The sequence below is a fragment of the Calliphora vicina genome, chromosome 3, assembly GCF_958450345.1.
Source record: "Calliphora vicina chromosome 3, idCalVici1.1, whole genome shotgun sequence".
NCBI classification, from domain to species: domain Eukaryota; kingdom Metazoa; phylum Arthropoda; class Insecta; order Diptera; family Calliphoridae; genus Calliphora; species Calliphora vicina.
In genome coordinates, this window is record NC_088782.1 from 89,690,672 (window position 1) to 89,834,850 (window position 144,179).

The window sequence follows — 144,179 nt, forward strand, 5'->3', positions numbered from 1 at the left end:
CCTGTTTTCAGTGATAACCAGGCATCAAGGTTATCACTGAAAACAGTTATAAAAGTGTTTTTAGGGAACCACAGAGCCGAAAACAGCTAGTTAACGACAGGTTAAAAGCTTACGAAAAGTTGGGTTATAGAATTTTATTGAAAATACCCTTTCTTCATTCTTTCTATATAGTCTTGGTGCGGTCAGTGATGAGCAGGGTGGGAGGTGCCACCAGGATGTAAAGAAGCTTGAAAAACGATTTCAAAGACATTGGGACACAACTGTGCTAGGTGAAAAAGTTAAAGTATCACGATATTTTGTGTTACAATTTTATAAGATGATTTTTTTTATTAGCTAAATGATAAAATTAAACTTGATTAATGTAAAAATTCTAGTTGATTTTATTAGATTTCTTTAAAATATGTTTTGGCCTTTTAATTTTTAATATAATTTGGCACATTCTTACGGAAGAAAAATGAGACGTGTTGAAAAGAAAATTTGTATGTATGTTTAACAAGCGATAGCCATAAATAAGAAAACATAACATTTCAAAGCAGGTACTCAATATTGTGTAGTTAGCTTAACATGTCTTAATACTTACTATATACTTGAATTTGTTGTTAATTAAAGGAAGTAAGTTTATCATAATTTTTATTTATTTAATAAAAACAACTATTTGTTACTAATTTATTTATAATATATTTTGCATGTAATAATTTAAAATAGTTTTTATTTTGTTTTACCTAAATCATAAATTCCTTAACCAATTTAAATATTTGACGAAATATGCAAGACTACAATAACACTACATATTTAATTAAAATTTTTAGAACCCCTTTTTTTAAATAAACTTTGGAATGCTTCATTTTTTGAGCCACCGGGTTCTTTAAAAACCCTTATTAATATTACAGACAAACATATAACCCATGTCACAGAACTCGATTCCGATCGAAAGTGAAATCGATTCCGTGCGAAATGTGTAACAGGTTTTGTTATATTTTTTGTTGAAATACATATTTTTTGTTCCAATTAAAAAAATTACTTTTAATTTCTTATATAACCACCTATTATTGCCTGTATAATTTCATAATATTTAAAAAAATGTTGTACGATTTTGAGTGACACTCACTGTATGTATATTAGAGTGACAATCAGTTGTATGGGAAAAAAATTTTGTTTGAATTTTGAAGAGTGCTGGGTGGAATATTGTGACACTAGGCCTAAGAGTTAAGTTCTGAAAATTTGAGCCAAATCGGACAAAGATTTCGGAACGCGCATCGAAGTCAAAGTTCAGATATATGCAAAATTTTACTATTTATATGAAATAAATAGGTTAAACTCGTAAACTTTCTGTATTGTTTTCCTGAAATACATATGTTGATTTATTTATATTAATGAAAATTACATTAAAAAAATCTTTTGGAGATTAACCCTGTATTTCCTTTGCGTTAAAATGGCTCCAAAACTGTATTATCGCTAAAATTCGGAAAAAAATGCTATTCTTAACAGTAAGAAAATTGCAATCATTAAATAGCAAACTTCAAATCGCAGGTACGGAAAGACTGTAAAAGATATTGACATAATTTTTTCATATTTTTATTGTAAATTTTTACAAAAACTGAAAAAATTGCATTTTATTCCCTTGTAAAGTTCAGAGGGCTTTCAGGATGTTTTTTTTTACCAATGTTCAACAAACTGGGTGAGACTGTCCAAAAGCCAACTTTTGTTTATTAAGGGCCACCCTAATGCATACATATGTATGTATATTAAAAAATATTTACATATGTATGTATAGTTTATAATTTAAAAATGGCATAAATGAATTGTTTTTTTTTATTATGAGCATTCCCAAAGTTTGAAAGGAAAAGATGGAGGATTGGTGTGTAGTGTAATTAGTACATGCTCTTTAATATTTGTCTGTATAATCAAAGAAACAATTGCCAAAAAATTGAAGATGCCTTAATTTATTTAATCAAATGTTTGCATTATTTATTATTTGCATTTGTCGCTCTAATTTAAATTCGGATAATCTTACATTTTCGATAAATATCTTACATAAATTGTTAAGTGGATTATGGATACGGACTGCTGCTGCTGCCAGAGAGAACATTCATTTTGCCGACATTTTTAGTATGGATGACAGTATGGGCCACTTAAGAAGTATGTACTAGAAATTAAATGAAGACCTATGTATGTGTTAAATGCCTATTATACTTATGGATTTAAATATATGTATGTATATACATGTTATGCATATTGCATAATACGTAGAGCATGTATTTGCTACTTATTGTACTATATAATAAAAAATAATTAATCTCAAAATTAATTTACTATTAATTTACATAGACTTACACAGACGTTCATTCGTACATACATACATACATACATACATACATATTACGTATGTATGTATACATTATGTTATGATTTTATTTATGTATATACCGCCTCACGAAAAATAAAAGTTAACGAGATTTCAAACGATATACTATTTCATTTAACTATTCACTGGGATGACTGCAAAGACTTTCTTGTGGACTGTGAGGCAGTCTAACTAACATACATACATAGTGTACATATAAATACTTATTATTACAAATACTCGTACAAATACGTTTTAAACGTTTGAATAAATTTAAATGCAATTGTTTTATCATTTCTTATCGCCGTCCATTTTGTTTTTGTCAAGAGACGATGATACCATACCACCACCATTTGATGGATACAACTTTTCCAGATAATTCACCGATTCATTTAGAAATGTCTGAAAAGTAAAATAAAATAAATTTAGTGTAAAATCAATCAAGAAAATGGATTTATTGATGGTTTAATGTAGAAAGTGCTTATATGTTTCATAATTATAAGCAGAAAAACGTTAAAATTTTTGTCCGCTCTTACTTAGTTTAAGAGTTGTAGGATTTTAAAGTCAATGACCCACAATCATAGTTAAAAATAAATAATCTTTAAGGGCCAATTTTTGACTTTGTATTTAAATATTAATTATATTTAAGTTCAAATGCGAAATTTAAATACGAAAATAAGTTCCTTTGGGCATTTCCATTTTTGAAAGATTGGCTGCAACTATTCGTATTTTATAAAACTGTAGTCGGATTTTATTGATTGAGATGCATTTAAAAGATAATTATGTCCATTTTTGGCTTGATAATTATAAAAAATATTTTATCGCAAAAAAAGAATTCGTTATGCAAATGCCTTAAATTTAAATTTGTTTTAATTATTCTTAAAAATTCTTTAATTGTGGCAAGTCTTACACGATAAAATGTAGGATTTTATTGATTTACTAAACCTTATAAAGTTAAGTATATTCTAGGGTGATCGGCACGGTTTTTAATAACCGGTTATAACCGGTTTTTTTGGTTAGGTCTGTATCGGTTTTTTTTTGAAAAGCTCACATTTCGAATATCGAAGAAACCGGGTTTTTTTCCTTGAATAGCCGATTTTTATGAGTTTTAGTATATTAAAAACTTTAACTTTAAAAAATCTATATACTCCGTTTACTGACGTTAACGATCATCGGGTCAAATTTTACCCAAACAGAAAATATATATTTTCGTTTGCAAATTTTTTTTAAAAGCCTAACGTTGATTTTAAATTTGAAATAAATGTCATAAAATATCAAAAATATTAACCACTCACTTTTTGAAAAAAATAATTTTTATTTCAAAATGGGTAAAATAGCTTTGGTATCTAACTGGAGAATCGCAGTTTTCATACAAGTATAATGTTCAGCAGGTATGATGAAAAGATACAGTTATATATTAGAGCCACTAAAGCTCTGAAAACATTTAACTTAATTGTTAGTAACAAAAATTCAAGATTTTTGCTCCAGGTATGACCCAAAGACCTTAAGTGCAAACAATTTTAAAGATATTTTTTTGCCAATATGTTTTTCTGAAAACCTAACGTATTTGTTGACATTTGAAATTAAATAAAATTCATAAAATATCAAAAATATCAACCACTCACTTTTAGAAAAAATTCAATTTTAATATCAAAATGGATCAAATTTGACCGAAGACCTTGTGAAGGTTAAACAAGTAATCAAAATTAAGGCTTATTTTTTGTTATTAGAATACATGTTTATTCTTATCATAACTATATGATCTCTTTTTTTTTATTATGTTTTTCCATGAACTGTTTTTGATTGAATAACTATTATTTTAATAAATAAAACTTTTTTCTTCTTATATCTATGCGTTTAAATATTTTGCCAAAAACCCGGTTACCCGGTTATTATTAAAAATCGAAACCGGTTTATATTAAATTGCAATTTTTCGATGAAACCGAAAACCGGTTTCGATCACCTTAGGAAAAACGTACACAAATTATAATTTTATAGTACTAGATTAACAAAGGAAACGTATTAATGATAAAAAAAAACATGATTGAAGTCTCGATTTTGTTCAAATGAGAACGAATTTTTCATCAACTACATTCAAAAAATCCATTGTATTTCATCATATCCTGTTGAATTTTGAATGGAATGCGTGCACAATTTCGAAATATGTATATTGAAAACGTCCTTTCTACATTAAGGCAACGATATATTTATATATTTACCTGGAAAGCGTGCAAGACAGCCATTATAGCTGGTGAGCCGAATCCATGCGTTATCAATGAAAAATGTGTTAGGTGTCGTTGCATTGAAGGTTCCAATAAATGTTGAGATCTTGTCCCATACTGTGTTGTGCGATCTTGGCTGAGGACTTGCATGAGTTCCTTTGTAATCTGTTAAATAAATTAAATTTCACAGAGAACCAGTTATATAAATTATTAAAAAGATAAAATAAAGTCAAATAACTGAATTATATACGTAAATGTATATATAAAATTATAAATGTTCAAAATATAAAGCTCTAATTTCTTTCATTAAAATTATTTTAATAACTCTGTTTCTTTTAAACAAGTTGTGCTAAATACATATTTTTAACAACAATTTGTAATGCTGATTGCTACAATATTTAAATTTCAGTTGCCATCTTTGATGTATGATATATGTATATACATATGTATGTATGTATGAATCTGGATTTTATTTACCTGTTGTGAATGCATCAAAAGCTCCTTTCTTCTATAAGATTCTTGTGGTTCGGTATTGTGTCGCACTATATATTCGGCCAGTTGTCGAGCTGGAAATTCTGTTTCACAAACGAAATGAAAATCTTTGGCCAAGTGTGCTGCCTCGCCCTCAACCAATGATGTTAATAATGTAACATTTGCCGCTTTACGCCTTCCTGCTGGTAAATTTAATCCAATTTTTTCAAGTTTTTCTCTTAAAAGTCTGCCGCCATTTTTACTTTTTGCTCTAAATAATAATAATTAACATATGTATGTAATTAATAGTTCTATTATACAATAATTTAATAATTTATTATACAATAATTTAATAATATATCGTTAAATTTAATTGTGTTTAATATGTATATCGTGAAATTTTAAATTAATAACACTGAGGTACACTCAAAAATACTTGTCGTAGGTCTAGCAGAGTGTGTTACAAAACCGGTTTTAAAAGTTCCAATACACCCTAAAATTTCCGAGATATAGGCAAAAGTATATTTTTTAAACCCGCAAATTTAAACATTCTTAACTCAGTCATTATTTAACCGGTTTTAAATTTTTAAACGACATTAAAAAGGTACGAACTAGGTCTTTCCACCTATATGTAATTTCACTATTCTCTTAACTTCACGTTGCCACGGTGGAAAAAAACTTGGAAAACGACCTAGCGTGGGTTATAGGTCTTGCTGAGTACATTACAAAATGGTGTCTAAAAACTTCAGAAACACCCTCAAATTCAGAAGTTATTCTAAAAAAACCCGTTTTCAGTGATATTCGTCGACTTATCGTCAGTATTTGTCCGACTTTAAATTTTTTAACTGGTTTGGAATGAAAACTAATTACGCTTTAAAATGGCGTGCAGTTTTTGATAAATTTGTAAGTATTATTTTTCTTAAGAATACCTAAAAGAAAAACAAAATTTATCAACTTTTTTTGATTTTAGTCGCTTTTCATTGCTTATTCTGATATGAAAGCTTTTAAAAATTATTACCAATGCACTATGTGCCCATTACAAATTTTTGCGGCAAAAATTGAAATGTTAAACTTTCGATTTTTGAAAAAAAAAATTACGGTTCAATTGCTAACATTTCGACGACATAAATGTCAAGAATTTATGCAAATTGGCCACTCAGTTTATATATAAAACAGCTATGGAAGTTTACATTTTTTAAATAGAGTTTTCAATCTGAAAAAAGTAAAACAAATTGCCTTAGAGAATTATACATAGAGACGAGACACTACGATTTGTCAAACAAAAATACAACAAAAAATATGTTTGATACAACAACAAAATACATTGACTAGCATGTATTTTGTTGTTGCGAGAGATAGGTTTTTGACAATTACGTCTCGTCTCTATGCTACCCTATGCAAATTGCATTATAGAAAAAGTGATTTTTTTTAATAAAATTGGTTATAACTAAGATTTTACCAAAATGGATTACAATACCGGAGGTGTGTACTTAAAATACAACTTAAAATATTTTACTAAATGTTTATATTATGTGTAAAATTTCGTGTTTTTATTAGTAAAGTTTTTTGTGAAGTTACGAAAAAGTTGTTTGTCTTCTGTAGTATAGAACTTACGTTGCCTGCATTTGCCCAAGGAATGATACATATGTGGTTATTTGTGGGAAGGTCAGGCTTCATTCCATACTCAAATTTTTTGCAACTACTTGCACCGAAGCCAATAATTTTATTTTTTCTAGAAACATATTCAAATTTTTTGTAACTACATTTACCGAAACATGAGAGCTTAATGTAGCAAGTTTTATAACGATAGCGAATGTTAAAGACATATAAGTTAACACTAATTTAATTAATTATGAATACTCCCTCTTTCTTTACTTTTTCAAATTGCTGCGTTTGCGTTATTGTTAAACTTATAAAAGTTCATTTAACTGTCTGCAATTTCTTGTTTATTTTAATTATGTTATTTTAATAAGAATTTAATATTTTTTGTAAATGCTGACGGTATGTCTGCATAATTTGATATTTTGTAAATGCTGACGATATGTCTGCATAATTAATTCTTTGTTTTATTTTATTGACATTTTTATTTTGTGATTATAAATAAAGATCATTTTGATCGCAACTTCAGTTGCAGTCAAGTACTCAAAGTTGTTTCATTTTAAATAACTGGCGCCCAACGAAAAAAGGACGGGAAATCCCTCAAGAAGTGAAAACCGCCCAACAAAACAAAAGTCCCTAAAGAAGTGACAACCGCCCAACATAACAAAAAAAAGTCCCTAAAGAAGTGACAACCGAAACGAAAAAAAATATAAAAAAAGAAATGTACTAAATGTGAAGTTTATAAAATTTTTTAAAAAAAAAACAAAAAATTTTAAATTAAATACTGATCGCTAAAATAAATATAACATTTAAACAACTAACGAAAAATTAATTAAAAAAATTTTTAAAAAGGAAAAGAAATACAACTAAATAAATAAAAAGCCTAAAAAATAAAAAACTTGTAAAAATCAAAGATATTAATTGACAAAAAATAACAAACATCAAAAACAAAACATTGAAAATCCAAAATACATAAATATAAAAATTTTCAAAACAAAGTCAAAGCTGAGAATTTGAAAAATCTAGAAGCTACCACCAGTAAAACAACTGTAAAACAACTGCAACAACAACATTAATTACAAGGATAAACCCATTTACAACAACAACATCAAACAACAAAACAACGAAAGAGAAGCAACGTACAAAAGATGGCAATTAGTATATTTTTATTCATTGCGTTATCATCTCTCGCTTATGGCGAAGTAAAGATTCTAGATTATACCAATTCGCAAATAGTAGCAATCGATACTGGTATTGCAAGACTTCAAACGGGCTCGATAAAACTAATACATGTCGTGGAACTCGATAATTACCAGAGGTTTATTAATGATATCAAGGAAACACTAAGAGCAAGAATTGACACATCCCATCCCTTACATCCCTTCCTTTTCCACGAAATTTCCCAATTACAAGATAAGCTAAATGCATTAAAACCTAGAAATAAGAGATCCCTAAATTTCATTGGTTCTGCATGGAAATGGATTGCAGGTAATCCTGACCATGACGATTTCGAAATTATACAAAATAAGATGAACAATGTTCTTAGAAATAATAATAAACAAGTTATTATAAATAAACTATCATTAGATAGAATGAATGAATTAACAGTAAAAATGAATCAAATAATCAAAGTCGTCCAAAATGACGAACGAACTCAAGGAAATTTAGAGATAACAAAATTAAAATATAAACTTGAAATTATAAAAGACGAAATAGTAAACCTACAATATGCTATTCATTGGGCCAAAGTAGGTGTTATTAATTCATTCATCCTGTCTCATGAAGAAATGGAATTTGTAAAGAAAATGTTTGAGAATGAAAATATCATTTATTTTAATTTAGAAGAAATCTTAGAATTTGGCGAAATAAAAATAGCTTCCAATGGAAGTTCCTTGATTTATATTGTAAATATTCCATCAACGTGTAATGAATCTTGTAAAAAAATTTTAATAAAGCCTGTAAAAATTGGTAAATTTGTTAGTAAGATTAAATTTAATGAAATTTTGGTATGTGACAGACAAATACTTGGTGTAAAGAATAAATGTAAGAACTTGAATAAATTAACAATATGCAAATATAGTGAAGTCGAAGACATCAGTGAATCTGAATGCCTTCCGAATTTAATACGCAGCAAACCGTCCAATTGCACGTTAATTAATAATTTCCATATGGCCACAGTACAGGAAATCCTTCCTGGGGCACTTTTATTGAATCAATTTAATGGCACAATTCTCATCGGTCGAGAGCCATTTGATCTAAACGGTACTTTCCTCATAAAATTTCACAATGAAACGATATCAGCAAACGGTAAGGTTTTCTCAGGTTCAGAAATCACCTATGCTTATCCACTGCCAGCCGTTGTACAACCAAAGGCAGGGAATTCACATGTGGAAGAAACTCTTACTCTAGAGTTAATCAAGGAAATGCATGTCAATAATACGGAAGCGATCGAGCTTTTGAATATCGAGAGCAAAATGGGTGATGTAATAGCCTATGTTTTAGTGATCCTCGGGATTACTGTCTTATTGTCCGTAAGTCTGAAAAAATCATGTCACTCAAGGAGTTCACAATACCCAGCAAGAACCTATGTTAATGCTTCATTACCCTTAGGAGAAATTACCCCGAGTGGAAACGAATCTAAGGAACAACACATAATGAAAATTACACAGATACCGTACTTTTGATTGAGGACAATCAAATTTTAGGGGGGAAGAGTTAACACTAATTTAATTGATTATGAATACTCCCTCTTTCTTTACTTTTTCAAATTGCTGCGTTTGCGTTATTGTTAAACTTATAAAAGTTCATTTAACTGTCTGCAATTTCTTGTTTATTTTAATTATGTTATTTTAATAAGAATTTAATATTTTTTGTAAATGCTGACGGTATGTCTGCATAATTTGATATTTTGTAAATGCTGACGATATGTCTGCATAATTAATTCTTTGTTTTATTTTATTGACATTTTTATTTTGTGATTATAAATAAAGATCATTTTGATCGCAACTTCAGTTGCAGTCAAGTACTCAAAGTTGTTTCATTTTAAATAACTTATACAATTGCTTACCCAAAACTTACTTACCAAGAAAACGCTAAACAAACGAAGAAATGCTATTTGTAGATATTATGAGAATATAAATTGAATTTTTTTTTTGAGAATTGTTGGTGTATTAGAAAGGGCGTTATAAAATAGAGAATATAGATTGAGATTTTTTTTTTGAAAATATTTGTGAGTTGGTGGGGGAGAGGTTTATCAGAAAAGAGGTGAGGGGGTATTGCCAATTTTTTTTACACAACTTTTTGGAATATATATTTTATGAAAGCTTAATTCTTTGCCTATCCATAGTTGTTTACAATTTTGAAATCTGTGTTAAAGTGTATGAGTTAGAGGTACTAAAGTACTACGACCTACCCTAAAATAGCTCAAAATTTTGAGGGTGTTTCAAAATTTTTCAAAACGGTTTTAGTATGTCCTCACCTAGGCCAACAACCTCCATTAGGTAGCTTTTCAAGTTCTGACAAAAACAGTTGTTGTGTAGCAGAGTGTTGTTTTTTAATTTTTCGAAACGTATTGTTCTATTCCTGAAAAAAATAACCCATTGCCAATCTAACCATTTAAAAAGTTGCCATATTTGTATTAATTTATTTTTTTATTAAATTAAATTTAATTAAAGTTATACATATTAATTTTTTCCGTTTAACAAGGACTTCAGATCCTGAAATAAATTATAAATATTATATAATTTTACGTAATAGAAATTGTTACTTTACCTTTAAAGTATTGCTAATAACTCCACTTTATATGGTACCGATCATCGATACCTAACTAAAAACATATATAAAATTGCAAGATGTTTGAGCATGGAGCTCTAATTGTGGCACTGGTTCTTTTAGGTATCCTTTTTTATATAAGGTACGATCATGAAGTTGATATTGGCAGCTTAAATAAAAGAAAATATAAAATTATTAAAATTTATTCATATTTTAAGCTTTTATTTTTACCTTTTAAAATATCCAAAATTCACACCATCTTTATGGATTTTTTAGTTTATCATAGCCATTACCAACCACTTGAGTTTCACAGTTTAACACGTCAACATTTCAGTTATATTAGAAATAAATTTTTCATAATTTTTTCTTCCGAGATCTTAGTGAAAAAACTAAAGCAAAACTACAAGGCGACAACAAAAGTTCTTAATTTATCAACGATTTGTTCTTGATTTAACAATTGAGTGTTCTTGATTGGACAACAGGTCGTTCTCAATTTGACATAGTCTGGAATTTTTATTTTTATTTGTTCCTGATTCAAGAACTGTACGTTTTTGATTTGACAACAGTCCGTTCTGAATTTGACAACCATACGTTTTTAGAATTTTTCGAGATTTGACAAAAAATATAAAATATAAATTAGAACCCCTTTTTCCGTCTGTGTAGGTGAATTGTTTTACTAACAATAACATTAGAAAATAATTTGATGGTCACTAATTTTTGCAAATACTCGTATTTTTTTAACTGTCAAAATTTTGCACCAAATAGGGAAGCAAAATAATACCATCACTAAATGTTTCAATAAGCTGGTGATAAAAAGTTAAAAAAAAACTTTTCATACATTATATTTAGTGATAGTGAAATGCATAGTACACACAAAATTTAGCACACTACCGCCAGCACTGATATACATACATGTATGAATATTAAATTAAATAATAACATTATGTATATACATATATACTATGTATGTATGTATGTATGTATGTATGTATGTATGTATGTATGTATGTATGTATGTATGTATGTATGTATGTATGTATGTATGTATGTATGTATGTATGTATGTATGTATGTATGTATGTATGTATGTATGTATGTATGTATGTACGTTAGAGTGGACATCATGTACGAAGGACTTTGTATTTTTCATACATTTATGAACCACTCCAAAGTACATACATACTTATTTACTGATGTGTATTCATTGTACAAACCTTCTTAGAACTCCGCCCAACAATGAAGCATTTAAGCATTCTGGAGGAGACAGTCTTCTCTGAACTTCTGCAATTGTAACCTTGTATTTAGAGGTGCTGGACAAAAGGCTTAAACGACCAGGAACTGCACAAAATACTTCGCTGGGAGATCCAGAGCTAATATTTCCGACATCTTTCCCACTTTTCATGCCTGCAAAATAAAGTGAGAACATAGAAAACATTACATAATAAGTAAGTAATACATATAAATTATACCACTATTAATATATTTATGTATAATTTGTCACCAAAGGAAAACAACATGATCTACATGATGTCGATACACTAACATCGTTTGCAAACACATTATTAGCAATGCCACCGGTAATTAGTAGGCTTATGTTACAAACACAATGTCATTCTTCGTTCATAACAATAACACAATACAACAATACCAACACAGTTTTGGGTTTTCCATAAAAAAATATGCTTGTCTGCATCCAGGTGTGTTTTTGTTAACACCCAAATATCAATTTACCTCATTTTTAGCATTGCAACCTTATTCGATCACAAAGAGGCGTACGATAACCTAGTGGTGGGCAACCATTTCTTACACCCTAAAATAGAAATTACTTACTTATGTATCTACTTATATAGAGTTATTCTACTAGTGATTTAGAATGAGTCTGATTATTAAATAAATTTCTTGAAATCTTTTTTTACTTTTAAGCGATAATTAAATTTAAAATCTTAAGCCTGTGGTCAAAACTACAATATAATTCATAAACACATGTATTTTGTTGTTTTATCAGTCATATTAAATGTAAGAAATAATTATTTCAAAGACCTCAGATATTTAAGTGAATACATTTCTCATTTAATGTCTTTTCATTATTGACTTACTTTTTATTAGAGGTAGATCCGACATGAAACCAACATTATCGTCTATTCCTGGATTTTGACCATCATCAACAGCATTTTGCAGGGCTTGATGTAAAGCTAAAGGATCATGATCATGTGTAAGACGTCCTCCGTGCGTAGTACCAGTTGATAAACCACTTCCATAGTCACTTCTTCGGTCAGAATATGGAAATCCATGTGATAATTGTGTCTGGAATAATCAAGGGAAAAATTAATATTTCAATCCAACATTTATATTTATATAAAGAACAAAACAAGGACGGAATAATTTTCAGAATTTTATATTTTTATTACCCCCAGTAACACGAAGTCTGTTTATGTGTTAACTAATAGTTATACTGACAGCAGTCCAACTCTATTGCAAAAGTACCTAACTAAACACACGTTAGTGAAATAGTCCTAACTCTATATATTTGCATTTTTAATTTTCATGTGTTTGATTTTCAATACCAAAAAAATAAAATTAAGTGTCAACACTACAAATAACTTAACTATCATGTATTTGGTAGCTACACGAATAAATCGGTTCATAATAATATTTAAAAAAAATTATTTTTGGAGACATTTTTTTTTTTAAATAGACAGACAGAGAGACAAATATATTTAAAAACAAGTAAGAAAGCTGTATTCGGCTGTGCCGAATCTTATATACCTTCACCAAATTATACTTCAAATTACAAAGTTTAAATATTTTTATGTAAAAAAAAATTAATTTTTTTCCAAAGTTGTTTTTTTCATTTTTTGGAAAAAAAAATTTTCGAATTGTTATTTTAAATTTTTTTTTTTTAAATTTTAAAAAAATTTTTGTTTTTTAATTTTTTTTTGGTGAAAAAAAAATTCGTATAATTACGTTCCAGAAATTAAATACGAACATATCAATACATTTTTTTTAATTAAACATTTTATTTATGCGAATCGTCTTAAATTTCAAATATTTCTTAACCAGTACGGAATAAACAATAAGGTTCGCAATAAATTAGTTCCAATTTCGCAAATTGAAAATTGAAACGAACAGACGGACATCATTGAATCGACTGAGAAAGTGATCCTGAGCAGATTGGCATACGTTAAAGTTGGACGTTACAAACATCAGCACAAACTCAGTACAGTCCCCACTATGATGCTGGAGGGTATAAAAATACACTACTTGGTGATAAACCCATTTTTTGGAGCGGGTATGATTTCCTCAAGTTTTCAAGATTTACGTATGTCAATACCAAAATTATATCAGCAATCTAAAATTTGTACAAACTGTGCCGTGATGAACTAGAAAATATTTGGAATTTCGATTCAGATTTACAATGCTTTTTAACTAAATATTTATACAAATTCATCATTATTAGATTTTACGGAATAATTGTCTTCCTCCTTTTAACATTTTGTTAAAGAAACTTGCCCAATGACATACATACTAGGGTATTCAATCGGTTAACCGTTAATCGGTAAACCGATTAATTTCAGTCGATTAATCGAAATTTCTTTTTTTTTTGTATTTATTTTATCAAAGTAAAATTACATATTTGTTAGAACATCCAAGAATCATGTTTAGTGAGTATAAAAACTGACATATTTAATTAAACACGTATTTGTCGGCTGAGAACATGATAATAGACGAAACTGGAGATGCTACGCAAATAAGTTTTTATCAGCAATTATCGAAATCATTACAAGTATTTAAAATCTAAAAAATCCTAAAAGGACTATAATGGAGATTTTATATTCTTAGAAAAAAAACTAAAAAAAATAACAGAGATATTGGATATTCTAATATCTACAAACAGCGAGAGAGTTTTTTTCCAAGTCGAGTTTTATTAAAACTAAAGAAAATTAATTACTGTTTTGGTTGAATTGCTATGTTTTGTCTATTTTGTATTTAAGTACAGAAAATTCGTGGATATATTTTCAGTTTAAAATTTAAATAGAAATTATTCTGTTAATCGATTAATTTAAAATTAACCGATTATTAACAGATTAAATCTTAACCCCGATTAATTATTTGCTCGATTAACCGATTAAACCAGAAACCCGATTAATTGAATACCCTAATATGTACATTACAATTTTAGGTTGGAGCTTTTCATACATATTTATTATTTCTTTACAGACTTGTGAATTTAAACCTTATTCGATTTAAAACAAACGGTTGATATTATTTAGTCTGTTTAATATTTTCTATTGTAAAAAGTGCTTAGTATTTTTTAGCTTTAAATCACTGACGTGGAGCAAGAAATAAATAAAATAATTATGAAAACAAAAAATAACAAAATAAACCAAATAGTTCAAATTTTACTCCATGCACTAGATTCTAGTGCATGGAGTAAAATCCAAGGGCTAAGACTGTGTGTATATTACATACATACATATGTATGTTTGTGTGAATGTTGTATGAATATGAGTTTACAACCCTTAAGTTCCTCAAAACTTTTAGAACAGAGTAAGATGTTTTTTTCAACTTGAAATATTTCTTCATATTCTAGTGACTAGAATATGAAGAAATATTTCAAGTTGAAAAAAACATCTTACTCTGTTCTAAAAGTTTTGAGGAACTTAAGGGTTGTAAACTCATATTCATACAACATTCACACAAACATACATATGTATGTATGTAATATACACACAGTCTTAGCCCTAGCCAATCGTATAATTCGTACGTGGTTATGAAAACATGATTACAGGGTAATTATAAGCAAGGAACTTAATGTAAATTCTCGTTCAAATATTGTTCTATAACCCTGTTAATAAGTAAGTTGTCTAAGTATGTAAAACACAGTTTATGTTGTTCTTCAAGAAAATTTTACAAATTCTTTATGTTAAGATTATCCCAACAAATTGTTTAGAATGTTGCAGGAATGTTTCCCAATATCGTTAAACATTAAACATAGAGAAGGCAAACAATATAAAGAAAACAAGTCAAAGTGCTGTATTCAGCTGTGCCGAATCTTATACACCCTTCACCATAGTGGAGAGAAAACGGTATTTGTTAAACAAATATTGTTAGGGAAACCGGCAAATCGGTGTTTTTTTTTTGTTGTAAAAAGTCGGCTAATATACACAGAATTTGAGATCATACATACATTATGCTTTAAATTAAAGGTTATGATTTGTCTGTACACTACATCTATTAACCCTCTTACCGGCCAATTTTATTTCGAGGTAAAATAATATACCAGGTTATTGTTTGAAAAAAATAGAAATACGTTGGAATAAAAACAAACAAAAGACAAGTGCACGTTCTTGTTTATCACAATAAGTAAATTGTTTGCCTCTTTACACATATTTACCGTTATAACGGGAAAAATAACCAAACAAAGCAGCATTACATACATTTAACATACCCGCCTAAAGGCAGCCTTGCCGGTTATAGGGTTAAGTTAATAGCTTTAATGTATATTTTCAAGATTTTGGGTCCAAAATTTAACCATTTTTATATGCTGTGTCGTCTATGGTTTATGTTCAGAGCTAAAAATATCGCCAATGAAACCTATTGCCTGGGCATCGTTAGATAGATTTAACTACATATAATGATGCAGAATATACTTAATATAATATGGAATATATTTGATATGCTAGCAAATGAATAATGTCGAAATTACATTCTTATGTATACACTTACCACTGATGATGGAAGGTATAGAAATAAAAACAGCAAAAAAAAATAGGACATTTTTGGCATGTTTGAATTTTATAATTTGGTTGACGTATAAAAAATGTTAAGTATACATTTTCTCAATTCACAACCTTTCGTACGAGTTGTATGTTTTATGAAATTAACCCTCTAACCGGCCAATATTATTTTGAGGTAAAAAAATAGACCAGGTTATTGTTTGAATAAAAAAAAAATACGTTGGAATAAAAAAAACAAAAGACAAGTGAACGTTCATATTTATCACAATAAGTAAATTGTTTGTCTCTTTACACATAATTACCGTTATAACGGGAGAAATAAGCAAATAAAGCAGCATTACATACATTAACATACCCCACCTAAAGGCAGCCTTGCCGGTTAGAGGGTTAATATAAATATAATAGTATCAAGCTGCTCGACTCGGTTTATCAACTGAATAAAATATTGAAGAAATCGGTTATTTTTCTAAGATATTTTTTGCGTAAGAAAAATAAGTTATTAACTTAAATCTTTAATAAAAAAAGCGTTAATGTTAATGTTAAATAAAAATGACTTTTTCATATTTAATATATTTAATGAAGTTTAAGTGATGGTGTTTTTTATGAAGTTGTCAAGCTAAATCTACAAAACTATCTAAAATGTGTATTTAACGTATATGTTTGTTTTGTTTTACTCGAAATCTCATTCGAACGTGATTTAAATGGGGGTATTATTCAAGAAATGTAGTTTTAACCGATTAATTTTGGTCGGTTAACCGTTCGAATAATTCAAAAATTACGATTTTCAAATAACAAATACACCGATTAATTTGTGTCGATTAACCAAAATTTCTTTTTTTTCACTTTTTTATTTTTCCGATAATCGAGGATTTTATATGCTTAGACAAAAATAAAAAAAGGAACTGAGATATTGGATATTCTTTGCCAGCGAGAGAGTTTTTTCCAAGTCAAGTTTTATTAAAACTAATTTATATATGGATTTATATATGGATTACTAAAGGTACGGTCACACACAGCTAATATTTGACGTTTATCGTCAAATATTTCATTGCCTGAATCTGACCACAAATAAAATTTAGAGCAAACAACAAAACAGATGATTTTAGTCAAACAAAATTATTTGTCGGCAAACAAAATATTTTCTTAATGTGAACAAAGTGTGACCACTAGCTACATAAATACCTAAAAAATATATAATTTGATCTTGCAAATATTTTTAAGGTTAAAGCACTTATTTCGAATTGTAAAGTAATCATTTTATTAGAGATTTATTGAATTTTGTTATCATATATTGAATTTAATTTTTCACTTTTTATTTGACCAAACTGCTGCGAAAAAGAATCAGTAAATATATTTGCCGTGTGGTCACACTATATAAAACACTTTCATAAAATAATTGTTTGATCAAATAGAAAAAAACAGAAAATTATTTGCTCAGCATGGCGGAAAAATAACAGGAGATATTTAAATATTTTTCGTACTAAATTAAAGACACAAATTCACAATTTTTTTTAAACATAAATACATATTCAATATTTCTTGAATATTTGTTATTTAAATTATTTTCACTAAATAATTGCATCAATAAATGAAGTCTTCTTCTTCACATAAAAGTCATTCAGCCTAGGATGACATACTGGGAGAAAAAATAATTGAAGACATGAAGTCTATGTAGCGATTTTTGCAATTTTATGCGATTTATATTTTTATACGTTTAACATAGTCTGATGTTTGATTATTTTTTATTTATACATGGAGTTTGTCTATTTTCAAAATTTAAAATTGCTCATATGTACATATGGAATATTAACTGAAATTTTATACAGATTGAATTTAAAATCAAAGAAAATTTTTTATACATACATAAATAGTATGAATTGATTGTAATTAAAAAATAATTGTTAAACAGTATGATCTGTTTAATTTTTTTTTACTGCAGAAGAAGAATATGTCTAATAGCATTTTTCACTTTTCCATAAAATTTAACAATATTTGTGAACATGTTCTTATTCTGAATGAAAAAAGTTTGGAAAAAGTCGTGTTCGATTAATAATATAAGTTGTATTACACTTTATTTCAATAGCATTCTCCAGTAAAAAGGAAACATAAATTCAAGCCATATGTTTTTTGTTTGAAAAATATTTAATATTTCAAATATTTTTCAAGTATAAAACATGATTACATTTCCATTCAATTTCAATTATGAATTGTGATAGTAATATAATTTAATAAATAAACATTTAATAATTATATTATTAAATTGTTCAAGCTTGTGTTCTTTTCGCGATTTGTTTTCATTATTTAGCGATTTTTAATTTAAGATATAGCAACACTACTTTTGCGATAACACATGATGCAACAGCTGTTATTTGACGCTGTTTGATCTTGCAAATGAATTGCAAGATCAAATAAAAAAATACCCAAAATGCAGGAAAATGTTTGCTGTGGTCACACATTGGTCACATTACAAGAATGTTTTCATATTGGCAAATAAATATGTTTGACCAAATTCAGCTGTTTTCTTGTTTGCAGTGCAAAAATATTTTGTGTTCAAACTAGAAACATAAAATATTTGACATTTAAATAAAAGTACTGAAATTTCACAATTCTTTTAATTGTCAAGCAAAATCTAGTAATATTTTAATTTCTAGATATGTTTTCTTTATTGATGAAAGAAATTAAAGTCTTTTTGCAGCTTTATTTAATAATTATTTAGAACAAATATTACCATAAATGTGACCACAAGTCAAATATATTTTCCCCTTTGTGTGTTTGATAGTATTTCGGTGTAGTTTGATTAAACAAATATGGCAAATAAATGTGTACAGTGTGAACACAAAATCAACCCATGAATTATTTGATGTAGTTTTGATCAAACACATGAAACATCTTGTGTCAAATAATTTGCGTAGTCTGACCCTACCTTAAAGAAAATTATATATTTTTTGGTTGAATTGTTATGTCTTGTTTTTTTATGTTTTTGTTTTTTTTTTATTAATAAAATATGTACTTAAATAAGTACAAAAAATTCGTGGTTTTGTTTTCACTTAAAAAATAAATTATTCGGTTAAACGGATAATTTTAAATTAACCGATTAAATCTAAACCCCGATTAATTATTTGCTCAGTTAACCGATTAAACCACAAACCAGATTAATTGAATACCCTAGTCTATAGCAATGATGGGCAAACATTCATACAAGTGTTTTTCTATTCTTAAAGCCCTTGCTTTAAGAATAAATTAAAATTGCATCATACCTTGGCCCAGTTTTTTCATTTATTTTTTCACAATACATAACCGATTATATTAAAAATGTTTGTGTTAGTTAAACAATAAATAAGAAAATCACATGAAAAGAGTTTCAAAACAATATTTCGAGTTAGAAATATCGGTTTTGAATCTGAAAATTGAGAAAATGTTAATTTTTAGATCTTTATTTTGCTGAAAAACTGCTATTACTCTTTGCTTCCTAAAAAAATTTTTTGAAATGTATAAAATACAAAACGTCTCAAATATTCTAATATGGGTTTCTCTAGGCCCCTCCGAATTTAACCTGTTTTTTATAGAAGTTTTTAATTTAGGTTAAGTGTTCTAAAATCCCAAAGCTGTGTTTTCAAAACGAGCAACAATTTTATATACAACAAGTAAGAGTGCTATATTCGGCTGTGCCGAATCTTATATACCCTTCACCAAATTATACTTCAAAATTTTAAATATTTTTAGGTAAACAAAATTTAATTTTTTTCCAGTTGTTTTTTGAATTTTTGGAAAAAAAATTTTTTCGATTGTTATTTAAATTTTTTTTTTTTTTAAATTTTAAAATTTTTTTTTTTTTTAATTTTAAAATTTTTTTTTTTTTAAATTTAAAAAAAATTTTTGACCCATTGTAGGTCCAACTTACTATGGTCTTATATACGTCGTTGCAAATGTCTTTGAAATATCTATCATTAGATATCCATATTGTCTATATTAATGTCTTAGTAATCCAGATATAGGTAAAAAAATAGGTCAAAAATAGAGGTTGTCTTGGTTTTTCCCTCATATCTCAGCCATTTGTGGACCGATTTTGCTGATTTTAAATAGCAAAATTCTCGAAAGCATGTCTGACAGAATTATTGAAGATTTGGATCCCGAAGATATCTGGGGTCTTCAGAAAACTGATTTCAACAGACAGACAGACAGACAGACGGACATGGCTTAATCGACTCCGCTATCTATAAGGATCCAGAATATATACTTTATAGGGTCGGAAATGAAAAATGTAGAAATTACAAACGGAATGACAAACTTATATATACCCTTCTCACGAAGGTGAAGGGTATAATAATGTATTCCAAATCATTCATATTATTATTTTTCCAGCGCCGGACCAAATATGGACTTTGTGACCGAAATTCCAAAAAAATCATAGTTGGGATATTTTGTTTGTTTTTTTTTGGAATTGCAGGATTTGCAAAATTGTATATTTGTTTCCAATTTCACATTTGGTATCAGAAGGTATAGCCACTCAAAAAATATTTTTTGGACTTGTAAAAAATATTGTTTAACTACAGGTAAAAAAATTTGTGAAATTGTGTCCAATATAATAAAAAAACTGGGCCAAGATATGATGAAACTTTTAAATTTGAATTTTAAAATGCGTACAACTCAATAAGTATAAGAAATAAATTGGACACAATTTTGTAAAAATGCGTATATTTATTTTGTATGTTTATTTCAATAAAACTGGCCACACACGGTTGATTTGTGAGTATGATTTGTTCGTGTTCGACGTCTTGTTATTTGTTAATGGGGGTGTGTGCGAACAAAATCACAAGTAATTGAAAATTTTCAATCACAAATCATTCCGTGCATACATATTATGTTTTATACGGAACTATAATTCATGGTTTGAGGATCTCTTGAAGGGTAAATATAAGCATTATGTACAAGTATGTATGTATATGATATTATTAGGACTAGAGGAACATTTGAAAGAAAAAATTTATCCAATCAATATTTATAATATCATTTACCATAAAAACTTAAAATTTCATGATTTAGTTATTTTTCGTGAAGAAAAATTTAAAATTCGAACGAATTGTAATCAAATTTGGAACTTATATAGATCGAAATATCTTTTAATCAATGGCTTAATAACTTTTCTCATTTTCTGCACATAAATACCGAAATTGCTAAAACGGGCGAAATATGTATGTTTCAAAAATTTAGTTTTTTTTCATATTTACCGTGATTAGAACAACATTTTTGGTTACTTTTTTAAAAAAAGGCCCGAGATGAGCAACTTTAGGAGCCGCCCACTAACCCCCTTTCGAAGTATGAGTCCATGTAAATACATATCAACTCAGAAGCATCTCAGCACCGTCTTTACGAGCTACCGATTTTGTGTGCATCGTGGTTTAGGCAATTAGGGCCTTAGATTACAAAATTTTTTCGAATAGTTTTCAGCAAAATTTCAAACTCAATTATCTTTTCACGACGTCAAACATTTAATCTACCGAGGACCATTTTAAATAGCGAAATTTTTAGTATTAACATAAACTTCCAAAAGTCTACTTTAGTAGATGTTGAAAATGTTTTAAAAGTAAGAATAAAGGTGAGTGACTTTTGCCGAGGTCTGGTAAAAAATCTATATGTTTTATTAATTTTATTATTTTGTTTAACGTGAATTCAACTTAAAAAGTAGTTAGCTTATTAGTTTCCTTGTATTATTCAAACCTTAATATGTTGAAATAAAATAAATTTATTAACTAATAGCCTTTTTCATAACCAAAGAAACTGACTCTCTACAACCAAGAAGGAAAAATGGTTCCCTTATTGTACATAGTTGGTTTTTGTACTGAATGTTAATTTAAAAATCAAACAAAAAAAAACAAGTAAGAGTGCTATATTCGGCTGTGCCGAATCTTATATACCCTTCACCAAATTATACTTTAAAATTTTAAATATTTTTAGGTAAACAAAATTTAATTTTTTTTCCAGCTGTTTTTTTTAATTTTTTGGAAAAAAAAAATTTTCGATTGGTTTTTTAAATTTTTTTTTTTAAATTTAAAATTTTTTTTTTTAATATTTAAAAAAAATTTTTTTTTTTTTGCAAAAAAAATTCGGGTTAAAATTTTTTTTACCGATTTTGACCCATTGTAGGTCCAACTTACTATGGTCTTATATACGTCGTTGCAAATGTCTTTGAAATATCTATCATTAGATATCCATATTGTCTATATTAATGTCTTAGTAATCCAGATATAGGTAAAAAATAGGTCAAAAATCGAGGTTGTCTTGGTTTTTTCCTCATATCTCAGCCATTTGTGGACCGATTTTGCTGATTTTAAATAGCACAATTCTCGAAAGCATGTCTGACAGAATTATTGAAGATTTGGATCCCGAAGATAAATGGGGTCTTCAGAAAACTGATTTCAACAGACAGACAGACAGACAGACAGACAGACGGACATGGCTTAATCGACTCCGCTATCTATAAGGATCCAGAAATTCCACAACCCCAGGAGGGGATAAATATATATATATATATATATATATATATATATATATATATATATATATATATATATATATATATATATATATATTAGTATATATATATATTCTATGAAATACTTTCATATACATACAAATGTTTAAATACTTACCACGTGACCTTGAAGTTCTGCTTCTCTATGAGATCGATGAATTCCTAATTGATCTTGAGTACTTCTCAATCCAGCTAATTGATTGTAATGATGCAGGGGTGTGTGATGCAAGGTTGGTAAAGGTTGTCCGTACGGATCCGTTCCTAGATACTCTAAAGCACCGTGGTTCTGTAAGTACGCAGGTATCTAATCAATATTAGTATAATTTTTAGTTTGAATTTTCAAATGTTGTTTTATATTGCAGGCTAAAATTCTACATGGTTACATTAATTACCTGTTGTTGAGGAGGACTTTGTGTAGAGTGATGAAAGGGAGGTGGAAAATAAGGAGGCTGGAAATCGGACTGTAATGACTGATGATGCATCGTTGCAGCAGAACTATGAGTTCCACCATGTCCACTATGGCCGGCCGTGGGTCCACCCCTACTAGCATGACTACCTGTATGTGTTGTGTACGCTGGACTATTGCTTGATAGTCCCAGACTTCCATGGCTTGTCAAACGTTCCTAAAGCAAAAATTAAGATTATGTTTATAAAAAATGTTTAATAGAAATTTAAGCAAAGCTACAATGAATAAACAATTTTTCGTCCGGCACTGGCTGAACCAATTAAATAATAGTTATTGCTTAGATATGAGATTTAAAATACTTATTGTTAGTTCATTAAGTAATGAAGATACAATAAATAAATTTAAAAAAAGAAGGGAGAAAACGGTTTAAAGTTTCTTGAAAATTTTGCCAACATTTGTCTCATGTACCCTAGATTCAATAAACATAAAATCGTAATATTATGATGGATTGCTCTTAAAGGTATCTTCCATTTTCAAATCGTTTTTGAAATTATAATCATAACATATACACAAATTTATTTGATGGCATCTCGAGATCATTTACACTTTTTTTGTAATATTTTGACAAAGGAGTTCATTATTGTCAATGGACTACAATAGGGCACTGTTAATGCGCCAATTCTTTTTAATTTATTCATTAGTGAAATGATAAATAAAATAGACAATATTATTGGTTTCGCTGACGATATTATAATATGTATATCACTCGGATGACAAAATTGAAGAAATTAATGATAAATTGCAAAAGTATTTTTATGTTATTGAGAAATATACAAAAGATTGGCAAATGAAAACCAACATAGGCAAATGTGAAACCATACTTTTTCGTACACCTGTTGGCAAATGCAACAACAACATAAAACGTAAATTGAAATTCTTTAATGTAAAATCTATTAATAATGTGATTATCCCTAACAAACCAGTAGTAAAGTATCTGGGCATTCACTTAGATAAATTCTTATATTTTAATGACCACATTAAAACTCAATAAAAAAAAGCCAGAAATGCTTTTTTCATGTATAAAAAACAATTTTTTTCTAAATTTCTTAACTCAAGAGTCAAGATAATTATGTATCAATCATTAATTGGACCCATGGCTGCCAAATTTGGTTCAACATATCTACATCTTATATGGAACAGTTGAGAGTATTTGAAAGAAAATGCCTTAGAAGTTGTACCTCCTTGTACAGATCTTCAAAAATCAATTATAAAAAATTTATTTCAAACAAAAGATTATATAACGAAGCAAAAATTAGTAGAATCGACAATTTTATAATTTATCTAATTAGAAAGCGCATTCATAAAACTAATAATTTGCTACGAAAACAATTTGATATTAGCCCCTTATTACGTTAATGAGGAATACATTGCTTAAATTTTACATAAAGGTTTTGTTCCTCTAGAAACTTTCCTTTTTCTAGATAAAAATGGATATATCCAAAACGAATCAGGCATACCTATAATTTATCATATCTATAGAAGAGCCAATAATAAGTGGATAATAAGCAATCAATTAACTAATTCAAACAGTAGATTCGATACTAGTAGAGTTGTCAAATATTCGACATATTCTAAAAACCGGTTTTCGAATAATTCGAAAAAGCTTAATTTTTAAAAACCGGTTTTCGGTTTTTTCTATCAAAAACCGGTTCGAATAACCGGTTTTTAGTCTTTTTTGTCAATTTAAGAATTGAGGTATATTAAATTATTATTTTTATCAAAACAAAAGAAAGGATGTATATTATTATAATATTAATAGAATATTAATAGATATTTTATATAATAATATTTTTTATTAAAGAAGAAACATGGACTAACTGTTAAAATTGCATTGTATAAAAGATTTAATTCGATATTTTTGAAAATTTTTCCAAGTAATTAAAATCTTGTTTTTATGTCGCTCGTTGTTGCAATATAAGATCTTTTATATAGATTTTGAACTTCTTTTAATGTTAAACTGAGCTTCTAAATTTTGCGAGTCAGTTTGATGAACTCTCATTTAGTTCTGACCAAAAAGTCAATTAAAAAGTGTTACTGCATATGGTACAACAAAGCGAATTTATTACAGGTGACATTAAAAAGCCATCTGAATATTTTTTGCTATTTTATGACATTTGACTTTAAGAAGTGGGTGGAGAGGTAGAAGTTGACAGTTAGGTTATTTATATGGTGGTTTATTTTTATTATTATTTGTAACATTTGGTTTTGGCCCTTCTTGACCCTAATAAAAGATTTTAGACTCATTCATTAAAACGTACTACCTATATGATCTTAAAAAACTATTTATTGTCATTCTGAAGACATACGGAAATCAGTTTTTTAGAAACAGCGTTAAAGTTAAGACGTGTGTTATTTACATAAATACTTACAAAATTCAAAATGTCTACGACTTCTAAAAAGGCTAAGGTTGAAAATGAAATTTATTCGTCTTTTTTTTTAATCCCTTTAACAAAATGAAGCACAGATCATCAGATATGCGAAATATTTCCGACGGCTTATTAAAAAAATTCCCTACGCTGTCAAAACGATTGAAAATTTGTGGATCATGCAGGAAAGAGCTCGGAAAGTTGAACGAATTACCGAATTTGAATAGTAATGAGCCTTGCGTTGAAGTTATTCCAGATGAAGACAAAAGTAATTCCGAGAATGAAGACAGAACTGTTGATGATGATGGTTATTCTAACTTTTCAAATTCAACGAATGAGTGTCGAAACCAATACCATAAGGATGCAGTAGAAGTTCTTGAACAAATAAAAGAGAAATACAAAACGTCACAGAGTGAAGCTGAAAGAATTCAACTTCTCACGCTTGCTCCAAGAACATGGAGTTCTGCAAAAACAATGACTGAGTTTGGAACGTCTCAACGAAAAGCAAGAATTGCTAAACAATTGGTTGCTGAGCATGGGATTCTCACACTCCCAAACAATAAGAAGGGAAAAACTTTGGAGTGCGATACTAAATCTCTAATAACTCAGTTTTATCAGCGAGATGATATGAGTCGCCTGATGCCAGGGATGAAAGACTGGATGTCTGTACGAATCGATGGCAAGAAAGTTCAAATGCAGAAGAGAATGGTTCTCTGTAACCTGAATGAATTATTCGCAACATTTCAATCTGAATACGAGGATGTCAAAATTGGATTCACAAAATTTACACAACTGAGGCCAAAACATTGCGTTTTGACAGGAAGCAGCGGAACTCACACAGTATGTGTTTGTATTTACCATGAAAATGTTAAATTGATGTTGAAGGAAATCAACTTAAATTACTTAAAAGATGATTCATCAGAAGATTTACACCATTAACGCGATTGCCTTAAATTGACTATGTGCCCTAATGCTACAACTTCTTGCCACTTAGGTGAATGCTCGAATTGCCCGGAAACCACATCCATCAAAGAAAATTTAATCAACTCTTTTGATCGAGAATGTATTGAAAGATGCACACTGAAAACCATAATTTTAAATGTGGATGATTTTGTGGAAGAACTGTGTAGAGGATTGCTAAATTTGAGAACCCATGACTTTTTATTGACAAAAAAAAAGCAGCTAATAAAGGTGACAAATAAGGAGGATAAAAGTATGGATATTTGAAAATTTAAAAACTTCATAAATTAAGTTTTAATATAATAATTATTTATGCTTAAGGTCTTTTTTATAAAAATATTTAATTTTTATTTCAATATTTCGCTACATCAATGTGTAGCATCTTCAGGAAAAAAATTTTGTTTTTGTTATTTCAAAATATTTGTCATTTAAAAAAGTATATGAAAATTTTAAACATACAAACAAAAAATATTAAAGTTAGTTTTTTAAATGAATATAACATAACAAACAAAAATATTGTATTTATAATTAGTTGTGTTATTTCTTATGTACTAGATGTCTGTAAATTTGAGCTACATTCTCGGTATCTGCTTTAAAGTTAATTCTTTGTGTTGTTGGTATATTAATTATTTGTAACATTTCTAACATATAACGACGTTTATAGTTATTTTCTGTATTTAATACTGATACATTCTATATTTATTAGTATCGAATATTTTTGATTTTTCTAATCTTTCTGAAATTTCTGGTACATAAGTAAATGATTTGTAAATTTTTGGCTCTAATATGTTACTTGTATTATTTATATTTTTATCTTTGTATTGTCCTATTAATTTATTAATAAGTTGAATTGGAAAATTATTGTCACTTAATATATTTTTAATCTTTTCTTTATTCTTTTTGTGAAATTCCTTATCACTTATCGTTAATATTCTATTTATTAAATTTTTAGCTGTATTTATAATGATTCGTTTATTGTGTTTTGAGTAGTAGTTAATGATTCTTCCAGAAGCCGTAGGTTTTTGATACCAATCCATTACTAAATTATTATTCTTCCTAATCAATAAGGTATCTAAATATGGAAGTTTTGAATCACATTCTTTCTCTATTGTACCAGAAATTTCAGAAAGATTAGAAAAATCAAAAATATTCGATACTAATAAATATAGAATGGCATATAGAACGTATAACACATTAAATAAATTATTCAGTAGGACAAAAGATAAAATGCAAAAGTGGGATAGGTCAAATATAGTATACAAAATACCTTGTAACGGAAATGATACAGAAAATTGTAATAAAGATTATGTAGGTACAACGAAAAATAAACTAAAAACAAGAATAGCTGGACATAAATCTTACCAAAAATACAGAGACAATAATTCACAAAAAACTGCTTTATCTTCTCATTGTGCAAAATTTAATCACTATCCAAACTTTGAAAATGTATCAGTATTAAATACAGAAAATAACTATAAACGTCGTTATATGTTAGAAATGTTACAAATAATTAATATACCAACAACACAAAGAATTAACTTTAAAGCAGATACCGAGAATGTAGCTCAAATTTACAGACATCTAGTACATAAGAAATAACACAACTAATTATAAATACAATATTTTTGTTTGTTATGTTATATTCATTTAAAAAACTAACTTTAATATTTTTTGTTTGTATGTTTAAAATTTTCATATATTTTTTTAAATGACAAATATTTTGAAATAACAAAAACAAAATTTTTTTCCTGAAGATGCTACACATTGATGTAGCGAAATATTGAAATAAAAATTAAATATTTTTATAAAAAAGACCTTAAGCATAAATAATTATTATATTAAAATAAATTTAAAAGGTCAAATAAAATTAAATAACTATTTTCATAAATTAAGTGTAAAAATAGTTATTATATAAATTGATCTATTGTGATTAAGATTAAATTTTACTAAATTATTCATCTTTTTATTATTATTATTATATATTAAATTAATTATTATTACAAATAAATAACAAAATTAAATTATTCAACATTTCCATAGAAAAAAAGTGATATTTATTCCTGAGGTTAACATATTATGGGTATTACAGTATCGAGGCTATGAAATTTTAGTTGGGTATGTTACATACCATCGGAAAGGCTAATGTGTCTAGTTTCTCTGCGTAAGTTTAATTTTTAAGGTTTACACGCAAATATGAAAAAAATTAAAATAGTGCAAATTTAAAAACCTTTGTCTTGAGTTACAAAACATTTATTTTGATAGATATCCCACTCGCATCCCACTAAGCGACCAAAAAGGTTTTAAAGGAAAAGACCTAAGCTTTCTTTTGAGAAAAAAAAATTAATAAAAAAAGAGTCCATTTTGGAAAAAAAAGTCAAAAAGGTTTTTGATTTTTCAAAAAAAAGTAAAAAATTGTATGTCTTGAGTTACAAAACATTTTTTTATAGATATCCCACTCGCATCCCACTAAGCGACAAAAAGGGTGTTAAAGGAAAACACATAAGCTTTCTTCTGAGCAAAAAAAAAAAATTAAAAAATGGGTCCATTTTTTTAAAAAAAGTCAACAAAGTTTTTGATTTTGCAAAAAAATTCAAAAATTTTAAATCTTGAGTTACAAAATATTTTTTTTATAGATATCCCACTCGCATCCCACTAAGCGACCATATAGGTCGCTTAGGAAAAGACCTAAGCTTTCTTAAAAAAAATAAAAAAAAAAATAAAAAGGGCCCATTTTGAAAAAAAAGTCAAAAATATTTTTGATTTAAAAAAAAAAATCAAAAATATTTTATTAAATTTTTTTAATTTTTTTTTTCGAAAGATTGCATAAATAGCTATCTAAACTATTTGGGACACATTTTGCTAAGAACAATAGGTAATAAGTTATATGGATAAAAAAAAACACCTGTTTGGCCAAAATGTTAAATTTTGACCTCCTATAACTCAGAGAGTTCTTGACCGATCTTGTTGAAAAATGGTGTCCGAATTACTATCAAATAGAACTAACATTGGTGCAAATTTCATCGCGATCGGAAGACATCGATTTCAAAAGTTGGTTCACTTGACGTGAAATGCCCCATATGTATAACATTTTTGTATTAAAATTTGTTTAAAATTAAAAAGGGGAATATATAATTATTAAAAGTAATCGCATAAAATCTAAAAATTAATTTTAATAAATATTCGATTTTGTCGAATAATTCGAGACAAAAAAACCGGTTTGTCGAATAACTCGAAAACCGTCCTGTTGTAAAAACCGGTTTAAAAAAACCGGAAAATTGGACTACTCTAGATACTAGTATTTATCTAGCTGATAAAAACATAAAAACAGATCTAAACAAGAAAAAATATTGGTGGCTCAACTAACAATTACCTTTAAATTTTAACCCTACGCGGGAAAAATTTCCCGGGAATTATTATTTTGACTTAAGCCACAGCAGAAAAATTTGGTTATTAAGAATGAATCTAATTCAAAGTTTATACTCTTAAAGGAATCATTAGATGCCTAACTTTTACGGATATTCAATGAATATTATTCATATTTAGAGAAAGTAATAACAATAATAGTGGTTCAAATTTGTTTATCTACAATCAGATATGAAAAATGTCTCTATCTATCTACGCATGTTTTATAGATTTAACATAGTAGAAATTCTTAAGTTGTTTAATTAGACAAAGAATTTATGGATTTTATACTGATTAAAAATACGACTACGACAATACCGATAAAATGCCACTAATAAAATAAGAAGCCCTAGGCTGGACCAACATTTATTTTATACTTTATTCGAAAAAAATTTCTGGTTTTTGGTTTAATTTAGTGTTAAAAAATTCCCGGGAATGAAACGATTTTTTAACTTCCTCCCGGGAAAGAAAAAAGTCCGGGAAATTAGGAACCCTACCCTTGACCCTTAATTCCAAAGTGAGATTTTTTCGACTTTTTTCTCGCATTAAAATTATAAATAAATATGTATATGTTAAACACACATATTACTCATAAGATTTTTTTGTTAAAAACAATAAATTAACTCATATTATATATTGTACCCATTGTACATTGAAAGGGACTGTGTATTATAAATTATATTTACTATTTGTTTATTTATAGTTTAATCTTTATATATTTTGAATAAATAAACGTATAAAAAAAATATGGAAATATTTTGAGTTAAAATAAAAAAAACTTTATTAATATTTTCAGGTATCTTCTCTTTATATATATAATTCTTCTGTACGTGTGTTAGTAACTAAACTTCTCCTTAACGGCTGGGCCGATTTCGATGAAATTTGTTGTGTGTATTTGAGTACCTGAATGGTTTAGATTCACAATTGACCAATATAGGAACAATGGGCATGGCACCTCTCATACAAAGTAAAAATTTATTATTGCATATGTGGAGTCTTCAAACTTTGTATGAGCTATGGCAGAACAACGTTTGTCGGGACAGCTAGTATCTTAATAATTAATTGTTAGATTTTCATAAACTTAATCTTATATCCTAGGAAATAAAATTGTATGTATGAATAAATCACAAAAATACTTTTCCCAAAGTAAAAAGGAAAATAGATACGAATCTAAAAATGCAAATATGATCAAAAATGATAACTGAAATGTTTCAGATCATTTAACATGACTACTAGGGTATTCAATTAATCGGGTTTCTGATTTAATCGGTTAATCGAGCAAATAATTAATCGAGGTTTAGATTTAATCGGTTAATAATCGGTTAAATTTAAATTATTCGATTAACCGAATAATTTCCATTTTAATTTTAAATTGAAAAGAAAAACAAAACAAAAATTTTTTGTATTTATTAAGCATTTTGTTAATAAAAAGAACAAAAACATAAAAAACGAACAAAACATAACATTTCAACAAAACAATAAATAAACATGTGATTTTTTTAGGATTTTAGGGAGATATTCTGAAATAATCTTTTAAAAAAAGAATGTAATTTAAATGATTTTTTTGTTTTAATAAAACTTGATCTGACTGATTGTAGATGTTGGAGAAATCGAAAGTAAGGCATGATAAAGAATATCCAATTTCTCAGTTATTTTTTTAGTTTTTTCTAATCATATAAAATAGATTTTTTTAGATTTTAAATACTTTAATACTTTCTTTAAGTTGTGATAAAAGACTCGTTTCAGTAATGTCTTCAGTTTCGTCTATTACCATATCGTCCTCCGACTCATTAGGACAAAAATCATCATAGAACATTCTAGAAATAAGGGTCATTTCCAAATTCCTTAGTCAGTTTTCGTACTATACTTAAAAAACTATTGCTAGAAGGGAATGTTTACGAGTTAAGAAATAAAATTTGTGTGTTTAAAACTATATTTCTATATAAAGTGCAAAAAAGAATACATTTCGGTTAATCGGTTAATCGACACAAATTAATCGGTTTATTCGTTATTTGAAAATCGTCAATTTTGAATTATTCGAACAGTTAACCGTCCAAAATTAATCGGTTAACCGATTAACGGTTAATCGATTGAACACCCTAATGACTACACACAATTTACAAATATGTATTCTATTTTTGAAGGAATTGCCGTAAGTAAATTAAATAAAACGTTAACAATAACATAGAAATATTCTAAAATCAAGTGTTGGTTTGTTTACTATTTTTATTTGTTTGTGATGCAATCGTTCCCAAACCGCTGATCCGAAGGCCATTTAGTTCAAATTCGGACCACCTAAATGGACCCATTAAAAATATAAAAAAAAGAAAATATGTTCCAACCATAGAATAAACGCATAGAACGGAAGGAGAGAGCAAGAAAATGGAAACAATTACTCTCTTTTCACACATACGGAACCATAGTTGTCACCTATGGTTCCAACATTCGAAGACATTTAAAATGGGAAATAGATTACTTTCTATGCGCATTTCTCTGGAAAACCTTTTCCCAAAAGGCTTTAGAAAAGCTATAGATATTATACAAATAAAACTATAGAGTGAATGAGAATTACAGACATTCAGGCTTTATTAATAAAAATATCAAAGCTTAAACAAAACACCAACAATAAATAGATATTTTATCTTTTCTTACATTCCCTACTACAATTGGTTGGTTTCTTCCCGACTCGAAATGTAGTTTGTAAGTTTGTAAAGAAAAACAAAAATAAAACAACTTGCTTTATTGATAAATTCACTGACATTTATTGTTGGGGGATAAGCTAGTTCCTATGCGCATTTCATTGGTTACTTAGGCCAGATCATCAGGAAACCTTTTCCCAAAAGGCTTTAGAAAAAACTAATAAAACTATAGAGTGAATGAGAATTATAGACACTCAATCTTTATTTGTAAAAATATCAAAGCCTAAACAAAACACCAATAAATGTCAGTGAATTTATCAATAATTGGGAATTTAGCACAATTCTTGCTAAAAAAAATTAATTTTATAAATACAATATTCCATTAAACAATGAAATTTTGCCAATATTTAGTGGATGATGTGCACTTATTGAATATATACAATCTATTTATATTATTATACAAAAATGTTTCATTGAAAAATTTTCTTAGTTTTCTGATAAAAGAATTGGACATTTTTTTAAAATGACAAATAAATTATGTTGTTATTGATACAAACAAACATACATACATATTGTAAACATTTTCTGAAACCTTTGCAACGGGTGTAATCTTATTTCCAAATGAAACAACAATGGAAACAAACCAATCAAAAGAAAATTTATTAAGTTGAAACGAACAAATTATTGTCCAATTGGACTAAAGCGTCTCTGTCTCGATTTTTGATTGAGAAATGTTTGTCATTGCCTTTCAATAATAAGACATTAGCCCCAATAGAGCCAGCGCCATATTTTGGGAAGCACTCCACAAGCTAGTAAATATGCATTGTAAATATAAATTATATACATTGTAGGGTAATCAATTATTCGGTGTTATAACATAATCTGATTAATTCAGGTTGTTCGGTTAATGTTTTTCACATTAATATCGCCAATTGGTCAAATTATGATTACAAGCTTTTAGGGATTGTTTACACTTCAAGGTTCAGATTGTAACTAAAAATGTAACACTTTAATTTTCGCATCCGGTAAATCTCCAACGTCTATTTTTAATATACATTTCATATATCGTGTGTTCCTAACTCAAGACGCCAATTGATGTATATGAAAATTAATAATAAGCGATAGTTATTGTTTTATCTAATTTGAAAAACCTAAAAAAACGGATTATACTTATTATACAAAGTTCAAACAAGTTTTCAATTACTTGGTATCAATATGAATTTCATATTCGTCAACGATATTTCCATACGTTTGGTTCAAAAGTAGTGGTAGAAGATTTTGGACTTCACGTCCAATGTCCAATACTTAACCAAAATGAACAAGATTTACACAAAAACGTTTATCATATATTTTTCACAATTTTTGTTGCTACTTTATCATATGTTATTCGTATGATTAAACCACAAAATGTGTTGAAAAGATTCGGTACATGATTTCCCCTAGCTCCCATTCAAAATTCTTCCCGGAATATGGAAAATTACGTGAAGTATAGCTGAAATTCGACACAAATATATACAAATATATTTTCCGAAAATCCTTACAAACAATATAAACATAACTTAAAGTTAGCACTAACTATAGATCTTAATATTTTATTACCACTAACTTGTGGTTAAACTAAACCATAAAATCTATTTTGTTTAAATTTCGAATTATCGAAGTAAAATTCCGCAAATTAGTTTATATACTATTTAATACAATTATGATTTGTTTTGAAAATCTATATCTAAATGTTATCGATGCACAGTGTCTTCATTAGGGTATTCATTCGACTAATGATCGTTCGATTAATCGAATAATTTCTTACGAATAATTATTCGAACAATTTAAAAATGGCTATTTTCGAATAACGAATAATTCGAACAATTTTATGTCGAATAATCGAATAAAACGAATAAATGTTCATATATATTTAAATTTATTAAATTGCTTAAAATTTTTCATAATTTCAAATTTAAATAAGCAATAATGAATGACTCACAAAAATTGTATTGTTTCTGAAATTCGACAAATAACTAAAGACAAAGGGACTTTCGATCACTGTAGATGAGTGTTCCAATAGCTCCTTCTATAAATTTATAAATATTACTGCAAGAAGTTACAATTCTAAAAACAAATCTTTCAAAATTTTTAACTTAGGACTTGAACCAATGAAAATAAAAGGTACGGAATAAAATAGTTGTTATTTAGCTGGCGAAATATTTGAGGGGGTGTTAAAATTTCCCAACTCTGGCACATTCCTATTGTTAATCGGCATAAGAAATCATGTGATCCTTACATTTTAGGTACAAAATGTGTTCAGCAAATTTAAGTAAAATGTTACGGAGAACATTTTTGTAGAATATGTTAACCCTCTAAATCCTCAAGGCATGGGTCTTTTTTGTAGAATATGTTAACCCTCTAAATCCTCAAGGCATAGGTCTTTTTTGTCCTCCTTTTAAAAAAGAGCAAAAAACACCATTAAAAAAAGGATTTAAGGGGTTAAAATGTTCCACAAAAATATTATCCGTAAAATTTGCTACAAGTCACTGAATATACCAAAACGGAAAATTCAACCAGAAAGTCAGAAATAAGACACAACAAAAGCGAGCCTAGGGTTAATTTCGCATTTATTAAGAATTTTAAAGTACCCCAAAAATTTAGCATGAAAAAAAAAATAGTTCAAATTTAACTAAAAATCACTAATATACATATCTATTATTTTACCTTCGTTTGCTAATTTGGTTAGGAAATATTCATTAATTAATTTTTTTTTAGCTTAATACTTGGCCTGAAGGTTTTTATTCATAGACTTTAAATAAATAATAATATTGGTAACAAAAATATGGATATTCTGGTGTTTATTTAAGACTTTGTTTAATCTCAATTTTATTAAGGTGGATGGTATTAAAAACTCGGCACAGCCGAACATCAATAATCAAAAGTAGCATTTTTTCAATCAGCCCTTTTTTGGAAAAAAACGAGCTAAATTGGCGCGTTTCAATTTGAAATCCTATTAATTAAGTTTGTTTTTTGAAATCATATGATTTTACCACAACTGAACGCATTTAAGAGTATTTCTCATCAAGAATCCAGATAACAAATATGCAATTTGCCGATACTTCAATGAAAAAAGTTGAGAGAAATCAAATCGGTGGAAATTTAGTTTCAAATTTGAATTTATTTTATAAATATTTCTAATACTTGTCTCTACTTTTAAAATTTGTAAAAAAAAGTTAAAACAAAAATTCACCTTAATAGAAAAAATAGTATTTGTTTTATGTAAAATCCAGTTTGTCCGGGATTTTAATTTATAATTTATATATCAATTACAAAATAGCTTTAAAAATGTATTGAATGATTAAATGTTTGTTCAATTAAAATTTATTACAATTCATTTTGCAATTTACAAAAATGTTATCATTCAAAATTAATAAATTCTATTCAAATAAAAAGCCTTTGAATGAAGCTAAAGAATAGATTTTGGGAATTAATTTATGGAATGAATGGTTGAAATTTTTTTTTAATATCAAATTAAGATTTTAGTGAATTAAGCTCAAATTTAATTAATTAATCCGAAGCTCTGTGTTATAAATAACTATTATCAAGATATTTATTTGTACTACTTTTAAAATGATTCTTTAAAATGTAGGGTTAAACAATTTATTTATAAGTTGCATTATACCATGTACAGAACTTAGTATCTGAGATATAGGCAAAAACATTGTTCGGCATGTGTTCTTAATAAGAATATATTGTTGTGGTTCATACTATATAATTGTTATTTTAATTTAAATTCAACAATATTTTAGTTACTGCACGGCGCGTTTTTATCAATACCTAGCTGGTATCACTGATAATTACTGATGATTACTTTGTGTTATAGTATTATGATTGTTTTGGATCATAATATGATTACTTCAGAACATGTATAACAATGATATTACGACTATATTTCATAATAATATGATATTTTATGATACTAATATGTTTGCACTACAATCTCTACAATGTCTACCACAACCATATTTTATATCTGCGTGTATATTTAAAGCCACGTTCACTGAAAATAGGCATCGCCGATATATAAATAAATTTGTTCCCTTAACCGATTTTAACTAAATTGAAGACTAATTTTCGATAATTGAGTTTTCAAACTAATTCAAACTAAATCAAAATACAATAATTAATACATACTTAATTGTTTATTTTCATTTATTACCTGTGCATCAATAACTGTTGCCATATCCACAAACGCAAGTGTCATGATCAAATTGGGCGTATGTCTATTTTATGGCAATGTCCATTATTTGTTCACCGATTTTCAATTTTTAACAATAATATGATATATTAATTTTTTTTATATTTGTTATACTTATTAAATAGATTTTCTTTTATTTCCTTTTTTGTCACTTAACATAAATTTTGTTCGATTTGATTTTGATGTATAATAAAATACAAATGTGCAATGTATGTTTTAACAGCACAAAACACATAAAAAACTTCAAATTACTAGGATTGTTTTATTTTTTTGCGAACTTCGAATACGATTTTAAACTGACATTTCATATATTATACATACATAATTAGCAATGTGTGTTTAAGAATTGACAATTTCTAAGATAAAACATCGTTGATAGCTCAGCAAGAACTAAACATTGACTGAAAATGTTTGGCATCTAACACCAACGACAGAAAGAACAACATGAGCAGCACATTAATACAAACTTGTACAAACAACAACAATAGAAAAGGAACAAAATACGAAAGAACAACAAAACAAAATAAATAAAAAAAAAACACAAGCAAAAAACAACCCATCGTTGTTGGCCTAGCTGAAGGTAAATAATAATCAAATAGTACGTACAAAAGAGCGGCAAGCGACGACGAGATTCGATCTCACGGAGGTTTCGCAGCGCGTAAATTATAAAAGCAACTCTTCGAGGGTACGGTACTTAAACAACAAACAACATGTGCTCGCTCGCCTTATTTTTGCACGACCAACATTTCTACACATATTTTTCTATGTATTGTTGCTTAATTTTTTGGGTTTAGTTTATTAATATTTTTTTGAATCTGAGTTGTTTGTTATATGCATATAAATACATACATACATACTCGTACATGTTGTCGATTTTTTTTTTTAATTTAAAAATTATTTTATTTACAAATGTATATCCACACATACTGTATTTCGTTTCTTCGGTTGAAGCAATGACTGAAAATTGAGTTGCTGCCAACAGTTATAATTATAACGGCTCGTAGAAATAAAAAGCCTTCAGCTACTTCGGTAGCTATTCGATTGGTGGTTGTAAACACGATTGATTAGTTTTAAAAATGGAGACATTAATTGTTTCCTTAATGTACGACTTCTTTATGTATGTATGAATGTGTGTTTTACATATGTATATGTATGTATGTAGTTGTATTAGTATCGAGATTTATATGAAATTGACCCTACATAGTTTTCAAAGAATAAACTCCGAATTACAAAAGGACACTTAGTGGCAGTTAGAAAAATAACTACTTTCTAAAGTCCAGTTCAAAAACAAATACAGTTAATCCTGGATAATCCGGATAATTGATTGCAGACCCTAATCCGGAATATCAAATTATCCGGACTACCGAATAAATTTTTTAAATATTGTTCTTGTATTAAAAATGCTTTATGTATCATTTAAATAAATGATTACATTTAAAAGGAACATTTATAGTATGTACATATGTACTAGGGTATTCAATCGACTAATGATCGTTCGATTAATCGAATAATTTCTTACGAATAATTATTCGAACAATTTAAAAATGGCCTTTTTCGAATAACGAATAATTCGAACAATTTAATGTAGAATAATCGAATAAAACGAATAAATGTTCATATACAGTGGTGGCCACCAATTTAAGACAAATTCTTGAATTTTTTTCATCAACTGAATTTTATGTGCGATAGAGTCAAAATAAAAGGACCTCTAAGGGTATGAAATTTATTATTAATGTTTCTAGTTTCTGAAAAATGTTTGGAAAAATCGGTAAAACATATATGGACAAAGATATGTGGAAATACGTTGACCCACCTCAGCGAACATCCGCTGTTAATAACATGACATGACCGAAACTAATGGAACTAAAAATACGAAATTTGGTCCGAATATTTTATAATAATAAAAATATAATGATATAAATGTGAGAAAATGTGTTTATTTAAAAAATATTTTTTTTGGTCAAGCTGTAGAAAAATTTTATGTATTCGTGGTGAATATGTATGAATTGACACAGTCGAATAAAACACACTTGTGTGTTAAAACAGTCCTCATGCATACATATGTGTGGAAACATTTGAAAAAAATAATTGACAATCACGTGGAATTTAGCAAACAATTTTTGTCTTAAATTCGTGGCCACCACTGTATGTACATATATTAAAATTTATTAAATTGCTTAAATTGCGACAAATAACTAAAGACAAAGGGACTTTCGATCACTGTAGATGAGTGTTCCGATAGCTCCTTCTATAAATATATAAATATTACTGCAAGAAGTTACAATTCTAAAAACAAATCTTTCAAAAATTTTAACTTAGGACTTGAAAAGAAAATAAAAGGTACGGAATAAAATATTTGTTATTTAGCTGGCGAAATATTAGAAGAATCGCAATTAATAATCAAAATATTAACTTAAATTAAAGTGGAGTTGAATGTGATGGAAAATGTGTTTTTGAAACGGTCGTCGAAAGTGATATTGAGGATGACATTTATAATGATTACATTTAAATATATGAAGGCCATAATCTTAAAATACATGTATATAAGTGATGTTATTAACCGCGCACGTAAGTGTTGCAAAATATTTAATAAATCGAATGATAAACACAAATATTGCAAATTAATGTTTTGTTGCAAGAAAAGCATGGAGTTCGTCTTGTACATGATTTTGAACATCGTTCAAACATGGTAATAAACTTTTTGCGTATTTGTAAATGCGTCGATCATGCAGCCTGACTTCAAATTAGCGACGTTCTCTGACAATGATATCAAACTTTGAACAGATTCCCTTTATTATGTAATTCCTAGGGTATTCAATTAATCGGGTTTCTGGTTTAATCGGTTAATCGAGCAAATAATTAATCGGGGTTTAGATTTAATCGGTTAATAATCGGTTAATTTTAAATTATTCGATTAACCGAATAATTTCTATTTAAATGTTAAACTGAAACTAAATCACGAATTTTGTGTACTTATTGAAGTATTTTATTAATAAAAAGATCAAAAACATAAAAAATATACAAAATATAACAATTCAACCAAAAAGTAAATAATTTTCTTTAGTTTTAATAAAATTTGACTTGGAAAAAACTCTCTCGCTGATTGTAGATGTTGGAGAAATCGAAAGTAAGACGTGATAAAGAATATCCAATTGTCAGTTATTTTTTTAGTTTTTTCTAAGCATATGAAATCCTCCATTATTCCAATGGACTCCTTTTTAGACTTTTTAGATTTTAAATACTTTTAATAATTTCGATAAGTTCTGATAAAAACTCGTTTCAGAAGTATCTCCAGTTTCGTCTATTATCATGTTCTCATCCGAAAATTACATGTAAATTAAATATATCAGTTATTATACTCACTAAATATATTTCTTGAATGTTCGAAAAAATATGTACAGTGAGTGTCACTCAAAATCGTACAACATATTTTTTTTTTAAATATTATGAAATTATACAGGCAATAATAATAGGTGATTATATAAAAAATTAAAAGTCATTTGATTAATTGGAACAGAAAAATTTGTATTTCAACAAAAAAGTTAACAAAACCTCAATTCGTTAAAAAAATATTGATGAAAATTAAAGAACATCACAAAATTCATATTTCACTTAAATTCGTACAATTATATTAAATTATAATTAAAACTTTAAAAATTAAAAAAAATGTTAATATTAATTAATCCTAATACTTTATAGGGTATAATTTGCTATTTTTTAGTGCCTTTACGATTTTAAATGAAGCGTTGATATTCTGGACACTGACAGTCTTACCCAATTTTTTTATTTGTGGATAAGGGCAATTAAAATTATACCCAATTTTCTGATAGGTAATAGCACACACAATATAAAAATAGCATTTTAAAATATTTCCAAAACATCAACTTTCTAAAACTAATGAATAAAATTTGACTACGATGGTGTACGATTTTAAGTGACATTCACTGCAATTTTACTTTGACATTTGTATGTGAATTAAAATGGAAAATTAAGAACCAAAAAAATAGAAATAGGGGATAATTTATTTACTAAAGAATTAGTTACTCAATTTAAAACCCGAATTAACGAACGACATAAAAAATTTTTTAGTACGTTTATATTGTATTTGAATTCAGGATCATGTCCAACTAGCTCAATTTTTTTTAAAGCATAGCTCCAAAACGGAAGCTAAAGTATTTGCTAGTCAATTGTTTTGAAGATTGTTCGGGAGTTAATCTGATCAGAATATTTTTGTTGAAAATTTAATAATGGACTTTGTTTTCGAATGTTTTTTAACATTATCAATACTAGAATTGTTAACTTTAACGTTATTTTTTGTTTTTCCTTAACAATAAAATATTAAAATACCGACATCGAAAATTCATTCTATACTTTTTTAAAAAAAATTTAAATTATTCGAATAATTCGATTAATTTCAAACGTGTGATCGAATTATTCGAACAAGTTAAAATCTCTTATTCGAATTATTCGTTTTATTCGAACAAGAGAAAAATCGAATAATTCGAATACCCTAATAAGTACATTTTATAAAAAAGTACATATTAACATATTTCAATTCTACACGTCAAGAAAATAACAATAAAAATATTAAAGCTATTTATTTTGCTTGGTAAAATAGTCATTCAATGTTGTTTGTCGAGAATTGTTCAAACTTTTTTCCAAAGTTTGTATGAAATCCGGATTATAATGTTATAAAGATGCAATCAATCCGGATTATAGAGTACACAATATAATGAAAACTGACGTCCGGATTACCGAATAATCCGGATTAACCAATCCGGATTTCAAGATTTTACTGTATTAAACTTTAATATTATTGAGGAAAAAATTATGCTTTTACGATATTGAAAACCATAGCTGATAAATTTCGATTGCAATTAGAAATTCATTATATTACTTTTAAAAAAGAATCGTACATAATCATAATTCTGTAATTGATTACGATTACAAGTAATCAAAAAATAATTTGGATTACTGGCGATTAATGCAAAATAATCAAAATCAATCAAAAAGTAATCCAATTACAGTAAAACCTTGATAATCCGGACATCAGTTTTCTCTACATTGTATAATCCGGATTGTATACAAACTGTAGTGTTAATCTCTATTAATGCTTACTCCAAAAACATTTTATTTTTATACCCTCCACCACCATAAGTGGTGAATGAGGGTATATATAAGTTTGTCATTCCGTGTGTAACATTGAGAAATATTCATCTGAGACCCAGCAAAGTATCTATATTATTGATCCTTATGAAATTCTAAGTCGATTGAGATATGTCCGTCTGTCTGTCTGTGTAAAACACGCTCACGTCCAAAATAGACAAACAAAATTGGTAAACTTGCAAGAAAAATGTTTATTGTTCTCCTAAGCAGTTTGGTATTGAAAATCAGCAAAATCGGTTCAATGGAACCAGAGTTATGAACCAAAATGTGAGACAACCTAAAAAAAACATGATAATTTTAAAATAGTTTTTGTTATTTGTGCAAATATATTGCAGATAATACCATCAAATTTTACACACGTTATTTTTATGTTAAAATGACTAACCATGGTAAAAATTATAGGAATCGGTCTATGAATTCTCCTAGCCCCCATACAAATTTCTTCCCGAAATATGGTTCTATGGTCTGTAAATGCCTACAAAATTGCAGTATCCACACAAAATTCAGGAAAAATAAGTTTCGTGCTTAAAAAAATCACAACACCAAATTTTTTGTGAATATTTGTACATAATTGGCCACAGCTCTCATATAAATACATAAAAATCACGTTAAAATATTTTATGACAATCGACTCATAATAGGTCATAGCTCCCATATAAGTCCCACGACCCAGTATCTTGAAATTTGTCTAAATATATTTGTATACCCTTTTTTATACTCTGTTTCTTCACTTGGGGTTAAAAAGGAAAAATAATAATCCAAACTTAACTTATTCACTTATTATTAAGTATATAAATTGTTAAATTTTATACGTTCTAATAGGAATTTCAATTATAAATTGTTGAATTAGATACAATTTTTTGTACATTTGAAATAAAATATGCTCTGCGTAAACTAGTCTTACTAACAATTGTTATATTATTTCAGTTGTTATACCATCATATTTAGGTGGAGGGTATTTAAGATTCGACACGGCTCTTACTTGTTTTTTTATTTTTTTGCTGCAAAAAGAAACTATTTTCTATGCAATTCCATGTTTTTTTTTCTAAAACATAGAAAAGTACCGTACTAGATCTTTTTTATTATTTCTTTTCTTCTGAAGTTCAGTGTTTGTGCAAGATGCATTCAGTAAAAAGATACACAAAAATTTATCTCTGTTAGATTTGTTCTTTTTAAATGTAATCATTTATTTAAATGATACATAAATATTATATATCATTAGATATGTATTTTAAAATCATTTTTAATACAAGAACAATGTTATTAAATTTTTATTCGGTAGTCCGGATAATTTGACAATCCGGATTAAGGTCTGCAATCAATTATCAAGATTTTTGTATTTTCAATGATTATTTTTTATACTTTTGGATTGCTTTCATTCATACATTTTAATAAAAACATGAACAACGTCAATTAAAGCATGTACTTAAAAAAAACTGACCTGAAAATACAATACAAATAGTAAGATAAAATAAAAAAAGTGTAAATTTAATGAAACCACAAATCATAAAAAGTAAATCAAAAAAAAAACTACTTAAAAAAAGGAAACAACCTTAAACTCTTTGTAAATTTGTACACTAGAGTGGGCCAATGCACGTGTTTCTATTCTTTACAGTTCTGGAGTTATGGCTCTGTATGTCAGCTTTTTGGCAAAAAATTTGGATTTTTTCGAACTTTGAGCGACGAGCGGGTTAACGTCGTTTAATCGAGCTCAAATTTCGGCAATTTCAATATCTGGAAAGGGGAATCGTTTTGTGGGGTAAAGACGAACAAGAATCCGACATTTTTTCCATAGTATACATAGATATATAGAGCTTATTAATGTTAAATTTTATATATTGATGTAACATAAGTTCAACAATTTTGTAAAATATGTGCAATATTAACGGCGGATATCGGTACAAATTTGTGAACGTCAAAATTTGAAATTATATTACTAAATAACATTTTCTTAACAAATATGGTAAAAAACAAGTAAATATTAAATATTTGCGTTAAATTAGGTCCTCGAGACACTGCAGCCAGAACTAATTTTTTTATAAAAATAAAAAGGTTTGCATGGAAATGAGATTGAAAGGAAGAAATGGCTAGAGTTAGCAACTGAAGTGAATAACATTCCTGTTGCAGTTAAATTGCTAATCAATGACAAATTTTAAGTATTGACGCAATCATCTTGGATAATGTAATTTCTAGGTATACGGAGGGATATTACATCAAAAACTTCATAAAAATCTGCTTTAGGCGGCGGATTTAGACGATCATATTTTACGACACACTTTTTGGACAGTAACAAAAATCAAATCCAATCCGCCTGTTGAATAGTTTTATATTTAAATTCCAGTTTGGTGAACATTGGTAAAAAAATCATCCAGAAAAAAGTTTAGGTAAATCGATTGGGGTTGAGGCGTGTCGCAAGCCCGTCTATAAATTCATATTTACTTGTATATGAGTTTTGGCTTCGTAGGATACCGTAAACCTATTCGCAGGTATGACCAAAAATAAATAATTTATTTTAACGGCAGTTCCAAAACTCCATTTTCAAATTTTTAAAAATATTGTTAAACAAATTTCAGAATTTTTTGATCAGCTCATTTGGGATTTATTGAGAATATAATAGGGAATAAAAATATGAAAATATCTCCAATAGTAGTATTTTACATCTCACATCTTAACCCCAACGGATTTACCTAAAAAATTTTCGGAATAATTTTTATACCAATGTTCACCACACTGGGGGGTGAGACTGGCCAAAATCCAACTTTTGTTTATTAAGGGCCACCCTAATGTTTATATGTATTCAAAGGGTTGTTACTGAAAACACCTAAATGTATAAACATACAAAATAAATAAAAGAAATATATATATTCTTTTAAAGAAGCAACAACGTTTGTCGTTAATGTTATCGAAAAACCATTTTAGCATCCGGTAAATTTGTTTTGTTACGTTTCACTTCTACAAGGACAATGTATTCCCTTTCAATAGCCTCTTTCACACCAGAGCTGTTGATGAGCTTAGTTATCAGAGTTTAATGCTGCGATTATTACAACTATTATTACTTACATCAACTTGCAGATACAAGATATCTCTAAGTATGCTAATACATATTCAATAAATACACATTTCCATGTTTATTATGAAATGTCATCTATTCATTTTAAATCCGTATTGTATAAAAACATACACATATTTCGCCATTTGCGTCTAAATGTGTGTACGAGGTTGTATATAAGTATATGTATGTATGTACGTACTATCTTCATTATATCTTGTATCTATGAAATGTGAATAGGTATCCAGTTGATTATTAAAGGAAGCGTAAACTGCATTTATTTATTTAACAATATGAAAAAAAAACTAAACTAAAAAGATATCTGTAATGCAAGTTTGAGTATTCAAGTTGGTTTGTAAATATGTACTTACATATACATATATTTCTAAGAACATCTTTAAGGTTTTGCTTTACTGCCGAAAGGATTGACATTAATTTGACATAAACGCTTGCATTTAGTGGCGCAACATAATTTAAAGACAACAAGTTTATTATTATTATTATTGTTATTATTATTATTGCTTTATGCCCGTGTTCGCTATTGATGTGTATTGTAATCCGAATATGGTGCGTTTTTTAACAAGTGAAACCATTAAGGCATAAAAAAGTCGTTATACTCGTATAACCAAATAAATACAAGATACAAGTATGTATGCACAACACCACATGCAGATTCATAAATTCAACAGTCACAAAAAGTACAATAACAGAAACGTATTGACATCCATGGTGTACTATATTTATGTATGTAGAAACTACCTCAAACATTCAATAACACAGTTCAATTCAATAATCATAGTCCAGTCAAATAAGGGTTTTAGAACGGAATGAAAAACAATAAGCTAACAATTGGCATAACCTTATTCTTTATGTTCTAAAGAAGATGTTAAAATGCACATTAAATCATCTGTCCGTTACACTAGCTAATGGCTATCAAAGGTTACCACTCCTCCGGTTGAATGGGGGTGTTTATAAGTTAGTCATTTCTTGCGTAACAGTGTGTAAAAGTCATCTAAGTCCCAACATAGTCGATATTGCTATTCCCGTCTTTGTAAAACACCCTCATATACAAAATGCACAACCAAAAAAATTAGATTCATACAAAAACAAGTAAGAAAGTATGGTCGGTCAAGCCCGACCATAAGTAAAAGAACAAAAACATTTTTCTTTTAAAATTTCAATAATTTATATTTTTGAGTGATTTTCGGAAGTGGGCCTTATATGGAAGCTTAAAGTGATTTTCGGAAGCGGGTCTATTATGGGAGCTATGACTAATTATGAACCGATCGTAACAAAATTTGGTGACATGAATTTTGTATATATAAAACTTATTTGGGGCGGAATTTGTGGAGATACATATATAAATTAAACAATTATGACCGATAAAGTCCAATTTCGGAAGGACATTTGTATGGTGGCTAGGAGAAATAATGGACAGATTTCAGCCAGTTTCAATAGACTTGGCCTTGGGCCGAAAAATTAATATGTACAAAATTTTATCTTCAAAATTGCGACCTGTATGTACTCTGGGCACAAGGTTTACATGGAAAGCCAGCCAGACGGACGGCCGGACATCGTTTAATCGACTCAAAAAGTGATTCTAAGTCGATCGGTATACTTTAAGGTGGGTGTTAGACTAATATTTTTGGGCGTTACAAACATCTGCACAAACGCAGTATGCCCTCCCCACTGTGGTGGTGTAGGGTATAACTATGCAGTTTATTATTGAAATCTGCCAAAACAGGTTATGGAGCAAAATATGAATATCAAAGAAATTGTATTATTTTCACAAATCAATTAAATTCCTTATTTGTATTGAAAACAAAAACAATCAAAATATATATAAGAATGACCTATTGGATAGTAATTCAGATACAATTTTTCAGCAAGACCATGTAACTTATTACCAGGGCAACCAAAAATATGCAATATCATATTTTTTGCTGTGCGTCGTATAAACATATGAGTTAGCGTTTATCCGTTTCAGACAATTTTAAGAATTTTGGCATCGATTTGTTAGCGCATATTTTTGCATATTTTGCCCTATACTGCATATTTTGGCATATTTTGCGTTTTATAGCATATTGTTGCATATTTAACTCATAACTGCATATTTTTGTTGGATATTTTCTTTTATTTTTCATTATTTTATTTATATATTTTACTATTTTGTTAAGGTCCAATGATAATTGGCCTAAGTTACTTAAATAAAAAATAGAGTACCCATAATCGCTTATATTCACAGAGTTTTCGTTGATTTAAGGGAGCTTAGTTTTCATATATTTCAATTAAATTAAAAATATACACACAAATATTAAAATTTAACAAATAGTAAAAATACGTAAAAAATTAAAAGAAAATTCCAAAATTGTATGTTATTATGGGCAACTTCTTAAAAAATTGTTGGATACATTTAAAAGAAGGAATTTTAGTCAGCTTGAGATTGAGACAGTTTGGGCATTAATAGTTTACCACTAATGTAAAATTAAACAAGTATTCAACAAACGTTCAGAATATTAAGATCTATCGAAAATCTCGCGTTCAAAACCCGTTGATATATTAACACAACTTGTAAAAAAATTTATTAAGAAATCGTTAAAAAAGAATATACGTGGATATCGATAAACGATACAATGGATGAGAAAGGAAGAAACATAGGAAATGTCACGGTATTTTGAGTCCCAGTGATAAAACTTGAACAAAAAGTTTTTTTAATTGCCGCAGTCTTAAATAGAACTAATCATTCCACTATTGTAAGGTTCTTTTATAATTCTATTTAAATTTTAGAAGCCGAATTCAGATGTTAATCTAGATACATGATGAATGCTCCAAAATCCTTTGCAATTTTTTACCAAAAAATTACAGGCTATTCACAGAGTTTTTGAAACATTATTCAAATGATAAAAAAACTTTTAAAGCTTCATATAGAATAGAAACATTTGGAGAAACTGATTGGGTACATCCTCAGTAGGAATCCTATAAACATTGGGACACATGGATTGAGAATGTAAAATATTATGCCACTAATTACTAAAAAAAAGTTTGAAGTATTAAGCAGTTTAAAAGATGAGACAAATCAATTGATTATGATTGTCTAAGAAACTCGGAAATCTAAAACAAAGATTTAGTTAAAAAATTTTAGAACTTAAGTAAACACATAGTAATTTATTTCTAAATATAATAAAATGAATTGAATATAACTATTTTCATGTAGTGCCAAATTCCCTAAAATCGATATTTAATCCTATAATAACCAATTTTAATTTATGAGCTCAATATTTTATTTACTTCATATATATTTTTTTATGAAATTTTGAAATCAAACAACAACCAACTATTTTTAAGTGCATATTTTTTATATTTTAAGAGCATATTTTTCGTTTTTAAGTGCATATTTTATGCGCATAAAACACTTTTTTTAGAGCATATTTTTGGTTGCCCTGCTTATTACCTATTGTTCTTAGCAAAATGTGTCCCAAATAGTTTAGATAGCTCTTTCTTCAATCTTTCGAAAAAAAATATTTAAAAAAAATATAAAAAATTTTTAATATTTTTTTCCGAAATCAAAAACTTTTTTGATTTTTTTTTTAAATGGGCCCTTTTTTCTTAAAAGAAAGGGATGCGAGTTCGGTATCTATCAAAATAAATGTTTTGTAACTCAACACATACAATTTTTGACATTACGATTTTTCTACAACTTTTTTTTTTAAATAAACATGTTTTCTAACATTTATGTATATCATTATATTTTTATTATTATAAAATATTCGGACCAAATTTCGTATTTTTAGTTCCATTAGTTTCGGTCATATCATGTTATTAACAACGGATGTTCGCCGAGGTGGGTCAACGTATTTCCAAATATCTTTGTTCATATATGTTGTACCGATTTTTCCAAACATTTTTGAGAAACTAGAAATATTAATAATAAATTTCATACCCTCAGGTCCTTTTGTTTTGGCTCTATCGCACTTAAAATTCAGTTGATGAAAAAAATTCAAGTATTTGTGCTAAATAGCTGGCTGCCACTGTATGTATCCTAAACACAATAATAACACAGAAAAATATTAACTTTTTTATAAAAAATTAACACATTGAATTTCATTAATTATTTAAGATAATTTCATATGTATAATTCAGAATTATTCTTGTTAATATGTTGAATCAATTCATTATTGTATAACTCGCCTAAAGGTCAAAGAACATTTGAAATAAACACTTTCTTGAAATTATCCTTTTACAGAAGCCTGAAACTAAGCTCTAGTCAAGTACTATTAGATAATTATTGAAATAAATGTATTTTTAACATTTTTTTAAAAAAAACAAGTAAGAGTGCTATATTCGGCTATGCCGAATCTTATAAACCCTTCACCTTTGTTGTGGATGCATCATTATTTTTTATAATTAGTATATACATACATATGTATGTACATTGCCCACTTTCAGCGTACAGCATCCTAAATTTATCAAGAACACAAAAAACAACAACAACGCCAAATGAAACAGAATACCAAAAGAAAAAACAAAAAAAAAAATACGCAAGGCAATGAAACCAACACACATCCAAACATACGTTTAATTGTATAAAAAACAACAACAACGCCAAAAGAAAAACAAAATACGCAAAGCATGCACATTCAAACATACGATTTGTTGATTTTTTGTCAAAAAAACCAACACACAACCAAACAAAAGTTTAGTTGTATAAAAAACAACAACAACGCCAAAAGAAACAAAACACAAAAAAAACAAAATACGCAAAGCTTGCACATCCAACCATACGTTTTGTTGTTTTTTTGTCAAAACATGCAAGACATTGTGTTTTTTGATGAAATTTTCAGAGGTTGTCTCGGATTTTTGCTCATATCTCCGTTATTTATGGACGGATTTTGCTGATTTTAAATAGCAAAATTCTCGAAAGTATGTCTGACAGAATTGTTGAAGATTTGGATCCCGGAGATATCTGGGGCCTTCAGAAAATTGATTTCAACAGACAGACGGACAGACAGACAGACAGACAGACAGACAGACAGACAGACGGACATGGCTTAATCGACTCCGCTATCTATAAGGATCCAGAATATATATACTTTATAGGGTCGGAAATGAAAAATGTAGAAATTACAAACGGAATGACAAACTTATATATACCCTTCTCACGAAGCTGAAGGGTATAAAAATACAAAAAATGTATCACAACATTCATATTTGTTTTTATTGTAATTTCGATTTATAAGAGATTTCGTTACCGAACGATTTTATAACTTCACATGCAAGAGCGATAACTCTCTTCATAGCCATTTGTTACGATATGAAAATTAAGGTTGATTGCTACTTTAACCTTCGCTTTACCAATTTTTTTTTTGTGTACAGTACTCAACCGGGTGGTACTGCACTTCTATACATACATATATCCGACGAACAAAATGTTAAAAAATCGAAAAAACCTTATAAAAAGTTTCTAATGTTTTTATTAAATTATATAGAACTCTAAAATTTGTTCAGTGAGTCTCAATTTTATTTAAATCGAAACAAAATTAAAAAATATTAAACTAATAAAAACCGAGAGGTCACCCGGGGGGGTATTGGCAAAGCGATGGTTAAAGCACGATCAAAATTTTAGAAAGCCTAGTCGCTGATGGTGGCTCTAAAGATATAGCGTTAAATAAATATTAGAATTAATACATCCATCATTTTCTCAGAAGAACAATTATAATTTTTAAACTTTAATTTTTTCAGCCACGCTTTTTTGTGTATAGGTTAGTTTATTATAAAAAGTAAGAAAAAATTAATCAAAACATGAAAAAATCACCCCATTGCAAGGTTTTTTGTGGAGTAAAGTGAAGTGGTTAGTGGTTGGCATTAAAAATAACTATGATAAAAATTTTTCTTTCGTATAAATTTTATTGAAATCGAATATTTTTGGATAAATTTTCTGAGCAAACAACCGAAATATCAAATTAACACTGAATTCGATGAACAGTAAACACTCTGTGCTTTTTTATTAAATGCGTGAAAGCCTCTTAAAAAAACAGATTTTTACAATAAGGGTCCTCATGTAAACGCTTAAAAGCCTCGCAAACTGTGCAATCTGTGCATTTTTACACTCTCGCAAATGAAATGTCAAAAAATGTATGGAAATTCGTTTGCACAACTCCGATAAGTTTGCGCGACAATTTAGACTCGCAAACTTGAATTTATTGTGCATTTGATGAATCAGCTGCTTTTGTTTACTTTTATTTATAAGAAATAAAAATCAAATAAAATATAAAAATTTTGTGCATGTGAAAATTGTGTAACTTTGGAACAGAATGATTGTATTAAATGACATTGTGTATGAAAACATTAACCAACAGCTAGAACATAAACAAAGTCCTCCAAACTATGTATACCACCGTTTGTTCCAAAGATTTAAGTTTCATTCAACATTTTAAAATTAAAATTTATACAATTTGAAAAAAAATTATTAAAGCTTTTGTTGAATTTATGTATTTTTATTTGACAAATATAAATTTTCTGTATAAACTTGCACAAAATTGAAAAGGTGGGTTCATGAAACATGTCGCGCAAATTTGCCCATTTGCACAAATGGGAAACTTAAGCGTTTAAATGAGTACCCTTAATATTTTCAAATTAATAAGTATATTTATCTAACCACTTTCGTGGATGCCTTTTACACGCACAAATTTAACATAGTTGAGGATAGATGTTAAGTAATATTTTGTATTTAAAATAAATAATATCTGCTAGAAAAAACTATCTTCTAACTAATTTAATTTTTGAGGAATATATAGTGCATGAGTTGTTTTGGAAGAAAATACAAATATTTTCAAAATAATAAAAATAAATATTTTTTTAATGTTCCAGCTCACGAATGTGAGCATACCACAATGCTTACGTTGGGGGGATAGCAATAAAATTTTTTTCTGTGAGTCGGTCTAATTCAGATAAAACAAGAGTGCTATATTCGGCTATGCCGAATCATATATACCCTTCACCAAGTGTACTTTAAGATAAATATTAAAAATAATTTTTGGTGAATGTAAATAGTTTGGTGGTAAACAAATTAAGATGAACAATTGTTTTGGTGAAAAAGAACCGTAACACAACCTTCCTATATGAAATCTAGTGCGAAATTAATATTTAACTCAAAAAATTTGTAGATCAAAGATTTAAAAATTGTGTTTCATACGGTTTATGAGTTTTATGAGACATTTAAAAATATGAAACTTGTATCTTTGAAGAGTGGCATAACTCAAAATTTGGTTTTATTTAATTAAATACTACAAAACATTCCCTGTGCTAAAATCTTTCAGATAGTTTTATCTTTAAACTTTCTTTTGTTGTTTACGAGGCGCGTGAGATTTGTCCTAAGATACATCCAAACTAAAACTTATCTCTTTATGAATATTTTATTGATACAAATTTAGTTTAAAATCAGTTAAAAAATATATAAATCTCTAATATATACGTGGGGTTTTATCGTATTTAAAGAATAAAACTTCAAACATTCAAAGGCATTTTACTCGAAACCATGTGTTTGGAGTTATGGCTCTCTGGTAGCAAGCGTTACATACAGTAAGCCTCAAAAGTGAGTATACACCAAAAATTATATGATTTTTTTTAAGATAATGAAAATCCTAAAGTTTATCTATCGATTAAATTTTAAAAGTTTCGGTTTGTTGGAGAATGCGTTGAATAATAGATTCTGTTGTGAAAAAAAATATTCAAGTCGGACTATAATGATTTTTATGATCTTAAAAAATCAAAAAATTCGCTGGTGTTTACTCACTTTTGATGCTGTGTGTACATATGTATGTTTGTATGTATGTATGTATTAAAATGCTATAAGCAGATCAACAATAGGTTTATAATTGTTTTTCTATTAAAAAAGTTTGTCTATTGGAAGTCAGCAAGTTGGTCTGAATACAAAATTCTAAACGTGGCTTAATCAAGTGGTACGTACGCAAGCACTGGCACAACTTGATTGTGGCTTACAAATTCAAATAATTTTGATTGATTACTTTGGATTATCTTGTCATTTACCAACATCAAATAAAATATTTATCAAACCAGAAACTGGTTCCATGGGGTATTTATTGTTTTTGTTTTTAGTATCTTTAGATTTTACATGTTAGACGGACGCTTAGATGATTGTGTGTTGCTTATTTTATTTTATTTTATTAATTTAGTTTGGTTGGGTTAGAGTTTTGTTTAAGTTTTCTAAATTATGATGAAGAAACACAAATAAATAAATAAATAAATGAATAAACGTTAATACCATGTATTTATTTATAGGTTCGTAGGAACATATTCGTACATAATTACTCTACACGGTAGTATCGCATATCAGCCAAATCGGCAATTTGTTTTATTCGATTCTTTGCTGATCGATAGTGTGCGTTTCAATTTGAAATTCACATACGCATACAAATAAACCATAGAAAAATACTGAAGTATATTTTTACATACATATGTATGCTTATGTCTATTATGATTTTTTATTAACTTTATTTTTTGTCTGTAAAATAATTTTGTATTATTATTATTATTATTGTATATTGTGGAGATAAACAAAAATATTTATTAATAACAAATATTAGATTTTTTTGACCTTTCCACTCGAGAGGTTGTTTTTTTTTTTTTTTAAAAAAAGAAATATATGTAATTGAGTGCTTGTATGTACGAATATATGAATGTTTTGCGCCTTTTGGCCAGTTAAACACTGCGACTTCTGTTAACACTGCACGCTTAATACTTAGTATGTATGTTTAAATAATACATATTATTATATCTTTATTGAATTATCTTTTCATAACATTTTGCTTCAAAAAAGTTTAGAGTTTTATTTAAGTATCAGAAATGCATTAAATGTATCACAACATTCATATTTGTTTTTATTGTAATTTCGATTTATAAGAGATTTCGTTACCGAAAGATTTTATAACTTCACATTCAAGAGCGATAACTCTCTTCATAGCCATTTGTTACGATATGAAAATTAAGGTTGATTGCTACTTTAACATTCGTTTTACCAAATTTTTTTTTGTGTACAATACTCAACCGGGTGGTACTGCACTTCTATACATACATATATCCGACGAACAAAATGTTAAAAAATCGAAAAAACCTTATAAAAATTTGTTCAGTGAGTCTCAATTTTATTTAAATCGAAACAAAATTAAAAAAATATTAAACTAATAAAAACCGAGAGGTCAGCCACGCTTTTTTGTGTATAAGTTTCAAAACAATGGCATTTTTACTTTAATCAGGTTAGTTTATTATAAAAAGTAAGAAAAAATTAATCAAAACATGAAAAAATCACCCCATTGATAGGTTTTTTGTGGAGTAAAGTGAAGTGGTTAGTTTACTAACCACCGTGGGGGTTGGCATTAAAAATAACTATGATACAAATTTTTCTTTCGTATAAATTTTTTTGAAATCTAATATTTTTGAATAAATTTTCTGAGCAAACAACCGAAATACCAAATTAACACTGAATTCGATGAACAGTAAACACTATGTGCTTTTTTTATTAAATGCGTGAAAGACTCTTAAAAACACAGATTTTTACAATATTTTCAAATTAATATACTTATCTAACCAGAGGACCCTGACGGCAAAGTTTTGCAAAAAATCAAAAACGATGACTTCAAAAAATATAATTGTTTAGCAAAATGGCAATAGATGACAATAAACTCTGTTTTAAAGACTATAGAAAATGTTGTTTAGTAAACTAACCACTCAACCGCAAAGAGTTAACTAATTTTAATTCGAAATATAATTTAAAGAGTCCTAACAGCTGAGACTCTCTTGTATATTTTTTGAACATTAAGCGATCCACAGTTAATTATTTTATGTTTCTGCGCTAAAATATAAGTGTTTTTTTAAAGCATATTTTAGGCACATATTTTTCAATAATAAATGCATAATATTATAAATATAGCACATTTTCTACCCACATGCTGAATACGAGTGTCAGATGTAAATAAGTATTTGATTAAATTTGATTGTTGTCTACGTAAAAACTTATGATATGTTGAATTCTATTGTTAGGAATGAATATGCAGAAGTTTCAAATTTACACTCTGGTCAATACTCCCGTAATTCAATTTTAGTTCTTTAACAACGAATACAAATACCACAAAAAGCTGAAAAAATCAAGTCTATCCAAACTCCAAAAAAGCTGTCGAACTACTCGACATGATATATACCAATATACATACATACATGAGTAATCATTACCCGTAATGTTTATAGTATTACCCTTGTACATATGTAGATGTATCTCAGTGCAAGTACTCTATAATATTTATTTAGTTTTTTTTTGTTTTCATTTATTTATTTATGTATTTTACCAAAATTTATTTAGATAGATTCTTGATTTATACATATATGTATGTAGAAAAAATATTATATGCAAAAAAATAGAAATTTTATCCACTTACCAATAATGATCAATGGTCATTAAAAGTACTTTGACTTTAAATTATGTTCGTTTTTTGTATTGAATTGTAAACGTGAATAATTTAAGAAGCTGAAGTAAGTACATTTGTTTTCATTTCAAGGAGAATAATGAGAAACATTATTTTCTTTTCTGGGAAAAAGAATTGCACTTTTTCTGTTTCCTTTTTCAAAGCTACTCCATGGAGATATGCTCTAATATAAAACGCTTATTGGAATCCATAGAAAATTAATAAATATAACACAGAACGGGTTTCCAAAGAGCTTTGAGTTCCTTATTTAAAGTTTAAAGCAGTTAAACAAATATTTTAATTTTATTTTAATTTAAATTTTTGTTAAATTAAGAAGTAGCCGAACAAAGCAAGTTTATGATAAGGCCAATTCCATCACACTGCATTTAAGAAAATATAATTTTTCTAAAAACCTGAATACAAATTTAAAAAATGTCGGTTTTCTAATACATTACTTTAAACTGACGAAATCTTTACAGTTCCATGAATTGTTAGTTCATAAAGGTTCAGGTAAAGCATTATCAGTTTTTTTTTTTTTAAATTAAATTCTCTATTTCAATTTGATTTTTTTTTTCTTCTGACAATAGAAAAAAATATATTTTCGAATATTACTATTCGAGAAAACTAAAAATTTGATTTTAAAAAAATATAGTAATCGATCGAAAACAACAGACATGTATAAAAATCATACACCAAATCACTTTGTTAAATTTTTTGTAACTTCTCAATTAAATTAGAAAAGTGCACAAAACATGAAGAATAAATTGTTAAATTTCGTTCTCTGATAGTTTTTAAGTCGGAAACATTTGTTCATTGGGTAGATGATACTTAAAAGATATTTATTGTATATCGATACCAAATCAATCGTTATAAAATAGTTAAGTTTTTGGTAAATTGACATGTTGTTGGCGTCACAAGGTTTCTCGTTCTACACATCCTATATTAGCAAACCAGACAAATCATATGAAATTGTTTAAGAAATAAACAATAAAGTAGGATGTTAAATTAAGAATACTGCATTTAATAAAAAATGTATATATGTATGTATATATTAGGGTATAACTATTTTCAACTTCAAAAGCGTAACCACTTTTTTTAGCACAAATTAGTTTGACGTGTTTACTCTTACAAGTGCTTTGTAAGATCAAACAACATCAAATAAAATAAAATATTTTTTTTTTGTTTTGAATCATCCTAAGTAAAATAAGTTTTTAAAATAAATAAAAGAATTCAACTGTATTTTATTTAGTGGTTGCATCTTTTTCGTCAAATATTTGTCATGTGTGACCCTACCTTTAGTTTTGTCGATTTAACAGTGACCGACTGATAATCTGTCCGAGTGTTGATTGTAATATGTTTTCTCAAGCCCCAAGGCAACCTACGAATACACATATGGAATCAATGTATCATACATAAGCCTAACTGACTAAAATAGTTCAGTAATCCAAAACCAAATGGAAAACATTTTTTGAAAATCCCCAACGTTGCAAAATCAAATTGACAATAGTTGTGTTCGCGTACTTGATAATTTGTAATAATTTGTACAAATTATCACTGGAAGTTACGGGATTCCGTTCGTTTACTTTTAAAAAATTGTAACGAGAGAGCAAGAGAGTGTTAAAAGTGACAGTTCGTAGCTAGAGAACATATTTTTTACTGGACATTTTTTGTCCAGTAAAAAATATCAACATAAAAAATATGTTTAAAACATATTGTTGCAAATGTAAACAAACGATAAAGTTGAAAATTAACACAATAAGGGTCCTCATGTAAACGCTTAAATGCCTCGCAAACTGTGCAATCTGTGCATTTTTACACTCTCGCAAATGAACTGTCAAAAAATTTATGGAAATTCGTTTGCACAACCCCGATAAGTTTGCGCGACAATATAGACTCGCAAACTTGAATTTATTGTGCATTTGATGAATCAGCTGCTTTTGTTTACTTTTATTAATAAGGAATAAAAATCAAATAAAATATAAAAATGTTGTGCATGTGAAAATTCTGTAACTTTGGAACAGAATGATTGCATTAAATGGCATTGTGTATGAAAACATTAATCAACAGCTAGAATATAAACAAAATCTTGCAAACTCTGTATATCACCGTTTGTTCCAAAGATTTAACTTTCATTCAACATTTTTAAAATTAAAATTTATACAATTTGAAAAATTTGTTAAGGCTTTTGTTGAATTTATTTTTATTTGACATTTATATCAAATAGAGAGAAATTTAATGTATAAACTTGCACAAAATTGATAAGGTGGGTTCATGAAACACGTCGCGCAAATTTGCACAATTGAACAAATGGGAAACTTAAGCGTTTAAATGAGTACCCTTAATATACAAGTTTTGCAAATAAAAAAAGTAAAATAACACAAAACAAACGTTTTAAATTTATTTATAATCAAATACTACTTATTTTTACAAATTGTTGTTCGCGTACTTTTTTGGATATTTTTTAGATTGAGAGTAAATGTATTTTTACGCTCTAAATTAAAGTAACTAGATAATTTTTACTGGAAAGTACGCGAACACACTTAATAATTTGCGTATGACATCGTTAGCCCATGATTAAAACATATGCATAAAATACCGTGCGTATTTAAAATTTTTCCAATTTTTTTTTTATACGAAATTTAAAAAAATAAAAATCATTGTTTTCGATTCTAATAAAGGCCAAATGATGAAAGACTGATTTCGAAGAAATTTTGATAGATAGAGTATGTCAGTAGAGCATACTGGTCTTCACTTGGTATCGAAAAGTGTACAAAGATGATATGCCAGGCTACAACAACGCTTTGTGTTACAAGTGTTTTGGAGCATTCCACAAATTAAATCCCTAATTACATTTATAAAATGCTATAAATAAGCAAACAAAAGTGTACTTTCATCTAAATTTAATAATATTCTGATGTTTTATTCATTTTTTAATTTCGAATCACCCATCAAGAACACTGATTGGGATTATATGTCCCAGTATAGAAGGACGATTTCAGGATTTTTGAGTATGCAGAACATAATATTTTTTCCTGATCTTTTAGAATATGCAAACAATTTCTACCATATATATTTTGGTTCTCAAAATAAAACTCCGTCTCGAAAGTGTTAAACAAATCATGAAAGGTTTTAGAAATAGCTTTTATCAAAATGACTCCAGTTTTTAGTATCAGTACTATTGCCCCTAACAAATTGTCCTGTAAACATTTCTTCAAAAAAGATACGCCCCTAATATATACATATGTACGTAGTATGTCTGCACAAACATAGATATTTATGTATGTATGTAGGGATATGTTTTGAAAACTCGTTTATATTGTCACTAATTTTGGTTCAGGTAACTAGTTGCATACACCCTTTATTTACTTTATTGTTCTCTATAAATTAGTTCAATTATGTAGTTGTTAATGTATAAAAGATGCTATTACATTCATTTGTTGATGTTATGCAACATTATGTTAGTTAAATAGTGTTGAAAAGAATTGTCTGACGTGATAACATAATTAAATAGAACATTATGAATTCATCACTTAAACAGAGTATATGTTACAGCAGCTCGTGATGCAATTGTATACCCTAACTAACATATGATGAGTTAGTCATTCCGATTGTAATTTCCACAATTCAAATGGTTCTTTTTTTATTGATAGCATAAATGATGTCTTTATTCTGCATTTTATCATTCTTTCTGTTCTTTTCTGAAAAAATTTAGATTTGTAAGCGGATAGTGTATTATGGCTAGAAATGGAAATTCAAATAATAAAGCTAAATTTTGTTATTGCTTTTCAATATAGCTCAAAAGTCGTATATCGAATTTGTTTGTTTGTTTGTATGATAGTTTGCTTTTTTGTACTTTATAAGAGTCTAAACCGCTAATAGGGGGGTCAGACGGCATGTATTGCTTGTGTATTGGGACATGTATTCGATACGTATGGAATTCCATGTGTATATCAAAATTCACGTTATACATACGATTCACGGTTTCCACGTTCAAACGTACATATATAATTGCATGGACATAACCTCTATTAGTTTATATGTTTGTTGTTTTTAACAATATATTAATTTAAAACATTTTGAAATCACAATAAATATATTTAATACAATGAAACTTATTTTGTGATGATTTTTCTTTACTCTTTTTGTTTAGTTTTTTTTTCTATTTTGCACTCACACAGTGTTGAATTTCAAAATACAATACTGTTATACACACGAAAATAGAACATGCTTTAATTGCCAAATAATTCACGAGTAATACACATGTATTTTACATACACAAAGTTTCATATGGATCACACGGTATGTATTATATTTTCGTGTGTCATATAATGTACTAATATTTCACAATGTATTCAAAAGAATACATTATAAATAATACGTCGTTTTATTGCTTTTACATATCTATACATACTTTCAAACTAAACTAAGCTAGGTCTAAAATGTTTTTATGCGATAACTCGGAAACTGATATGCGAGATTGGTTTTTTAACAGTTTTTATCACATTTTGAATAATTTATCATATTTTAGATGGGTCTGTTGAGCTTTCTTGATCACCTAAGTGTGATCAACTAAGCGAAAAAAAGGAATAAAATAATTTATGCAACATACACGAACACATAGGGTAGAACTCAGTGTTGCCATTTTAGAAATGGAGAAAAGCGTCAAGTGTATAGTAAAAACGGTTAAAAAGGGTATACAAATTACGAAAAAAGTGGCCAAAGGAAAAAAGTAAGATTTTAACATAAAATTTGAAAACGTATTTTTTCGCTTTGCAAATAACGCATTCAAAACGGGTAAAAAGTGTAAAATTGAGTGCCAAATCAGTGATAAAAAATCAAAAAACTTTTAATATATAAAGCAGGTGAACATTTTAAATTAAAATATTTATTTTATTATTAACTAGTTGACGCGCCCGGCTTCGCCCGGTAGCATTTAGTAATGTTAGTTCTTCAAGTTTCTCCAACCCACATACACCTACCTGTTATTATTTATTTGCAAATAAAATATCTAAATTTGTACTGCATACTTTAGGGAGCTGACTGGACTAAAATTTTTGAATGACGTTCTCACGTGATGCCATTACATACATGGACCATTTCATTTTTATATATATAGATTAATTTAACTTGGGAGTAAAGAAAAACCTAAAATAAAAAAATAATACAAAAAAATTAAAATATGGATAACTTTTTATAGAAAACAATTCCATTTTTAAATACATCGGTGTTGGCAGATGTTCCCCTATGGCGAATGGTCCCCCATGATCGAAAATAAATTTCGAACGCTTATTAGCGTTCGAGTAAAAACTCGCAAGGCTTAGGTTTTTTGCCTCTCAGTAACGCTTCTATGTATATTTTATTCTATTTTTTAATTCCGTGTTTTGCTTTATTAAAGATAATACAACATAACTATAATCCTATTACTGGCTTTATCTATAACGTAAGAACGCTTTCATTCCGAAAACTATTTGTGCCCACCAGTTTTATCATTCCCATAAATTTATGTTGTTTTAGCTGTTTCTCTTTACTTAAAATTGTTCGACGAATCATTTTAAAGAAATTGTACGACAGATCAAACTTTTTAATAACGTTTAATGTATGCTGTTTTTCATCACAGCTACTGCCATGCCAAGGGCGTCATCAACAATCTTTATTGTCAAGGTCTATTGTAAATATCATCTATTTAACTTACTATTATTAGGAATTAGAACTTACAAGAATTCATAAATTATTTGTAAGTTAGACGAAATTTCAATTATTATATATAACTAGCTGATCCGGCAAACGTTGTTCTGCCATACAAATTATTTCTAGTGAATATTTTGGTTGTTAAATAAAAAATAACGAATGTATTCTAAGTGAATTTGGCATTATAGGTATTTTTGATGCCAAATGAAATTTTTTTGCGAAAAATATTTTAAAAATGGGTGGATAGGGACATCCTAATGTCCTAGCGGTATGAAATATAATATTCTCGTACCTACCAAAAATATGTACAAAATTTCATAAAAATAGGTAAATATTGACATTTGGATATTGCTCTTAAATATCGGCTAAGAAACGGGTGGGTGAGGGTCGGTAGAAGAAAACTTGAGGTTATAGGTATTTTTTAATGTCAAATAAATAAAATGCGAAAAAAACTTTTGGTCAAAAAATTGTAAAAATAAGTTTTGGATAGGGTCACCCTAATGACCTAGCGGTATGAAATATACTTTACGACCTATTCTCATACTTACCAAACATACATACAAAATTTCATAAAAATCGGTCGAGCCGTTTCGGAGGAGTTCAAACACTAACATTGTGACACGAGATTTTTATATATTAGATTAAGGCTGGGTCGACGATCAAAAAGTAAAAAATCGTAAAGCAGAAACGCAATCTAGGGAAAAGTCTAAGAAAGTTTCCTCAAGAAACCATAGGTCTAAACTCAAACCCTATCATGCGCATTTCGTCTTTTATCCAATAAAAAAAACTATTAAAAAAGACGAAATGCGCAAGATAGGATTTGATTGCCTATATTAATGATTTAGTAATCCCGATATAGGTCAAAACTAAGTCATATCTCAGCCATTTGTGGACCGATTTTGCTGATTTTAAATAGGAAACTTCTCGAAAGCATGTCTGACAGAATTATTGAAGATTTGGATCCCGAAGATCCCAGCTTCAGAAAATTGATTTCAACAGAGAGACGGACAGACGGACATGGCTTAATCGACTCCGCTAACTATAAGGATCCAGAATATATATACTTTATTGGATCGGAAAATTATATTGTGGAAATTATAAACTGAATGCCAAACTTATATATGTATACAAGATATAATTTAAAATTTTTTGACAGGAAAGGGGATTTTTGAAGTTTATTATATTTATAAATATTCAGAGAAGCGTTGCCACATTTAGAGAAAAATTACAATACTCCGAGAAATTTTCAATGAAATATGTGTAGAATGAAAAAATATATAAAACAAACAGTAATATTAAAACAATTTAAGTTAAATCATATCTAGGAAAGTTTATTGTTTTTACAATATTAAATTAATTATTTGTTTTAAATTATCGGTTCAAGAGTTTTGCCGAACGTGTTAATGAGATTGATATAAGACGTTTGGCTTTATATCCAGCAGATTTTCAAAAAAAGGGATGGTCTTGAATTTATCCGAGCAATACACTTTGTAACATTACCCAATTGTTACATCTTTATTGTTCTTCTATATTTATTTTTACAAAGTTTTTAAATATTTCTAATGCAATATCATTTGTTCTAGAAACGAGATATATTATTTGCGATGATTCGCTTTGAAAATTTGTATTTAATTTGTTCATAGTTTTAAGTATACTAGGATCGCTTGGTGGCCGAAATTCGACCACATTTAACCACTTTTATTGAAATAATTTTTAAATATTGTTTTATATTGTACACTAGATGTGCATTGTGTTGCCGTTCAATGCCTTGGATAAATTTTATTTTTAGTTTTTTTTATGTTTGAAGTATCTACATATGCATAGAATAAACACATAGAACGGATGGAGAGAGTAATGCATATGGAAAAATTACTCTCTTTTCACACATACGGGTGATACAATAACAAAATACATGCAATACATTCTCATGAATTAGGTTTTTGACAACAGACTTAGGTTTTTGGCTCTCAGTTACCTATCTAGTTGTTGTCTATGTATCTATGTACATATACTTCAATAAAGACAAAAATGGGATTAGTTTTAATTGTCTATGCAAAAGCACTAACAATTTTATCATAACGAAGCAATAATACTAATAAATGGAGACTATACCTGATAATTTTGTATCTAGTCAACCATTTTGAAGTTTATCATGATAAAAATTTATCAGGTATAACCAGGGGGTGATGAATATGGTAGCTTATTTCACACATAAACTTCAAATCTCTTTTATTGTCAAATGCTTAATAAGGTTGACATACAGTGAAAATACCTTGTATTTTTTTATATCATGGTTAAAACCATACAAAAAATATATTATATATGTATGTCTAGCCGGGTATGTTGTGCTCGGGTACTAATATAACGGTTAAGGGATACATTTAAAATGTTAAAATAAAATTACATCGCTAATGTAAAATCTTTATAATTGAAAAGTGTAATATTTTGTAACTAGATGGCGCTAAAGCATAGCATGGATTTAAACCATAATGTATTGTATAAGCGAAGCCACATAGCATTGCCATACCAAATACACAGTTAGTTAAACCGTTTTTGATTCAGTAACTCGTGCAATAAATAAGTGTGTCATCTAAATTTCTATGGTAACCAATTTAATTAGAGAATTATAACCGAATATTTGTAGCAAAAGAAAACAATTAATTAAAAACATAATTTTTACATACATATGCATTAGAGTGTCCCTTAGAATTAAAGTTAAACATTTAAACATTTTGAAATGTTGAAACGGTACCCGCTGAAAACATGTGTAATGACCTCAAATACCACCAACATTTTTTTTAGCTTGTTCTAAGGGCCACCCGGCCTACTTTAGATTTAGTTTTGAGGTGCATTTACAAGGGGAAAAAATGCATTTTTTTTTTAAATTTGTCCGTTAAATAATTATTTTTTGCAATTAAATTTAAAATAATCGAAATGTGTACGTAATTGTCTACACATTTGTTTAACAAAATTTAAAAAAAAATTCAAATTGGAGTTTTGAAACCGCCGTTAAAAAAATATTTTTTTTGGTTATACCTGCGAATAGGTTATCTGTATCCTATGAAGATAAAAACTCATATACAAGTAAATATGGATATATTTTAAGTAAGAATAAACTTTTGTTTTAATATTTCTCAAAATATGTTAATTTTGTTCCTACATTTCTTGTTCTAGTTAATGTAATGGCCTGGCGATTTTTTAATAACTTTAACATTTTTTAACCAATTTTTGTCTTTTATATCTTATTAGAACGACAATTACGTACACATTTCGATTCTTTTAAATTAAATTGCAAAAGTAATTATTTAATGGCAAAAATTAAAAAAAAAACATTTTTTCCCCTTGTAAATGCACCTCTAAACTAAATCGAAAGTCGGCACGGGTTGCCCTTCTTAGAACAAGCTAAACATTTTTTTGGTGGTACTTTAGGTCATTACACAAGAAATGTGTTGAAATAAACATGTTCGAATCCTAATAATAGTGCATTTACACTGAAGCGAAATCTAGAGGATTTCAATTGAAATCTATGTCAAAATCTATATCGTTTACACCGCTGTTTTCTGACATTTAGCAAGATTTCATTCAAAAACAGCTGACTAAAAAAACCAGCAGAATTTTTTTAATTATAACTTTTAATATTATAATTTGTATGTATCACTTAACCTTTATTCATCCATTGAACATATTTTTCGAACGCTAAAATTTTTCCGCACTTTTTATATATATTTATTATTTTTTTATTTGCTTCTGTCAAATTTTAATTGTACAGTGCTGTATTTTTTAGTACATTTTTAAGAAATTCGAAAGCCAATAACAGAGTCACTTTCTACACGAAACTTAAAAAGTTTTTGTTTGTTTTTTATAATGTCTAACACTAACAATCCGGACTTCCCAAATTTCCAAATTAAACACGTGTAAATATATGCTTTCGACTCATTGTATTCAATCGAGGGAATTTTCGTTTTATTCACATTGTGTTTTATTGTTAAAAAAATAATCGAAAAAAAATTAAGCTTATAATTACGGGTTATCGATGCAAAAAAAATAATTCGATCAAAAAATATTTGCTTTTTTATCCCGGATAATTGATGTCGCCGCATAATCGAGGCCTCGCTGTACAGTGAAAAATATAATTTTTTCGATGTTCTGTAACATTTTGTTTAAAATTTTTTTTTACTCGATCGATTTTACTGATTTTCAATACCAGGCTGCATAATATTGACAAACATTCTGGATAAAAACTGTTTATTTCGATTTCGTCCTTTGGACGTGAGAATGTTTTCATAAGCACCTAGAATATACAGATTAACAAACATATGAATACAGCATTTGACTTTTCTGCAGAATACCGAAGTTTTTTTGCGGAAATGGAATTCGCAATCCTCGGACTAACATTCGAGCACACTATTATCTAGTGTTTCGGGGCACACTCATTCACAACATTTGATGATGGAGGATATAAAATTGTATTGCAATAAGATTTCTATAAGTGGTGTTATCGATTGGCAGACTTTTATGCAACTACCAGACAATTTTAGACTCATTTTAATTTCATTTTCAGATTAAATTTTAACAGTTAAATTTTTTATGGATATTTTGTATTCGTTTTAAATGTGTGTGGATTTGAATACAAACGTATGTACAGATGCACGAGTGCATGCATCAGCTATTATGAATATACATATTTTTTTTCAATTTAAATGGTTAATGCATGTTAAGATGCAAAACAAAAGAAAAGAACTAAACCAAAAACTAATCAACACACAAAAAATTACTTCCGACGAATTCAATTTTTTCACCCACTCTTTGACTTTAGTGAAATTGATACGCAGATACAATAGTGAGTGCATGGATATGGCATGAATAACTAGCTGGCAGCATCCGTGTGATGGCATATGAGTAAAAGAAGGCATTCGAAAGAAGCCGTCATTCAACAACTAACCAACCAACTAACCAACCAACCAACCAAGCATCCCATCATCATTGACGCTGCAACGGCGACCATGGTATAGGGATGCGTTTCACAGATGCCGTATTTGATTTAAATATGCAGATCATATTAATATATTCGTATGTAAAACACAATTTGCGAGCATAGACAGATAAACATAATCATAACCATACGCACATTCAGTATTAACTGGTATGCGCAATAGTATGTATGTATGAATTTGTTTCTGGCCAACAAGTAAGTATTTTTCTTCTTCTTCTACCGAGTCAATGCTCCAAAGAATGTTCGAAAATACAACCTGACTTCAAGTGTGCCCATCCACATCCACATTCATAATTACCTTTGTATGTGGCTATAAATTAAACGAGTCGAGAAGGGCATTTTGAAGAATTTAAATACTCGAGCAACAGAAAAATCATAATAATAACGAAAATAAAAATATAAAATAAAAAATGAAAAACGAAAACAAAAATCTTAAGCAACGATAATCGATTTTTGTTTATTATGTTTTGCACTTGAATACTATCTATACATATGAACATATCTGCATTCATTTCGGACAATGGGTCTTTCAACATTCAACGTTCGTCCTTTATCATTATGCCAGCGTCTATGTACGCTCGAAACATATCCAGCGAATGTATGATTTGTAATATTTAATAAAGTAGTAAAATTCATTCATAAATGCAATCACATACAGACCCAATCTGCCTGTCTGTCTGTCTATCTGTCTGTATGTGATGCTTTATAGGAAATAGAAACAACAATACAAAATCAAAAATAACAACTAACCACAATTACAAACGAAACGTAAAATTTAACATGAATATACATACATACATACATAAATTTTTTCTTCTTTTATGTACTAACACCTCCCTCCAATACACCAATCTGTAACCATTAAATACTAAACCAAACTGCATGCAGTTCTTATATTAATATAAAATGACTTGTGAATAAAACAGTAGTACATATATACTTACATACATACATACAGTAGAAGACAAAAGTGTTCACAAAAAGTCCCGAAATTTTTATATTACAGAAGAATTTTATTATTCACTACGTATATGAAAAACATTAATTAATTTTAAAAGAGAATCAATTTACTAACTTTCCGTTTCAAAATTGTCCAAATGTGCTCGATGGGGTTTAAATTTGTGGAAGGCCATTCGAGCTGTTTGATTTCGTTATCAACAAACCATTTTTTTTGTTATTTTTGCGGTGCTCTTAGGATCATTGTCCTGCATAAATATTTCTTGTTGACCACGTTCAACACTGAATATATCCAGACTCGGGAGATAAGAGTCCTCCAATATGGTAATAGAGTCTATGGCACTCATAATACCATTGATACGCTGAAGTATACCGGGCTCATTGCCACGAAAACATCCCCAAAACATGATTAATCCACCCCTAGAATTTCATAGTTTGACATATGTTGCGATCTTGTATATCAACGCGTTTAACAACCCATGTCAATATGTGTCTATCTGACCCACCCGATTAATTTTAGTTTCATCAGACCAAGAAACTTCTTTCCAATCGTCAATGGTGAAGTTTTCGTACGATTTAGTGAACTTTAATAGAGCCTTACGATGCTTTGACTTAACAATGTTTTTTTTTAATAATCGCTCTTGCTTTAAGTCCGTTATTTTTAAGACATCTTCGAATTGTTTTGTCACTGATGTTGATGTTGACTCTTGATACGAAACCCAATTTTGTATATCTTCTAGGATGTTTTTCTTCAAAACTGAATTTATAGCTTTATCCATTGTAAAGTAACTGAAAATTTATTGAAGAGCTTTATTTTGTATTTTTTTTTTTTAATAAAGCAATCAATTATTATTTACTTAATTTTCTTCTTGTAATATCAAAATTTAATTTAATTTTTCACAAAATCTATTGGGGGACAATACTGTTCATACGTGACTTCGTTCAGATGTGATTAGGGTTTTTAATTTCCCGACCTTTTTTGATTCCCGGGAATCGGGAAATTTTTTTCTACATTCCCGTGTACCCGGCTATTCCCGAAATATATAATGATACTGTAAATTAGGAATATTATAGCCAAATTTCATATAAAAACTTAGTGTTATAATTATTAAATATCAAAGCTTCGAATTAATTAATAAAATTTGAGCTTAATTCACTAAAATCTTAATCCGTAATTCCATAAATCCATTCCTAATATTAAATTTTTTAGATTCATTCCAAAGCCTTTGTTTAAACTGAATTAATTTTAAAGTTAATTAATAACTGAATTTATTCAAACTTTGAATTATTAAATTTTTGTTAAATCAAATCATTTCCAAAATTAATTGAAAAAATTCTCTTATAGTGCATTTACACCTACGCCATAGACCAGAGAAACAAGCCGAATTAAAATGATCGGCGGCGGCGGCGGGGTATATTTTAGTCGGCGACGGCGGCTTAAACAATAATGTAACGGCGGCGGCTTAAATGTCGGCTAAAATTGATCATGTATTTTTATGACAATACTTAATATTAAATTCGGATTAACAATATTAGCAAGATCTTCAATGTGTGATTGTTTTAAAAATAATAGCGGTATTCATGATGTATAGTTCTTGTCCTTGCAATAGAGTAAAAGAGCAATTAAGTGTCACAAAACTGTAAATTGTGAAAGTACCTTTATGATTCGTTGTCGATTAATTCGTTAATTCCATTTTTATGGTCGGTCAAGCCCGACCATATAATACCCTACACTAAATAAATGACAAAAAATTTTTCTTTTCCAAAACATCAAAAATTAATATTCGTGAGTGATTTTCGGAAGTGGGCCTTATAAGGATGCTATGACCAATTATGAACCAATCACCATGAAATTAGGTCGTATGATTTACGTCTATATGAAAATTATTATGTTGAATTTTGTAACATAATGACTAATTATGAACCGATCGTAACAAAATTTAATGACATAAATTTTGTATATGGGGGATTTCATGTCAAGTGAACCAACTTTTGAAATCGATGTCTTCCGATCGGGATGAAATTTGCACCAAGGTTAGCTCTATTGGATAGTAACTCAGACACAATTTTTCAACAACATCGGTCGAGAACTCTCTGAGTTATAGGGGGTAAAATTTTGACAATTTGGTCAAACAGGGGTTTTTTCTTATCCATGTAACTTATTACCTATTGTTCTTAGCAAAATGTGTTCCAAATAGTATAGATAGCTATTTCTTCGATCTTTCGAAAAAAAATATTTAAAAAAAATAATAAAAAATTTTTAATATTTTTTTTCCGAAATCAAAAACTTTTTTGACTTTTTTTTAAAATACGCTATTTTTTTTATTTTTTTTTTTTTCTTAAAATAAAGTTTAGATATTTTCCTTGAACACCTACTTGGTCGCTTAGTGGGATGCGAGTGGGATATCTATCAAAATAAATATTTTGTAACTCAAAACATAAAATTTTTGACTTTTTTTGCAAAATCAAAAACTTTGTTGACTTTTTTTTTTCAAAATGGACCCTTTTTTAATCTTTTTTTTTAGGTCAAACAAAAGCTTAGATATTATCCTTGAAGACCCTTTTGGTCGCTTAGTGGGATGCGAGTGGGATATCTATCAAAATAAATATTTTTTAACTCAAGACTTACAATTTTTGACTTTTTTTTTTGCAAATACGATTTTTTTTTCCAAATGGGCCCTTTTTTAAAATTTTTTGTGTAGTCAAAAGAAAGCTTAGGTCCATTCCTTTAAGATATTTTTAGTCCCTTAGTGGGATGCGAGTAGGATATCTATCAAAATAAATATTTTGTAACGCAAGACATACAATTTTTTAATTTTTTTTTGCAAAATCAAAACTTTTTTCCAATATGGGCCCTTTTTTAATTTTTTTTTTTTGCTCAAAAGAAAGCCTAGGTCCATTCCTTTAAGATATTTTTAGTCCCTTAGTGGGATGCGAGTGGGATATCTATCAAAATAAATGTTTTAACACAAAAATTGTATGTCTTGAGTTACAAAACATTTATTTTGATATATATCCCACTCGCATCCCACTAAGCGATCAAAACCATCTTAAAGGAATAGGCCTAAGCTTTCTTTATAGCAAAAAAAAAAATTACAAAAAGGGCCCATTTTAAAAAAAAGTCAAAAAAGTTTTTGATTTTGCCAAAAAATCAAAAATTGTATATCTTGAGTTACAAAATATTTATTTTGATAGATATCCCACTCGTATCCCACTAAGGGACCTAAAATATCTTAAAGGAATGGACCTAAGCTTTCTTTTGACTAAAAAAAAATTTTTAAAAAAGGGCCCATTTTGAAAAAAAATTCGAATTTGCAAAAAAAAAGTCAATAATTGAATGTCTTGAGTTACAACATTTTTATTTTAATAGATATCCTACTCACATCTTCCTAAGTGACAAAATAGGTCTTAAAGGAAAAGACCTAAGCTTTCTTTTGAGCAAAAAAAATTTTTAAAAAAAAGTCCCATATTGGAAAAAAATTTCGATTTTGCAAAAAAAAAATTAAAAAATTGTATGTCTTGCGTTACAAAATATTTATTTTGATAGATATCCCACTCGCATCCCACTAAGGGACTAAAAATATCTTAAAGGAATGGACCTAGGCTTTCTTTTGAGCAAAAAAAAAAAATTAAAAAAGGGCCCATATTGGAAAAAAATTTTGATTTTGCAAAAAAAAATTAAAAAATTGTATGTCTTGCGTTACAAAATATTTATTTTGATAGATATCCCACTCGCATCCCACTAAGGGACTAAAAATATCTTAAAGGAATGGACCTAAGTTTTCTTTTGACTACAAAAAAAATTTTTAAAAAAGGGCCCATTTGGAAAAAAAATCGTATTTGCAAAAAAAAAAGTCAAAAATTGTAAGTCTTGAGTTAAAAAATATTTATTTTGATAGATATCCCACTCGCATCCCACTAAGCGACCAAAAGGGTCTTCAAGGATAATATCTAAGCTTTTGTTTGACCTAAAAAAAAAGATTAAAAAAGGGTCCATTTTGAAAAAAAAAAGTCAACAAAGTTTTTGATTTTGCAAAAAAAGTCAAAAATTTTATGTTTTGAGTTACAAAATATTTATTTTGATAGATATCCCACTCGCATCCCACTAAGCGACCAAGTAGGTGTTCAAGGAAAATATCTAAACTTTATTTTAAGAAAAAAAAAAATAAAAAAAAATAGCGTATTTTAAAAAAAAGTCAAAAAAGTTTTTGATTTCGGAAAAAAAATATTAAAAATTTTTTATTATTTTTTTTAAATATTTTTTTTCGAAAGATCGAAGAAATAGCTATCTATACTATTTGGAACACATTTTGCTAAGAACAATAGGTAATAAGTTACATGGATAAGAAAAAACCCCTGTTTGACCAAATTGTCAAAATTTTACCCCCTATAACTCAGAGAGTTCTCGACCGATGTTGTTGAAAAATTGTGTCTGAGTTACTATCCAATAGAGCTAACCTTGGTGCAAATTTCATCCCGATCGGAAGACATCGATTTCAAAAGTTGGTTCACTTGACATGAAATCCCCCATATATAAAACTTATTTGGAGCGGAATTTGTGGAGATACATAAATAAATTAAACATTAATGACCGATAAAGTCCAATTTCAGGAGGACATTTGTATGGGGGCTAGGTGAAATAATGGACCGATTTGAGCCAGTTTCATTAGCGGTCCTGGGCCAAAAAAATAATATTTACCAAATTTTATCGAAATATATTGTTACGAAATTGTACTTGAATTCAAATATAATGATTGTAACGGCTGATTTAAAAGTAGCATAATGCTTTCAAATAGCAGTGCTTTAATAGCAAACTGTAACATATCTGTGGGCATTATTAACATTGAATAAAAGCTTTCAGTTGACCATTGATCGTAAGTATGGCAACGCTGTTTGCTGCAACCGTATATTCGAATTCGAATATTCAGTTAAAGATCATTGTAGAAAGTACACCACAGATGGCGTATGTATTAGAAAGCTCTAGACAGTTAAAGAGCAAGCTAGAGTGCAGATGGCAGTGTTATAAATAGTGGCAGAGGTTGCAGTTGTTAGTCAGTTTATCAGAGACGCTTTTTGAATAAACATCAACCGACTGCTGTACTTTTCAAGTGAATTCGTGTACATTATAAAGTGAGTCTGTATTTCTGCGAATTTATAAACGTGTATAAAAAACATTGAGTGACTATTTAATTATGTTGTTGTACATTTTAAATAAATAAAGAGTTGTTACAATTTTCAAACTACTAAACGGCTTTTATTTGCAATCAAAAGTATCCGGTTTATTTAAAGGAAATAAACCAACGTTTTGAAAAGGTTGAAACGTAACAATATTGAAACTTGCGACCTGTACTCTGCTCACAAGGTTTACATGGACAGCCAGCCAGGCGGACATCGTTTAATCGATCAGTATACTTTAAGGTGGTTGTTAGACTAATATTTTTGGGCGTTACAAACATCTGCACAAACGCATAATACCCTCCCCACTATGGTGGTGTAGGGTATAAATATGTATGTTTTTGATTCCATTAATAAATTTTTAATACTTTAAAAATATCTCTAAACTTTTTTGAACAACATTTCTTGAAATGAAAATTTTCAGTTTCTGATAAAGAAACGACGAAGAGTTACTGCAAAATTTTTCGATGTTGAAAGAACTTAGTCGTCAATATTTGATGATGTTTTCATGCAAAATTCTACAAAAAACTTTTTGTAGAAGGTGATATAAATACAGTAGTTTTGACTTACCTGCCTTTCACTTAGAGCATTTTGCATATATGTAAGTGCACAAAACTTGTGTTTTGTATATTTATTTATCAAACTCCATACAAATTCGTTAATTTAAGTGCATTGTTCATACCTGCACATTTAAGATAAGTGCATAATACTTTTGCAAGCTATAGCTGGTTTTCATGAAAAAATTTCATTTAGCGGCCTAATACAAAATTAAATCAAAACAAAATAAGAAAAATAGGATTTTGAATAAAAAGATATGTTGTAAACTTCTTAATAATTTTAAAAGTATCTAAAATAGCAATTTGACGTTATTTTTAGACGGAAAAATCACAAAGCTTCACATGAATTATTTGTCGTTAGCTGCTTTTTTGGGCAGTAAACTGTAAATGCACTTACCAGCATCAATGAGCAGGTAAGTGCATTAAGGTTAACTGCATTTTTAACTTACCTGCACAAAATATCGTGCAAAGTTGGTTGTGCAGGTAAGTCAAAATTGCTGTATTTCATTTGAAAGTTGAATTATTTTTAAAAATTTTGCCACATAAAATCCTAACAAAATAAATTTACAACTGCCTTTGATTAATCTACTGAAACACAAATCAATTATTTTTTTATAAATATTATTAAATTTTTTCTAAAACACTGGAAAAATAATACATAGTTTTCCATGTGTTATTTCTAAAAAAATATTCATGTGTAAAATAAAACACATAATTGGTTTCAGCGGCGCAGATGATAATCGGCGGCTTTCTTTGAGCTGGCTCAGCTTTTAAGCCGATACAAGTCGGCGGCGGCGTGATAATGAAAAATTTACCAGCGGCGGCTAGCCGCCCATTTTCAGCCGATCGGTTTGGTTCTCTGCCATAGACATGTTATAAGTTGTTTATGGTGATAAACTAGTTTGAGAAACTTGTTTATCCATACAAAACAAAACCAGGTTTGTAACTAGCTTTTGAGATAAACTAGTTTTTGCTAATGCAACTCTGTTTTTCAACATTTTTCTGGCAACGCTGATACCATTTGACATTTGCTCAAAAATATAAAAACAGTTTTCTTTTAAAAAATAGCTAAACTGTAAGAAAAAGTTTAAAAAATTTATTAAAAAGTGTTTAATTTATAATATGGACAACGAAAATGAAATGTATATTTATATGTACATATATATGTACATGCAGCAACGTTTTTTCTTAATAACGTCCATATTTTTATTAAATTTTTTTATATTGAAGTCAGCTGTTTTATGACTTGTCAAAAATAAACCACTTAACTGCCTAAAATGCAGATGTAAACGGTATAGTTTATGAAAGTTTATCAAAGCTTATGATGATAAACTAGTTTTAAAATTACAAGTGTAAATGCACTATTAGCCTTTTTGTACTAGATTTGAATTGAATTGGAATGATTCAATAAGAAATAAATTCTATAAATAATGAATTCACATTTCAAATTTTCATACGAAAATCCCCAAATAAATAATAATAAGCGAGCGGTCTATTATTGCCGAGATATAAGCAAAAAACTGTAAAAAACTTTTCACTGTTTTTTTGGTAAACAAAAATTTAATTCGAACTTGTTTTCTATGTTTTTTTTCGTCAGTTTTTAATTCCCGGGATTCCCGACTAAAAATCCCGGGAATCGGGTAGTGAAAAATTGGCAAAATTCGCGGGAAAATTGTACCGGGAATTCCCGGGATAAAAATCCTAGATGTGATTCAAAAAACGTATAAAAGTTCCGTTAGTTTTTAGAGCGAGTTACCAGATATTAGTAAATAGTGTGCTTAACAATTAACAATTAACAAAAGGAAAATGTTATCAGATCAGTTGTTATGTGCAAGAAATAATTTGTAAACTAAAATTTCAACTATTCGTGAACACTTTTGTCTTCTACTGTATGTACGAGAATGTACGTAGATATGGATATGAATGTAAGTTTTTTTTTTTAAATCTCATTCCCTCTTTGTGATATGTATTAAACATATTCCGTGGGTATGGATAAGTAAGTCTCCGGTACGTTATTGGACGTACTTTTTCCTTCTTATGCATTCGCTTTATTCTTCATATTGGTTTGAAACGTAACAAGAAAAATGTTCTTTCATCTCTTTTGCTTTGCTGGTCACGTTTGTTAGTAGTGTTTTGCCACAGATCAGACTTAAGATTGGCACGAGCCTAACACACGTTTGAAACATACATACATTTTTTTTGTATGTATGAATGTATGTACATATCAAAACTTAAATGTTGACGTATAAATTGTATCTATTTGTAATATGCAAGTACATAATGACAAACATATCTACTAGATAGTATGAGTATTACATATCTCCATTAACTAATATAACTTTTTAATTGTTTTTTTTTATTATTTTAAATATCAAATCGACACGGTTCAGCATATGAAGTGTTTGTGTAGATATGAAGTTTAGATTTTTTAAAAAATATACAAGGCTGAAATTCAAAAATGTTGCACAACTGTTTAATATCTAATTGTTAAGTAATTGTTTGCATATATCATAGCATTGATTACTTTTCCATATAGGTACATAATTAAAAATAATTTCACCGTTGATCAGTTATTTTTGAAAGTTAAAGCAATTTTTGTGTGCCAAATAGTCAGCTTATTTTTTTTTTGCACATATTCAAATTGTTAGAATTTTAAAAAACAACAAGACGTTTTCTCATATATACTTTTGTGGTCGTTGAAGAGAAAAACTATGTAACTCCTTTTTTTTGGGAAATTGAGATAACACCAAAAATAGAAAGTACGTTACATTTACTATCACTCTGTCAGATCGAAATTTTAATATAGGTTTTCATTTAAAAGTAATTTTTATGAAAACTCCTTACTAACTCCTTCCTTTTATTGAAAAAACAAGGTAACTTCAAAGTTTCTCAAAAAACACAAAAATTAGATGTTTAAAACGGCGCACAGTGCTTTGATTTCATATAACGATTGGCCAAAAATAGATGGTATTGTCGTACAGACATGAAATTTGGCACACTTACTTGAACTGATAAAAGATAGTCAAATCCAAAGCAAGGATATGTGTCCTTCCCATATACATACATATCCTGAAAATTATAAATATGTACTAAAAAATTTAAAAAAATAAAACAAAATTTTGTACAATAATTTTTTCTAAATGTGGATGAATTTGTAGCAAGGATTCGTGTGCTTTCCATGTATCATGTAAATTAAAAATACCAAAAAATTTAAGAAAACAAATCAAAATTTATGAAATTTAGTAGAATAATTTTCTGGAATATTTTTAACGTTTTGACCAAATTTGGATGAATTCGGAGCAAGGATCAAAAATGTCCTTTTTTACAAATATTTTAAATTTCATAATGTAGTTTTGTAAAACTCTTATAACATTCCCAATATGTCAATAACACACACACACACACACACACACAGGAAGATATTTTACTCATTAATATTATCACTATCTGTCCCTTCCAGTAATCTACATCTGACTGCAGAATAAATAAATTATTAGGTCCTTATTAGTTTCAATCCTACTTATTTTTCTCTTATGCTTCAACCTGGCATTTCTTATAATTTTGTGACTCGATTCTATTGCCTCTTCGGATAACATTCCAATGGGAATAGTAGAATGCTTAATATAATCAATACCATTAATTATAATTTTATGCACTGTTGCTGGCATATAATACCATGGATTCTATTTTATATATAAGAAAGCAGTTTCTCAATCTTCGTGAATAGAATTCACTACTTTTCTCATCATATTATATTGCCTAACAGAGAGATCCATGTCTATATATAGAGCTAATGCTTGTTCCACCGATAACTTGCTAACTGTTTATGCATCAGATATTTTTTGTGCCAAACGCTTACTCATAAACTTAATTTTTATAAGTTAAATTAAAATAACTCACATCACAAACTTCTTCACTAAATATTTCACTATCTAGCCAATCACCCAACTTAGCTTCAAATCTGCTTCTCGTAGCGAGTGTTTCTTCCAATTATTGTTGAATTTTAAAAGTGTAAAATTTTTTCTGCTCCTCAGAATATAATTCCCTTTGCAAACGATTCGCTATATATTGTTTAATTTCATTCATAACAGTACTTGTTTTATTTTGTTTTATCTCTACCCAGAGGTTGGAAATATCAGGAATCTGAAGGGATGTTGTCACTAAAAAAAATATACACCAAAAAAATTGGGGCTAGTAGGGGCAGCTGAATTTTTTATATGTCATTATACATACTTGTGGGAATAATATATAAAAAAATTGGAAAAGTAATTTTTGATATATTTTTTTAATTCACTTTTTAATTCAACTTTGTATTACAACTGCTTTTTAGCTAATCGTATTATACCAAGCTCAAAACGCTGTGCGGCGTTGTTTCGAAAACTAATAGAGAAAGTGCGAAATAGAACAAACTCGGGTCACAAGCTCTTTGGAATTGGTTCAACGTCACTTTCATCACTAGATGATATAATCATATTGTCATCATATGGTAAAATATCATTTTCATTTAAAAAAAATTTTAAAATCTGTTAAAATTCTAAAAAAATCGTTAATTTAAAAATCGCATAAATTTGAATCCGCATAAATCGAGACATGAGTGTACTCAGAACAAGAGTTATACCTACAAGTCCAATTAATCAACAGTTTTTAAGCTTTTGGGGAAAAGAAAAAGTGTTGTTTTGTGGTAAATATCAAATTTTTCTCAGTTTTGCTCTCTTAGGTATATATATGGGGCATTTCATGTCAAGTAAACCAACTTTTGAAATCGATGTCTTCCGATCGGGATTAAAATTGCACCAATGTTAGTTCTAGTAATTCAGAGACAATTTTTCAACAAGATCGGTCTAGAACTCTCCGAGTTTGACATTTTGGTCAAGCAGGTGTTTTTTCTTATCCATGTAACTTATTACCAGGGAAACCAAAATATGCAAATGCATGTTTTTTCTGGTGAGTCTAATGAGCACATGGATAAGATATTTACACGTTTCAGAACTATTTAAGAATTTTGGCATCGATTTGTTAGTGCATATTTTTGCATATTTTACCCTTAAATGCATATTTTTGCATATATTTGTTTTAAGAGCATATTTATGTCATATTTTTGCGTTTTTAGAGCATATTTTACTGTTTAATAGTTTAATAGTAGTAATTTTGTCTTACTTATTTTTCGCTGTTGTGTTACAGGTTTTTACTTCCTTTGTTTAAAATTAAAAATTGAAAAATAGATGGCTTTTCAAAAAAAAAAAAATTTTAAAAACAAAAATTTTTTTTTAAAATTTAAAAAAAAAATTAGTTTTAAAAAACAATTCAACATTTTTTTTTTCCAAAAAATTAAAAAACTGAAAAAAAATTTTGTTCAGCTAAAAATATTTAAATTTTTTTTTTGAAGTATAATTTGGTGAAGGATATATAAGATTCGGCACAGCCGAATATAGCTCTCTTACTTGTTTTAATATAAAATTAGCACTATTTTAATAAATAAATATCAAATTTTAGTTCTAATTCAAACATAACCGTTCTAAGTGTTAAAGAAATATTGTCTTTTAAATTTGCTTCTATAACATCAGTTGATATCGAAAGAACATTTTCTATATATAAAAATGTTTTCAGATCCAATAGACAACGATTTTTATTTGAAAATTTAAGTCAATATTTTGTAATTTATTGCAATAATAACCTAAATTGAAGAAGTGAATTTATATTTATATAAAATATCATCAAGAAATACCTTTCGAGGCCTTTTCATAGCTTAAGTTCCTATAGTTTTTATGTTGTATTTATTATACCCTTCAGCTTCGTGAGAAGGGTATATATAAGTTTGTCATTCCGTTTGTAATTTCTACATTTTTCATTTCCGACCCTATAAAGTATATATATTCTGGATCCTTATAGATAGCGGAGTCGATTAAGCCATGTCCGTCTGTCTGTCTGTCTGTCTGTCTGTCTGTCTGTCTGTCTGTCTGTCTGTCTGTCTGTCTGTCTGTCTGTCTGTCTGTCTGTCTGTCTGTCTGTCTGTCTGTCTGTCTGTCTGTCTGTCTGTCTGTCTGTCTGTCTGTCTGTCTGTCTGTCTGTCTGTCTGTCTGTCTGTCTGTCTGTCTGTCTGTCTGTCTGTCTGTCTGTCTGTCTGTCTGTCTGTCTGTCTGTCTGTCTGTCTGTCTGTCTGTCTGTCTGTCTGTCTGTCTGTCTGTCTGTCTGTCTGTCTGTCTGTCTGTCTGTCTGTCTGTCTGTCTGTCTGTCTGTCTGTCTGTCTGTCTGTCTGTCTGTCTGTTGAAATCAATTTTCTGAAGGCTCCAGATATCTCCGGGATCCAAATCTTCAACAATTCTGTCAGACATACTTTCGAGAATTTTGCTATTTAAAATCAGCAAAATCCGTCCATAAATAACGGAGATATGAGCAAAAATCCGAGACAACCTCTGAAAATTTCATCAAAAAACACAATGTATTGCATGCTTTGACAAAAAAACAACAAAACGTATGGTTGGATGTGCAAGCTTTGCATATTTTGTTTTTTTGTGTTTTGTTTCTTTTGGCGTTGTTGTTGTTTTTTATACAACTAAACTTTTGTTTGGTTGTGTGTTGGTTTTTTTGACAAAAAATCAACAAATCGTATGTTTGAATGTACATGCTTTGCGTATTTTGTTTTTCTTTTGTGTTTTGTTTCTTTTGGCGTTGTTGTTGTTTTTTATACAATTAAACGTATGTTTGGATGTGTGTTGGTTTCATTGCCTTGCGTATTTTGTTTTTTCTTTTGGTGTTCTGTTTCGTTTGGCGTTGTTGTTGTTTTTTGTGTTCTTGATAAATTTAGGATGCTGTAAGCTGAAAGTGGGCAATGTACATACATACCTATATACTAATTATAAAAAATAATAATGCATCCACAACAAAGGTGAAGGGTATATAAGATTCGGCATAGCCGAATATAACTTGTTTTTTGTTATAGTTGTTTTAGTTCATGTTATTTTTTGTTTATTTGATGTTACTTTACCTTTTTAGAAATGAATTGTAAAAGTATATTTTTTGGTTAAAGAGCATATTTTTTTAAATTTTAAGAGCATATTTTAAAGTTTTTACTGCATATTTAAAGCGCCTAAAACGCTTTTTTTAGAGCATATTTTCGGTTTCCCTGCTTATTACCATGGAAACCAAAATATGCACATTCATGTTTTTTCTGGTGAGTCTAATGAGCACATGGATAAGATATTTACACGTTTCAGAACTATTTAAGAATTTTGGCATCCTTAAATGCATATTTTTGCATATATTTGTTTTAAGAGCATATTTATGTCATATTTTTGCGTTTTTAGAGCATATTTTACTGTTTAAAGCATATTTTGACTTTATCAAAAACAAATTTTGTCTTACATATTTTTCGCTGTTGTGTTACAGGTTTTTACTTCCTTTGTTTAAAATTCAAAATAGATGGCTTTTCAACAAAAAAATAATTTAAAAAACCAAAAAAAAAATTTTTAAATTTAAAAAAAAAATTTAAATTTAAAAAAAACAATTAGAAAATTTCTTTCAAAAAAATTTAAAAATTCAAAAAAAAATTTTTGTTCACCTAAAAATATTAAAATTTGTTATTTTGAAGTATAATTTGGTGAAGGGTATGTTAGATTCGGAACAGTCGAATATAGCTCTCTTATTAAATAAGCACTATTTTAATAATAGCGCCATCTAAATATCAAAATTTAGTTCTAATTCAAACTTATCCGCTCTAAGTGTTAAAGAAATATTTTCTTTTAAATTTGCTCCTATAACATCAGTTGATGTCGAAAGAACATTTTGTATGTATAAAAATGTTTTCAGATCCAATAGACAACGATTTTTATTTGAAAATTTAAGTCAATATTTGTTAATTTATTTAATTTATTTATTTATATAAAATATCATCAAAAAATACCTTTTCATAGCTTAAGTTCCTATAGTTTTTATGTTGTATTTATTTTTTGTTGTACTTCATGTTATTTTTGTTTATTTTATGTTACTTTACCTTTTTAGAAATGAATTGTATTGATTTTTTAAATAAAGGTATATTTTTTGGTTAAAAGTTATGTAAAGGTTTGTTTTTTTAAGAGCATATTTTTTAAATTTTAAGAGCATATTTTAAAGTTTTTACTGCATTTAAAGCGCTTAAAATGCTTTTTTAGAGCATATTTCCGGTTTCCCTGCTTATTACCTATTGTTCATAGCAAAATGTGTCCCAAATAGTTTAGATAGCTCTTGCTTCAATCTTTCGAAAAAAAAATATAAAAAAAAAATAAAAAATTTTTAATATTTTTTTCCGAAATCAAAAACTTTTTTGACTTTTTTTTAAATGGGCCCTTTTTTTCTTAAAATAAAGCTTAGATATTTTCCTTGAACACATATTTGATCGCTTAGTGGGATGCGAGTGGGATATCTATCAAAATAAATATTTTGTAACTCAAAACATAAAATTTTTTACTTTTTCCGCAAAATCAAAAACTTTGTTGACTTTTTTTTCAAAATGAACCCTTTTTAATTTTTTTTTTAGCTCAAACAAAAGCTTAGATATTTTCCTTGAAGACCCTTTTGGTCGCTTAGTAGGATGCGAGTGGGATATCTATGAAAATAAATATTTTTTAACTCAAGACTTACAATTTTTGGAATTTTTTTTTTGCAAATTCGAATTTTTTTTAAAAATTTGTTTTTGGTCAAAAGAAAGCTTAGGTCCATTCCTTTAAGATATTTTAGGTCGCTTAGTGGTATATCTATCAATATAAATATTTTGTTAGATTTCGGAAAAAAAATATTAAAAATTTTTAATTTTTTTTTTAATATTTTTCTTCGAAAGATTGAAGAAAGAGCTATCTCAACTATTTGGGAAACATTTTGCTAAGAACAATAGGTAATAAATTACATGGATAAGAAAAAACACCTGCTTGGCCAAAATGTCAAACTTTGACCCCCTCTAACTCGGAGAGTTCTCGACCGATCTTGTTGAAAAATTGTGTCTGAGTTACTATCCAATAGAACTAACCTTGGTGCAAATTTGATCCCGATTTCAAAAGTTGGTTCACTTGACATGAAATGCCCCATATGTATGTATATCCATACTAGTTTTAGACACTGAAAACCGCGTTGGAACTGTAATTTCCGTTTTTCAACCGATGTTAAGTTTTTATATTTTTGAAATATTTTGTCGTGCTTTAATGATTCGAAATTTTCTCCAATTACTTAACGCTTTCAAAAATCAGTTTTACGCCTACAGGCAAGACATTTCTTTAATTTAACTGATATTTATAAGCTCTGTTCGAATAAATTTTTAGTAAAACTAAGAGGAAAATAAAAACTATAACGAAAAATCCATGCATATTTTGTTTTATTGTTATTATTTGGAAAAATAAAAAACAATTATATTAAATTTTTTCCAATAAAATTCCATACCGAGCATTTTTTATTTTATTATTTTTACTATGAAATTTTGTTCAAGTGAAAAGTAGTAAAAGGAAAAATCAATATGTGCTATCTGAAAAATCACAATTTTACAATTTTTTTTGTTAACTCTTTGACACAAATTTGTTTGATGTGTTTACTCTTATAAATGTTTTGTAAGTTCAAAAAGCATCAAATAAAATAAAACAACATTTTTTGTTTTGATTCATCCTAAGTAATATTAGTTTTTGAAGTAAATAAAAGAATATTTTATTTAGTGGTTACGTATTTTTCGTCAAATATTTGCCATGTGTGATCCTACCTTAAGAGTAATAACTAAACTTTATTTTACAATGTTATTTAAAACGACGCGTTTTTTTATTTTGCCACGTAAAAAACATAAGGTAGACATGTTATATATCAATGCATAGAGGATTTTGTCTACTTTTCAATAATGTATATAACTTTTGACAATTAAAAAATTCATGGAATACTTTTTTTGAAAAATATGACAAAAAATGCTTTTTATTGAGTTTTTGAATAGATACAAATTTTTTAAATTATAATAACATTTTTATTTATGAATATTTTTTAATGAAATTTTAAACTTATATAGATTTTTTTATTGTAAATAGAAAATTAAAACAAATTTTGAAATTTGTAATCACGAATCCCGCAATTCCCAAAAAAGTATTGAAAAATTCTAAAAATGGGATATTTTTGTTTTTTGGCTATAATATCTACACCAGGGGCGGGGTTGTCGGAACCCTTTACAAAATAATTCAGAACATATTGGGCCAACTAAAATGGGTTACTATATTTTGATATTGACTATGCGATTTGAGAATTTTTGCCCTAAAGTTGAATTTTACATAAAAAATAGGAGTTTTTTGAATGGACTTGGTCCCCTGGGTATCAAAAATTATAAATTTTTTTTCATTTAAAATATTTGATGTTAATTTAGCTTTTCAAAAAGTATAAATTCATTATACATCCTCTTAGAATTTTTTTAGATAACTGAAAAAGAATAAAAGTACTTTTTTCTCAAAAAAATAGCGAAAAATCGTCATTTTTTAATTTTTTTTAAATTCAAATGCATGTAACTTTGGACTCAGTTATGGTTTTATTTAAACAATTATTCCTTTATTTGATATATACATCTGTTGTTAATCCTATAAAACAAAAATGGAGAAAATCGGTAAAGGGTGGGTAAAAATTTTGAAAATTTAATTTTCAAATGCTAATAGAGATAATTGTTTTATGTAGTGCTCAACGAGAAGATTCTATATATGCAATTTTTGTGAAATCGGAACACAAACGAAGAAATAGTATCATTTTTAAAATTGACCATACCCGAGGTGTCCTACTTTGGGGACCCTTGTCCCAGCTCCTGGTGGGCTCATGAGGTCCAGATTCAAAACTCGACAACACGAAAACACTTCCCCTTTGAGCATGTGAAATTTCATTCAAATCGAAGTAAGGGTTTAGAAGTTACATATTTATTTCCCTCTTTTTTTGCTCATACCACTGTGCGATGTCTTAATCCTTGATATATTATTTTTTTTATTTATTTCTGATATTCGCGATTATATGTTATATTACAGTTTTTGCAAGTTGAAGTTTCATCGATTCTAAGTTTCATCGATTTGAACAAAAATAAAAATGAGTTGTAATGAAATCTAATTGAGGCTTTTGTAACACGAGTTTTTAATAAAATATTGGATGTATGACTTAAAAATGAGGGATTTACAATAGATGGCGTATCTTTTGAACGCGTTTTTTGTTTTTAATATGTAACGAATATCTCAGTATTGAACATCGAAAATGTGGAATTTTCTAGCAACGAACCGTCATATGCGAAAAGAAATGGAAGCATTACTCCATGAAGATTGTTGTAAAATTCAACAAGAGCTTGCAGAATCATTGGGAGCTACTCAAACAGATATTTCAAAAAGTTTGCGAGCAGCAAACTTCCGTTCGATATCCGTTACGATAACCCGAAGAGTAAGAGATCTTATTCTTCTTATCAATGTTTTTATTTTGCTTAACATAGATAATACGTGATCACGGTCACTGTTTAAAATAACAGTGATTTATAAATCACGTTCACTAAGAACGACTTTCTTCAAAAATCACGTGATCGCCGATCTATGTTTATATATTTTATAAAAAATAACTCTTATTATCTTATTATATACACAAATATTTTTTATGTAGATTGCTCTTTTTTACTAACAAAAGAACGCACAATACAAACTTAACAAAAAATAAAGAATTGGAAATATTATTATTTTCTTTTTTAAATTTAAAAAAAAACTCATTTTGGAGATAATTTTGATATCACTATTTAAATATAAACCCCTCGATATTTAATTTGAATGATCTGTATTACTATCACAAAAAGTTAACTGAGCTGAAAATAAAGCAGCTCTGCTAACTTTGGCTCTTTGGCCCGTTTTCTCAATGTATCGACAAACTGCCTGTTACTAAATGTCGACATAAATTTATTAGGCCGATAAACTGTCCGTTAACAATTTTGTTTTTCTCAATATACCGACAAAAAAGATTATTTTCAGTTGGCAATACCTCTCAAAATAGATGTGAAAGTTGGGAACCCTGCCTTCAATTGACAACATGTTTACATAAATCAGCTGTTTAACGTGGCCATCGACAGCCGGAATCTTTTGAAATATTCATTATCCTCCATGTCTGCCAGGTAGTTAGGCCTGGCATGATAAGATTTTTCAGCATTCACTTGGAACTCATGTTCATCGTCCATCAAATTAATGTTAATTCCTCTATTAAACTTTTTTTTATAAAATCTATTTAATTTCGTTTACAAAAACACAAACACATACAAACTATGAACAGCAGTCAGATGATTGAGACATTGAGAAAAACAAATTTCTTTAATCTGCAGTTTTTCGTTGGGAAAAAAGAGGTATGTTAGTTTAGACATAAACCAAAGGATTTTTTTTAAATTGTTTTTAAATTTAAAACAAAAAATGTTCCAAATTGTTTTTTAATTTTTTTTAATATTAAAAAAAATTTTTTTTTGGAAAAAGAATTTATGTCAATGAAACATTTTTTTGATGAAAAAAAAAAATTCGGGTTAAAAAATATTTTTCCCGATTTTGTCCCATTGTATGTCCAACTTACTATAGTCATTTGTGGGCCGATTTTGTCGATTTTAAATAGCAACCGAGCCGGAAGAATTCCCGATATATTGATATATGTATCATGTATGTAAGTTATTTGGGGCTACGGAAAGTTGATTTCAACATGCAGACGGACATGGCTATATCGACTTCGCTATCTATAACGATCCAAAATATATATACTTTGTGGAGTCGCAAATGAAAAATGTAGAAATTGCAAACGGAATGGCAAACTTATATATAAACATGCCACTTATGCCGAAGGTTATTAAAAATTTTCCACGCCATATATTGTTTACCAATTTTTTTTGCATGCAAAATTTTGTAAAGAATTATTTTCTATACACTGAAATACTGGTAAAATATGCGTAAATTAGTAATTAATATATAGTTAGAAAAAAAGCATATAACTTTGTTATTTTTCATTCGGAATTAATGTTAGGCAGATAATACTATCTAGAAGATAAGAATGTTTAAGAACAATGTTTGAAGAAATCAGTTAGTTTTAGATACTAAAAAACAAAATAGGACCCATCCATCCATGTACTTTTTTGAAACAATAAATTCCAAAAATTTAATTAGAGATTTTTAATCGCGAAAATTCTGTAAAGCCGATGTTCAGTATTGTAGTTTACAATATTTATTTTGTTGTATGAACATTAACAAATTACCTTCAGATTGATCAACTATTTACCAAAAAAAGGCTTGAACAATATTAAACATAAATAAATATTTTACCACATTTGATTAGTTTTCAAAAGTCTTATAATTTTCACATATTTTTTACACACTTAATTAATTAATTAAGGAATTTTTTCGAATTTTTTTACAAATTAATTTTTTGGTATTTTTATAATATTTGGGTTGAAATCTTATAGAAAAAATCAATTTCGCAAAATTTTTAAATTTTCAAAAATGTACCTTTTGTTCTGCGGCTCCTCAAATATTGACTGTTATACTAATCCGTAACGTTCGGTTGTGTTCGATTCATTGTGCATATGTAATGATTTAAAACGAATATTAATAATATATATTAACCGTGACATTGATTTGTACCAGTGGACAAAGTAGGAGATACATCCCTTAACAATTAGGAAACCATCCCTAAGTTTAACTGTTTTGGACCAAATATAGTTTATCCTATCCCAATTAAATCTGTCTATTTTCGTCTCATCTGACCATAAAAATCGTTCCCAAAAACAAATTTAAAAATAATGCCCTTTGGTAATTTTATCCTTTCATATCCTTGAGAATTTTCAATATATTTTTCTCCAAAACCTTATGTAACTTTACCACATACTTAAATTTTGTCCCTATAGCTTTATTAGTGAAGTCTTAATAAAAAATCAATTTAATATAAAAAAAAAATATTTTGATTAATGTAAAAATTTCTACAAATTTATTTATATAAATATTTCTACCTATTACTTTTTGTTAATATAGGTTGCAAATGAAATAGGACAATCTCTAGAAATAGAAAAAAGAAATGGATTTGGGATGGAGGCGTCATCGGTCCATATCTCTTTGAGAATGACGTCAACGGCAATCGCTATAGAGTGATGATTACCAATATTTTTCAACCATAATTTGATGATATGGACACATGTTGTTTCTACAGAATGGCAGTACGAGCCACATTGGAAATTCAGCTTGAGGGATTTGAGGAAATGGTCAGCTCTCGTGGAGGTGATATGCACTGGCCACCGATATTGTCCGAGTTTTTTTGTGGTGTTTTCATAACTCGCAGATTAATGCGACTAAGCCACAAACCACAGCGGCCTTCAAAGCCATGCGCGCCACATACATAATTGCATTTCAAACGAATATCAAATTTCGATGAAACTTTGTTTTTTATTTTTTATTTAAAGATAGGAAGCGCTTAATGACTCCTTATCATGTGTTCAGAATAAAGAAGTTAGAAAAACAGAGAAAATAAAAAATATAATTAATAATAAAGTATATTGTGAAGAAAAATTAAAACGTATGCTCTGTCGCTTGTGTGGAGAATCCGTATCATGAAATATCGACCAACAATATTTGGCAAACATTCGACAGGTATTTTTCCATTATTCTCGAGAAAAATATATAAAAAATATATTGGAAATTCTCAGGGATATGAAAGAATAAAATTTCCAAAGGATATTATTTAAAATTTTTCGTCATGAAAATAGAAAATTGTTTCTATTTCTAGAGATTGTCCTCACTCATTTGCTTCCCATATTGACAAAACTAATGGGTATAAATATGAATATTAAAATAAATTTATATATCCTTAAGATTTTGAAGGTGTAAATAGCAGAAGAGTGAGAACACAGTTTTACTATACTCGTATACGATATCTTGTTGCATGTGTATATATGTATATGGTCTCGTTCAAGTCCAGTAAAAATATAAAATTGTCTCACGGTATTATTTGCCTTTGGAATTGCTAATATTAATAAATTTTGAAATGGTTCAGAACTGCACACTTTCATATATTTAAAATTTGGTAATCTTGTACATAAACTAAAGAAATATGTTAAAAGTTTATATTTATATAAATAAATTCATGTCCTTCATGAGTATGTCCTACTGCTATGATTTTATTTTTGACGTGTCTTTAAGATGATAGAGCTTATAATATCCAAAAGTGATATTAGATATTCGTTTCAATTCAATTCAATATTAATATAATAAAATATAATAAAACACAAATAAGATCGAATGGGATATAATTTTGTTATTAGTGCTTTAAGTTAAGTATATAGTGAATTTTTTCAGTAGTTGCCCAGCAGTTAAGCAAGTAGTCAATGTATCCCTTAAAGACAGTAATTGCCACAAATGTCTTATCACTTGGCTGATTCCAATTTATATATTTTGGTCATTTGACACGTGTGTGCACTTTGTAGTGCAGAGAGAAGACAATTGGCTAATTTATACGTCCCAAGTAATCTAGCGTGAAGACAATTGTCACTTAAGTGTCTCTAAGTAATCGAGAGTGTAGTCACTTTAAACGTTTTGTGAGTAATTCGTACAAACTGGTTTTTTACAAATTGTGTTAATGTAATTCTCATACAGTTTATTTTTATTTTTGCTTAAGTATACTGATATCGCATGTAACATAGCATGAAGTCAATAGTCACTTTAGTGTCTCTTAGTAACCTATGGTGAAGTCACTTCAAACTTTTTTTTGTACTGCAGTTTATTTTACCCACCAGAAGCGTTGACTACCTTCGATCAGCTATCCGATAGTCACATTGTAATCAAAAGGGTCAATTGACCCCCTGCTTAGGACATGCACATGTTAAAATAACTAGTCAAGTAGCTGATCAAGTAACCAGTTACAAAGCTAGCAAGGTAACTGACGCTATGTAACCAGTTTGTGAATCCAATGCGTTGCCTACTTTGGACCAGCTATTATACAGTCCCATTGTAATCAAAAAGAGACAATTGACCCCCTGCCTAGGACATGCCCGTGTTAAAATGACTAGTCACGTGGCTATTGAAGTAACTAGCTCCCACCCTAAATGATGGGTAAAATCACTAGTTCGGTACTGTCTCCTAGAACTGCTGGGTGTTGACATGTTTTAATTTTTCATACATTTTGCGACATGTCACATTCTCAAAGTCTACACGACTGCGTTTAGAAGTGCATGACTTTTTTAAGTTGCAATATTACATTATTATTTTTTTTGAAATCATTTTCTCAATTCGCAAATATTTGCCGACGGCAAGTTTGTCAAAGTTGATTTAAGTTCCACCTCGACTTGAAATGCTTCAGTCAAAATCATTTGATTTCTTTTTACCATCGTTTCCACCCATCACCCATTTTCTCTAACGGATCAAATAGTGAATGAAAATTGTCTTATCATTTATATGTTTGTCATCGAAACATACTTAGTCGAAATTCAAAATAAACAAGTAAGAAAGTATGGTCGGTCAAGCCCGACCATATAATACCCTACACCAAGTAAATGAGTAAAAATATTTTTCTTTTAAAATATCAATAATTTATATTTTTGAGTGATTTTCGGAAGTGGGCCTTATATGGGAGCTATGACCAATTATGGACCGATCATCATGAAATTAGGTCGTGTGATTTATGTCTATATTAAAGTTAACTATGTTGAATTTTGTGTGTATACCAACATTTTTAAGCGATTTATGCACGTTAAAGTGATTTTCGGAAGCGGGTCTATATGGGAGCTATGACTAATTATGGACCGATCGTAATAAAATTTGGTGACATGAATTTTGTATATATAAAACTTATTTGGAGCGAAATTTGTGTAGATACATAGATAAATTAAACGTTTATGACCGATAAAGTCCAATTTCGAGGGGACATTTGTATGGGGGCTAGGTGAAATAATGGACCGATTTCAGCCAGTTTCAATAGGCTTGGTCCTTGCGCCGAAAAAGTAATATGTACCAAATTTGATCGAAATATCTTCAAAATTGCGACCTGTACTCTGCGCACAAGGTTTACATGGACAGCCAGCCAGCCAGCCAGCCAGCCAGCCAGCCAACCAGACGGACGGACGGACGGACGGACGGACATCGTTTAATCGACTCAGAAAGTGATTCTAAGTCGATCGGTATACTTTAAGGTGGGTGTTAGACTAATATTTTTGAGCGTTACAAACATCTGCACAAACGCATAATACCCTCCCCACTATGGTGGTGTAGGGTATAAAAACGCAGGTCATTAATCTTTTAATATTGTACTTTTAGTATTAAAAACTACTATGTATTTCGGTTACCGTTCAGAGTAACATTTCTAAGTCTCAATTTAACATGCCAGATACAAAAATATTTTTACTGAGTACATACATTAAATGCAAAGATTTTCTTTGTGATTATTCTGTAATGGTAGATTTAAAATAAAGTAAATTCTTAAATAATCTGAATTTACATTGTGATGTAGTGTATGTGTTTTTAAAACCCTGGTACAGATTTTTTTAATTGCCTCATCAATTGTCTATCAACTGAAATTATTATTGCGTTCACAAATCGCACAAGTTTTTTAATACTCTGAACTTTTGTGAACATTGATTGACGCTGAACGCACTGCACGCAAAAATAATTATCCTTTGATTCGATGCGTTAAAAATGTATGGGTAATTCCATACAAAACTCACGATCTTCAATTCATATTCTTTTTTTTAAATTAATTGTAGTTAAATAGAAATAAGTGTCAATGGATTTATTAACATAACACACAATGGAAATATTTTAAGAGTTTGGAATACATACATATACATATATAAGTGTATTTAGATACAGTTTTTGCAGTTACAGTTATTTAAACATAACTTGTTTTTTTGATTCAAATAATAAAATTAAAAAAAACAGGTAGCGCGTGTAATCATATGTATGCGTTGCATGAAAAACATCTTAAAAATCCACCAACTATTTGACAGTCATATACAGTTGTTGTTGTTGTTGTAGCAGTAGTGATTGCAGAGTGGACAGCCCTTGGCCGAGTGAACTCGGGTCATTCCGGTGCGTAGAACCGGCTGTCGTGGGAATGTCATATTCATATGTATATGTACATAACAACCTATAAATATGTACATGTGTATATTAGGGATAAACAATAACTTTTTTCGTTTTTTTTTTTTTTATATTTCAGATTAAAAAAATATGTATTATTTTACCATGTTTGTTAAACAATTTCACCCACGAGACGAGTTGTAGTTGGAAATGTAGGTTTTACTTATTACACTACACCACCTTATACGTTTCTGTTGATGTTTGTAATGCCCAAAAATATTAATCTAACACCATCCGATCGATTCATAATCACTTTCTGAGATGATTACCTTCGCTTTACCAAACGTTTTATTATACACATGGTACTGCAATTCTATACATATATGCGACGAACAAAATTTTAAAAAATCCAAAAAACCTTATAAAAAGTTTAAAATGTTTTTATTAAATTCTACAGAACTCTAAAATTTGTTCAGTGAATCTAAATTTCATTTAAATCGAAAATTACACGGTGCTACGATGGAAAAAATACCTGGAAAACCACCTTGCGTGGGTTATAGGTCTTGCTGAGTATATTACAAATTGATCTGTAACTCAGTCAGTTCTTGTCCGACTTTACATTTTTAACGGGCTTGGAAAGAAAACTAATTATGCTTTAAAATTGAGTGCATTCTTTTATACATTTGTATGTTATATGTATCTTTTTGGTTAAGAATAATGAAAAGAAAAACAAAATTGATCAACTTTTTCTTATTTTAGTGGCTTTTAATTGCTTATTTTGATATGAAAGCTTATAAAAATTTATACTAATGTATAAAGAAAATTTAGTTCTTAATAAAACATGGTTTTAATTATTCAAATCGGATGAAAATTATTTTCATTAACACCTTTTTTAGTATTTCGAAATAAATCGAAACTTTTTATAAAAACTTACACAATTTCTTGGAATATACATTTTATGAAAGCTTAATTCTTTTTCTATCAATAGCTGTTAAAATTTTGAAATCGGTCTAAAAATCTTGCATACAAAAAATTTAAATAACTGTTGTTGAATTTGAAAAATTACGAAACAAAAATAAAAAAATAAATCGAAACTTTTTATAAAAACTTACACAATTTCTTATCAATAGCTGTTTAAAATTTTGAAATCGGTCTAAAAATCTGTGAGTTAGAGGTACTAAAGTAATACGACCTACCCTAAAACAGTTTTTTAAAAATAACTCAAAATTTTGAGGGTGTTTCAAAATCTTTGAAAACGGTTTTAGTATGTCCTCAGCTAGGCCTACAACCCCTAATAGGTCGCTTTTCAAGTTCTGACATTTTGTAGCAGAGTGTTATTAAGCTAAAAAAATCGAAAAGTTGGATATTGGTAAAGCGAAGAGGTTAAACATGTAAACCGTAAACCTTGTGCCCAAACTTCAGGTCGCAATTTTGAAGATATTTCGATAAAATTTGGCAAATGCATGACGAAGTCTATTGATTTGGCTGAAATCGGTCCATTATTTCATAATAATTTTGCTCGTTTACTCATTGTAGGATATTATATGGTCGAGCTTGACCGACCATACTTTCTTACTTATCCGCTATTTTAATAGAATAATATGTCAATTTCTTTTGACTTTGTTAAGAATGTGTTTGTGGGTGAGGTTTTTGACGATCGCCTGGTCCTAGGGTTAACATTTGATTATACCCCTAGTAAGCATAGTCATTTTCATGCATTGCTACTACTATGTGCGTATATTTTTGTTGTGGGAATTATTTGATTCACATTTTTTTTAAAAAAAAAAAACATGTATGTATGTATGGATGCTTGCATGCATTTGTTTTGGCCTCTTATTGCAGACAAAACGCCACCGCACGCAAAAAGTATCTGTATGTGGCTAATTCTCATAAATTATTTTTTGGCAACGCATCACGCAAGTGTATCGATGACTTTTTCCTACAAATTCGAGTTTTAGTTGTTGTTGTTCTTTGGTCGGTGCTTGTTCATGCTACTTTTATTGTTGTTATTGCAAAAACACAAACAAAAAAAGAAATACAAAAAAAAGACGCAAAAAAACTAATGTTGTGCTGATGTTTGTGGGCGACGACTTACGCTCTGCCCTGTTTTGCTGTTTTTAGTGCTCTATTTTTTACTTTTTATTTAGGCTGAAGTTGCTGTTGATGAAGAGTTTCGTATGAGATTCCTTTTTAATAGTGATTCAAATTTGATTTGGCTTTTGCAAGAAGAAAATTCCAAGAAGATGACCAGGACAGCGTATAATTTGGCTAATTGAATGGGGGTGGGAATCAAAACTCAAAGAAGTTTAAACGAGTCTCTACATTAACGACGTATTTTAGAATGTGAATGTAAATTTGCAGACACGACTTTATGAAGGTCTTAATAGTCACATGTACATACAAATAAATGTTCCCCTAATTTTAATACATCACATTGTCTCATGTTATAATGGAACACAACACAACAAAAAAAATACATAAAGTACACTAACACCCCGATCTGCGTCGTTAATGTGGACCAGAGAAATGCGATGCAAACCAAAACGACGCATATTGAATCATTTTTTTTCCATATATGTACATATTTGCACTGTTTTTTTTATTACATAATTGGTTCCAGAAAAAAAAATCGATCAAAATATTGGTATTTTTTTAATAAAAAAAAGTCATATGGATACATTTATTTTTTAAATTATAGATTAAATATATACTTATATCGTAAGGTTAGTGAGGTTAGTCCTTTTCAAAAATTTTACAGGAGATGCTAAATTGGTTAAAAAATAAGAAATCTACTGTGCTTTGAAGATATCTTAGTCGGCATCAGTATTTTTAATAATAATTTCCTTTGTCCAAGATTAGGACCAATATTATTAGACTTAACTAACAAATTAAGGGAGTTAATTTTTTTATATTTGTTTAATGTAATTTTAACGACAATACTATAATAAAATTGAACAAGAATTAGATTCTTGTTCAATGTTTGTGTTTCTAAAACCTTTAAAACTTTAGCTATTTAGTATTTTAACAGTATCATTTATAATTTGTTATCAAATGTGTTTCATTTATTTTTTTTTGTATTTTTCCTTTCTTATAAATATTTTAGAACTCTGTTAATGCAGTAGTTTACTTATTTAGCATGATTTATAATGATAATTAATCACAGTTTAGAGAAAGTGCGTTAGTAACTTATTTTGTATTTTTTAGAGAAAATTTTCTTCTAACATTATTTATTATAGGTTTACCAGACTTGTGGAGAATTTCATTGGTGATATTTCTAAATTATTCGGATATCTGTTTGGGAATAAAGTACATCAATACCCCAGTTTGCGTCGCTAATTTGGATAGGAGAAACGCGACGCAAACCGAAGCATGATTTTCCATATTGATTTTCATTTAATTGGTTCCGAGATTTATAATTTTTCAATAAAAAAATACCATATTAACGATGCAAATTCGAAGCCATGCGACGCAACTTCGAACTTTGATATGATTTAAAATCGAAATTGCTGTTATAAAAATGTATTTCGATAAAAATGTTCAAACTATAATTGAAGAAAAAATTCGAGTCAATCGTATAACGCTACCAGTTACCAGAAATTTATAGTAAAGGTTTCATTTATTTCAATTTTACAAAAATTATACAGTTCATATAATCCATTTTAGATGTTACATATAACTTTTTTATATTATTTGTTGGTTTAAAATTCGTATTCGCACCAATAACTAACTACATCCGAATGTAAATTATCCAAATCACAAACATCCTCATCCAAATCACAGCGTTCAACTGTTTGAACTATCATTTGATTAAACAAATATAATATTCCAAATCTGTAGGACTGAGTTAAAATTATACGTTATAAATTCCGTTAGTCAAATTAAAATTAGTCGAAATTTTTGCTTCCCAAAACACAAAAAAAAAATACGAAAGCACATAAATATTCGTATATAATGAAAAAAATAAAGAAGGAAAAATATTTTATAGAAATTGAGAAGAAAATTGAAAAATTTCTAATTTATATTAAACAAGTACCAAAAAGATTTCTAGTCTTTATAGATCTTATTTTAGATTGTATTTCTATGTTTATTTATTTAGGAGGGTTCTGTTGGTGATTAAAGGCGGACACATTTAATATATTATTTCTAGGTATATTTGCCTTGGAGATATAGAGGTACAGGTTTTACCCGTTATTTTCGGTATAAAAAAGTTTCAAAATTGATCAATTAATTAATTTTTAAACATTAATTTAATTTTCTTTCTACCGAGATATTAATTGAAATCGGTTTCAAAATTATAAAGTTTTACAAATTTAATTAATGGATCGATCAAACCTTGTAAATCATACATGATTTACATATTTAAAACAAACAGAAAAAATTAATACAGCAAAATTAAAATAAGTGTTCAATCTGCTTGACTGACTTTCTGCCAGTTTTACTCAATCTATTGAATACGCAATGGGCGATTTTATAAACTGTGAATGCTGGCATCTCAAACTTTTTATATAATTTAGAACCAGAAATGTGATGAAAACTTTGTCGAAATAACACAAAGTTTTTCTTCGGCATGAGTTTGTGTTAAAATTTCATTATCTTTATTAAAATCTTCGACACAAATGAATATATAATAATTCAAGTGAACTAAGTAATACCGTTTAATATAATTCATTGGAAACAAGTACTTACTACAACCACCTATAAATAAGTCACCACTTTAGTATCACTAAAACTAATTCCAAGTAATGATGTTATTAAATCATTGATAATTATGACACACAGAAGCCGTTGAATGAAGAAAATATTACAAAATAAGCATTTATACGACTAATTAGGAAAATAGTTGAAAAATGGCGGGATTTTCAAAACTTTCGTGGCGCATAATATAAGAATATATCTTAATACTATATTTTCTCCCAAATTGTTTATGCATTATGCAATCTAAGTTTTATAATAAATCCATACCATTTAAATTAAATAAATTTCTTGTCAGTTTTTTAAAATACAGAATAAATTTGTTTCAATTACACGGCGCTACAGTGAAAAAAACTTGCAAAACGACCTAGCTTGGGTTATAGGTATTGCTGAGTACATTTCAAATTGTTTCACAAAATTTCAAAAACACCCTCAAATTCAACAGTTTTCAGCGATGTTTGTCAACTTATCGACCTGTAACACAGTCAGTTTTTGTCCGACTTTAATTTAGCGGCTTTGGAAAATTCTTTACGCTTTAAAATGACGTGCTTTTCATTTTACATATTGATATGAAATAAAAATGTATACCAATGTATAAACATCAATACAGCATTTTTGTAAATTTAAAAATTATTTAATCTTAAATCAACAGTTCTTTAAAAACATGATGTCAGTAAGTATGTATTAATTTTCGAAAATCCAATAAAAGCGGGAATTCAATTATTAAATGCGGGACCATCCCACATTATCGGGAAATTTGGCGACACTAACAAAAACCCTAAATTTTCAAACATGCAACAAATATGGAAAGGAAATCGCATTACATTTACATAATTCATCAACAATGGATCAAAACCATGATTGTATCACAAATGCACAGTTTCTTAATTATAATTTTATAAACTAAACATTTTTAAATAGCGAATTGCATAAAAAAGGTAATAAATTCCGTATTAAAATAAATAAAAAATCGATGTACGGTGTACATTAGACCGTACCTCCAAAAAAAAATTTCCCCGTACACCCCCTAATATAATGTAGCTAGTTGTGCAAGGCAGATACAAAATTTTTTTTTCGAACGTCTTTGCCATTTACAGTCGGATCTTAAAGTATGTTTTTATCTCGGGAAGAGCAATGTTTTGCTCTAAGAGCCATTGACCTCAAGTATCCCCTTCTAGTATTTATCAACCATATCTTTGTTGCTACCACCCTAATGTCAGAAAATTAAAGCTCGCAAGAAATCAAGAAAACTTTTGCTAACGAAGTACTTCGATAATAACTGCAGAACAGTCTGCATTTACCGTCGGATGTATAATTATGATGTAACTAATCGTGTCTTTTTGTCAAAGATAATTCGCCAAAATTTGGTACAAGCTTTTCTATTGCTCTAAGGACAAAGTCTATTGAATGTGTTTAGAATCGGTCCATTATTTCTCCTAGCCCCCATATAATTGTCCTATATAAAAATAGTTAAGCTCTCAAAAATATCTTAGTTATATTGATATTCAAACCAAATACAGCACAAATAAGTTATATATAAACCGTGACGATCGGTCCATAATTAGTCATAGCTGCCATATAAGGCCCACTTCAGAAAATCACTTTAACTAGCAAAAATCTCTTAAAAATGTTGGTATTCCAATCAAATTTAATACAAATAAATTATATATACAAACGTTATTTCCCCAAATTTTATAACGATCGGTCCATATTAGTCATAGCTCCCATATGAGGCCCACCTCTCAAAACCATTTTAACGAGATTTAATAATTTTAAAAGATAACTGTTTATAATCATCTTCTCGGTGTATGATATCAGACACCGATATACATTCAATTTTAAAGTGTTTCTGCTGGAGTTATCGAATTACTTCGTTAGCAAAATTATAATGATTTCTTGCGAGCTTTAATTTTCTGACATCAGGGTGGTACATTAGGGTGCTACGAATACAGATCTGGTGGATAAATACTAAAACGGGTAATTGCGTTGTTGGTTAGAAATTATATAAATTTAAACAGAAAATGTTTTCTATAGAAATTGTTGTGTATTTTCTATAGAAAATGTTGTTTAAAGCAGTATTTTCTATAGAAAATTTTGTTTTAAACAGTATTTGCTATAGAAAATGTTTGAGATTGAGATTTTAAACTCTATGTGGCGGAAGTACATATTTACATACACACAAACTCAAAAGTGAGTAAACACACGCGATTTTTTTGATTTTTTTAGGATCATGATTCACAACCGAATCTATTATTCAACTCAAACTCCAACAAACCGAAACATTAAAATTTTAATCGATGAATAAATTTTAGGATTTTCATTATCTTAAAAAAAAATCAAATAGTTTTTGGTGTTTACTCACTTTTGAGGCTCTCTGTATATGAACCGCTAATAACACAAATAAGAAAAAAAAAAAACTAAGATTGAGAGAAATAAACTTACCATCATAAATTTTTGATCCTCAAATTGATGATCATTTGTTCGGTGTAGGATGTGCATTTGAAATGAATTAATTGCTTAACTTTGGATGTAAAAATTAATTTAAGTATTATCGACGTATTGATTGGCTTGTTGAAATATGTACATAGGTATGTATCTTATCCGTTATTAATTAGTTAAAATTTGTATTTTGCTTATATTTGAATGTATAATGTAAATCTGGTTGTTATTGTACTAACTAGTATAAAATATTGAGTTATTCAAATGATGTATAGAATTTGTTTAATATCACAACGACATGATTGTTTGTTTCTGTTAATAATTATTCATTCATTTATTTATATAAAATACATAATAAATCTTTTGTTAATAAAATAAATAAGTTGTACGAATCATTATTATTGAATGTTATTATTGGATTTACTTTAATATTACATATATGCATTTATCTATTTATATAGATTTATCTTTGCCACACAGTAACGAAATAAATAAAACAGGTACGCGCGACTTTTTGTATGTACGAATATTTTGACGGAAATTGTCACAGATTGGTTATAATAAGGCAACAATGTACATATGTATGTTTGTATGGAGATACAATTGTATTTAGTGTGTTGTTTTTTTGTTTAGATTGAACTGTGTATGTGTGTATCCAAGTTTTGGTTCGTAGTAAAAAGTGTAGATAGATTTAAGTATGGATGTAATGTATGTGTGATATACTGTAAATTTATTTAATTTGGTTTAAAAGGTAGTAAATTTATATTTGTTAATTTAATTGCAAACACTTTATTTATTTTGATTTGGTGATAAGTCAAATGACATTTTAGCGACAGTTAATTTTCTTTTTTTTTGTTGATTTTGTTTAAATTTATTTCTGGCTTGATTTTATTTCACTGATTTAATAGACACAAATGATGGTACGACCCGTAAACGAAATGCCCTTGCGCAGCCACAGACGGTAGTTTTCGACTGAAGCTCAGTTTTCTGGTTGGACATAAAGACCTTCAGGGTATGTAAGTAAATGCTGTATGCATTGTTTTCTGGCTCCTGAGCAGACAAACACAAACAAACTCACACTAGTTCAGCATACCTATCGCCGGAGAAATATTTAACAAAACAAAAAAATTCTTAAAGACCGACAGGCCAACTACTACCTAACCTACTATTCTCTGGTGGTAGTGATGGTGGTGGTTGCTTTTGTTTCAAACAACACAAATGAATAAAATAGAAGGATGAGATACATACATATGTACCTCGTAGATACTTCGTTTCATTCTCTTTTTTGTCTCTCTTCCCTTTTTGATTCGAATGTAGAGAAAAACATACATATTTATCGTTTTTAAGAGAGTTCTAATAGATGCTTGGAATATATCTCTTAAATATATACAAACATACATACATCATACATATGTATGTAACCACAATAACGCAGATATGAAATATGTATTATGATTTTGAAATGGTACTAAACTCTAATCATAAAAGTACATATTTTGTAAGTACATTCATACATAAGGTTTGTTTTAGATTACTAAATACTAATTAGTCTTTGGTGCTACCTCTGAGGTATCTTTGGTGGATAAATTCATCATTCCAATTACTTTTCATTTATATGCCATTATTAATTTAATTGTTGTTATTATTGCAATTTTTGGTAGCAATATAATAATTGTCAGTGTTTCAAAATTATAAGAGCGTTTTATTTTTCCGAAATTTCAATAAAAGTTTGTACAAATTTAAACTCCTTTATTTTTTATTTAATTTAAAATTCTAGCACCCTAACTATGAAAGAAATTTTAAAGTTAATTTTTGTTGAAGTCGACTTTATTTTAAAATAGAACTTTTGTTTTTATTTTAAAAAGCAACAAAAAAAAGTTTTTCCAACATACACATTCAAATAAATGGAAATATTTTCAATAGTTGTAAATAGAAAACAGAAATTTCACAAAATTAAAAAAACAAAATGTACGTAAACGTTGAAAACAAAAAGCTTTTTTTTTGAAATAATAAAAAAAACATTTTAAATTATATGTACATACATATGTATGTATTTGAAATTTATTTTATGGTACGAAATCATAATATAACAATAAAAGGTAGAATCACTACAAAATATGTTCTCAATTCTACATGCCTTGAATTGTCAGACTAATATAAAATAAAAAATAAAAGTACAATTGAAAAAAAACATCAAAAATTAACTAAATTGAAAATTATTTTAAATTCAATTTAAATGTTTGTTTGAACAAATTTGAAAATAAAATTAAAATGCAGCCTGCGGTGTTGAGCTGAAGAAACACTCACGGATTTGCATGCAACATTTCAATGACTCCGATTATATTGAACTGTATTTCATTTGACGTAACAAGGCATAGCATTTTAAACTCTCTCCCTAGTGATTCTACCTTCTAATGGTTGTATCATGGTACGAAATAATAAATAATAGTCAACTTTATGGACTTAAAATAGGGTTTAAGGCTTTTGCAGTTAGGCTGTAGGATTTTAGTTTTCTTCAAAATTTTATCAATATTGAGTCACTTGGCAATAATTGCACTTTTTTAAGTATTTAGGGCCGTATTATGACGTCTTAAGGGCGTAAACTCGATGCGATAAAGTCCCCCAAGAATTGTTTATTAGTTTTAATTCGAAATAAATATATTTTTTAGTTATGCCAGTTTTTATGTGAATACAATGGTTTACGTTATCAGAATATGAAGATTTGTTTGCGATTCTATGACAGGATTGGCATTAAACTTATTTCTTGAATTCTCACTTTGCCAGATACTTTGCAAAACAATTGGGAGCAAGTATTGTGAAAGTTAATTAGGTTTTTATGTATGAAACTAATATTTAAATTTAACTTTAAATTGTAGCTCTTAATAAAAAGAAATGGCATTTAAAAGTTTTGAATGTACATATGGATTATTGGGATGAAATATCAAAAATAATTAAAATTTGGTGGATTATTGATAATGGAAGTGGCTTTTAGTGCAGACAGATGCAAAAAACCCCACGAAAAGCCTAGGAATATAATTAGTATTATTAAAAATTAACAGATCTAAATAATTAAATAAATCTAAATAATGTCAATCTTTTAATAAAAAAATTACAATAACAACAACATTTAATTTAAAAAACTTAAAAGTTCTTATCTTAACATATATGCTTGATAACCTCTGATTTATGATTAGAACTACATACATTAATTAAAGTTTTAAATTAATGAAAATGTAAAAAATATGTCGGGGATACTGTGTATCATTTTTTATATTATAGGTCCATATGTACGTATATTATATCTGCCCTTAAAAAATAAATTAGCTATTAGTATCTAAAACTGATGTAAAATTTTACACCAATCGAATAACGGTAACCCTTGCTAGAAATCGGTAAATGTTGTAAAATGCAGCAAACAAAAATTGTTTAAGAAATCAAAAAGGTGCCATAGTTTACCAGATCCTACAACATTCAATCGATTTCTAATTATCCAGCCTTAAATTTTACAACAGTTAGTTTTGGCTACTAAAGAAATAAATAAGACCCATTAAGAGCAGGTCTAAAATAGTTATGTACATATATTAAAACAAACACTATACAATGCATGATTAGAAGTCCTTTGAGTGCTGATTCATGAATGAATATATACAATTTCGAACAAATTCATCATGATTTACTGTAATTTCTGAAACTTGATTTTAAGCAGTTGATAATAAAATAACTGGTGGAGTTCTGATATAGACCATATTGCTTTGGTTGGTGTCTAAAGATTTTACATACCAAAGTAGTGGTACCGTGTGAGTTCTGCGAAATGTTAACAAATGAAATGTCTTGAAATTTAAATTTTTGATAAAATAACGTTTTTTTTACACATTATTACTTTAACACATAAATATTATTCTATATACATATTTTTTTAAAACATTTTTAGCACGCTTTCATTGTTAAAAAGTTTATATTTTGTACAAATCAAAAAAAAATTTGTTTGGAATTTCCGACAAGTAATTTTTGAAGAAGAATTGACATACTTAGGCCGGGTAACTTATCAAAATTTTAAACATAGTTAAGCTTAATCACTGTCTAAATATTTTTTTTTGTATGAAAAAATATATTTAAACATTGATTATGCTTTAACTATGTTTAAAATTGTGATAAGTTAGCCAGCCTTAGTAATGATGAAAATTTTAAACAATAAAATGTCTGTGTTGTATCATTAATTTGAAAAAATCAGGGATAAACCTTTCATATGTTTTTGTAATTAACGAAGAAATAATAAGTGTGTTCGCGTACTTTCCAGTAAAAATTATCCAGTAACTTTAAAATATCCAAAAAAGTACGCGAACAACAATTTGTAAAAATAAGTGGTATTTGATTATAAATCAATTTAAAACGTTTGTTTTGTGTTATTTTACTTATTTTCTTTGCAAAACTTGCAAATTGTGTTAATTTTCAACTTTTTCGTTTGTTTACATTTGCAACAATATGTTTTAAACATATTTTTTATGTTGATATTTTTTACTGGACAAAAAATGTCCAGTAAAAAATATCATGTTCTCTATCTACGAACTGTCAATTTTAACACTCTCTTGCTCTCTCGTTACAATTTTTTAAAAGTAAACGAACGGAATCCCGTAACTTCCAGTGATAATTTGTACAAATTATTACAAATTATCAAGTACGCGAACACAACTAATGATATAATGCTTATACACCAATACCCTGGTTTCAGTTTCCGTCGCATGTCTTCAAATTTGCGTCTTTAGTACTTCCATTTGCGTCGTTAATATGAAAATTGTTGTATCAAAAAATCTATTTTTTCTCGGAACCAATTAAATGAAATTCAATACATACATACAAATATATGGAAAATCCTGCTTCGGTTAGCGTCGCGTTTCTGCGGTCCCAATTAGAGACGCAAACCGGGGTATTAGTGTATTTTGAATCTGAAGGGTTAAAGCTATTAATACAATTGACATCGACATATTTATGTGAAACTAGCATTTATACACTTTTATCAATCAAATGAAGAATTGATCACGTATGTACTCTGAGAATAATATTAAATGTATTTGCGAAAAATTTTGATTTTTTCATGCGACAAATTTGATATGCAACAATAGTCTATCTCGCGATTTTGCAAAGTTTGTCGCTTTTATTGCTTAAATAATATGTTGGGGAGAGGGAGCACCTGTGAACACTTTTTGCTTTCAAGCCTCATAAACAATTTATGTTTTTGAATTATTGACCTTTAACTTATTTTCAGTTCGATTTCAATTTTTTCGCCTATAAAATAAAAATTCAATATAAAATTGTAAGTAGTATTTAGTACTTTTTTAATTGAAATGAATGAAGATATATTATTGGCCGGTTGAGTGGCAGCGGCATTTCAATGGATCCGGGGTGTTTGATCAGCTGTTGGTTTATAATTTCGTGCGAAAGAAGTGCAGCTGATATTATTCCTTGGTTGAAAAATAATAACAGAGTACAATATGAGTCGGAATAGTGTGAAATAATTAACGCAAGGCCCGTTCACTTTATCCAATAAATTAATTTTTTGTCGAGACTGAAAAAATAATAAAAAATTCATAAAATTTTATGTTAAAACCTTATATTTGAACAAAGGAACAAAAAATAATTAATGGTTGCTGTTTGTACATCTACTTTTGACATTTTGTATGGCTAAATCACGAAATTTATGTAAAATTAAAATATTTTCATAATCATTAGTATTGTTATCAGCCCTGTCAATGGCTTTTTCAAAAATTTGAACAGCTTGAGTTGCTGGAATGTTTTCATTTGCTAATGGCACCTCAATTTCTTTATCTTCATTGTCTGTGCTGATACTAAAATCGTCTTTATCGGTATTGGGAAGCACCGTTTCAATATTATTCCATTCTCTAATGTCAACTACAATATAGGCCGTCTATTAAATAAAATAATTTAACATGCAGCATTGTTAAAATAATGTTAAATAAACTTACATCGGAATTAATATTTTGTGGTTCTCGAAGTGAACGTTGCAATAAGTTTAAAGACATATTTTATTCTGCAATCACACAACCAACTAATAGAGGAACCCCACATTTCTTTATCATATCTGACGATAACTCCTCGCATTCCAACATAAGAACTCATTCGGTTGGATAAAACTCATTTCGTTGGATAATTTGATGGTATGGATAATTTGATGGTACACAAAAATATATCCTTCCTTAGATATAGTGTCTTTTTCCGCCGGATGACATGGGGCATTATCGAGGAACAAAATGGCCTTTGTTGGTAAGCCTTTTTGCTGTAAATTTGACTTCACATAAAATGTTAAAAAAAGCTGACGGACGAACGATGTATTCCTTAAATATTGATGTTGTCATCCAGGTATTTTTGGAACTATTATATTCGACCAGATCGCGTTTTTTTGGCATGGCCAATTACAAATGGGTTTTAACTTATGCAGAACTGTAGCATTAGTGAATGCCTAAAAAAAAATATTTTCGCTTTTTGAATATTTCTTTCTGGTGCCGTTTATTCATTACTGCTAACATATGTTTTTTTCCAAACAGCCCAGGTTCGTCTGCTTGGAAATTTATTTATCACACATTTTGATTAAAGAATCCAACTTTTTTTTAAATGGATCGACTGCAGTACTATCGCACGAAAGCTTTTCTTCACAAATTTTTAATAGGCGAATTCTTTAAAGGGTTGGCATTGAAACCTCCCGCATCGTGTAACTCTTGTGTATTTTTTTGCATTTGCCTTAAGGATTCTCCACTGACATTTTTTAATGCCACATATTCTGGACTTTGCTAAACCAATTATATTTGCTAGAACTGTAACTGCTACTCCATTGTCCATACCTTTAATTATTTCTTGCTTAACTTTTATAGAAAGAAACTTTTTTGCCTCTTTCTCAATTTTAAATAGCAATCTAAGTTGGACTATAGCGGGTATAGTAAAATCAGTCATGAATATAAGTTATATGCGTTCTTCGGAAAGTTGATTTCAACAGACAGACCGGCATGGGTATATCGATAACGCTATCTATAACGACCCAGAATATATATATATATATATACTTTATGGAGTAGCAACTGACAATGGTGAAGGATAGAACCAGCAGAAATCAAATAATAGAGTATTCGGAAAAAATCATTAAGACTATTATGAGACGCATATCTATGTAGTATCTATGTAAACACATATGTTGGTATGTACGGAATCTGTACTACGGCTGTTCACAAATGCACATTACAAGTATCTCGTGAATTTTAAAGAGAAATATTTGCGACGCAGTCTCTTACTGTTTGTAGTTTCTCTTCTAATAAAATGCGGGTATGTAAATTTGTTTATTAAACAGGTTTTATTTTATTGTACCGATGTTTATTATCAACACTCATAAGTAACGATTTCAGTTTACTCTCGTAGCCATTTATGTTTTCGGAAGCCACACCTCCACTACTACTCATTACTAAGCAAGGGGTTGGTCACAGTATAAAATTGTACTGAGTGCAACATAGGTACGTACATACTTACATTAATTTATACTCGTACTTTTCTGTTCGCTTGTGCTACTGATCAAATCTATACATTCAAGAAGCATTCAGGCAACAGAAAAACAAGGAATGCCCTTAAGGGAGGAGGCGCTTGCTACTGGCTAGAACTCAGGCAATCGCACACTACAACTTGTACAACAAGAACTTTTTTGTACACACTTTATTTAGTGTTGTTGCAATGTGGTACTTTACCATGTTTTGTTGCAAAGTAAATGATAAAATACATACATACCTACATACACACATAGATACATATGGTTGTATGTGTGTAAATATGCGTATATGTATGTACATATTTACATAGCTATGTATGTATCGATGTGTATGTCGTATTTGTATACACATCCATAATCTTCCACCCCAGTTGCAATAACATTCATTAATATTTTGTTATTTTTTGTATTTAAGGGATGTTAAATAATTAATATTGATTTTTTTCTTCTCGTTTAGGGAACATCTTCAGATGAACATTGCAAAAAGTTTAATTATTAGAAAAAGCATTTTACTCCATTCAAATTTAATAATATATATTTTTTTATTCAGTTCTTTTTATTTACAATCTATCCAAAGATATTAAGCAAATTTTATAAAATAAATAATAATATTCGTTGCTGAACTCCTCTGAGAACAGCAATATACCATACAATATATATTTCTATGTAATTGTTTTCAAATAAGTTGTCAGTTAAATATTTAACAATATTTGTTAAAAAATTAATAATAAGAATTTGTAAAAAAAAAAATTTGGAGATTCCGAAATACAGTCAGATTATGTACCTATATAGATATGTACATTAGGGTGGCCCCAAAATTAAAGTTGCGGATGTTCCCACCTAAAATGAAAATTTGATTCATTCTAAGACTACGTTTTGAATTTTTTTCGTCCTGGGGTCAATATTTGGCGAGCTGGATCGAAGGATAAAAAGGTCCTTTTTTGATGTTTTTTACATTTTTTCCATATTTCTTCCAAAGGAAGTATATGTAAATTTGGTATCATATGAAAGGTCTTTGAGAGACGCATTCAATTGGTTAAAAGAAATTTAAAAAAAAAATGTTTAATTAAAAAATTTTAAAAATTTTCGACAAAATTTTATTTTTTTTTAATTTTTTCATAGAATTTATTCAAATACATAGATGAAATTTCTTGATCATAAACATCATGTAATTTCACCGAAATGGTTTTTCGCGTTTTTTAAAATTCAATCCAGTTCAATGTTTATTCAAATTTGTTTAAACCTAATTTCATCCCTATCTGACAATCTCTGTACTCAATTCATAGTATATGTAATGGGCATCAAAATAACTCAAATTTTATAAGCTTTCCATCGATGTATAAATTCGTATACTTTTCTTTTGTTACACTACGAATATTTAAATTTAAGCTAAAACATTATTCCATAATAATAATAATAATAATAATAATAATAATAATAATAATAATAATAATAATAATAATAATAATAATAATAATAATAATAATAATAATAATAATAATAATAATAATAATAATAATAATAATAATAATAATAATAATAATAATAATAATAATAATAATAATAATAATAATAATAATAATAATAATAATAATAATAATAATAATAATAATAATAATAATAATAATAATAATAATAATAATAATAATAATAATAATAATAATAATAATAATAATAATAATAATAATAATAATAATAATAATAATAATAATAATAATAATAATAATAATAATAATAATAATAATAATAATAATAATAATAATAATAATAATAATAATAATAATAATAATAATAATAATAATAATAATAATAATAATAATAATAATAATAATAATAATAATAACAATAATAATAATAATAATAATAATAATAATAATAATAATAATAATAATAATAATAATAATAATAATAATAATAATAATAATAATAATAATAATAATAATAATAATAATAATAATAATAATAATAATAATAATAATAATAATAATAATAATAATAATAATAATAATAATAATAATAATAATAATAATAATAATAATAATAATAATAATAATAATAATAATAATAATAATAATAATAATAATAATAATAATAATAATAATAATAATAATAATAATAATAATAATAATAATAATAATAATAATAATAATAATAATAATAATAATAATAATAATAATAATAATAATAATAATAATAATAATAATAATAATAATAATAATAATAATAATAATAATAATAATAATAATAATAATAATAATAATAATAATAATAATAATAATAATAATAATAATAATAATAATAATAATAATAATAATAATAATAATAATAATAATAATAATAATAATAATAATAATAATAATAATAATAATAATAATAATAATAATAATAATAATAATAATAATAATAATAATAATAATAATAATAATAATAATAATAATAATAATAATAATAATAATAATAATAATAATAATAATAATAATAATAATAATAATAATAATAATAATAATAATAATAATAATAATAATAATAATAATAATAATAATAATAATAATAATAATAATAATAATAATAATAATAATAATAATAATAATAATAATAATAATAATAATAATAATAATAATAATAATAATAATAATAATAATAATAATAATAATAATAATAATAATAATAATAATAATAATAATAATAATAATAATAATAATAATAATATGTAAATTTGGTATCATATGAAAGGTCTTTGAGAGACGCATTCAATTGGTTAAAAGAAATTTAAAAAAAAAATGTTTAATTAAAAAATTTTAAAAATTTTCGACAAAATTTTATTTTTATTTAATTTTTTCATAGAATTTATTCAAATACATAGATGAAATTTCTTGATCATAAACATCATGAAATTTCACCGAAATGGTTTTTCTCGTTTTTTAAAATTCAGTCCAGTTCAATATTTATTCAAATTTGTTTAAACCCAATTTCATCCCTATCTGACAATCTCTGTATACTCAATTCATAGTATATGTAATGGGCATCAAAATAACTCAAATTTTATAAGCTTTCCATCGATGTATAATTTCGTATACTTTTTTTTTGTTACACTACGAATATTTAAATTTAAGCTAAAACATTTACTATACATCGCGCTATAATGATTATTTTAATGTTATTCCTTTGGAATGTTGTTGTTAATTTTAAGTAACATGTGAAAAACTGCTTATTACATATATTTTTACATTGTTTAGTATATTGTTTGCTAAATGAGAAATATTAATTAACAGTTAAAACTTAAAAATATAAATTCATAGAAAATATTCTATTAGCAATATAAGAAGGTCGATTTTTTTCGATTACTGATAGCATGGATTGACTGACAAAATGTACAAATCGTTCTGTATTTTGTGAATGACATAGAAAATCTGAAATTAGTAATATATTATTAAAATATCACGATTTTATACATAATAGCTTAACCAAAGATAAAATAATTTTCTAGTAAAAAGTTTAATTTTATTATCGCGATTTTTATGAGAATTTATAATGTTTTACCTGGAATATCTATAATGTTGCTTGAGTCGTTGTATTTCATTAATTGTTCTGTTAAGTAAAATTGAATGCAAGGGGGCTCTGAGAAGGCTACCTCTTTCCAATCTATTAAATCCGTGTACGATTGACAATTAAAATTGAGTGTTGGAATTGTGAATTGACGAAGTATATAATAAATAATAAGTTTATAATAAATATGTAGTATGAAAACTATTTTTGTTATAAATATGATTTGTTATTACATTTATTATCTCCCAACCTACACAATCATGTCTGATATGCCCTTTGAATTTTTCTTTAATAAAATTAAAATAAATAAAATTGGTATTGTTGACAACAGTGTTCTAAAATGTGCTATGTTGCAATGTATTATTTCCAATCAAAATGTAAAATTTTATTTTTTTGGTTGTTATGCCCTTTTGATTTTAAGGTGACCATATATAAGATTTTTTGTAAAAATTAAAAAAAAGAGAAAAAATTTTCTCTTAAAATTTTACTAGTTGTCAATGATTTTATACAAATTCTTCATTACTTTAAAAATAAACGACAAAAAACAACAACATTCAAAAGCAAATTATTATTATTATTATTATTATTATTATTATTATTATTATTATTATTATTATTATTATTATTATTATTATTATTATTATTATTATTATTATTATTATTATTATTATTATTATTATTATTATTATTATTATTATTATTATTATTATTATTATTATTATTATTATTATTATTATTATTATTATTATTATTATTATTATTATTATTATTATTATTATTATTATTATTATTATTATTATTATTATTATTATTATTATTATTATTATTATTATTATTATTATTATTATTATTATTATTATTATTATTATTATTATTATTATTATTATTATTATTATTATTATTATTATTATTATTATTATTATTATGGAATAATGTTTTAGCTTAAATTTAAATATTCGTAGTGTAACAAAAGAAAAGTATACGAATTTATACATCGATGGAAAGCTTATAAAATTTGAGTTATTTTGATGCCCATTACATATACTATGAATTGAGTACAGAGATTGTCAGATAGGGATGAAATTAGGTTTAAACAAATTTGAATAAACATTGAACAAATTTGAAACATTGGATTGAATTTTAAAAAACGCGAAAAACCATTTCGGTGAAATTACATGATGTTTATGATCAAGAAATTTCATCTATGTATTTGAATAAATTCTATGAAAAAATTAAAAAAAACTAAAATTTTGTCGAAAATTTTTAAAATTTTTTAATTAAATTTTTTTTTTTTTAAATTTCTTTTAACCAATTGAATGCGTCTCTCAAAGACCTTTCATATGATACCAAATTTACATATACTTCCTTTGGAAGAAATGGAAGAAATATGGAAAAAATGTAAAAAACCTCAAAAAAGGACCTTTTTATCCTTTGATCCAGCTCGCCAAATATTGACCTCAGGACGAAAAAATTTCAAAACGTAGTCTTAGAATGAATCAAATTTTCATTTTAGGCGGGAACATCGATACCTTATTTTTTCTCCATACAAACGGGGCCACCCTAATGTACATATATACTCCTTTAATGAAGCAATATTTTTACGAAAATATTTTATAAATAGATAGGATTTTGTTCCTCTATCTTTCTTCCCCTAATTTGTATCAATATATTTAAATTTGAAAGTAGGTATATTATTATAAACAGGCATTTATTTGCTGCAATACTTATTCTAAGTTAAACCTCAAGCTTTGTAAATACATATATAAAATGTACTGATTAGGGTTCCTCCCGAGAATTCCCGGGAATATTTTTTGGCAAATAAGTTTTCTTCTTAAAGTTGCAATATTCAGATTCGTTGCGATGGCCAAATTAGTTGCTAATTGAATTCTTCTATTAGAACCATAGATTATTTCAATTCTAGCAAGAGATAGTCAAAGAAGCATTACGGTTGAAATAACCGAATTTTTTCACTTAACTCAAGCCACACTAAAACAATTCATAAAGGATTTATTAAGGTCCGTAACATTACAATTTTTAAGACTATTCATCTTTACAGAAAATAATAACAATAATAATAGTTTAAATTTGTTTAACTACAATCGGAATTGAAAAATTTCTCTTTCGAAACTATCTACGAATATTTTACAGATTTAACATAGACGAAATTTCCACGAAAGCCACTATTAAATTTGAAACCATTAAAAAGGTTAGGTAAATACCTACTGTACAACGAAATATAGTTATTTTATACTTTTTTTAAAACGCTGGTAAATTTATAATTCAATTTATTAAAAAAAAAAATAACTAGTTTTTGGTTTAATTTAGTATTAAAATATTCCATTGAATGTAGAGATTTTTTAATTTTCTCCGGAAATGGAAAAAATCCTGGAAATTAGGAACCCTAGTACTGCTAATAGAAAAATAAATAAAACAAAAATAGTTTATAAGCGGCAAGTACTTAGCCTCCAGTTAAATCACTATGATAGAATTTAGCATTTTAATTCATTACTTGGAAATCAAGCAAACAAATTTCAAAAACACAAAAAATAAATAAATTTTCCGTAAAATTTCATCGATTTAGAATTCGATATAATGTCGAGAATGTGCGTGTTTTCCTATGTAGAATGCAGAGCGATAACGAGTCAAAAAATAGTTATCATTCAGATTATAATTTTTGTCTCAATGCTATACCCTTATTGATATTAAAAATGTTCTATAATTATTCCATTTCAATTTATATATAAGACATATCGTATACTTTTAGTTCTTGTTTTGTTTTTATTTTTAACAATATTAGTATTTTTTTTGGAATATGTTATAATATTTTCCAACAATGCCAAAAGAAGTATAAATTGCATGTATTTTTAATTTTTACATATTCTTCCAAAACTATAAATTAGCTTCATTCATCGAAGATACGGAATTGAAGCCATGTTCCAAGAGATAGGTGACTAAATCAGTATTCATGTGTTGATTTTGTGACGTCTTCATTGAATATCACGACAAACATCGCACAGTGGAAAAAGTTTAAATAAATCTGTAATTTTTAAGCTGAAAGTCCGACTTTAATAAAATTTTCCTGGCAATAGAGGAGGTGCAGTTGGGTTTAGGTTTTGAATTTGGACTTTAAACGCCAAAGGGGCTTGGAGCCTCAATGCTCCAAAGTAGGATACCTCGGGTATACGAAAAATTAAAAAAAAAATGCCAAGTTTTTGTTATCGACCCAATTTGAAAGATTTTCGTATTTGAAAATTAAAAATCTTTCCCGATTTTTTTGAAATATTTTTTTTTAATTAATAACAAATTTATAAAAAGAAATTATTATAAATCACTACGTGCATTTAAAGTAAAAAAGCTCAAAAAAATAGTACTCATCCTGGATCATATTTTGTTTTATGTGTCCGCTATAGGTAAAGGAAAATGACCAGTGAGGCAGAATCAAAATATTTTGGAAATAAATAAATGTATATCATGTAGAATTTTCAAATGCTTACATTTTTTATTTTGTCCGATTTCGAAAATTTTAAAACGTTCATTAGACTTTTATTTAGGGCAATTTTAAATTTTCCGACTTTTTTAAAATACCGGTCACAATATACCATTGATTACAATAAAGGTCGAGAGGTGATTCAAAGCAATGTAATTACTGAGACCAAAAATAATTGATTTTAAAATTTAACAAATTTTAAATTTACGTATTTTTTCGTATAACTCTAAAATTTCATTAAAAAAAATAACTAAACAAATTTAAATTTTGCAAAAAATTAGCTAAAAAAATTAATTGAATTTTTTGAATTCTTAAAAATGTTATACATTTTTGAAAAGTATGTACAATTTTATCTTAACATACTTGAAACAACATATAGCCATAGAAAATGCTATTAAAATTGGACTATCCGTTTGAAAATTACAGATTTATTTCCACTTTTTTTGGCATTCCCCCACTGCGCATCGGTGGCTCTCTGTAACCTTTGGTGGCGATTAATTAATAGAAGCCGTAGTTTTAAAATATAATATTTTTTTATTGAGCACATAAAAACAGCATTTTAGAAAAAAAGTAAAAAAAAAATGTTTAACCCATTAAGAGCATAATTTTTTTTTGAAAATAAGACCACAGTTCACAATTTATGCTGTAATTTAGAAATGAAAAGCGATAAATTAATGAATAAAATTGGAAATTAAAGCATACTTAATGTGCTATTAAAAAATTCAAATATTAAATATTATATCGAGGGCCTATATTCCAAACACAACTTTTCAGGAGAGCCAAACAATATTACAATATTTTTTTAAAGCAACTACTGAATATCACATATAATTGGTTTTTAAAATTTAGCATTATTGGGGACTTTATGAGAGACAAAATATTCAATGTTTGTTTTTTCATTTCATTTTTTATTTATTGAAGCTTCATTACTTAATGAAGTAACAACAAGTATTTCAAATCTTATATCTAATAATTATAATTTAATTAGTCCAGCCAGTGCCGGACGAAAAATTGTTTATTCGTTTCAATATTCAATGTGTATGTATAAAAATGATAAGATTGAGGAATTTGCATTTTAATAAAATTAAATTATTTTGATTAGATTTATGCCATCTGTCAGTTTTTTACGTGATTTATTTAAGATAACGGCTAATAATACAACATAAGATAAAAAATTAATAATAAAAAATATTAGACAAAAAGTTATAGACAAAATTATCCAACTTTAACCATTTATTTTTATGCCATGGACATTAATTTTCCAAAAACAAAAAGGTAAAGTATTTTCATGGTAATTCAATTCAGAATCTGTATTCGCTATTTTGATTGATTGAAAAATGTTAAATTCATGCAAAAATTAGTAAGAAAACATGAATTGCAATAAGAAATTATTCCAAAAAAATATTTGAAAATTAATTATTTGAAAAGATAGAGGGGTTTGCATTCGGAAAAAATTAATTGTTTAAGATGAGAAATAACAAAAATGCAAATAAAACTGCAAAAAAAATATGTTTGTTATTAAATTCATATCAAAGATGACGGCTGTTTTACTGAACATTTTACCATCAGAAAGTCATTTTCGTGAAAATCAAAGATAGAGGGTTTTGAATATAGTCCATCGATATGTATTTATATTAGTTTAAATTATAATTTAAAATCTATTTTAATCTATTAGGCGTTTTTTGTTTTTCGGAAAAAACATGATCCACAATCACAATATCAAGAACTACGACAAGGACTCAAGAAAAATAAAATTCAAAAATATTCCATAAAACTACTTAACTTCCCAGCAAAAACTTTACTTACTTAGTAAGCCAGCAAGTAATATTGGAGCCAAGGCATAACTACTTATTATTTGACTGAAACACTACTTACCTTTGTTCGAGATTTTTAAAAAAATCATGGGTCAAGCTTACAAATGTACTTACAATCAGTTGAGAAATAAGTAGTAAATTCACAACAAGAATATATAGCTAAAAAATAGCACATTATTTGCTTGTGTTTGATAGTCAAGCTGCTAACTCACTGCTCCATGCCTTGTGTGGGAATCGAACAGTCACATTATTTGCTTGTGTTTGATAGTCAAGCTGCTAACTCACTGCTCCATGTGGGAGTTATTTTATTGTAAGTTAAAAACAGGGTTTACAATTGCTACTATATTAGCCGTCAATTGCAGTAAATATACATTTTTATCAATCTGCATACTAAAAATATAGTTACTATTATAATTTTGTATAACTCTGCTAATATAAATTTGTTGTTACTATTCATATATTACTATACAAATTGCAATGTTAGTTTGCAATTTCTAGTAGCAGATACAACCAGTTGTCCACTCGTTATTGTAGCACAACAACCAAAATATATGTTCGTGCTATAGCAGCATACACACTTTTTTGCCGAACTAATATTGCGCGTCAGCATTCGTTTTTGTTTTGTTGTGCTAGCAATTTTCTCTGGCAGCAATTTACATTTCTTTGGTTGCTCTGCTATGGTTGCATAGATATTTCTTGTTTTTTGGCTATTTGGATGCTGCTAGTTATTTTATTGTCAAGTATGTAATACGAAATAACGATTATTCATTAGTGTAAATATTTTTGAATCTAACTGAGATATTGACTTGCATTTTTTTTGTAAGACCAAAAAATTAAAATATCTAAACAAGAAAAAAAATGTTCGGAATAAATGTGGATCAAATTGTTCCTAATATGTATTTGCAATCCTATTAAAATTTTGATAAAAATTTTAGTTTTAGAAACTCAATAAATATGTAATATGTAATAAAATCTTTATTTATTAGCAAAACTCAATGAAATTTTCAACGTTTTTTAAATTTGTCATTCCAAATTACAAAGTGTAAAAAAACTTTTCAAAAGGACAAAAGGAATCCCACAATTCCTAAAAATTTAAGCGAAAATCCCGAAAATGGTATTTTTTACAATTCTAACCATAGGGTCTACATTTCCATCGGGGCTGGGAAAATACTTTGGGGATAAATAGGGAACACATCAAGGTTTCTAAAGCTGCTTTCCGTTTTTTGATCCCAACTTTGGGATTTTAGAACATGTGGCCCAAAGTTGAAATTTTTATCAAAAAATAGGTCAAATTCCGCAGGACGAAAGGGCAACATGTTCAAAAAATAGGACATGTTTTTTATACCAAAATGTTCTCTGTAAAGCTACCTTACAGAAAAACATAAAATTGTTATATGTTCTTAAAGAAAGTTTTTTTTTAATAAAAAAGAGTTAAAAGAGTTTCATCCAAAAAACAGCAAAAATCTACTATTTTTTGAATTCTTAAATTGAAAATCGTTTATTTTTGGATCTATAATCGATATTACTCTGAAATACTTTGTATATTATTGATAATTTAGTTGTCTAACTAACAACAAAAAAATCGAGCCCGTTCGGTACAAAAGTACGACCTATATTTTTAAAAAAGCGGACCAAGGTATGGGAAAATTTTAAAATTTCAATTTTGAAATGCCTATAACTCGAAAAGTATAAGAGATAAATAGCACACGCAAGCATATTTTTTCAATACATAGGCGAGCGCTTTCTAAACATATAAAACTCTTTGAAATCAAATGGGAAACAAAAAAATGGGACGTGTTTAAAAATGTTGCATGTCGAAGGTACCCTATTCTGAGCGCCGCCCCTGGGGCATTTGTAGGGCCCATTTCAATAATTTAAACTCGAATACTCCTTGGCTACGCCCGCGTCAAATTTTATCCTGATCAGATCAGCCGTTTAGAAATGCCAGATTTATTTCAAAAAAATTTTGATTCTGCCCAACTGTACATTGGGTGTGTTTACTGATATGTATCAAGAACAGCAACTGATAGCATCAATTGCAGAAATGTCAATTGTGCTATAGCACAACTACAGAAGTGTGTATTTTTGCTAGAAAAGTTTGCCAGCACAACAAAATAAAACGAATGGAGTGCAATATTAGCACGAAAAAAAACTGTGTGTGCTACTAAAGCACGAACATATATTTTGGTGGATATGCAATGGATTGTGTTTGCTACTAAAAATTGCAGACTAGCATTGCAATTTTAATAGTAATTCGAACGAACAGTATGAATATTTATATTAGCTGATTGTGATGAAATGAGATAATTTCATATTTATTGCATAGTCAAATGTAAGAAATATGTTGCTAGAGCTGAATATCGAAACCCTGGTTAAAAATAGTTTTAACATCAACATATAAATGAATATGATATGAACAAAAAAATTAATGGCTTTGACAGGTGGCGAACCACTAACTTCCCGTTTTCCAGTCAAACACACTAGATAGCTGTGCTAAATGCAAAAGTTCATTACTAGCCTGTATAAAAATAAGTACTTATTCTAGTAAATAAAATAATGTGCTGGGTAACCACCACTCATTACAAAAGAATGCATGAAATAACTAGTTGTCATTACAAAAATTCACAAAATGTTTGGTGGGTTGGGCTACATTTGCCATTTTTGAAATACTTTATAACTTTATTTTTTAAGGTATGCTCGTTATACAATTGTAATACTGTTTTAACACTTATTTAAGAATACGTGTTTAAAGTTTCAACTTTGAAAGCCTAGCAGACCAGCAGTGTTGTCAACTGTTTTTTTTAAATATATTTTCTTGATTGGAAAATAAATTCATTTTTAACAATTTTTAAAAAAAAATTTTGAATTTTTGCCAAAAAAAAAATCGATTTGGGACCATAGTGCAGGGGACGCAAATCTTATAAAAAAAAATAAAAAAAGAATTTTAGATTTTTTAAACATGCACGATGAAAAGGCATTTTAAGTTTAAAAAATCTAAAACTCTTTTTTTTCTTAGATTTGCGCAATTGTATTAATTTTTGATGCAGAATCGACTGGGGAAATCATATTTGCAATATATTCAACCGCTTTTGCTCTACAGAAAAAAAGGAGTGAAAATTTTCCAAAAAAAAGACGCCATTATTTTTATTTACGCAAAAACCTTTAGAAAAATTATGATACCCACAAATCAAATTTTTGAAATTAACTCTAATGTATATTCCTATTAGTATAAATTTGTATCTAGTTTTTGCTGTCACTAAATTCAGTAAATGTAAAAATTAATCTGAAAAAATAAAAAATTTAAAACTTTTTGGGGAATCTTTGGAAACTTTTTAATTAAAATATTTGTATTATTCTGCATTCTGAAATTCGCCATAAATATCATTATCTTCATCATCATTATTATAATCTTTTTCAGCATTATCATCATCACTTCATCGTTGTTATCATTTACTGGTCTTGTTCAATATATACACAGACAAAATTATATTTCAATTCAAACATTTATCCCATATTGAACAGGTTTCAATTATTTCATAATTAAATCAAGTATTCATTTGCTCAAAAACAAAATTTCTTGATATTTTCTTTTGAATTTTGAGTTTTGAATTTGATTATTTTGACAATTGAATATACAATTTTCGTTATTGGTTGAATTTCAAATACAAAAATTATTGAATAGATAATTTTCGTAATTGAAACACAAAAAATAACAAAAATGTATTTTCAATTACGAAAATTATCTATTCAATAATTTTTGTATTTGAAATTCAACCAATAACGAAAATTGTATATTCAATTGTCAAAATAATCAAATTCAATAGAAAATATCAAGAAATTTTGTGTTTGAGCAAATGAATACTTGATTTAGTTATGAAGTAATTGAAACCAGTTCAATGTGTGACAAATATTTGAATTGAAACGGCTTAAGAAATAGTTTTTTCTGTGTAACAACCAGAGTTTTTACACAAAAATTAAAATAAAATTAAGGGCCGGGCATTGTCCGTATTATTTTTTTTAAATATAAGCTGATATCCTATACTTTTGTAAAATCCGTAAAACAAATTTCAACTTTTACTAACTTAATAGTGGCTCATTAAATGCGGAAACTATCCCAATTTATGAAGATTTATCATGTTTTTGATGTTTTTAGAGATGAGCGATTTTTGAATATTACACAGTAAAAAATAAAAATTAGTTTCATTTTTTTTTGCTCCCATCATCAAAATGATACTATTAATTAAATTCAAATTAAAAATTTTAATTTGAAAAAAATCCAATTAAAATAGAACAAAATTTAATTAAATTTTTAATTGAATCAATTATGTTTATAATTGCAATTTTGCACTAAATTTTATTAAAATATTAATTAACACAATTTTGAAATTAATTAGCAATTTTTTAATTTTATTTCATTATTATAAATTATAATAATGAATTATAATTTATAATTATTTTACATATTTGTTCAATTCACAACTGACGTTGTACAGTCGTATGAGTTATAAGTCGTCTGAATTTACAATAGTTGTACAAATGTTTTTGATAATTTCTATATAAATATTTTGTACAACACCTACAATATTTTTACATATGTTTTTCAAATGTTGTATGAAATTTTATGTGTTACCAAAAGTTCATATCTATACATAAACAAAAAAATTTGCTCATTTTAATTCAAAATAACAACCAAACTGTAACACTGAAATCAATAAATTTATTTAATTTATGAAAAACGATAATTTGTTTTAAATATTTGTCAATTGTTTGCATTTTTTACACAATGCACACATTAGTTCGCTTTCATTATTAATTTTAGATATTAATAGATTTTGGAATGTTTTTTGTTATCATCTTCGTTTGGAATTATCGCAGGGTAAGCTTACGACTTGGCGAAATTTGTGTTCACAACCCAATTAGTTGTAACATACAACGTACAACATACAACTAAGTTGTGAATTGGACAATTATATTTTATATTAAATTTCATTACAATTACATTACGAAATGATTTGTGTAATAGCCCTATATTGATGAATCAACAAAATCTGAAATATAAAAATATCATTAAATATAATTAACATTAAAATCACAAAAAAATAAAAAATTCCAAAGAAAATTTCAAACATTTTTAAACAACATAAAAATATAAATGAAAATTTAAATTGGAGATACATATTTTGTGATCACGTTAATCTACTAAAATAAATCTTAAATTTAAGTATAATTGTATTGTATAATACGAATAACATATGGGCAATTCCGCGAGAATGACTACCACGACAGAAAAAACAAAACTATTTTTCAAGATGATTGGAATAGAAGAAAACACTTAAATGTTACTATTTGAAAGAATTTAGAGCTTATTACAACATTTTAAGGGCAAAAATAATAGTTTAAACTGACTATATTTAATTTTTTAATTTAATTGCTTGCTTTTAGCTAAGATTGCGGCGAAAACTAAGCTCCCAATTAGCATGTAGTATGAAATGAATTTGGCTCTGATTGTTTTTGTTTTTGCTATTATCAACTTGTTTATTTAAATCGAATATATATTTTCCATTTTATGTTTTTGTATACAGAATATATATTGTTTTACTATAACTGAAAAATCTGTCACGTACGGTATGTCACGTACCATATTAAATTTTATTTATTATAAAATCATCCAAAGATTGTTTTTATTTAAATATGATGGATTGTAAAGGAAAATTATTTGGTATAGTGTAAGAAATTAAAAGAAGACATAACGCCTCTCACGATTCGCAAATTTTCGTATATTTCTACAAGTACCTCAAAATTACTTCCGTTTACAATGTTTCGAAAGAATATATTATTTTTTTTAAATATAGTACCCGATGAATGGAATATAAAGACCAAATTATTTTTCAGATACTCTTATTTTAGCAAAATCTATTTCACTTTATAGGCGTACATAGTATGTCACGTACGATGACATGGAATTGCCCATATGAAAAATTTTGTAAAACTTCGTGTTATTTGCCAAATAGTTTATTGATATATTTTTATTGTACATAGTGAAAAAATGTTGAACCATTTTACCAAAAGTACAACTTATAAGGATGAAAATGATAAAGTTAATTACACTGTTTTTCTGTCACTTTTGACAAGCGGGGCATCCGGTGGGTTAAACTAATAAAAGTACGCTGAGTTTAGTGGTGCTAACTGTTTTTTTAGGTTGGTTTTTGTTTTCGAGGTTGCATAATATTCGCGTAACTTAAAAACGGTTTAGTTTATTGAGGCTAACATGTTTTTAATCTTCGCAATCGTTTTAGAAATATAATTTTTTTTAGCTGCATTTTCCAATTTTTTATGCCTTTTTAAAAAACAAAAAATTCGAAATTTTCCTAAAAAAATTATTTTTGCTTGCCAAAAAAAAAATTATATTTCTAAAACAACTATGCAGATTAAATAATTCTATTGCGGAATTTCGGTTTTTATAATTTATTTAATAATTTAAACCGTTTTTGTGCAACCTCCTATATTTTCGAAATAACGGTATATCTCGAAAATACGAGCTAACTTAAAAAAACGGTTGGCACCACTGAATTCAGTGTACCCGAATTAGATTAGATTTTTCAAATAGCACAGTGTTATCAACATCCTTGCAATTTCACCAGTAGATCCTGAAATTTAATTTTGTGTAGAATGCCAATAGAAAAATGTTTTTTTCCAATTATATTCAACCAAGAAGAAAAAATATAGAATATCCAAAAAAATTAAAAACCGCGATATTTTTAAAGCAAGAGCTGCCCAAATAAAACTAAATATAGTTTTGAAAATGAAATGTCTCATATACATATATCAATTTTGTCCTTTGTGTTATGAATATAAGGGATTTAGAAGTTTACGTTTATAATTTTAATGTATAAATTGTTAAGTAATTCATTCAACAAATAATTAATTCAAACCGAAAATAATTTTAGCAAAGAAATAATATATGTATATGAAAACACTTAGCATCTTACTCATAGCTCCATGTACGATGGTTTTCAAATAAAAATATAAATGAATATACAAATACATAAGTAGTATTTGTATAATTAAAACAATGTAAATGGCATCAGGTTGGAGATAGACCAAACGTTTTTTGGTTGGACGCTCTTGTAAGTTGACCCGAATACAAAACTCAAATAGTAAGCCATTAACCAGTAAGTAGCAATTTTGCGACATAAAATAATACATTACGAAGTAATGTATGAGATAACTACTCGTACCAAAATCCAAATAGTTTTTGCTGGGATGTATTTAGTAAATTTTCTAAACTTTCATTATATTGAATAAAATTATACACAACTAATGTTACATTTGTTTCGATTATACTCGTATAGTTAAAAATCAGCTTCGAGCAATTACAGATAAAATAAGTAATATTTCTGGCATGTTGCACCAATGGACTATGTTTCATGTACGTTTGTCTTTTTGTGAATGCCTGATGAAAATAATTGCGTGGAGTACTTTGTGAATTTTTTTGTTCTGTTTTGTTATTGTGTAAAAATAAAAATACAAACACACATATTTGCCAAAAATTCCTGATATCTGGAGGCGCAATTAACAATCACGAATAACCCCAAGGTAGTAATGGCAGTACACTTTAACAAAAGTAGTAACCATATCACAGCATATCGTGTAAGTAAGGAAGTAAGCATGTTGGCAGTACTCGCATGTACATACTACTTTTCCATCTGTCTCTATCTCTCTCTCTGTCTTCATGTTTATGAGCGAGTAATGTTGCATCGTTATTTCTAAAATGCAAACCAAAAATTACGTTATTCAGTAAATGCAATTCGTGAAGAGAACGAACGAATAAGACAATACCAAGACACAGCCAGATACATACATACTTCAATCCAGGCGCGGGTCAATGGGGGGAATTCCCATCCAAACCGAAAATTGTATGATATAAAAGATTAGAAGAGCGTTATATTAGTTATAATCTTTAATATTCAGATGAAAGGTTTAATTGTAAATGCTGTTATAATACAAAAGCTAAAATTATAAAAATAAGGTTAGATCTCCAAAAACTAGTGTTTATAAAAAACCGATTTGTCGGTTAACCGGAAATTGGTCTTTTTAGAAAACCGGTTTTTCGGTTAACTGTAGTGTTTATAAAAAACCGACTTTTTAAAAAACCGGTTTGTCGGTTAACCGAAAATTGGGCTTTTTTAGAAAACCGGTTTTTCGGTTAACCGACATCGAAAAAACCGGTTAAACCGGTTAACCGTCATATATATGTAGAAAACATAAAATGTCCAATAAAGTATATACATTTTTAAAATTTGTAGTTTTTAGTAGTCAGGAACGGTTAATATTACTATGAATATACAAAAGTGCTAAGTCCATTTTATTTTGTAAAAATTTCAAAATTATTATCTCAGTCAAATGGAATTGAGTGTAAATATGTTACTAAATATATAATATACTTGTTTTAATTATTGGTTTATTCATTAAATTTTTCTGATATGGAACAGAAAATGTAGCAAGTCCCAAAAAAGGACCTATAAGATGCAAACGCACTTCTTCTTAGCTGTGATTATTTGTCACTATAAATCATACCAAATAATTAATAAAACTCCATATCAGATTTCAGAATATTTCAAATTATGGATTTTGGAACGTTGTTATTTCTGAAAAGGAATTTGTACACTAAGCGAAATGAATAATAAAATAAAATTTTAAGAACAAAACACACTAATGAAGTCAAATTGATTGAAAGAAGGTATGCACATCAAATTCAACTTGACGTTTGGTAAAATCATCATGCTTAACTTCTAGAATTCTGCGGAATTTAATTTTTATAGTTTGATTATGTGCAATTTATTCTGAAAAAGTTTTTAAATAAACTCATCGTCCTCTACTATTTAGAATCATTGTAATTCTTAAAAATATCAATCTAAATAGGTTTATATTGTAAATCAGCAGTTTAGGTTTCAAATCAGACCAATAATGTTTGTACAATGAATATAAAAAATGCACAAAACCATGAGATTTCTTAATTTTAAACCTAAATTTTAAAAACCGGTTAACCGAGTGATAAAAACCGGATAAACCGGTTAACCGAAAATCAACATTTTAAATTAACCGGTTCGCAAAAAACCGAGATTTCGAAGAAAAACCGGTTTTTCGGTTAACCGGTTTATAAACACTAGTTAACTGACATCGAATAAACCGGTTAACCGAAATTATGTAGAAAACATAAAATATCCAATAAATTTTTAGTTTTTAGAAGTTAATATCACATTGCTACGATGGAAAAAACTTGGAAAACGACCTAGCGTGGGTTATAGGTCTTGCTGAGTACATTACAAATTGTGTCAAAAAATTTCAGAAATACCCTCAAATTCAGAAATTTCGGCGGCGGCTTATGAGCAACAATTTTCGGCGGCGGCTAGACGACTCTACCGGCTGAAAAAAAATTAAGCTTAGCCGATTGCAAACATTATAAAATTAGCCTTTTAAGCAAATTATAAGATATTTTCATGTCAATTTGTCTCAACAGTGTTCTTATCTTTATATATATAATTCTTCTGTACGTGTGTTAGTAACTGAACTCCTCCTTGACGGCTGGGCCGATTTCGGTGAAATTTGTTGTGTGTTTGAGTAGGTACCTGGATGGTTTAGATTCACAATTGACCTATATAGGAACAATGGACATGGCACCTCCCATACAAAGTAAAAATTAATAATGCATATCTGGGGCCTATTTCACTAAACTACAATTCTACAAGTTTACAAGTTACAATTACAAGTCTAATTCTTACAAGTGCTGTTGAATTGTGTTTCATCAACATTTTCACAACACTTGTAGCTTTTTGCACTTGTAAACAATAATTTCTACAATTACAAGTTATTTTACATATATATTGTGATATTAATTTTACAATTCTTATTTATTTTTTTACTCAAAATGCAAAAATATCATATAAAAACGCAATATAACATATTTCAATAATATTTCTTATATAAAAAATATTTTTTAACCCGAATTTTTTTTCATAAAAAAAAAATTAAAAAACCAACAAATTTTTTTTTAAATTTAAAAAAAAACAACTGGAAAAAAAATTAAATTTTACCTAAAAAAATTTTAAATTTGTATTTTGAAGTATAATTTGGTGAAGTATATAAGATTCGGCATAGCCGAATATAGCTCTCTTACTTGTTTGTACCCAATCTATCGAAAAATGTGCGGGGACTGATAAAAATAAATACTTTTACAATTTTGGGTACTAATTTAGAATTGTCTATATATGTTTAGATTCCCAAAGTGGCTATTCCCAAAGGCAAAAAAAAACAAGTAAGAAAGAATAGTCTGTGAAGCCCGACCATATGATACCAATACATCAATCGCATTAAAATTAGGTGGCATAACTTCTGTATATATGAAACCTATTTAATAGTAAACAAAATAAATAAATAGTTACTTAAATATAGAAAGCCCCTAATTCGTGTTCTTCATAAGCCCAGATTTTTGATTATTTCGATAAATGGTCCAATCATATATCATATTTAACAAAAAAATTCGGCTTAAAAATAAATTCGGCTTAATATTAAAAATTTTGGATTTTGTGTTTATTTTAACTAATTTTTATTAAAAAATAGTAAAAATCAAATTTTATTTAAATTTATCATTCACTTGTAACTTGTAAAAATTTTTCTGAGGGTCTCCGTCGACCCTAAGCTTTTTTTCTACAATTCTACAAGTTTACAAGTGCAATTTTAGTTTAGTGAAACAAAACCACTTGTAGAAGTATGACTTGTAGACTTGTGACTTGTAAAATTCACTTGTAGCTACAAACTTGTAATTGTATTTTGATGAAACGCAATTATTCACAAGTTCACAATTTTACAGGCAAAAACACTTGTAATTGTGAACTTGTAGCTTAGTGAAATAGGCCCCTGGAGTACAATTATAGTGGGAGTCTTCAAACTTTGTGTGAGCTATGACAGAACAGCTAGTTTTTTATAAATATCCAAATATTTTTATTTATTAAAAATTAACTAGCTAGCAATTGAGCCGCCAACCAGCCGAGTAATTCGGCGGCGGCGTGGCTTGTTGAAAAAAATCAGCTGAGCGGCTAGCCATCAGCCGCGCCGATACGGCTTGCTTCTCTGCCTGTGACTCAGCCAGTTTTTGTCCGATTTTAAATATTTTAACGTGTTTGGAAAGAAAATTGATTACGCTTTAAAAAAAACATGCATTTATTTCATATCAGATGAAAACTGTAGAATTTATTCAAGTTTTCATTAATACCTTTTTTAGTATTTTCTCCCCCAGCGCATATGAATAAAAAAAAACCCAAAAATATGCAAACAAAAAATTTTAATTTACTAGGTAATTTTTTTTTAACTTTTTACGAAAAAGTTTAATAACTTTTGCAAATATAAACCTATTTAAATAAGTAATGTCACGTTTTTGTATATATAAAATTGCTTTTAAAACACTGTGCAAAAAAAATTTGGTTTCATAGAAAAAATTTAAAATAACTGAATTTGAATAATTACGAAAAAAAAAAAATTAAAATTTTTTACAAAAACTTGAACAATTTCTCGAAATATACATTTTATGCATACATAGAAGGAAAGCTTAATTCTTTGTCTATCCATAATTGTTTAAAATTTTGAAATCGGTATAAAAATGTGTGAGTTAGAGATACTAAAGTACTACGACCTACACCAAAACAGTTTTTTTCAAAATAACTCAAAATTTTTAGGGTGTTTCAAAATCTTTGAAGACGGTATTAGTATGTCCATACCTAGGCCTATAACCCCCATTAGGTGGCTTTTCAAGTTCTGACAAAAAGTGTAATTTTGTAGCAGAGTGTACACTCAGGTCTCGTTTTATGCGATAGATGCGTTCCAAAAAAATCGCATAAATTGAATTCGCATAACACGATACTCTAGCTTCATATAAAAACTAATGATTCGTTCTAAAATTCTGAAAAACCGCATAAATTCAAATTTTAATTAAAAAATTCAAACAAAGTCGCATAAAAAAATCAACAAAAATATATAAAATATAATTTACTTAAACAATAAAAACAAAATTAAAAAAAAAAAATAAACAAAAATATAATATTAATTCATTAATTACAGGAAAAATCTGAAAATGATCCAAAAAATAAGCTAAAACATTTTTTAAGGAAATTCTGTAAATATGTATGTATGATTAATCTGAATCACTGAATAATTGTCTGCATCGTTTTGGAATTGGTTCAACGTCACTTTCATCACTAGATGATATAATCATATTGTCATCAAATGGTAAAATATCATTTTCATTTAAAAAAAACATCTAAAATTTAAAAATCTGTTAAAATTCTAACAAAAAATCGTTAATTTAAAAATCGCATAAATTTGAATCCGCATAAAACGAGACCTGAGTGTATTTAATAACTATAAATACGCAAAAGTGCTAAGTCCATTTTATTTTGTAAAAATGTAAAATTTATTATCTCAGTCAAATGGAATTGAGTATAAATATGTTACTAAATATATAATACAACCAAAAAATGTAAAACATATTTTTTTTTTTTTAAATAATTGATTATTTTCACTAAGTTTTTAGTGAATCATTAGTAAGATTTAGCGCAAACTTCTAGAATTATGCGGATTTTAAATTTTTCATAGTTTCATTTTGTGTAATTGATTCTGAAAAAGTTTTTAATGAAACTCATCGTCCTCTTCAATTTACAATCATTATTGTAATTATTAAACATTTTTATTGAAAGAGCTTGATATTGTATATCAGCAGAACAAAAGTTTGATATAATTGTTCAATTCACAACTGACGTTGTACAGTCGTATGAATTGTAAGTCGTCTGAATGTACAATAGTTGTACAAATGTTGTTGATAATTTCTATATAAATGTTTTGCACAACACATACAAGATTTTCGAATGTTGTATGAAAATTTAAGTGTTCCCAAAAGTTCATATTTATACATAAACAAAAAAATTCAAATTTTTTAGTGCAAAATAACAGCCAAACGGTAACACTGAAATCAGTAAATTTATTTAGTTTAAGAAAAACGATAATTTGTTTTAAATATTTGTCAATTTTTTGAATTTTTTACACAATGCACACATTAGTTCGCTTTCATTAATAATTTTACAAATTAATAGATTTTGGAATGTTTTTTTTTTATCATCTTCGTTTGGAATTGTCAAGGCTTGGCAGGGTAAACTTACGAATTGGCGAAATTTGTGTTCACAACCACAATAGTTGTAACATACAACGTACAACATACAACTAGGTTGTGAATTGGACAAATTTGTATAAAATGACTATAAAAAATTCAAATTTTAAAAACCGGTTAACCGAGTGGTATAAACCGGTTAACCGAAAATCAACATTTCAAATTAACCGGTTTCCAAAAAACAGACATTTTGAAGAAAAACCTGGTTTTCGGTTAACCGGATATAAACACCACCAAAAACTGAAAAATTTTCTATAAACTTTAAATTTTTTGATGCACACATTTAAATTAATGCTTAAACACATAATCATATTGAAACACTAAAGTCGGTTCCTTTTAAAAACAACTTTAAAATAAAAACCTGCTTTTAATTATTTTGCAACTAAGTAGGGTTCCTGCGCGGGAAAAATTTTCCGGGAATATTTTTTTTGTAAATTTTCGGGAAATGTTTGTCGGGAATTTCTTTAAAGTTACAATATTCAGAATCGTTGTGATGACCAAATTTTTTGCTAATTCAATTATTCTATTATATTCATAGATTTTTTTTGGTTCTAGCAACTGAGAGTCAGTTGGCAATACCCGAATTTTTTTCACTCAACAGTAGAAAAATGATTTTGTTAAGATTGAATCAAATTTAAATTTTTGTAACATTACAAATTTTAAGGATATTCATATTTAGAGAAAATAATAACAATAATAGTTGTTTAAATTTGTTTATCTACAATCTGATTTTTTCTTCGAAACTAACCACGCATGTTTTATAGATTTAACATATATAATCAGAATTCTTAAGTTTTTAATTAAACTATAGAATTTATTGATTTTATAACTAAGAGTGTGACAATACCGATCAATTGCCACTATTAAATTAGAAACCCTTAAAAAGGCTGGACTAACATTGTACAACAAAAGATAAATAAATTATAAATTATAAGACAATTTATTATAAACAAAATATTCTGGTATTTGGTTTAATTTAGTATTAAAAAATTCCCGAGCATTCCCGGGAATGAAAAGATCTTTTAATTTTCTCCCGGGAAAGGCAAAAGTTCGGGAAATTAGGAACCCTAAATTATAGTCAAAATTAATGTATGTTTTAAATTGAAACAACGCACAGTGTTGCTAATTTTGAAATAGCGATCAAAAGTCTTTTTTTATTTTGCCGCCAATTTTTAATTTTAAATACTCATATTAAAGTTAATACCTGAGAACCTCAGAAGCCAAAAATTCAGGACTCTATGTAAACATTTTCCATATAAACCTTTTTATTATCTGACTGTAATAAATTTGGAAAATTCAATTGCTTATAACTTTTTATTTACAAAAGTGATTTTTATGAAGTAAACGGTTTTCGTTGAAATGGTTTCATAGTTTTGGAAATCGCTTCCATATTATTTTTAAAAATGTGTTAAATTTAACATAAATTTAAGGTTTGATGGAATAGAACTTTAGGGAATTCCTAATATTTCATAAAAAGCCTAGTACCATTTTAAAGTCACTTTTATTTACATATCCATTTCGATTTGCGCTTTTTTGCTCTTTTTGAGCTTGATCAATTTTTCTGACTCAAGTCTGATGATACACTATACCACCGTAAATGTGGTATAGTATGAATACATTCTTGTAAACAAAGTACAGGTCGCAATTTTGAAGATATCTCCATAAAATTTGCACCATAAATGTAGAAAATGTTTTCATACAATATCAACAAAATATAGACAAGTGGCACCGCTGAACAGCTGACAGAAAAGAAAGATTAATATCAATATTCAATAATAGCTAAATATCTGCCAATTTTGGGATTTTTGAAAAGTTTTTTGGGAATTGTGGGATTGTCATTTACAATTCGCAAATATCTCTTTCACTCATGGATTAGAAGTTTCTATATAAGTGTAAAATTTCATTAAAAACTAATAAACAAAACTTTTATTGAAGGTACCAAATCCGGGGCTATGAAATCCCTTTGTGCAATATTGCACAGTGGTTTAGAAACATTTTTTTTGGAAATAATTCGGTATCTCGAGATGTATTAGATATATTGCAACGAAATTTCACAAGGCTGGCGCTGAGGTGTTTTCGAGTTAATTTACATTTGTTCAGATTTTTAGCACTAATGGGGGCCAGTCCGTATCCCCTCAAAGTTGGTCACCTCGGGCGATTTTTTTAAAAAAAATTAGATCCAAGGTGACCAAATTTGAGGGGATACGGACTGGCCCTCATTAGCGCTAGAAAGCTTAACAAATGCAGATCAACACGAAAACACCCCAGCTCCAGCCTTGTGAAATTTCGTAGAAATATATCTAATAGTTCCCGAGATACCGAATTATTTCCAAAAAAAAAAGTTTCTAAACCACTGTGTATTGAAGAACATATTGGGACATACAAAACAGGTCTTAATTTTCTGAAAGCAGCTATGCGATTAGAGAACATGTTGTCTAAAGTTGAAATTTACATAAAAAATAGGTCTACTTCGGAAGGCTCTGGACCACGCACTAATACGAATTTTGATATTATTTTGCTTTTATAATATTTCAAGAGATGTTATCTTTCAGAAAATATAAACACATTATTTATCTTTTTCTTATTTTCTGTATAATTTAAAATTAATGTAAGTACTTTTTTCGAAACAAAATGGCGAAAAAACGACGTTTTTATTTTTTTTATGTTTGAATACACATAACTTTTGACTCAGTAAAGGTTTTTAAACAGTTTTTTCTTACGATTATTAATATATTTGTTGTTAATTTAAGAAAATCGGGAAAGAATTGGATACGATGTTAAGAAAAAAGGAGACATAGGAAGGTAAAAAACATAAAATTTTACTTTTCAAATGCAAATACCTCATAAACTATAAGAGATAATATATGGCTAAAGCAATGTTTTTTGTATATCTCGTCTAATAGATTCCATATATATATACAAATCTTTTAAATCGGATCGCAAACAAAAATTTGGCATAATTTTTAATTTTTGATGGTGCCCCACTTTGGGACATTGTGGCTCGGCGCCCCCTAGGTGTTATAAGCCCAAATTCAAAATTTTTACAGATTGTGATGGATATCGTACTGTAGTCTGTGTTTCAACAATTAATTTAAACATTTGAATATATTTGTTTTGGCCTTTGAGCACAAAGTCCCAATCGTAGTAAAATAAAAAAAAATGTGTATATTTTGTGTATGATTTTGCAATTGAATGTGTAAAAATTTTATCCTGCGTTATTAAAAAATCTTAATGTTATACATATTTTACTTTACATAAAACGTTCGTCCCGCTATAAGTTCTTATTTTTTAAACCGATACGAATACGTGATCATTATTAATTTTGAATTATTTTTTATTTACGTTAAAAATAACAGAGAATTTACAATTACGGTTTATCTATCATCACCATATGAGCGCTGCTGATCAGATATCCTGTTGTAAATTTTTTCTCCATAAATTTTAACGTTTTTCTGCAAACACTTTAAAAATAGTTCTCCAGATATTCGAAAATAACTGTTTACTTTGTTTGGGATGTGTCATACTGTTCTGATTCCACTCAACTACAATGGTACACAAATTGAGAATCACAGCCTTATCACTTTACCAGATATTTGATAACAGCCATTTAATTTGTATGTGTGGTGTCATGCCCTCTAATAATACCCAGTCCATTCAGCCAAATTACCTAAAATAATACAAAAATAATAGATTCAGACAAAGTTGGAAGAATCTCGTAAATTTTTAGCCAAACTACCCACTGTCCCAATGTGTAATGTTGGCATCGTGCAAAGCTAACTGGCTCGGTAGGGCCTTTATGGTTCATGTGGATGCAGATGATCTCTTATCAAACACGATAATAGGCTCATATGTAGCCAGAATCTATTGCGATGAAATATGATTTTTATGATGATAACACTCTGCTACAAAATAACATTTTTTGTCAGAACTTGAAAAGCGACCTAATGGGGGTTGTAGGCCTAAGTGAGGACATACTAAACCAGTTTTCTAAGATTTTGAAACACCCTCAAAATTTTGAGTTATTTTGAAAAAACTGTTTTAGTGTAGGTCGTTGTACTTTAGTACCTCTAACTCACATATTTGTATACCGATTTCAAAATTTTAAACAATTATATATAGGCAAAGAATAATGCTTTCATAAAATGTATATTCCAAAAAAATTTTACGATTTCATTAAAAGTTTCGCTTTACTTTTTATTTTTTTTTGTAATTTTTGAAATTCAACAAAAGTTATTTTAATTTATTTCTATGAACACCTATTATTTTTTGCACAGTTAAAAAATTTAATGTTGGATAAAAACTGACTGAGCTACAGGTCGAAAATTCGACGAACATCAAAGAATTTGATGGTGTTTCTGAAATTTTTAGACACAATTTGTAATGTACTCAGGAAGACATATTCTGTCATATTCCGCGAAGAAATTTGTGCGGGGACTAGGATAAAGGCTCCATTAGTCTTTGCGTTCTGTAACGTTTCTGTTTTGTGCCGTTCTGAATGCTGTTATATTGTAGTTAGTTTTTCCGCAAGATCGTATCAGCTGTTTTTAAAATAATAACCAAAAAACCATCTTTGTGATTTTGTTACTATTTTTAGTGTTTTTTGTATTTAGACCTTCAACATATTATTGTGAACATTTTTATAAATACATACATATATTTTTTGTGAATGATTTAATTTAACTAATTTTTTTACATACATAGTACATACATTAAAAGAAATTTATTTTATTAAATTTCAATGTTTTTTTGAAAATATTATATTTTTTATTCTTTTGTTAATAATAAATATTTCCCTTTCAAAAATGTTGGCACCACTGCTTTCATATTGTTGGCATTTTTGTGTATATATGATATCAGCTGTTTTAGCTGTCACTTAACGTTGCGGACAAAATTCTATTTTCAACAGATTCATCCGCAACAGAACGGCAACGTTACAGAAAAACTAACGACATACACAACTTTCCCTATGCTAAAAACAAAACAGCTGATTCGGAACGGAACGGAACGTACAAACTAACTAGGCCTTAAATCATGGACCAATTCCGAATGACGATTGTTACAAACGGAATGACAAAATCACTCATGACTGATGAGTCAGTGAATGAATGAGTCAGGCATTGTATTTTTAAATACATATATAGATTTTTTAAAAAAGGCCCAAAAAGTCGATCGTACGTATACTTTAGTAACTGTGTGTACATGACTCTATATTTTTGGTGGTGGGTATTAGTTTGTTTTTAATAACCGGTTATAAACGTTTTTTTTTTGGTTAAGTCGGTTTCGGTTTTTTTGAAAAAGTAACATTTCGAATATCGAAGAAACCGGGTTTTTCTCCTCGAATAGCCGGTTTTTTTGTAAAAGTTTGTTTTTTATGAGTTTTCGTGTAGAAATGTCACAAGCGATCTGGACAGCTTAAAAACATACTCAATGCTTTGTTAGCTATATGTCCTATAAGTACACTGAAAGATCATTTTCAATGTATAGCTTTATAAAAACAAAAAAAAAAATCGAGATATTTTTTTGGCCAATTTATGTTTCTAAAAACCGAACGTAGTTTGTTGACATCTGCAATTAAATAAAATTCATAAAATATCAACCACTTTTAGAAAAAAATCAATTTTAATTTCAGCGTGTTTCAAGTTTGATCCGAAGACCTTGTGAAGGTTAAAAAAAATAATCAAAATTAGAATTAAAAAGTTTTTGAGCATTATAAAAAAAGGCTAATTTTTTGCTATATGATCTCATTTTTGTTCTGTTATGTTTTTCCATGAACTGTTTTTGTTTTTATAACTATTATTTTAATAAATAAATCTTTTTTTCATTTTATATCTTTCGTTTCAATATTTTTCCATAAAAACCGGGTATTATTAAAAAACCAAAACCGGTTTATATTAAATTGCAATTTTTCGAAGAAACAGAAAACCGGTTTCTAAAAAATGTTTAAGAATCGATCACCCTAGTATTAGTATTGTAAAAAGTCGATATTTTTTCAATACTCGGTACTACTCAATATTCAGCTTTATGGTAGTTGGCGTATGTGTTTTACGCCTACGACAGTTTCGTACTAGGTTAAACATAAAATGTAACATGATTCTTTAATCTAGTACGAAACTGTCGCAGGCGTAAAAAACATACGCCAATCGCGAAAGGGTGTCTATTCAAGTATTGACTGAATACAACACAAAACATTAACTTTTTTTTAAATTTAAAATATTAAGGAAACAAAAAAAAAACAATTTTATTGATTTCGGATCTCTATCAGAGATCCAAAGCATGGTTTGAGTAGTATTTCTAAAAAAAAAAATTAAACATCTAAATAAAACAAGTCAATTTATCCTTTCAAACTTTCCATGTTAGAACATAATACAATGATATGATTTAAATCTTAACAATAACAAAAGTCGTTCCACCAACTTGTGTAGATAGAAATGTAAGTAGCTTTTACCCCCTGGTTATAGAGTAAGTTCGGGTAATGTTGAATACCTATTTTTTATTTGACTATAATTTTTAGAATCTTAATTCGATTGGAACAGTTTTCAGCTGGTGTTTTACTACAAGTGTTAGGTTTACATCCATGAAAATAAAAAAGTCTTTTAAGTTCAAGTTTCAGAGAAATTTGGGAAGAAGAGAAAACACCCATAAACAAGCCATTGAAAAAATTGGCGGGTAATGTTGTACACTATGTTCTTTTAATATTGTATACCAAACCGCATAACCGATACATAGTATTTTAATTTGTAAATGAGTTGCGTTTTATTATATTTGGCGGCTGACCAAGCTTACCAGAAGCTCCTCAATACATTCTTCGCTTCGTAGGAGACATTGAATGACTGATGCGAAAAAAATTTCCATTTGTTGTTTCTAATAGCTCAGATAGCGTTCTTCAAATCTTCCGCTGCCCATTTTCATACTTCACATTTCTTTGGCATATTATTTTCTTGAAATTCTTTAGCTATACCACATTAGCCGACCACGTGGTTTAATGAAATTATTATAAAATTAAACATATACACTAGGGATGCCAATCCCGAAATCCCGGGATTTTCGGGATCGGGATTTCCCGAATCCCGGGATTTGTGAAAAAGAATCCCGGGATTTTTCGGGATTAACAAATCCTGAAATATTATGAGATTTTTGATATTTTAGGAAGATTTTTGAAGCACCCAAAATACTTAGAAAGCTAAATTTCAGCATATTTATAATAATCTCGCTTCAAATCCAAACGCAGCCAAATTTTTTCATTTGAATCAGGGAGCAGCACGTCTCCCTTGCATTGACAGGCTTTTACACAATTTACACTTTTACGAAATTTATGTTCAAGTTGTTTTCTGAAGGGGACTATGGGCAAATGTAGTCCGATTTCCGCAGTACTCTACAGTATAATTTCAGAGTACTTACAACTTATTTTGTACAAAATTTTATAAGGATGCCGCATAATCAAGATATTTATGACTGCTCAAACAGTACTTCGGGGGACAATTGCATGGAGCTAGGGGAAATCATGGACCATTTATTTTAATGTAATGCATTAGTTTTTGATTTGTTATATTTTTACTTAAATATATTAATGAAATCAATAGTTTTTATTGTTGAATTTACATTTCTAAAATCCCGAATCCCGGGATTTGTAAAACCCAGTCCCGCTTGGCATCCCTAATATACACTAAATTACTATATTGTTACATACATATGTTCTTCAATAGCAAAATATTCCCATTTGACTTTAAAATTAAATTAATAAAGTTTAAAACACGTGATTGTAGAAAAAAATTAATTTTTAACAGATCACAAAAAAAAGTCTACCATAAGATAATGCTGATTTTTTACAACTGACTATTTCCATGACCTGCAAAAATGAAGTACACTCACCCAATGTGAATTTTCTGAGAACATAAAACTCTTAAGCTTGGTACCGCTACTCCTATGATCTTAGTTTTAGAGGAAAACAGCTATACCACATTACCCGCCAATACCACATTACCCGAACTTACTCTACCAGATAAATTTTTATCATTTGTCATGACAACAAATGTCATTTATTGTTATGATGAATATTTGTCAAGTGTAGACGTATTATAAGGTGATGAATTACACTTTACTGAAGGATGGCTACCTTTTTCTGAACTATAAATTCGTCTAAAGATGAGTCTGAACTTATATTTATTTCATCATCACTTTCAAGTGTACAATAGTTTTGGAAATACTGAATAATAATAATTTTACTATTAACATAGTTAATTGCTTTATAACTAGAGTATTCGAATAACTGATATTGATTTTTGAATACAAATAACTGATCTGTGTACTATTTTGGTTTAATATATGGATGACCTATGACCTATTATGGTCCTAAGTATTTAAGTGCTATTTTTATGCCGAATTATGGACCAATATTTAAAAAATCTTGTAGTACGATTCTTGGATACAAATTATTGATCGGTGTAAAATTTTGGTTCAGTATAGATTTTTATGGATATTTGTGCAGGTTAATGTGTTTTCCTGAAGTGGTTCTTATATGGAGGTTATGACCAATTATGGGCCTATCATCATAAAATTTTGTACATCGATTTTTGTATATATTGAATAAATTTGTTTTGAATTTCAACCTGATAACTATATTTGTAAGAAATTTATGAGGATTTTAGTGATTTTCGGGAGTGGACCTTATATGGGAGCTATGGTTAAATATGAACCGATATTCACAAAATCCAGAAGTATGATTACTGGTTACAAATTACTGATCTGTGCGTAATTTCATTTTGATATCGATATGTTTTTAATATTTTTTAAGGTTAATATCTTTTTTCGGAAATGGGCCTTATAGGGGAGCTATGACCAATTATCGGCCAATCTGCATAAAATTTGGTAGAGTGATATCTATATATATGAGTACAATTTTTGTCGAATCTTAGCATTATAAATGTATTTATATGAGATTTATGAGTACTTAACTGATTTTTGGAAGTGGACCTTATATGGGAGCTATGGTCAAATATGGACCGATATACACAAAATCCAATAGTATATATAAATATAAACTACGAATGTGTGTGAAATTTTGTTTTGATATTGATATTTTTTAGATATTTATGTAGGTTATTGTGTTTTTCGGAAGTGGTCCTTATATGGGAGCTATAACCAATTATCGGCAGATCTTCATAGAATTAGGTACAGCGATTTTGGTATATATGGTTATTATTTATATCGAATTTCAACTTGATAGCGACATTTATAAGACATTTATGCTTATTTAAGAGATTTTCAGAAGTGTACTTTATATGGGGGCTATGGTCAAATATGGGCCGATCCACGAAAAATTTTATAATCTAATTTTTTTTAGCACGAAAAAAATGTCCAAAAATATGTGAAAATTGTCAATTTTTTTTTGAGGTTGTCCCACATTTTAATTCATAACTTTGGTTCCACTGATTTTCAATACTAAACTGCTTAGGACAATAATAAACATTTTAAACGGACAGACAGACGGACATGGCTCAATCGACTTAGAATTTCATAAGGATCAATAATATATATACTTTGTTGGGTCTCAGATGAATATTTCTCAATGTTACACACGGAATGACAAACTTATATATACCCTCATTCACCACTTATGGTGGTGGAGGGTATAAAAATATCGAGAAGTTCCAGAAAAATGGTAGTAACTCAAAATATAGATTTATTTTGCAATAATTGCACAAATTTTAAAGAAAAACAATGTAAATATATTTTCAAATGTAATTTGCTTACTATGATGTATTCGGATTTTCAAATTCTCTTGAAATGTAATCACCAGGGAAACCAAAATATGCAAATGCATGTTTTTTCTGGTGAGTCTAATGAGCACATGGATAAGATATTTACACGTTCCAGAACTATTTAAGAATTTTGGCATCGATTTGTTAGTGCATATTTTTGCATATTTTACCCTTAAATACATATTTTTGCATATATTTGTTTTAAGAGCATATTTATGCCATATTTTGCGTTTTTAGAGCATATTTTACTGTTTAATAGCATATTTTGAGTTTATCAAAAACAAATATTGTCTTACTTATTTTTCGCTGTTGTGTTACAGGTTTTTACTTCCTTTGTTTAAAATTCAAAATTGAAAAATAGATGGCTTTTCACCAAAAAAAAAAATTTTAAAAACTGAAATTTTTTTAAAATTTAAAATAACAATTCGAAAAAAATTTTTATCCAAAAAATAAAAAAAACTGAAAAAAAATGTTTGTTCACCTAAAAATATTAAAATTTTTTATTTTGAAGTATAATTAGGTGAAGGGTATATAAGATTCGGCACAGCCGAATATAGCTCTCTTACTTGTTTTAATATAAAATAAGCACTATTTTAATAATAGCTCCATCTAAATATCAAATTTTAGTTCTAATTCAAACTTAACCGTTCTAAGTGTTAAAGAAATATTGTCTTTTAAATTTGCTCCTGTAACATCAGTTGATGTCGAAAGAACATTTTCTATGTTTAAAAATGTTTTCAGATCCAATAGACAACGATTTTTATTTGAAAATTTAAGTAAATTTTATTTGGTTAAAAATTTTGAAAAAGTTTGTTTTTTTAAGAGCATATTTTTTAAATTTTAAGAGCATATTTTAAAGTTTTTACTGCATATTTAAAGCGCCTAAAACGCTTTTTTTAGAGCATATTTCCGGTTTCCCTGGTAATCACATACAGTTTTTGCCCTCTACTGATAATTTTTAAATTTTGAGTTAATACAGTATTGTTGAACCAGTGCGATATTATAACGGTACAATTTAGTCCGCAAATACTATCGATTGTGATACACAAGCAATATCATATATGTTTGTTTATATCATCTAGATGATATCGTTTCGATACCGTTTAAATATCGCTTGGTTTATTGAGTATGGTGATTAAATTTGTAATGACTTTTTTGTTTATTTTCTCCTAATTTTATAGTTGTAGTGGGCTTAAATAAATTTCCAATAAAGCACGATTGACACACTCTCAAAATCGTAAAATGTGCAAAAAATTTTTTCCCAACTCTTTTCTTCTTTGTTTTTTACGAAATACAGGCAAATCCCGGTATAACGAATCTCACTTTAACGAAAATCCGATTTAATGCACGGTCAAATTCGTAACATTGACTACCTTATATAACGAACGTTTCAAAAATTGTATGCTCGATATAACGAATGGTGAGAAAAAACAAACAAAATCAAACAAAAAACCAAATTTTTAACATTGATAACCTTATATATCGAACTTTTCGAATATTGTACGCTCAATATAACGAACAGAAAGTATAAAAAACAAAAGTATAAAGAATGTAAAAATAAGAAAATAAGTCGTTACAGTACCGTTTTCAATGGTTACTCTCTTTAAAAATAGGTGCTGTAATTTTTTGCTATAGTGGTTTTAATTGCTTGTTTCACAATATCGAATGAAAGATTTCATTCGCATTCTAAGCGAAAGAAAACTGAATCGTTCACATAAACATGAAGGTAGGGAATCCAAAATCAGCTTTCTTTCGCTTAGAATGCGAACGAAATCTTTCATTCAATATTGTGAAACAGGCAATAATTGTGCAAGTGTTCATGTGAATTAAATATGGGAAAACTTAGAAGAATTTCATTGAAAGAAAAAGTAAAAAAATTAAATGAATGAACGAAATATGGAATAACAAAGTTCTTAACATTTTGAAGAAAATAAAACATAAATTTTATCGTGACTAAGTGTTTCCTGTAAATTATCTTCACACAAATTAAGTCGAATCTTCAAAATTTGTTTTTTTAAATGTTTATCCATCAGTTTAATTTTCAACAGGTTGAACCATTTTCAGAATCGAAATCCCTTACAATGAAGGCTTTATTAATACGATATTCATTCGTCGATTTTGACGATAATCATTCCTCCTAATGTCACACAGCTCATCCAACCTAGGGATCAAAACGCCACACGTTTAGTTAAATTCCAATACTGAAAAAGTTGTCCAAAATTAAAAAAAAAAACATCTCGATATTACGAATTTTTCAATTTAACGAATGGGCCTGACAACATATCGTTCGTTATACCGGGATTTGCCTGTACTTAATTTGTAGTTTTTCATTTGATTTATTTGTATGTCATTTTCTGACAACTTCTCCTACTTCGCAGCAGATTATAAGATTATTATCAATATCGATGCCAACTTTTCTCTACCTTATTCAACATCGTCATCTTCGTTATCATTCTCATCTTTTGAAATTTCGACAAAAAAAAAATCAAAATCGGTAAGCCGGTGTTCACTTTTTGAATATTCCGTTTATAACAAATTTGTTTACTGTATATTTGAGAAATATGTTCCAGCGAGGCTCCATAAACAAAGCTCCAACGAAAGTTTCATTATCAAACAAAATAAGTATGTAAATATTTGAGTACAATTATCGGGGCCGTAGAAAAGAATTCTCTATATACATAGTCGATCATCTGTGCAGCATTAAAAATAATTCGCATGAATATTTGTTTTTCAGCATTATGAATTTTACAATTGGGGTATTCACACGGTGTTCTATCAAGTCATATTGTCATAAAGTACTAAAGTTTTACAATAGTTTTAAAAAATTGTTGTGCTTCAAAGAAGAAAGTCATAAAATAATAAGACCTTTTAAGGTAGGATCACACGATTGCCGCAATGCACCAATTATTGTTCTATTTTATACGTCAATCGTGTGATTTCACAACTCATTGGCTCATATGTCAAACCACAACAATATTGTGCTTATTTGGCCCAATCAAATGCAACACTGGTGCGGCAATCATGTGAATGCTTGATAGGCAACATGCACCAATAAAAAAGTTAAAAATACAACAATATTTATTGTGTTCTAGTGCGGCAATCAAAGAAGACAATTAGCGCCAATATTAATTTTTGTAAAAGAAATATTCTTTTTGTGAGCCACTCTTTGACCCACATACATCTTTTAACATTTCTTTATTAATTTTTTTATACGATAATTAAGGCCGACGCAATTTTCTTTTTTTATTTAACAAATAATTTTTTCACAATTAGATTTTTTACATTTATGTAAACAAAACAAAATTTAACATCTAGACAACAGCTGTTTCTCTGAGTTGCCGCAAACTAGAACAATCGTGTGACTGGAATGCGACAATTATTGCCACTATATCGCTTTGCGCCAATTAACGACAATCAAATTTATATAAAATGAGGCAATCATGTGACTGCAGAGAATTTGATTGGGACAATTTCTTTATTGGGCCCCAATTCAGCACAATAAAAATTGTATTAAATTGGTGCATTGCGGCAATCGTGTGATCCTACCTTTATACTGTGTTTATTGTTTTGTCATAACTAAACAGTGTAAATCTAAGTCGAAAGGGAAAAACTCTTCATCGAGCCGGTGATAATATTTAGAAGTAGCCGCATTGAGACATATAAAAAACTAAGAAAATGTTGTTTGTATACTTTAGCTGACTGGCAGCCCCAAACGTATTTAAAATAACCGCCGTCAGAAAAAATTTGCCGGCTTAGTCACCGACAACAGCTGTTTATGTTTATGACATATGTACTTAAACAATTTATTTTGTGGCAAGAAATTTTTTAATATATTTTTTTAAAAATGGATGGTTTAGAAGATTCTCAGGTAAGATATTATTTAATTTATTATTAAGTTTATTTAAAATAAATTGTTTTTGGCATTTTTTATTAAAAATATTTGTAATTGTTTATAAATTTGAAATAGCACACTAACTTATGAGGGTTGCTCACAGCAGTCATATTTTTTCGTGTTATTATTTTATGACTACCGTGTGAATACCCCAAATATACTTTTTTCCATTTTGGCGGCAAAATAGATAAAATATTAAAAAAAAAAATGTATTTTAAATATAAAAAAGATATCGAATTCATGTTACGACAAAACTAAAGAACTTCAGTCAGCACAGTTGTAATGTATGCAATGTTTTCCGATAAGACCGCATCAGAGGTAAGGGTCGATGCATCACATTTATTATCCACAAAAACGTGTATACAGCTCTTTCTCTCGATATAGACCAAGGTATTGATGTCAGATCGGGGCAAACGGAGTTAGATATCTATAATCTCTACGTCCCGCCAGTAGCCAGCTGTCCTACAGGCTACCATCCCGACATCAGGACCCGCTTAGTCCGTGGTAATCTTTTGGTTCTATGGGACCATCAGCTCCAGCACTCTTACCTAGGGGAAGACGGAGAAGGTGCGTTGTTGGCTTAACAAATCGCCCCCATACGAAATATGGGTAACTGCGTAAGTTCACCATATATTACAATAACAAGTCCATGTCTGTGGTTTATCTAGGATCATACCACTTCCAATGTTTTCATCGTCTCTGAACTCCGTATTTACATCAACCGAAAGAAATCAGACTGGTTTTACGTTAAACTGAAAACCAGTTTTTTTAAGAGTCCGTTTTTTGTCACTTTTGCTCTTCAATATATCAGTAATTTTTGTTATTTTCGTTTGCCATCATAACGTGAATATCGAATGTAGATGAACTTTAAGATAAATTTAAAATTTTTTCTTGAAGTCACATGAAATCACGTTAAAGCCTTCTATTACTTATATACAAATACATACATATATTTACACACAAATCCAAAACTAAAACAATTACATCGTAAACCGAAGGCATCCAATTCAAACACGAATGTAGAAAATAAGCAGCAGTAATATCGATCCTCAGGCACTGCACGAGTTTACTTCCAGGCACTGCATTTATTCCACATCCTTAATAAGGTGTTGTGATCCACCGAATATTCATTGCAGTATTTGGTTGCGCATGAACGAGTATCCACACACATACTACATATTTCCATTTATAGATACATACACATACACATAAATATCTACAAAAATTATATTGAACAGCAGCTTCAATGATTTGTTTCGAATGCTGAAAATGGCGAAATATGCCACTGTCGGAAATTAAATCTTACTTCTACCATATTAAAAGGAAGACTAAGCAGCAGACTGTGTACTTTTTAAGATTGTTTGTTAAATATTTAAAGTCGGTTTATGTAAAAATTCTAAAAGGAAATGTATTTCCAATGGATGAGTGCTTTACAAATACATTAAACCATTGAAGTAGTGTATTTTAACAACCAAATCAATTCAATAGCCATTTAAATTTAAAATTCTTAGGCTTTAGTTAATTTGTTAAATTGAAGAAAAATCGTAAACTAAAATTGTAATTTAAAGAATTTTTGTTAATTTGAATAAAAAAACTGTTAAATTTAATTCAAATTATTCATCACATTGATGAATTTTACATGTGTTTTGTTTTTGTTAAAATTTTTTCTGAAAATAAGCTAATTCACTTAATTGTGAATAAATTCGATCCATCGTTTTTTATGATCGATATCTCATTTTGTTCCTATTACATTTGGCTTTGCCATAAAGCAATAAATCAATCGAAAGAAGAACATTAACTACTCAATTTTATGTATATCAAACAAAAAAGTTAAGTTTTGTGAAAATGAGCTAATTCACTGTGAATAAATTCGAAAATAATCCATAGTTTTTTATGATCGATATCTCATTTTGTTCTTATTATACGCGGCAAAGTAATAAACCTGAACAATTTCAGTTTATTTTGATTTTTTATGAGTTTTTTAAAACAAAAAAATTAACTATTTTCACGTAAAAAATTTATTTTTTGCTTCAACTTGTTATTATAACTCCGAAACAACTCAGTCGATTCACAGAAAAAATTATTTCATAAATTTGTTCAATTAATTTATTTTTTGGTTCTATTTTAAACTTTAATACTTTTTTTTAATTAATTTAATTATTTTTTTACTTGGTTGAAGAATTTTTCGAAAAACAAAAAAATTCTGACGTTTTAAAAGAAATTAAAATAGGAAAAGAAAAAATATTTAGAAAATGTGTACATATAAATGTATTTTAGTCAAATATAATAGTTTTATAGACAATGTCCTCAATTTGTACAATTTTGAAAGGCTTTTATTCCGAATGGTGGGATGTCATGTTCTTCTATGGATTATGTTAAGCTGCACGGTAAGTACAAACATGTTAGATTGTATATAAATGTAATTCTAAGTCTGTAATTTTAAAGTCTTTGTACATATTAATAAGAATCAAGCGTTATGGATATGTAAATGCGGTATCCGATGTATGACATACATTTTCTTTTGGAGATGACATTCCTTAGGTAAATACGTTGTATTCCTTTCTAAAATGTCCTTAATTTGATGTAATTTTTTTTTATCATCCATTAGATCTTATTTTTTTGGAATGCGTGCCCGAGCTGACCCCGTTAAAGTTTTATGGATTCAAATGTTTGTTGATTCTGATATTCCCAACTTATTCCGATTGATTTTAGGGATAATACTTCCATTTTTGGGTAAGTACTAGTTCAGACAAGATAATTTGTTTAGTACGATGTTGAATTTCTTTGTTTTTGTTTCACCCCAAGGTCAAAATGCAAAGTTAGTTGAAGGCTGTCACCGAGGTGATGCCATGTTTATTTTTAGTTTCTAGTTAAATTATAAGTAATTATGTATTTATATTAGACATTACATACATTACATACATTACATACATTACATACATTACATACATTACAT

At 28.0% G+C, this 144,179-nt stretch overlaps 1 protein-coding gene across 1 annotated transcript; it reads right to left on the minus strand.

Moving 5' to 3' along the window:
• Positions 1-2,528: 2,528 nt before the first annotated feature.
• On the minus strand, positions 2,529-67,485 carry TfAP-2 (transcription factor AP-2). Its single transcript, XM_065505980.1, has 8 exons — positions 67,285-67,485; positions 23,070-23,300; positions 22,796-22,963; positions 12,504-12,711; positions 11,622-11,811; positions 5,044-5,308; positions 4,564-4,731; positions 2,529-2,746 (listed from the first exon to the last, which is right to left on the minus strand). The coding sequence occupies exons 1-8, from the start codon at positions 67,483-67,485 to the stop codon at positions 2,636-2,638; spliced, it is 1,542 nt and encodes a 513-aa protein (XP_065362052.1). The 3' UTR covers positions 2,529-2,635.
• Between the last annotated feature and the right edge of the window lie 76,694 nt (positions 67,486-144,179).

Coding starts and splice junctions, on each gene's coding strand:
- TfAP-2 (XM_065505980.1), bottom strand. CDS start 67,485: ATGTTTTGGGGATGTTTTCGTGGCAATGAGCCCGGTATACTTCAGCGT. Junction 23,301..67,284: donor CAAAAATAACAAAAAAAATG/GTTTGTTGATAA, acceptor TTTTTGCTTTAG/GAACGTTTGACAAGCCATGG. Junction 4,732..5,043: donor TTTTGATGCATTCACAACAG/GTAAATAAAATC, acceptor TTTATTTAACAG/ATTACAAAGGAACTCATGCA.